Here is a 144,179-nt window from a genome sequence, read left to right as displayed (position 1 = left end):
AAGAAAATTTATAGGAAGAAGAGGAAAGGAAAATATTTGGTAAACAAATGTTTGCTGTACCATGCAGAGATAAAGAGACACAGAGAAGAATTTGAACAAACAGACCTTGCTAATATTCCCAGCCTAATCAGTCTAACTTCATATTATTTTGTTGTTGTAATACCTGTTAAGAACAGTTCCTTAGCTAGACATTAAAGGGATAAGAAAAGAAAAATCTTAAGTGGTATGTTTTTATTTTTTTCTTTTTCTTTTCTTTTTGGTTCACACCCAGCAGTGCACAGGGGTTACTCCTGGCTCATTCACTCAGGAATTAGTCCTGGCAGTGTTCGAGGAACCATATGGGATGCTGAAAATTGAACCGGGTAGGTCTCAAGAAAAATAAATGCCCACCTGCTGTGCTATCCCTCCAGCCCCAAGTGCGCTATTTTTAAAAGTACTCAACCAGGGGCAGGAGTGATAATCCAGCGATTAGGGCATTTTCCTTGCACACAGCGGACCAGTGTTTGATTCCCAGCATCCCACATGGTCCCCTGAGCCATGCCAAGACTAATTCCTGCGTGCAAAGCCAGGAGTAACCCCTGAGCATTGCTGGTTGTGACCCATAAAAGCAACAAACAAACAAACAAACAAACAAACAAACAGAATTCAGTTGAACATAATACTTATTCTAAACAAACATATTATTTTGGAATACTAAATCTTGGTCCTTTGGAGTAAACTTATTGTTTTCATTTGTCTTCCAGTACTATGTGCTTGTCTCACTGATTTTCAGCTCAGGTTATATGTTTTATTGTTTTTTGCTTTTGTGTGTGTGTGTTGTTGTTTTTGGCCACACCCAGAAGAGTTCAGGCTTATTTCTGGCTCTGTGCAAAGCAAACACCCTATCTTCTGTACTATCTCTCCAGCCCCTAAACCAGTTTTTTTCTAATCTAACTATGAGTGAATCATTTAAAATCCCTAATAGTATACTCTTGCCTGTAATCTTTGTACCTGATTTTATATAGTTTCTTCATATAGAAAATATGGAATTCTGATGACTTTAGCTATTAAATTTCTTTCTTTTAATTTTTTATTTTTTTAGTGAGTCACAGTGAGGGTACAGTATAGATACACAACTTTTTGTGCTTGTTTTTCCCTCATGCAATTTTTGAGAACCCATCCCTCCACCAATGTCCATTCTCCACCACCAATGAACCCAGTATGCCTCCCACCCCTGATCCCATCCCCCTCACCACACCCAGCCTCCCTGGCAGGGCATTCAGCTATTAAATTTCTTAAATGGCTTCTGAAGTGTCATTTTAAAAATGTCCAATTAATTGAGACACTTTGAGAATGGGTGAAAATATAGGCAATGGCGATAAATTAAATATTTTAATTGTTCTCTGTTAATGTTTATACTTTACTCTCAGATGGTATAAAGTAATAGAACAGGGGTAGGGTATTCGCCTTACACGTGGCTAACCCGGGTTCGATTCCTCCACCCCTCTTGGAGACCCCGGCAAGCTACCAAGAGTATCTCGCCCACACAGCAGAGTCTAGCAAGCTACCCATGGTATATTTGATATGCCAAAAACAGTAACAAGTTTCACAATAGAGATGATCTGGTGCCTGCTTGAGCAAATCGATGAGCAATGGGATGGCAGTGATAACAATGATTAGGTGATTTATAGAACATTATTTAGCTACCTGGGTCAAAATAGTTTACAGTGATCTAACGTAAAAGTGATCTTTCAGCTTTATACATGTTGGTATTTTTCTTCCTAAGCAAATTTTTAGGGAATATTTTATTTTAAAGGTTAATTTTTTTGTTTACTTGTCATCTAAATGATCATGTTTCATGTGCATATATTAATTGTATTTTAAAATATTCTCTGATCTTTAGCCTCACCTTGTGACCCCACCTTTATCCTCGGATGTGCTCCATGCAATGTGGTCTGCTCCATTGTTTTTCAGAATCGCTTTGATTATACAGATCAAGATTTTCTAAAGTTGATGGAAAAATTGAATGAAAATGTTGAAATTCTTAGCTCCCCATGGATTCAGGTGAGGCTATTATTCACTTTTACATGGGAATTATTTTGTTCTTTTCTCCAAGATGGCAAACCTCTCAGTAGACTAAGCTGAGAAGTAAATGTGTGGACACCACAGCCCTGCGGAGCTTAGCTCTCAGATTGCTCATCTGTGAAATGTGGCCTTGCCCCAGCAGTCCTCTTAGCGCAGTAGGCAGAGCGTCAGTCTCATAATACGGCCTTGCCCCCTGAAAATATTGGCAATAAAGTGCTCAGAGTACTTCCAGAATAAAGAACTGGAATTAAATTCCCTTGAATTTGTTCAGTGCTTTTCTCACCAAAGTTCAAATCTGTAAATTAATTTGGTAACTTCCTCAAAACATGTCCATTGCATTAAAGTTCCTTCACACTCATTAAAAGATTTCATTCTCTGCAAATATTGTCTTTCAACTCTGAAAAACACTTAGATCACATTAGATGCAAAACTATCTGTATTTAGGGAAAGAGGACAATATCCTTTCAGGGAGTACCATTGTAGTGATGTGTTGAGCTTCAAGTGGCCTCCAAAATAAAAAAAAATTGGTTTTTTTTGAAGGGGTGACAAAGAAAATTATAGTCTTAAACTGTATTGAGCTGATGTATCTGTACTCTGCCCCAAAGATAGTGATGTAATTTCAAAGAAATCTCACTATTCTATTGCACAGTTTCTATATATGGAGAATGTTTAGAAAGTATCTTCTGTTGAGATATTTCACAGTATCTTAAAGACAGACACATGCACTTCTAAAACATTAATTCTTATTTGAATCTAGTAGAAATAGCAGGATTTTCTTTACTGCCCAAACTTCCTAAATCTCTGGTGTTATTTAATATATGTTCATTTGTGGATGTGCAGAGACAGTACAGGAGGTAAGATGTTTGCCTACCAAACAACTGATCTAGGTTTGCTTCCCGGCACCACATATGATTCTCCATTCTTGCCAGGAGTGATCCCTGAGCACAGAGCCAGGAGTAAACCATTGGTATCACAGCATGTGGCTCAAATAACAAAAGTAAAATAAAATATGTAAATCTACCTCCTGAGTACAGAGGTAGGGATAGCCCCCAGTGTATTTCTTCAGTGTTGTCTAAAACCCACACAACATGAACCCTAGTAGTTTCAATATTTTAAGAGCATATGCTTTTTGCTTTTTAGGGGGGGTCACAACCCAGCGATGCTCAGGGGTTACTCCTGGCTTTACACTCAGGAATTACTCCTGGCGGTGCTCGGGGGACAATATGGGATGCCAGGGATCGAACCAGGGTCGACCGCGTGCAAGGCAAATACCCTACCCGCTGTGCTATCACTCTGGCGCAATATTTTAAGAGCATATGAAAGATTTCATCTACACATGAGAAATTGATAAGGATTCTTGTATCTATAAACATGACATGAATGAAAGCATGATTATCAGATTGATCAAATAGTAAAAAATGTTTTCTACCAAATCATCTATCAGCATTAAAATAGTAGCTATTTAAAAAATAAATATTTTCTCTCAAAACAAAGACTGTTTTATTTAAATATATAATGCAGTTTCCAACCAGGCTTGGTGTTTACATATAGATTTTTAAATGTTCACTATTTAATAAACTTGTCTTCTCTTTTAGCTCTGCAATTCTTTTCCGATTCTCCTTGATTATTACCCAGGGACTTACAGCAAATTATATCAAAATTATTCTTATTTTGCAAGTTATTTTATGGAGAAAGTGGTGGAACATCAAGCAACCTTGGACATTGATAATCCTCGAGACTTTATTGATTGTTTCCTCATCAAAATGGAGCAGGTAAGATGCTAGTGGAAGTTCAATTACTTGATTGTTAGTACACTTTTAACACTTTGTGGTTTGTTGAATAGTTCTGCATTTACCAAGGATCTCTCAATAAGTATACAAATAATGCTGTCAAGTGCTTTCTTTTTTAAAAATTCTTTTATTGATTCAACATGTCGAAAGTTACAAAGCTTTCAGGTTAAAGTCTCAGCTATAAAATGCTCAAACACCCATCCCTTCACCAGTGCACATATTCCACCACCAAGAATAACGATATACCTCCCCTCTCCCCCCACCTCCCCAACCCCACACCCCGCATGTGTAACTGGTAAATTTCACTTTACTTTCACTTTACTTTGATTACATTCAACATTTCAACAAAAAATTCACTATTATTGATTTGGAGTTTCTCCCCCCTAAAGTCAATCTGCTGAAAAGAAAGCATTTGGTAATTTGTTTTCCATTGCTGAGAATGAAGAGATATGAGGTCAGGAGGCCACACCAGCAACAGCATAGTTTCGGATTTCTGTATTTTAGTATTTTAGTAACTTAGTCCAGAGAAATGTCTGCCAGGAATCGCAACATTGTAAGCTTGTACCTCTCAGCTACTTTATATTCCACATGTGAGTGCGATCTTTCTATGTCTGTCTCTTTCTTTCTGACTCATTTCACTCAGCATGATACTTTCCATGGTGATCCACTTATATGCAAATTTCATGACTTCATGTTTTCTGACAGCCATGTAGTATTCCATTGTGTAAGTATACCAGAGTTTCTTTAGCCAATCATCTGTTTTCGGGCACTCTGGTTTTTTTCCATATTGTGGCTATAGTAAACAGAGCGGCAATGAGCATGGAAGTGCAGATGTCATCTCTACTATACCTTTTTGCCTCTCCAGGATATATTCCCAGGAGTGGTATTGCTGGGTCAAATGGGAGCTCAATTTCTAACTTTTTGAGAATAGTCCATATTGTTTTCCAAAAGGGCTGAACGAGTCTGCATTCCCACCAGCAGTGAAGGAGAGTCCCTTTCTCCCCACATCCATGCCAACACCAGTTGCTTTTGTTATTTGGGATGTGGGCCAGTCTCTGTGGTGTGAGATGATATCTCATTGTTGCTTTGATCTGCATCTCCCTGATAATTAGTGATGTTGAACATTTTCTCATGTGCCTCTCAGCCATTCGGATTTCTTCTTTGGAAAAGTTTCTGTTCATTTCATCAGCCCATTTTTTGATCGGGTTGGCAGTTTTCTTCTTGTGGAGTTCAACCAGTGCATTGTATATCATTGTTATCAACCCTTTATCGGATGGGTACTGCATAAATATCCTTTCCCATTCTGTAGATTGTCTTTGTACTTTGGTCACTGTTTCTCTTGAGGTGCAGAAGCTTCTAAGTTTGAGATAGTCCCATTTATTTATCTTTGTTTTCACTTGCATGGCCAGTGGCGTGTCAGCTTTGAAGATACATTTGGCTTCAATGCCGTAGAGGGTTTTGCCGACCTTATCTTCAATGGACCTTAGGGATTCTGGTCTGATGTTGATGTTTTTAATCCATTTTGATCTGATTTTTGTACATGGTGATAGATGGAGGTCTAAGCCCATTTTTTGCATGTACCCGTCCAGTTTTGCCAGCACAATTTGTTAAACATACTTTCCTTGCTCCACTTCACATATCTTGCTCCCTTATCAAAGATTAGATGGTCATATACTTGGGGAGACGTGTCAGAGTATTCAACCCTGTTCCATTGGACTGCTGCTCTGCCTTTGTTCCAGTACCACGCTGTTTTAATGACTACCACTTTGTAGTAGAGTTGGAAGTTGGGGAGGTTGATTCCTCCCATTTTCTTTTTCCCAACGATTCCTTTAGCTATTTGTGGGGGCTTATTGTTTCATATGAATTTCAGGAGCGCTTGCTACACTTCTTTGAATAATGTCAAGGGTATTCCTATAGGGATCGCATTGAATTTGTACAATGCTTTGGGGAGAATTGCCATTTTGATAATATTAATTCTCCCAATCCATGAGCAGGGGATGTCTTTCCATTTCCTCGTGTCCTCTTTTATTTCCTGAAGTAGTGTTTTATAGTTTTCATTATACAAGTCCTTTACCTCCTTTGTTAAGCTGATTCCGAGGTACTTGATTTTTTGAGGCGCAATTGTGAATGGGATTGCTTTTCTCAGGTCACTTTCTACTCTCTCATTATTTGCATATAGGAAAGCCATGGACTTTTGAGTATTGATACTATAGCTTGCAACTTTACTACATGAGTCTATTGTTTCTAGGAGTTTCTTTGTAGAGGTTTTAGGGTTTTCTAAGTATAATATCATATCATCAGCGAATAGTGAGACCTTGATTTGTTCCTTTCCTACCTGAATGCCCTTAATATCTTTTTCTTGCCTAATCGCTGTTGCAGGTACTTCCAGTACTATATTGAACAGAAGTGGAGAGAGTGGGCATCCTTCTCTCGTCCCTGTTCTCAGAGGGAAGGCTCTTAGTTTTTCCCCATTGAGAACAATGCTTGCCATAGGCTTGTGATAAATGGCTTTGACTATATTGAGGAAGGTTCCTTCTATACCCATTTTGGCGAGTGTTTTCATCATAAACGGATGCTGGATTTTGTCAAATGCTTTCTCTACATTTATTGATATGATTATATGATTTTTTCTATTCTTTTGTTGATATGCTGGATTATGTTGATTGATTTCCGTATGTTAAACCATCCTTGTATCCCCGGGATGAATCCCGCTTGGTTGTGGTGTATGATCTTTTTGATGAGTTGTTGAATTCTATTTCCTAATAATTTGTTGAGGATCTTTTCGCATCTGTGTTCATCAGGGATATTGGCCTGTAGTTTTCTTTTTTTGTGGTGCCTTTGTTTGCTTTTGGTATTAGGAAGATATGAACCTCATAGAAACTGTATGGGAGGGTTTCTGTTTCTTCAATTTCCTGGAAAAGCTTGAGAAGAACTGGCAAAAGGTCCTCTTTAAATGTTTGGAAGAATTCGCTAGTGAATCCGTCTGGACCTGGGCTTTTGTTTTTGGGAAGACTTTTGATTACCATTTCAATTTCCTTGATGTGAATTGGACGATTCAGTTACTCCAGGACTTCTTGGTTCAGCCTTGGGAGATTATAGGATGTGAGGAATTTATCCATTTCTTCTAGGTTCTCTTGTTTCGTGGCATAGAGATTTTCAAAGTAGCCTCTGATGATCTTTTGAATTTCATTGGTTTCTGTTCTGATGTCCCCCTTTTCATTTCTGATTCGGCTTATAAGGGTTCTCTCTCTCTCTTTCTTTGTGAGTCTTGTTAGTGGTTTATCAATCTTGTTTATTTTCTCAATGAACCAGCTCTTGGTTTCATTGATCTTTCGAATTGTCTTTTGGGTTTCCATGTCGTTAATCTGCTCTAAGTTTTATTATCTCTTTCCTTCTGCCTGGTTTTGGCTCCATTTGTTGGTCCTTTTCTATGGTCTTGAGTTGTGAAGTCAAGTTATTTATGCGGGCCCTTTCTTCCTTCCTTAGATATGCTTGCAAAGCTATAAATTTTCCCCTTAAAACGGCTTTAGCTGCATCCCACAGGTTCTGGTAGCTCGTGTCTTCATTCTCATTTGTTTCCAGGTACCTCTTGATTTCTTCCTTGATTTCCTTCCTGACCCACTATTGTTCAATATCGAGCTATTTAATTTCCAGGTGTTTGATTTGGTTTTCTGCATCTGTCCAAGTTTAAGTTTTATCTTCAGTGCATCATGGTCTGAAAAGATGACTGGTACAATATCTATCTTTTTGATTATGTTGAGGTATGCTGTGTGGCCTAGCGCATGGTCTATTCTGGAAAATGTTTCATGTCACTGGAAAAGAATGTGTATTCCTTTTTTGGGGGGATATAAAGCCCTGTATAGATCTATTAGCCCTCACTCTTCTATTTCTTCCTTCAAAGCCAGTATTTCCTTGGTGAGTTTTAATCCGCTTGATCTGTGCAGAGGAGACAGTGCACTGTTGAAGTCTCCAACTACTATTGTGTTGCTCAAGTTGTCCTTCTTAAGGTCTCTTAGCAGCTGTTGTAGGTATTTAGCTGGTCCCTCATTGGGTGCGTAGACATTTTGGAGTGTGATTTCTTCTTGATGTACATATCCCGTGATTAATAAAAAGTGGCTTTCACTATCCCTTCTAATATTTTTCAACCTGAAGTCTATGTTGTCCGATACTAGTAACGCCACCCCAGCTTTCTTGAGGGAGTTGTTTGCTTATAGGTTTGTTTTTCATCCTTTGACTTTGAGTCTGTGTTTGTTCTGGCTATTCAGATGTGTTTCTTGCAGGCAGCAGAATGTTGGGTTCAGTCTCTGGATCCATTTTGCCAGTCTGTGTCTCTTAATTGGTGAATTTAGACCATTGACATTAAGGGAGATTATTGTTATGGGATTTTGTGCCATCTTTGTGCAAGGGTTTGTTGTGCTTGTAGGGGTTGTTCTTGTCTTACAATAGCCCCTTTAGTGCTTCTTTTTGGTTTGGTTTTGAGTCTATGAAGTTCCTGAGCTGTTGTTTATCCCCAAAGTAGTGTATGATTCCTTCGAGTTTGAATGAGAGTTTAGCCGATTAAAGTATTCTTGGTGAAGCGTTGATTTCATTGAGTTTTTTCACTATATCCCACCATTGCCTTAGAGCTTGGAGGGTTTCTTCTGATAGGTCTGCTGTGAGTCTAAGGGGTGCTCCTCTGTATGCAATTTCCTTCTTGGACCTTGCTGCTTGCAGTATTGTGTCTCTCTGAACGATGTCCATCATCGTAACTATGATATGTCTTGGGGTTTTTCTGTTAGGATCTCTTTTAGCTGGCACTCTTCGGGTACCTTGAATCTGGATGCCCGCATTGTCCAGCTGTGGGAAGTTTTCCGCAATGATTTATTTGACTGTGTCTTTTTCGTTGGGGTTGGTTCCCTGTGGTTCTGGTAGTCCAATGATTCTAATGTTGTTCCTCTTGAAATCATCCCCTAGGACTCTGATTCTGGCTAGAGCTATTTTGAGGTCTCTTGCCATGGTTTGTTGTTGCCTGTAGGCCTCTTGCAGCTCATCTTCAAGCATACTGATTCTGTCTTCGGCTGCAGTCATCCTATTGTTGAGGGCAGCCAGAGAGTTTTTGATTTCATGTACTGAATCCTTCATTTCTTTTTGAAGGTTTTTTATTTCTGCTCTCATTTCTTCCCGTATTTTGTCGGCTGTCTGTTGTATTGTTTCTGCCAGGTCTTCCTTGAAGTTGCCCATCTTTGCATTGAGTTCATTGAACATGTTGAGGATTTCAACTCTGAATTCTTTCTCAGAGAGGTCAAGTTTGTAGGAAATGCCCATTGAGGTTTCCGGACTCCTTTGATCGTCCTCTGCTTGCAGTGGGGATTTTCGCTGTTTCTTCATGTTGTTGTTGTGTATGAAAGAGGGCCCTTGAAGATGAGTGTCCCTGTTTCCTTTTGTTGCGAAAAAGGATTGTGGATAGGCTAGGTCAATAGCGGTTGGCTTTTTACTTGCCGTTTTTAGAACCTGGTCTCCTACTGAGATGTTTCCTTCAATTCTTATGTGAAGTCTTGTGTTTTATTGTCCTACTGCTTGGGAATAGCTAGGATGTTAGTCTTGGATAGGACGTTGAGGGAACTACCTGCCGCGTTAGAGGGCGGCAGCCTGTATTGAGGCCACACCCACTTTTCTTAGTCCACACCCCTGACGATTAGGCCACACCCTTTCCCACAACCCGGCAGTGGTCAACGGGCTGGGGTTGGCGTGCCGGCCACTCGGCCGGCAGTCTGCAGGGGAGGGAAGCGCGGGGTGCTCAGGGCCGCGGAGCAGGGTGGGTCCGGAAGGGCTCAAGTGCTTTCATTGTGCATCATATGCATGAATCTACACTAATCATTAGGGAAGATGCAAATTAAATTCTTAAATATACGTAGAATATTTTATCCTGCTCTATGGTAACTAATAATTCACTCAAGAAGTGAGAAAATGATACTCAACTAAAATGGATACAATTACAGAAAATTTGGAAATTACAGAATATCATATTATAATATGAAGATACAAATAATTGTTATATACAATGTGTAAGGGAAGGTTAAAGAGGGCTGTATATGACGGCCTTCTTCTACAGCTGGTTATTGCAGATAAATCCAAAATATTCACAGTGTACTGTGATTCTTGGTGGTGGAATATGTGCACTGGTGAAGGAATGGGTGTTTGAGCATTGTATAACTGAGACTTAAGCCTAAAATCTTTGTAATTTTCCACATGGTGAAAAAAGGAATAACAGTGGAGTTGAAAAGATGTGCCCGGAACCAAAGGTTCTTTGTCCTCTTAACCACTCCTTATATGCTCCTAAAGGCGTTCCATGCTGCAATCTCCTTCCTGTGCAGTTTGGTGAGATTTGGCTGCAGTCTGACATTTCCAAAAGCACAGTCAAAGTCGGCCAGCATTTGTGCCACTTGGCTAATGTTTGGTGTGTTTTTTTTAAATTTTTTTATTGAGTCACCATTTGGAAATTTACAAAGTTTTCAGGTTTAATTCTCATTTATACAATGCTCGAACACCCAATTCTTAAACAGTGCACATATTCCATCACCAAGAATCACAGTATAGCTCCACCTCGTCCCCCCACACCCCTAGCACCCCCACCACCCCTAGCCCCCCCTTGCCTGAGGAACTGATAAATTTCACTTTACTTTCACTTTGATTGCATTCAATATTTCAACAAAACTCACTATTATAGTTTGGAGAGTCTCCCCCCCTAAAGTCAGATCTGCTGAAAAGAAAGCATTTGGCAATTTGTTTTCCATTGCTGAGAATGGAGAGGTATGAGGTCGAGTGACCGCACCTAGTGGCCTCAGGTTTTGGGTTTTTTTATTTTAGTATTTTAGTAACTAAGTCCAGAGAAATATCTGCCAGAGGTTGCATCACTGCAAACTTGCATTTCTCAATTATATTATATTCCACATATGAGTGCAATCTTTCTATGTCTGTCTCTTTCTTTCTGACTCATTTCACTCAACATGATACTTTCATGTTGATCCATTTATATGCAAATTTCATGACTTCGTGTTTTCTGACAGCTACATAGTATTCCATTGTGTATATGTACCAGAGTTTCTTTAACCAGTCATCTGTTTTGGGGCACTCTGGTTTTTTCCAGATTCTGGCTATTGTAAACAATGCTGCAATGAACAGAGAATTGCAGATGCCATCTCTACTATACCATTTTGCATCTCCGGGATATATTCCCAAGAGTGGTATTGCTAGGTCAAATGGAAGCTCAATTTCTAATTTTTTGAGAATTGTCCATATTGTTTTCCAAAAAGGCTGAAAGAGTTGGTATTCCCACCAGCAGTTAAGAAGAGTCCCTTTCTTCCCACATCCACGCCACCACCGGTTGTTTTTGTTTTTGGAGATGTGGGCCAGTCTCTGTGGTGTGAGATGATATCTCATGGTTGTTTTGATCTGCATCTCCCTGATTATTTGTGATGTTGAACATTTTCTCATGTGCCTCTGAGCCATTCGGATTTTGAGATAGTCCCACTTATTTACCTCTGTTTTGACCTGCTTGGCCAGTGGCGTGTCAGCTTTGAAGATACCTTTGACTTCAATATTGTGGAGGGTTTTCCTGACCTTGTCTTCAATGTACCTTATTGTTTGTGGTCTGATGTTGAGGTGTTTAATCCATTTTGATCTGACTTTCGTACATGGTGATAGGTGGAGGTCTAAGCCCATTTTTTTGCATGTAGCTGTCCAGTTTTTCCAGCACAATTTGTTAAACATGCTTTCCTTGCTCCACTTCACATTTCTTGCTCCCTTATCAAAGATTAGATGGTCATATACTTGGGGGGACGTGTCAGAGTATTCAACCCTGTTCCATTGGACTGCTGCTCTGCCTTTGTTCCAGTACCACGCTGTTTTAATGACTACCACTTTGTAGTAGAGTTGGAAGTTGGGGAGGTTGATTCCTCCCATTTTCTTTTTCCCAAGAATTGCTTTAGCTATTCGTGGGGGCTTATTATTCCATATGAATTTCAGGAGCACCCGCTCCATTTCTTTGAAGAATGACAAGGGTATCCCTATAGGGATCACATTGAATTTGTACAATGTTTTGGGGCGAATTGTCACTTTGACAATATTAATTCTTCCAATCCATGAGCAGGGGATGTTTTTCCATTTCCTCGTGTCTTTTATTTCCTGAAGTATCGTTTTGTAGTTTTCATTATACAAGTCCTTTACCTCCTTAGTTAATCTGATTCCGAGGTATTTGATTTTTTGAGGCACAAGTGTGAATGAGATTGCTTTTATCATATTGCTTTCTTCTCTCTCACTATTTGCATATAAGAAAGCCATGGACTTTTGGGTATTGATTTTATAGCCTGCAACTTTACTACATGAGTCTATTGTTTCTAGGAGTTTCTTTGTAGGAGGTTTTAGGGTTTTCTAAGTATAATATCATATCATCAGCGAATAGTGAGACCTTGATTTGTTCCTTTCCTACCTGAATGCCCTTAATATCTTTTTCTTGCCTAATTGCAATTGCAAGAACTTCAGTACTATTTTGAACAGAAGAGGAAACATTGGGCATCCTTGTCTTGTCCCTGTTCTCAGTGGGAAGGGTCTTAGTTTTTCCCCATTGAGGATGATGCTTGCCGTAGACTTGTGGTAGATGGCTTTGACTATATTGAGGAAGGTCCCTTCTATACCCATTTTGGCGAGAGTTTTCATCATAAAACCGGTGCTGGATCTTGTCAAATGCTTTCTCTACATCTATTGATATGATTATATGATTTTTATATTTTCTTTTGTTGATATGATGGATTATGTTGTTTGATTTCCGGATGTTAAACCATCCTTGCATCCCCGGGATGAATCCCGCTTGGTTGTGGTGTATGATCTTTTTGATGAGTTGTTGAATTCTGTTTGCTAATATCTTGTTGAGAATCTTCGCATCTGTGTTCATCAGGGATATTGGCCTGTAGTTTTCTTTTTTTGTGGTGTATTTGTTTGCTTTAGGTATTAGGGAGATGTGAGCCTCATAGAAACTGTTTGGGAGGATTTCTGTTTCTTCAATTTCCTGGAAAAGCTTGAGAAGAACTGGCAATAGGTCCTCTTTAAATGCTTGGAAGAATTCGCTAGTGAATCCGTCTGGGCCTGGGCTTTTGTTTTTGGGAAGACTTTGATTACCGTTTCAATTTCCTTGATGTTAATAGGACTATTCAGGAACTCCAGGTCTTCTTGTTTCAGCCTTGGGAGATTACAGGAATCCAGGAATTTATCCATTTCTTCTAGGTTCTCTTGTTTCGTGGCATACAGATTTTCAAAGTAGTCTCTGATAATCTTTGGAATTTCATTGGTTTCTGTTGCGATGTCCCCCTTTTCATTTCTGATTCGGCTTATAAGGGTTCTCTCTCTCTCCCTTTCTTGGTGAGTTTTGCTAGTGGTTTATCAATCTTATTTATTTTCTCAAAGAACTAGCTCTTGGTTTCATTGATCTTTTGAATTGTCTTTTGGGTTTCCATGTCGTTAATTTCTGCTCTAAGTTTTATTATCTCTTTCCTTCTGCCTGGTTTTGGCTCCATTTGTTGGTCCTTTTCTATGGTCTTGAGTTGTGAAGTCAAGTTATTTATGCGGGCCCTTTCTTCCTTCCTGAGATATGCTTGCAAAGCTATAAATTTTCCCCTTAAAACGGCTTTAGCTGCATCCCACAGGTTCTGGTAGCTCGTGTCTTCATTCTCATTTGTTTCCAGGCACCTTTTGATTTCCTCCTTGATTTACTTCCTGACCCACTTATTGTTCAACATCGAGCTGTTTAATTTCCAGGTGATTGATTTGGTTTTCTGCATCTGTCCATGATTAAATTTTATCTTTAGTGCATTATGGTCTGAGAAGATAGCTGGTACAATGTCTATCTTTTTGATTCTGTTGAGGTATGCTGTGTGGCCCAGAACATGGTCTATTCTGGAAAATGTTCCATGTGCACTGGAAAAGAATGTTTATTCCTTTTTTTGGGGATATAAAGCCCTGTATAGATCTATTAGCCCTCTCTCTTCTATTTCTTCCTTCAAAGCCAGTATTTCCTTGGTGAGTTTTAATCTTCTTGATCTGTCCAGAGAAGACAGGGCGGTGTTGAAGTTTCCAACTACTATTGTGTTGCTCGAGATGTCCTTCTTAAGGTCTCTTATCAGCTGTTGGAGGAATTTAGCTGGTCCCTCATTGGGTGCATAGACGTTTAGGAGAGTAATTTCTTCTTGATGTACATATCCCGTGATTAATAAAAAGTGGCCTTCACTATCCCTTCTAATTTTTTTCAACCTGAAGTCTATGTTGTCTGATACTAATAAAGCCACCCCAGCTTTCTTGAGGGAGTTGTTTGCTTGCAGGATTGTTTTCCATCCTTTGACTTTGAGTCTGTGTTTGTTCTGGCTATTCAGATGTGTTTCTTGCAGGCAGCAGAATGTTGGGTTCAGTCTCTGGATCCATTTTGCCAGTCTGTGTCTCTTAATTGGTGAATTTAGACCATTGACATTAAGGGAGATTATTGTTATGGGATGTTGCGCCATCTTTGTGTAAGAGTTTGTTGTACTTGTAGGGGTTCTTCTTGTCTTACAAAAGCCCCCTTAGTGCTTCTTTTTGGTTTGGTTTTGAGTCTATGAAGTTCCTGAGCTGTTGTTTCTCCGTGAAATAGTGTATGGTTCCTTCAAGTTTAACTGAGAGTTTAGCCCGGTAAAGTATTCTTGGAGAGGCATTCATTTCATTAAGTTTTTTCACTATATCCCACCATTGTCTTCAGGCTTGGAAGGTTTCTTCTGATAGGTCTGCTGTGAATCTAAGGGGTGCTCCTTGGTATATTATTTCTTTCTTTGATCTTGCTGCTTGCAGTATTATGTCTCTATCTGTGGTATCCATCATTCTGATTATGATATGCCTTGGGGATTTTTTATTTGAGTCTCTTTTAGCTGACATCCTTCAGACTCTTTGGATCTGGATGCCTGCATTCTCTAGCTCTGGGAATTTCTTAGCAATGATGTCTTTGACTGTGTTTTTTTCATTGGGCTTGGTTTCCTGTGGTTCTGGCACTCCAATGATTCTTATGTTCCTTCTCTTGTGGTCATCCCCTAGGACTCTAATTTTCTCTAGAGCCATTTTGAGATCCTTTGCCATTATTTGCTGTTGCTTATATGATTTATGCAAGTCATCTTCAAGCTCACTGATTCTGTCTCCGGCTGTAGCCATTCTATTATTGAGGGCTCCTACTGAGTTTTTCATTTCATCTACTGATTCTTTTAATTGTGTCACTTCTGTTCGTAGGTTTGAGATTTCTGCTCTCATTTTTCCTGGATTGTCTTAGTGGCCCGTTCCAACGCTACATCCATATCCTCCCTTAATTTATTGGATGTTTGTTCCATAGTTGTTTTGATTTCGTGAACCATCTTGACGATTTCCTCTCTGAAATCTTTATCTGAGAGGAGATTGTATTTCTGGGAGGTCCCTGTTGGGATTTCTGAGATCCTCTCTCCCATTTCTCCTGGTGGTGGGGATTTTCTCTGTTTCTTCATATTGTTATGGGATTTACTGTCAGGCGCACTATCTTAGCTTATGAGGGATCTCAATTGAAGATGTGGGGCTACGATGGCTTTAAAATGGCCTTTTTTTTGAGCTTGATGTGTTCACTGATAGAGTTTTGGAAATTAGGATGGGATAGGCTATATAACTATTAGCATATAGTGACTGAGATGAGCAGAAATCTTAAAAGGAATTGGTTATACTGTTTGTACCCAGGCACTATGCATGGAATAAAAGAAATAACTGCGGCCGCGATAGTGGGCGCCACTCCAGAAATAGGCCATGACCACTTTTGAGACCACGCGCCCTGATGACAGGACACGCCCCTAACCTGTAGGATTGGGGGGGGGTCAGGCACAAGGCTCGAGATGGCTGAGAGCTGCCAGCCGGGGCTGGGGGCTTCCCAGCGGGGCCCCCAACGCTGGCAAGGGACGAGGGGAGAGCTTCTCCTCCACGTGGGGCGGGGTCTCCAAGGGGAAATCTAATGTTTGGTGTTATTAGAACAATGTCATCAGCAAAGTGAAGATGGTGCATTTGCCGACCATCTATCTTCACTCCCATACCTTCTCATTCCAGTCCTCGCATGACATTCTCAAGAGTGGCACTGAAGAGTTTCGGTGAAATGGTATCATCCTGCCAAATCCTCTCTTTATGTCAATGATCACTTCCTTGTAGAATGGTGAGATCCTGGTGGTGAATCCATAATACAGCTCACAAAGGATCTTGATATACTGAGTTTGAATTCCCTATTTGGCTAGGGCTTCGATGATGGCTTCAGTCTTAACAGAATTGAAGACCTTCTTTATTAATGAATGTTACACAGAGCAGCATCTTGAAGTCTTGTTAAATCTCAATGAGCTTGGTCACGGTGTGGATATGGTTGACCATGCTGAATCTTTTCAGAACCTGTCTTGCTTGCATGGTTGCCCTTTGTCTAATGTTCTGCCTATTCTATTCAGGATGACTCGAGTGAACAACTTGTAGATGACGGACAACAGTCAGATTGGGCAATGGTTGCTGATGTCATGGATGTCTCCCTTCTTGTACAACAGAATGGTCTTGCTGGTTTTCCTATGGGACAGAACCTTGCATACGGACAGGTAGCATGTGAAGAGCCAAGCCAGTATACTGTCGCAGATTCTTCAGGTGTTCAGGTCTGACCTTGTCTGGACCAGATGCTGTATGCGTCTTTACTGACGAAATGGCTTGTTGGATTTCTGAAGGGAGGACGTTGGGAATGAGATATCCATCCTGCAGAATTTGGTATGTAGGCAGGTGGACATGGTTGTCAAAGATCCAAGTAAACATCGTGAATAATCCTCTCTATTGCCCTTCTGGAGGATGTGATAGATCCATCAGGATGTAGGAGGGCAATCATCTTGGTCTTGTAGTTGGCGAAGGACAAGCGAGTGTTGTGAATATTTTTCCTGGCTTCTGCTTCATCAGCCAACATTGCTACGCTTCTCTTTCAAGGTCTTCCTTTATTGCTTTTCTGCACAGCTTTGCGAGCTCATACATTAGCTTGTGGTTGCCTGAGGCTCGTGTCAAACCACATTGGAAATGGAGCTCAAGAATTTCTGAAGGGGGCTGGAGTGATAGCACAGTGGGTAGGGCGATTGCCCTGCACGTGGCCAACCTGGGTTCAATTTCCAGGATTTCATGTAGTCCTCTGAGTACCGTCAGGAGTAATTCTTGAGCACAGAAACATGAGTAATCTTTGTGCATTGCGGGCGTGACCCAAAAAGCGAAATAAAAAAAGTTTCAGAAGACAGGCGTTTGTTTGTGGTTTTCCCACTCTCAGCATTCTTTTTTTTTAATTACTTTATTTATTTTTAAATTAATGAATCACCGTGAAGGTGTAGTTACAGATTTACACATTTTCGTGCTGTGTTTCCCTCATACAATGTTTGAGAACCCATCTATTCACCAGTGCCCGTTCTCTACCACCAATGAACCCAGTATCTCTCACACATCCCAAACCCATTCCCCCCACCCCACCCTGCCTCAGTGGCAGGGCATTCCCTTTTGTTCTCTCTCTCTTTTTGGGTGTTGTGGTTTGCAAAAGGGTCATTGAGTGGCCATCATGTTCAATCCATAGTCTACTTTCAGCATGCATTTCCCTTCACAAACGGGTTCTCCAACCACATTTTACTTGTTGTTCCCTTCTCTATCGGAGCTGCCTTTTCACCCAGCATGTGATTCCGGCTTCCAAGTCATGGATCCAACCTCCTGGTACTTATTTCTACTATTCTTGGGTGTTAGTCTCTTATTCTGTTATTTTATATTCCACAGATGAGCGCGATCTTTCTATGTCAATCTCTCTTTCTGACTCACTTATCATGATGCTTTCCATGTTGATCCACTTATATGCAAAGTTCATGACTTCATGTTTTCTAACAGCTGCATAGTATTCCATTGTATAGATGTACCAAAGTTTCTTCAACCAGTCATCTATTCTCGGGCACTCGGGTATTTTTCAGATTCTGCCTATTTTAAACAGTGCTGCGATGGACATATAAGTGCAGATGTCATTTCGACTATAACAATTTGTTCTTCTGGGATATATTCCCAGAAGTGGTATTGCTGGGTCAAATGGGAGCTCAATTTATAATTTTTTGAGAAGCGTCCATATTGTTTTCCAAAAGGGCTGAAGCAGTCCGCATTCCCACCAGCAGTGTAGAAGGGTCCCTTTCTTCCCTCACCCTCGCCAACAGCGGTTGCTTTTGTTCTTTTGGATGTGTGCCATTCTCTGTTGTGTGAGGTGGTATCTCATAGTTCTTTTAATCTGCATCTTTTGAGGATTACTGATGAAGAGCATTTCTTTGTGTGTCTTTTGGCAATTTGTTTCTCTTCCTTGAGAAAGTTTCTGTTCATTTCTTCACCCATTTTCTGAAGGGGTTGGATGTTTTCTTCTTGTGGAGTTCAACCAGTGCCTTATATATCCTTGATACCAACCTCTTAACAGATGGGTACTGGGTGAATATCCTTTCCCATCCTGTAGATTGTCTTTGTATTCTGGTCATTGCATCTTCTGCGGTGCAGAAGCTTCTTAGTTTAATATAGTCCCACTTTTTTATCTCTGCTTCTACTTGCTTGGTCAGTTGAGTGTCATCTTTGAAGATACCGTCAGCTTCAATGTGGACGGTTTTGCCAACCTTGTCTTCAACATACCTTATGTATTGTGGTCTGATATTGAGGCCTTTAATCCATTTTTATCTGACTTTTGTGCATGGTTCAGGTCGAGGTCTAAGCCCATTCTTTTGCATGTGGTTGTCCATTTATGCCAGCACCATTTGTTAAAGAGGCTTTCCTTTCTCCACTTCACATTTCTTGCTCTCTTATCAAAGATTAGATGATCATACACTTGGGGTTGTTTGTAGGGATATGCGGCTCTACCTTTGTTCCAGTACCATTCTGTTTTAATCGTCACCATTTTGTAGTCAAGTTTATCTCTCAGCATTCTTCATGCAGTCATTGAGGTGCTGAACCCGTCAATCATATTCCTCCTAGATATTGTCAATGACGGCATCTTCCCACATTGCCGCAATAGTGCCAAAGAGCTCCCAGTTGGTGGTCATTCTGGGAGTTCTTTTCTTAAACTTAAACTTTGCTGACCTTTCTCCCCACTCTGTGAAGTAGAATTTTGCACAAAAGGGATGGTGGTCCAATCCCATTTGCAGTTTGGAACAACAGGCAAAACCTTTGATTGAATGTGATTTTGTCAATTTCATTCTGTAACTGTCCACTGGGAGACTCCCATGTCCAACGTTTAGATTTGGCCTTCTGGAACTGTGAGTTACCATGTATGATCTTGGTCGATATAATGAACTCAGACAGTCTCTCACCCTGTTCATTCCATTCTAGCCCATTGGTCCCAATGTGGAGTTCTTCGGGCGATCTTCTCAGTTCTACCTTGGCATTAAAATTACCAACAATAATTTTGTAGAAGGCATGGTCTTCTTTATAGTATTTCTCCAACTCCATGTAGAACTTCTCAATTTCTTTTTCATCGTAGTTGGATGTTGCTGTGTAGACAAAGAAGATAGAAACTACTGGCAGTGAGCCACATCTATTCAAATGTAATCGTCCAATTCAGGTTGTTAGGCAATCAAATGAATCAATGCTCCTGGCTAAGTTCGTGTTGACAAGGACACCAATGCCACCAATGCCTCTGTTGTCACATGTTCTGAGGAACAGCTTTTCTCCAGTGTCAAAAATCGCATAATGTGATCGATGCCTTCTCATTTCGATCAGACCAATTATCTTGTACTTGGTCTTCCATGCTTGCAACATCAGGTCCTCGATGGATGCTTCCAATGCCAGCATACATGCATGAAAGTACAGACGGTCATTTTAGTCTTTCTTCCTCTTGGCAGTCTAGTTTGTCCCTGAGAATTTTTCAGCCTCTTCTTGCTCATCCTTGTTAACGCTGCTATATTGGAGGCTTTTTCAGTGTCAGGCAGTTGGGGCCCATTGTTGTTACTGTTTTTTGGCATATTGAATATGCCGCATATAGCTTGCCAGACTCTGCTGTGCAGGTGGGATACTCTTGAGAGCTTGATGGGCTCTTCAAGAGGGATGGAGAGATCTCCAATCGCCCTTAGAGGTGTTTTCATGATTCACACTATATTTGAACACCATTAAATATGGTGCAAAAATTATGGAAAACAGGTAATAAGTATCTTAAGGTGTATTGTGCTGCTGCTTTGCAGTTGCGAGTTCTGGAAAGCGGCCTAGAATGTGGCGGTATCTGGGTAGTGGAGGTAGTGGAGGTCTGCTGGTGAGGTATTTATCTGGCTCTGGTAGGGTGGGTTTGATCCTGGCACTTCGGAGATTGGAAAAGGCAAACAAAGGATCTTATTTCTGGGTCTTGTTGAACCTAAAGTGCAAGGTCGCAAAGTTCTGCTTTACCTGGTTCTATGGGGCTTCACTCATGCGTGAGGTTTAGCCCAAGTGTCTGGAAAGTCCATATGTACTGGTGCTTATTTTCAGACTCACAATTATATTCCACATCCTATGTTTATTTTTGTTCAATATATTAATTATTATTATTAGTGATTCTTTGTAATGTAGTTTGAATTCGTTTCTTATGGTAGCTCCATATTTTTCCCCTTAGAATTATTTTCTCTGTTCACAGTATTTGGTTCTACATAAATGTCAACAAAACTTTTTAATGGTAAATCACCCTATCACTTTCACTGTAACTGTCATCCTGTTGCTCATTGATTGCTCAAGTGGGAGCCAGTAACATCTCCATTCGTCCCTGTCATGTGCTAGTCTCACCCAATGGCATCTGCTCACTCCAGTAACATGAAGAGCATGTTACATTGTTTGGCATATCTAATACATCACGGGTGGCTTGCCAGGCTCTGCCATACGAGATATTACATACAAATGTTGCTTGTACTATTTCCTTAAAATGTTATTAGGATTTTGATGGGTATTATTCTGAATGTGTAAAATGTATTAGGTAAGATGGACATTTTAACACCATAAGACTTTAATATATTGAGTTTGTAGCCTGTCACTTTATTATATTCATTAGTTATTTCTAGTTAGATTTAACATACTCTTTAAAAAAATTTTTAGTGAATCATCATGTGATACAATTTCAAAGCTTTCATGTTTGAGTTCCAGTCATACAATGATTGAACAGCCATCTCTCCACCAGCGCACATTTTCTACCACTGATGTCCCCCAATATATACCCCCTCATCCCAATCTTCCCCCTGCCTCTCTGGAAGACAGATTTCCCCATACTCTCTATCTACTTTTGGACATTATAACATACTCCTTACAGTTGTCTATTTCTTGATTTTTGTTTTGGAGGGAAGGTGGTGCTTAGGCCACATATAACTGTAGCTCAGGGCTTACGCCTCTGTACTCAGGGATCACTCCTGGAGGTGCTTAGGAAGCCATGTAAAATGCTAAGGATCCAACCCAGGTTAGCAGCAGACAAGGCAAGCACCCTACCTGCTCTATTATCCTTATAATTCTTGTTGTCTGTATGATATTATAATTTTCAATATCTGAAACTACCCACTTATTTTTTTATTATCAATTCTCAGCTTGTTTATGCAGTTTTATGATTATCTCTAGCTTTTTATATTTAAGACATTTACTTAAAACATTTCTATTCTTAATTATATTCTTATTGAGCATATTTAATACATTTATTTAAATTATTATCTTGTAAATTCAATTTCTGGGCTTTCTCAAGAATATTTTGTCAGTTAAAATTTTCAGCTATTAATGGGTCATACACCTCTGTCTTTTTTTTTTTACACCACATCCTCACCTCCTCTGTCTTTATTTTTTTTTTAATTATGCTTTTTTTCTGTTGGGCTGGAGCGATAGTACAGCGGTAGGGCGTTTGCCTTGCACCATGCCAACCGGGTTTCAATTCCTCTGCCTCTATCAGAGAGCCTGGCAAGCTACTGAGAGTATTTTGCCTGCACGGCAGAGCCCTGCAAGCTACCCGTGGCATATTTGATATGCCAAAAACAGTAACAACAAATCTCAAGATGGAGACGTTACTGGTGTCCACTCGAGCAAGTCGATGAGCAATGAAATGACAGTGACAGTGATTTCTGTTGGTAATAAATCATTGAAATATTATTGTAATAAAGTACCTTGACAAATAAGAATTTTCTCTTTTGGAATTACATTGTTGTTTGCTAAATATTTTATTTGTTTAGTAATTTTCTGTATGATTTTTGCCAATAGTTTTTTTTTTGCACGTCTGTGAGATACTTAAATCTCTGGTTATCTCTGTGATCAGTGCCCTTACAGAAAGTTACCCTTAAATGCCTGGATTTTAAAAAAAAATAGAAGTAAACCTGGCTTTCTGTTTGCATCCTTGGTGAAAGGATGTAAACAGAAAATAAAAGGTGGGGGCTGAAGTGATAGCACAGCTGGTAGGGCGGTTTGCCTTTCACGCAGCCAACCCAGGTTTGATTCCCAGCATCCCATATGGTCCCCTGAGTACCGCTAGGGGTAATTCTTGGGTGCAGAGCCAAGAGTAACCCCTGTGCATTGCCGGGTTGACCCAAAAAAGCAAAGAAAAAAAAAGAAAGTAGAAGGTGGCTCTTTTGTTTGCATCCTTCGTGAAAGCCAATGGAGAAGTTTATTAAGGCTGTCGGGATTGAAATCATAACTATTCTCGGTGCAACCCTCTCAGTGATCAGAACACAACTCCAGTGCTGAAGAGTCTATCTCTTTTGCCACTTTGGGACCTTTGTCTGTGGCAGAAATACCATTCATACTCTCAGGAATTTTCTGCCTTGGAAGAATATAAGAATATAAGTCACTATGTGTCAAATGTGCAAGACAGTGATTTAAGCACTGCATTGTACATTTCAACTGACCAAAAATCATCAGATTCAAGTGAGCATTTAGAAAGTTTGTGCATGGTTTGTGAATGGTCAGACTGCAGCTGAATGTCAGCAAAACAAAGTTCATGAAAAATAAACTAGTCCCTCACATTTAATTTGCTCTCAATGGAATGAACATCTCCAAATGTAGCAGTTATATGTACCTGGGTCGAGAATTCAACATGAGGAATGACTTCACACCAGAACTGCGCAAAAGGAAGAGAGCAGCATGGAACACTTTCAAGAACGTAGAAGAAGTGGTTAAGAGGACGAAGAACCTCCAACTCCAGGCACATCTTTTCAACTCCACCATTCTTCCTGCACTAACATACGCCTCAGAGACTTGGGCCCTATGAAAACAGGATAAGAACGCTATTCTGGTATCCCAAAGAGGAATCAAAAGAGCTATGCTTGGAGTATCATGTTTCACTCAAGTGAGAGAAGGAATCCGGAGTTCCGACCTCCGTGGATGGTCAATAATCAGGGAGGCTGTCTCGTTTGCCAAGGCTTCAAAATTCAGATGGGCCGGACACATAATGAGATTCAGAGACGACCGCTGGACTAGAGCTGTTACCGACTGGATTTCACGGGATGTTAAAAGACTGCGTGGCTGCCCACAAACGGGATGGTCAGACTTCTTCATCAAAACCCTGAATGAACGGTTTGAGGTTCTTCCTATTCCTGGAGTGAGCAGATATCATTGGGCTACACTAGCATGCAACAGGGACAAATTGAGATGTTACTGGCACCCCCTCGAGCAAATCGAAGATCAATGGGATGACAAACGCAAAGTGACAAGTGTGCATGGTTAATAGTTGTTTCAGTGTAAGGACTGATTTGTGGGAACTTCGTCTCTGCCATGTTTGTGAGGTTACACAAGTAATGTCATTATTACAACATAGAGTGCCCAGATCTGTGCAAGGGAAGACTTGCTGATTATTTAGATCTTTGATTTCTCTCAGCATTATTTCATGGAATTGATGTTAACTTTGTTTAGTCCAGTTTAATAATGATAGACCATGTGTTCATACCCCTTGCATCTCAAACTGAATTCAGGAAATGAAACTAATGTTTTGTGAGTCGACAGCTTATTTTATTGGTATTAGATATTTTTAATATTTAAATTTTATTTTCCCTTTACACTTTATATAAACATTGTGTTTACAAAGTTGTTCATGATGACTAGAGTTATTTTGAACAGAGAATTTAAGTTCGATGTGAAGCCAATGATAACAAGGACATGATTATCAAGAAATTTCAAACATTCAGAGGAGCTACTCTGCTTTATTGTATTTATACATAATATTTAACATACATTTGCTCACTGATAAGTACAAGAACATTATAAAATTTATGCAAGCCAAGGGTTATGTTTTCAAATGCATACTCTTTTCTACATAAATGATACCTTTCAGATGTAAAACTTCCTCTTGCTATTCTATGTCACATATTTACCTCAGTTCTTTTTTCTTTTTAGTTTTTGGGCCACACCCAGTGGTATTCAGGATTACTACTGGTTCTGCACTCAGGAATCACTCTTGGGGGACTCTGGGGAGAGGGTTTATTGCAGTGTTTTCTAAATCTATATTTATTCTTAAATTTGTTTCCTAGACCAAGATACTTATTACATTGAATGTGATATACAATATTTTGTGATACTATATTGTCTTTGTGAATCTATTTTTTTGCTAGAATATATTTAAGGTTGAGCTGCCATATTAGCTATCATAGCATTTCAAAGTCTCACAATATTGAATTCATATAAATTTTCCACTGAGAAAATTGTAAAATCTTGAATCAGATATTTGTATCTTCCATGACAAACATCCAGTTCAGCTTTATGTAGTAATTATTTTATGCTCATCTACAATTAAGTGGAAGTTTACTGTGAGTAGATTTATTATTATTCTCACAAGTAATGGATTTATTCACCTCCCATTCAGGAACTATAATGATGTTACATAGTTTAATACAGTGACCCTGGAATATCAGAATCAAATGTCTTCCACTATTCTTCATCCACACAGAATGTTTTATAATAAGCCTTAATTAATGATTGATTCCTCTCAACCAAGATGATATTTTCTATGCTCTTCCATCTTAGTTCTGGATAAGAAGGGGGAATAGAAAAATAGCACACTCAATTTTCCTTATTTCTCACTGATAAAGATAATGTTGCATGACACATATAACTGTGAAAAAAATATGAGAAACAGAAATTCTAGGTGAGCAAGGAATTAGATACTGGAAAATGACCTTCTAGTCATCTGATCTACTGTGATTTATTATACCGTATGTTAATATTTTCTAAAATATAACTGGAATCTCATATGTTGGTTTAATTTTATAATATGAGCTCTACTGGTCAGCTATAATTCTGGAAAATTATTTCTCAAATAATTTTATCAAAATCTTTTTAGGAAAAACAAAGTCAAGAGCTGATATTTAATTTAGGAAATTTGGTGATGACTGTAATTGATCTATTTGGAGCTGGGACCGAGTCAACAAGCGCCACACTGAAATATGCTTTGCTTCTGCTGCTAAAACACCCAGATGTCACAGGTATCGCCAGCATGGTAGACTGGGAGAATTTCAGAAACATCTTGATAGACACAGCAAAGACACACTGAGAGTCTTGTTTTTTCTTAGAAAAACTTCATTATTCAATTGTCTGACTACTTGCTTAATCTTCTCAAATGTAATAAAGAGGAAATAATGGGAATATTATTATTTTTTACTTTTTTTTGCTTTTTGGGTCACACTCAGTGATGCTCAGAGGTTAATCCTGGCTCCACATTCAGGAATTACTCCTGCCAGTGCTTGAGAGACCATATGGGATGCTGGGCATTGAACCAGGATCAGACATCTAAAAGGCAAACACCCTCCCCGATGTACTATTGCCTTGTCCCCTGAATAGTACATGTATTATTAGAGATCTCTCCTGTACTGATAATACTAACAATACACAGTTATGCTGCAACACCACATTTAGTCATAGTAATTTAATTTGTTTGTGGACCACACTCGGCAGTACTCAGTGCTTACGCCTTTCTCTCAGGAGTCACTCCTGGCTGTCTTGGGGGACTATATGGGATATCAGGGATCAAACCCAGATCATCAAACCTGCAAGACAAATGTATTACCTACTGCACCCCAGTCCCTGTAATTTAATTTTAAACTGATTAATTAAATAAACTTAATTTTATTTATATTTTGAGACATTATTTCTGTTTTATTATCCTATGTGCTAATATATAGGCATTTCTGTTTTATTATCATATGTGCTAGTAAATAGGTGTGGAGAGATGTGTCTTAAGTGTGAAAGAGTTATATGCATAAATAAATTCTGAAATGTAGCTGATGCCTATAATGATGCTGGGACTTACATAATATTTTGCGTATCCCTGAAATGGTGTATACATGTGGTACTTATCGTTCTCTTTTTCAATGAGTCTTACTTATATCTCAGCCAAAGCCAGAGAAGAGATTGAGCGTGTGATTGGCAGACACCGGAGCCCCTGCATGCAGGACAGGAGCAACATGCCCTACATGGATGCCTTGGTGCACGAGGTCCAGAGATTCATTGACATCGCTCCCAACAGTGTGCCTCATGCTGTGACCCGTGATGTTACATTCAGAAATTACTTTATTCCCAATGTAAGATTTTGTTGTTGTTGTTATTCTGATCTAAGTGGTTCTATTAAAAAGGTAATCCTTTCATATTCTGTATCCAATCATCTAAAAATACAAGATAAGTGTGCAAAAAGATGATAGAATCAGTCTGCATATTGGTTGTTGGTATCAATGTCTGTTATAAGATGATGTAATAGAATATATTGCATTGCTGTATTTGTGGTTTCCGCCTCATGGGCAAAGGGCATTTTCCAGTACAGGGACTCAAAGATTTACTATCACTTATTTATAAGATTTAGTGCTTACATTTAAGTTATTTTTCAATTCAGGTAAGAATTTTAAAAAAGTATTATAATCAATATTTACAATGGATTTAAAATCAGGTAAGAGTTTACATAAGTTTTTAATTACACGATGGTATAATAGTTATGCTTCTTTTTATTTCTTTAAAAATATTCAAATGTTTGGGCCTGGATTGATAGCACAGCAGGTAGGGCGTTTGCCTTGCACATGGCAGAACTGGGTTTGATTCCCAACATTCCATATGGTTCCCCGAGCACCATCAGGAATAATTCCTGAGTGCAAAGCCAGGAGTAACCCCCAGCAACGCTGGATGTTACCCAAAAAGAAAAAAATATATATATACATATATATATTTTTATACATATATAGATATATATTGGGTCTTCTTATTTTGAAGTTTTTAAACTTAAGTAGAATTTTTGTACATTACTTGATTAAAACATATGACAGAACAATTTTTAAAATAATCACAGATCTTTTACATAACAACTTTAAGTGGTGGAATTTCCTAGTTTTACATGAAAAAGTTTTAAATGCTAAAAATAATAAAATAAATGTGCTTAACATTGTATAGTACATAAATTCATGTGTATACACTTATAAACATTTATACATATATGATAATCAATGTTTGCAATGGATTTAAAATCAGGTAAGAATTTACATAAGTTTTTAATTACATGATGGTATAATAGTTATGCTGCTTTTTATTTCTTTAAAAATATTCAACTGTTCCCTTTCTGCTGCCCTACGAGCTCGACCCCGGAGGCAACTGGGCTACTTTGGACATGAGCAGCTCCCGGAGAGGCCCCGAGATTGGGATGGGAGCTCCTGGCCCATTTGTCGCCAGCGGGGCAGGGCTTTCTCTCTCAACTCTTCCTTACTGGGCGCAGCAAGGCAACAGCTGGTTTTAGAACACAGAATGCAGGTACCAGCGGGACGTCCAGGTGATCATACAAAACCCCCAAAACCAAAAACTTATTATATCTTTATTGTCAGCAATGTGAAAGGGTTCCTTTTTAGCAGGTCTGACTGTGGGAGTTAACTCCAATCAATAATACTGAGTTTTTTGTTGAAATATAGAAGGTAATCAAAGTAGCAGCCATTTCTCTAGACTGTAAACTAAGCCATAGCCCCATGCCGGCCGACGAGAGGAAATATCCTCCTTTCTCGGTTCTTTTCCCTATTCTGGGAGAAATGTGATGTGGCGTCCACCATATTATGAGGTCTAGGAAGCAGGCACAAACTTAGAGGCACGGGAATGGAAGGGGAAAAAATTAAAATTAAAAAAAAATATGTACTTGGAACAGAGGGACAGTTGGGGAGTTTCGGGCCGATACCAGCGCATGCTCCGCCGAGATTCGACCCAGGTGGCCACACTCTTGTGCGACTGCGTTGCTGCAGATCAACCAGAATCCGGAGGAACTACTTTTGGTTCCAGAAACTGCTTGCAGCCATGTCTCTAGACTGTGAACTAAGCCATAGCCCCATGCTGGCCGAGGACAGGAAATATCTCTTTTTCTCGTCAGGCGGTGTGGTGTCAGCCATAATATGAGGACTATTTATTAAGCAGGCATGAACTTGGTGGCGCGGGAAAAAGGGGAAAAAAATTCTATGTACTTGATAGTGGAACTTCATATCTCTCCAGTTTCAGCAATGGAAAACTAATTATCAAATGCTTCATTGGCAATATGGCTGTCTTTCTTGGGGGAAAACTCCAACAATAGTGAGTTTTGTGTTGAATTATGGAAAGTAATCAAGGTAAAGAGAAAATGAAGTGAAATTTATCAATTATGCAGGCGGGGATGGGGGTGGGGGGACGAATTTTGGGAGGTAGACTGGGGTCTTTGGTGGTGGAATATGGGCACAGGTGAAGGAACGGGTGTTTGAGTATTGTATAACTGAGACATAAGCCTGAGAAATTTGTAACTTTCCACATGGTGATTTAATAAAATAAATTAAAAAAAAGAAAAGAAAAAATATTCAACTGTTTGGGTATGTATACATCTATCAACACCTATATATCTATACACCTATACATCAAGATGTATATACCTATCAACACCTTAAATATTTCAGTGTATATAGCACTGCACTGTCATCTCATTGTTCATCTATTTGATCGAGCAGGCACCAGTAACGTCTCCATTGTGAGACTTATTGTTACTGTTTTTGGCATACCAAATACTCCATGGCTAGCTTGCCAGGCTCTGCCATGCAGTCAGGATACTCTTGGTAACTTGCCTGGATCTCCGAGAGAGACGGAGGAATCAACCCAGCTCGGCCACGTGCAAGGCAAACACCCTACCTGCTGTGCTATTGCTCCAGTCCTCGGTCCTTTGCTATCCCTCCAGTCCTCAGTGTATATATTTAATAATCATTTATTTTTGTCTCAAACAGTATGATAGCATTCATACTCAAGTCATCATCAATACATTAATATTTCATTTTTTTCTTTCAATAAGTTTTCAAAGAATAACATATAATTTGGCTATCTTTCCCTTTAACACTGTGCTAACAGTGGTGCTCAAGGGTTGCTCTTGGCTCTGGGCTCAGGAATTACAAGTGGCGGTGCTCAGAGGACTATATGTGATGCTGGGGATTGAACTGTGGCTGGTCGCATGCAAGGCAAATGTCCTACCTACTGTATTATCACTCTGGCCCTTTAATTGAATTTTTTGCCTCACAGTTTTTGCTGTTGTTCTTCAAGAGTGTTTTAGAAATTTCGAACTGAAATATACAGAGGCACTAGTACCATTCGTCCCCTTCCTCCTCTCCCTTTGGAATCTCATAGCAGAGCTTTGCAGATTCCCTTGATACCCGCAGGTGTGCCTTAGGGCTTGCTGGGCAAGCACTTTTTAAACCACTGGAGCCACGTTAAAGACCCTCTTCTTCAAGACTCACAAACCCATGGTACTGTTACTGTCTTGGCACTTCCATGTGACGGGCCCAGGGTCTAAAATCCCAGTCTCCTGCTTTCTAGGCACGTGCTTTAGACCACTAGGCCATCTTCCAGTCTTTGTGTCTTGGTTGCTAGAGGAAATTATTGATGGCTTAAATTAAGTAGTTTCCCACCCCCCTTTTCCAAATTGTAGTTTGCATTGCCTTCAAATTTAGAAAACCATTAAATGCTTACTGTAAAACAGTTGGTAGGTGCTTGCCTCACAAACCCCCTCCCACCTCCACCCCCAAGCACTGCCAGGACTGGGAGTAAGCCCTGAGCATTGCTGGGTGTGACTTAAAAACAAAAATTAAGCTTTTTTGGAGAGCGAAGATGGAATAGTGTAGCTCTCAGTAGCTACACAACTTATCAGATGGGTATTGAGTAAATATTCTTTCCCATTCTGTGGGCTCTCTCTGTATTTTGATCACTATTTCTTTCAAAGTGCAGAAGCTTCTTAGTTCAGTGTAGTTCCATTTGTTTATGTTTGTTTCCACTTACTTCATCAGTGCTGTTTCATCCATAAAGTTGCTTTTAACTTCAATGTCGTAGAGGGTTCTGCCTATGCTTTCCTCTCTGTATCTTATGGATTATGTCTGGTATTGAGGTCTTTTATCCACTTTGATCTGACTTTTGTATCTGGCACTAGACAGAGGTCAGAGTTCATTTTGTTTTGGTTTTGGTTTGGTTTTTACGTTTTTCTAATATGAAACTTGGAATGACATTTTAGTAAGTTATAAACAAGATATTGACCAATAATTTCCCAAAATGTTTAGTCTAATGGATAAAAACTGCTTGAATCAATGATCCCATATGAATTATTGCATATGATGATTTATTTAATTTTATTTTTTCTGTGCATCTAGCTAGGGTTAATCTTTGAGGAAATTTAAACCATATTTATTTTAACATTTTTGAGGTAACATTGGTTTATAAACATGTAAATGTTTACACACTCATAAGGTACACAGTTTGTTACTAGCATAGTGACAGTACACTCCACCACAGTACAGTGGTTACTTTAGCCCACTCACCTCCACAAGGCAATTTAATTTCTTTGGTAAATCCTAGACATTTTTTAAAATTTATTTATTTTTATGTAGAAAAAAAGCCACAACTGTTGACATAATTCATTCTATAGCCAATATTTATTAGATAACAATGCTCCAATATTAAAATAGATAAGTATAAAAATTTATTTTTGTGAAAATTGTTAAATCTCATCACTGTCTCAGGATTTACTAAGCTCTTTGTCACTATTTGAGCCTTCTGTATTATTGTTTTGTTTGTTGCGTTTGGCTGGCTTCTATGTTACTTTAGCATCCAATTGGGTGACTTCCTGCTGGAATTTCAGTGTCTTGAGAAATTAGGAGGTGTTGTGCGGTCACATACCAGAGACTTCAAGATCTTTCATCTGAGCCAATAAGTTGACAAGATGTTGGATGGGGCACATGATTGTGACTCCCTGGGCTTCCTGAAATATAGGCCTGGGAGGAGGCTATATAAACCCACTCTGAGAAGGCCCCATATTTCTCAGCTTTGACACCAGGGTGCCTGAAATATTTTGCAGTTTGCAGAGAATATTAGTGAAGTGGTGGAGTTAACCCTTGGTGTGACTCCAGTGGTGGGGTGTGGGTTGGGGCTTCAGCAGGGTACTCTGCATGCCTGCTTCCCAAGGGTACTCCAGAATGTCCATACATTTTAGCTGTTTGGCTTTCATTGTTGGATATCAACCCTAAGTGCTTTAGGCTTTATCAGTGAATTGCCCCTTTCCTCCTCCCAGAGAAGCTTACAGTGCCCTTGCTAAAGTCCTTAATTTAGCAAAGGTCTATCTTCAACCTCCCCTTTGTGTTGGATATTAATCCTAAGTGCTTTAGGCTTAATCAGTGCATTGTCTTTTTTCCTCCTCCTAGAGGAATTTATATTACCTTTCCTAGCATCCCTAATTTAATTAAAGTTTATCTGTAATCATTCCCTTGTATTTTACCTCACATTGTCACAGTCCCCATGTTAATCTCGATTGCTTATAAAAAAAGCTTTCTGGTAATTCTGAACTTGTATTGATACTGCTTTGTATTTGAAGTGCTGTATATTTGTACTTGCTTTTCTGTTTCCCCTATAGCCTTTTAATATGTTACCATAGAGCAATGTTCTTTGGTTAAACACAGAAAAACCATTACTGCTACGCTCCTAATATTTGGGAGTTGATTGATTCTGAAATATATCAGCCCCTGGGCATAATTACTTGATCATAACTACTTGACTCAGGCTTCAGTTTCTGTAGTTCCTGACACCCCCAAAGGGGAGGTTCCGCTGTGGGACTGGGATGGACCTAGGGCGAGTGGCAAAACTACCCGGCAGTGAAATGGGACATTCTAGAAAGCATAAATGTATGGTTTTCATGCAAACCTTTACAACTTTAGAGACAGGACCCCCCTGGGGAAGAACTAGCTGAACTGGCCTGAGGACTTAGTCTGGGATTTACAGTAAAAGCCTTGCTTGCACTCAGAGCCCAGACAACCAAGTGTTTAAAGCCCTGTTTGCTCTCAGCCCAGAGAACTAAGTGTTGGGATCTTTGTCTGTTACTGTGTTTATTTAAACAACTGCTAGTATCGATAACTTAATACAATTAGAGGGAAACATAAAAGCAATGCAGTTGTCCCTTGGAGATAGTGTGTCTCCTGGAGTTGATCTCCCTAAAAGAATTTCCTCTGCCAAATGTTTATCTATGTAAATGACCATCACACAGGTGCTTACCTCAACCCCCCTTCAGATGTTCTATAAGTATGCTAGCAACTGCATTAAGCGGGCAATTTTCACCATCTGACTATGGTCCCCAGCCTCCCCATCTCCCCTTCTCTCTGTGTCTCTGTTGGGGGACTCTGGGGAGGTGGGGAGGCAGGGAGGTGGCTCAGGGCTACTGAACGCACACATGTGTCTAGCAGCAGCAGCAGCCACCCGGGGATCATCATCTTTTCTTTTTTGTGATTACACATTTCATCTCCTTGAAGATTTAGTCATGAATTAGTAGGACAGGATTTGTGGGTAAGTCAATATGGCACGCAGTTGTGGGATGTAGACATGGATACCTAGGGAATATTTTCATTCTAAATAGTCTATTCCCTTACCTTCATACTTTACCACATGTGAAGGAGGTCACCCAGATTTTGTCTTTCACTTTTTGACTGATTTCACTTAGCATGACATCCTCCAGTTCAGGTTAGACTAAGAAGCAAGAATTCATCTTCTCTCATGACTGAGTAGTTTTCCACTGTGTTCCACACCTTGGTTCACTCATCTGTCATTGAGCACTTAAGCTGTTTCCAGATCTTGGCTATTGTAAGTCGTACTTCAGTGAACATAGGGTGTGCATTTATCTTTTCAAATAACTGCTTTTGTGTTCTTGGAATAGATACTTGAAGTACAATTTATGTGTCATATGGCGTTTTATTTTAAATATTTTTGAGGTCTTCATACTGTTTTCCTTAGTAGTTAAACCAATTTATGTTCCTACCAACACTGAATCAAGGCTCATGTTTCACCATTTCCCTGCTTGCTTTCATTGTTTCTGGTCATTTTGATATATGTTACTCTCACTATGTGAGATGCTATCTCATTGACAGTTTTACTTAATAATCACTGATAAAAATCATTTTTCCCATGTGCCTGAAGGATATCTTGATCTCTTCACTGTCTACCTCTTCTTCCTATTTCTGATGGTGTCATCTGTTAATTTTATTGCAGTTTTGTGTACTCCTTAAATATCTTCAATATTTGCCCTGTATCATATTATAATATGTGAATAATTTACCTATTCAGTATGATGTCTTTTGTTTTAGTGAGTTTATTTCATAGTGAAGAATTTTTATAGTTTCATGTATTTTAATTTGTTCATTGTGCCATGTGTCAAACCCAGGGCCTCTCACACCTTTGTCCGATAGCCCAAATATTTTTTACAATAGTACAAAATATTATTGTTTTCTACTTGCATTACTGCTACAACATGTCCACTATCAAAGTGTCTGGATCCTTTCCCATTATTCCCTGGTTCCCCTCTCACCAGCACACTAAGGTCATGCTTCTCTTGATCATAACTTGCAGTTGTTTCCACGGGGCATTTTATAATCACTTGAATATTCTTTAGACTCTAAAATAAAAGGAGTCACTTGATCCTTATATTTTTTATTCTGATTCATATACCTCAGAATGACTTAGTCTAATTTCATCCAGTGAACTATGAAATTTGATCTCATTTCATAGCTGAGTAGGATTACATTTTGTATGCACCACAAGTTTTTTTATCATTTAATTATTGTTGGGCTTTTGGATTGTTTCTAGATCTTGGTTGTTTTGAATAATGCTGTGATAAGCATAAATGTGCGTGTGGGTTTTTTTAATTTGTTGAATATTTGTAAGACCTTTACAAAGCTGTTCATGATTTGATTTCATTCATACAATAAAACAACACCCATTCTTCCATCAGTGTACATTTCCCACTACCAATGACCTCCCTTCCATCCCACCATCCTCCAACACCCCTCTCACCTGCATCACTCTCCTTTTGTGCATTATGATTTGCAAGACAGGCACTAAAATGAGGTCATCGTGTTTGTTCAGGGCATTTAGTAATTATATTTGGAGGGTAATACTGGAGTAGCTTTTTCAACTGGGTGGCAGTTTGGGGGTGTGGATATGACTGCTGAGGCATCCAAAGTACTGGTAGGTGGGGAAAGTAGTTCACCTTGACCCCCCTGAAGAACTGTAGATACAATCACAAAACCTACTTACTCAAATTTTCAGCAGATTGTATCTTGGTGAGGTCCATCCCAAGATTGTGGATTCTGGCAAGGGACATGCAATGTTTTGGATTGTGCAAGCAAGCAACTCAGGGTGAGGGAGGGGTTTCCGTTTGGGTGGACACCAGCCTAACCTGTGCTCCTCCTATTTGTCCTGTTCATCCTTGCACATGCCTGAGATTAAATAACTTTAGTTTTCTTTCGAGATTTATTTATGGGTCTCAGAAGCAAGGCCGATAGAAGAGCTTACATGGAGGCACTGGACTTAGTTTGTGAGTGATTGCCTGAGCTTCTAGGAGTATAGGGAAGTGAGAGGAGGTAGCCCGTCCCAACCCCAAGAGAGCCTGGGGATTTCAGTCACAAAATCCGCATACTCAAATTTTCAATAGGTTATCCTCCACCACGCTCGGAAAGCCCGGCAAGCTACTGAGAGTATCTCGCCCGCGTGACAGAGCCTGGCAAGCTACCCATGGCATAATCATTATGCCAAAACAGTAACAACAAGTTTCAGGATGCAGATGTTACTGGTGCCCGCTCGAGCAAATCGATGACCAAAGGAATGACAGTGACAGTGACAGTAGTATCTCATTTAGGTCTGTCCCAAAATGGTGAAGTCTGGTGGGGGCATGGTGGTGATTTTGGATTGTGGGAGCAAGGAGCTGCCAAGGGCTTTGCTTGAGTGGGCCCCAGATTGACCTGCCCCCTCTGATTTACCCTGGTCTATTCAGTCTTGCACAGGCCTGAGATTAAATGCAGTTTTTGATCTCTTCCAAGATTTGTTTATGGCACTCTGAAACAAAGCCAAAAAATGAGCTTGTAGAGCTGAGCCGGAGGTGATTTGTGGGCATGGCTCTCTCATACCTAACGTTTGGCCATTTAATTTCTCAGAGAAACTTGGTTCTGAGTTGTTGGAGTTTGGCCAGAGGCACAGCAGCAAGTTGGGGTTATCAGGAAGCTTAAAGCTTAAGAGAGACATCAGGCTGCTGATTCATTTTGCCTCCCACCCCTCTCGGGTACAGGTTGAGCTGCTGGTGGCACCAAACCCTCAACGTGTCTTTTTGATTAATATTTTCATGTTGTTGTGGTAGTGGCCAATGATAAAACAGCAGGGTCAAAAGAGAACTCTATTCCTCATTTTTTTCTCTTTATTTATTTTTTAATAAGCAAGTCACCATGAGGGTACAGTTACAAATTTACCCATCTTTGTGCTTGTGTTTACCTCATAAAATGTTCGAGAACCCTTCCCTCCACCAGTGTCCATTCTCAACCACCAATGAACCCAGTATCCCTCCCACCCTCCAATCCCATCCCCCCCACCCCGCCTCTGTGGCAGAGTGTTCCATTCTGTTCTCTCTCCTTTTGGGTGTTGCGGTTTGCGATAGGGGTATTGAGTGGCCATCATGTTCAGTCTCTAGTCTACTTTTACCACGGTTCTCTCTTCTTGTGCGGTGTCCCCAATCACATTTTACTTGATGTTCCCTACTCTATCCGGGATGCCTTTCCCCCAGCATCTGAGGCCTGCTTCCAACACATGGAGCTAACCTCCTTATATTATATACTGCTTTTCTTGGGTGTTAGTCTCCGACTCTGTTATTTTATATTCCACAGATGAGTGCAATCTTTCTATGTCTGTCTCTCTCTTTCTGACTCATTTCACTTAGCATGATATTTACCATGTTGATCCACATATATTCAAAGATCATGACTTCATCTTTTCTTACAGCTGCATAGTATTCCATTGTATAAATGTACCAAAGTTTCTTTAACCACTCATCTGTTCTAGGTCACTTGAGTGTTTTTGAGATTCTGGCTATTGTAAACAGTGCTGCGATGAACATATAAGTGCAGATGTCATTTCGACTATAACTTTTTGCTTCTCCGGGATATATTCCCAGATGTGGTATTGCTGGATCAAATGTAAGCTCAATTTCTAATTTTTTAAGAAGCGTCCATATTGTTTTCCAAAAAGGGCTGAACCAGTGGGCAATCCCACCAGCAGTGTAGAAGTGTCCCTTTCTCCCCACATCCTCACCAACAGCAGGTGCTTTCGTTCTTTTGGATATGTGCCATTCTCTGTGGTGTGAGGTGGTATCTCATAGTTGTTTTGATCTGCATCTCCTTGATGATTAGTTATGCGGAGCATTTTTTCATTTTTCCTTTTGGCCATTCATATCTTTTCCTTAGAAAAGTTTCTGTTAATTTCTTCGGCACATTTTCTGACGGGGTTGGGTGTTTTCTTCTTGTAGAGTTCAGCCAGTGCTTTATATAGCCTTGATATCAACCCCTTATCAGATGGGTATTGGTGAATATACATTCCCATTCTCTAGATTGCCTTTGTATTTTGGTCACTGTATCTCAACACTGCTGTTCTGGAATACTGGAATTACTTGCAATAGCTGTTAGGCAAGAAAAAATATTAAGGGCATCCAGGTAGGAAAAGAAGAAATGAAACTTTCACTGTTTGCAGACTATATGATACTAGATCTAGAGAAGCCTAAAACTTCTACTAAGAAACTCTTAGAAACAATAGACTTGTACAGTAAAGTTGCAGGCTATAAAATCAATACCCAAAAATTCATGGCCTTCCTATTTGCAAACAATGAGACAAGAGAAAAGGGACATGAAAAAAGCAATCCCAATCACAATCGTGCCCCAGAAAGTCTAATACCTTGGAATCAGCTTAACTAAAGAAGTAAAGGCCCTCTACAAAGAAAACTATAAAATGCTACTCCGTGAAGTAAAAGAGGATATGAGGAAATGGGAACATATCCCCTGCTCATGGACAAGGAGAATCAATATTGTCAAAATGGCAATACTCCCCAAAGCATTATACAGATTGAACATGATCCCTATAAAAATAACCATGAAATCTTTAAAGAAATGGATCAAGCAATCCTGAAATTCATATGGAACAACAAACGCCCACGGATAGCTAAAACAATTCTTGGGGAAAAGATGATGGGAGGCATCACCCTCCCCAAACTTAAACTTTACTACAAAACGGTAACAATTAAAACAGAATGGTACTGGAACAAAGGCAGAGACGCATATCAATGGAACAGGGTGGAATATCCCTACACACAACATCAAATATATGATCATCTAATCTTTGATAAGGGAGCAAGAAATGTGAGGTGGAACAAGGGAAGTCTCTTTAACAAATGGTGCTGGCATAACTGGACAACTACATGTAAAAGAATGGGCTTAGGCCTCAAACTGACACCAGGCACAAAAATCAGATCAAAATGGATTAAAGATCTCAACATCAGACTACAATCCATAAGGTACATCGAAGACAAGTTCAGCAAAATCCTCCATGGTATTGAAGCTACAGGTATCTTCAAAGATGACACGCAACTGACCAACCAAGTGGAAACAGAGGTAAACTAATGGGACTATATCTATTCCTAAATTTTTCACACTAATACAAACCATTTTCCAAAGAAGCTAAAACAAGCAACAGTCTAAACAGCAATAGATAAAGTTTCTGCCAACATATCTGCCAACACTTATTCTTTCCTGACCTTTTTATATAAAGCATTCTTGCTGGTGTAAAATGATATCGTTATCATTTTAATTTGAGTTTCTCTGATAAATTTTGATGATGCAACATTTTTTCAGTGTGTTGGCTGTCTTTACACATCTTTGAAAAATTGTTCAGTTACTCTTCCCATTTTGATACTTTTTTTGTAATTTTGTGTTGTTGAGTTTTTAGGGTGATAACATAGATATAGATATGTAGATATGATTTGTGCTTTCTGTCTTATATGTGATGCTCATAGAATTTCTACCAGTTTCTTGGGGGTCCTTATATTTTAGATCTCATATCTTCCACAGTAAAGGAGCACATTAATTCTTATAGTCCCATTTGATGCTTTCTGCTTTGTTTTCTTTGCCAGTGGGGTCATATCTTCAAAACCTCCTCTGAGGTCAAGATCTTGGAGGTCTGTTTATGTTTTCCTCAGGATATTTTACGAATAAAGATTTGATTAATGTCAGTAACCAGTTTTGAGTCAACTGTTATGCACAGTGTGATGAAGGGGCTTCGGGTTTTTTTTCCCATTTGCTTATATTTGGATAACCAGATTTCCAACACCATTTGTTAAATGGATATTTGTGTTCCACTTCATAAACCTAGTGTCTTTATTATAAATTCACTGCCCATACATCTGAATTTAATCTCTGGACTTAAAACTATAGTCTGCTGATCTAGACTCTTTGTTTCATTACCATGCAGTTTTAATGACTATAACTTTGTAGTAAAGATTAAAGTCTGAGAATGAAAGGTTTCCCAAATACTTTTTTCGGATTATATTCGCTATTTTGTGAGTATTAAGGACTCATATAATTTTATTATATGATATAAAATTAAAGATATACATAAAATTCCATAGAGATTTTTATGCCTGGAGTCGGAGGTTTTTTGTTCTCTTAACCACCTCTTCAACGCTCTTGAATTCATTCCATGCTGCTCCTTCCTCCTGCACATTTCTGGCACCAAGTGTTCCTCATGTTGATTTCTCGACCCAGGTACACATAGCTGCTGCATTTGGAGATATTCGTTTCATTGAGAGCAAATGCAGCTTCAGGGACCAGTTCATTTTTCATGAACATTGTCTTGTTGAGATTCAGCTGCAATCCAACATTTCCACACTCGTGGTTGAAGTCGGCCAGCATTTGTGCCAATAGGTTAATGTTTGGAGTTACAATAATGATATCATCAGCGAAGAGGAGGTGGTGTAATTGCTGACCATCTATCTTCACTCCCATTCCTTCCCATTCCAGTTGTGGCATGATGTTCTCGAGGGTAGCACTGAAGAGTTTCAGTAAAATGGTATCACCTGCCACTTCCCTCTCTTTACATCAATGATCACCTCCTTGTAGAATGGTGAAATCCTGGTGGTGAATCCACAATACAGCTCACGGAGGATTTTGATATACTGAGTTTGAACGCCCTGTTTTGCCAGGGCTTCGATGACCGCCTCAGTCTCAACAGAATCGAAGACCTTCATTAAGTCGATGACCGTTAGACAGAACTGCATCTTGAACTCTTGTAAAACTTCAGTGAGTTTGGTCATTGTGTGGATATGGTCTATCATGCTGAATCCCATTCGGAACCCGGCTTGCTTTCATGGTTGTCCTTTATCTAAATTCTGCCTATTCTATTCAGGATGACACGAGTGAACAACTTGTAGACGACAGACAGCAGGCAGATTGGGCGAGAGTTGCCGATATCGTGGATGTCTCCCTTTTTGTACAACAGAATGGTCCTACAGGTTTTCCACTGAGATGGAACCTTGCATACAGACAGGTAGCGTGTGAAGAGTTGGGCCAATGTACTGATGAGTACTGGAGGCAGATTCTTCAGGTTTCGGGTCTGAACTTGTTCGGACCATGTGCTGTTCACGTCTTTACCAGAGAAATGGCATGTCGGATTTCAGAAGGGAGAATGTTGGGAATGACATATCCATCCTGCAGAATTTGGTATGTGGGCAGGTGGCACATCTATTCGATTCCACCGTTCTTCCTGAACTAACATATGCCTCAGAGACCTGAGCTCTACGCAAAAAGGATCAGAATGCTCTTAGGGTATCCCAAAGAGGAATGGAAAGAGCTATGCTGGGAATATCATGTCTCACTCAAGTGAGAGAAGGAATCCGGAGTTCTGACCTCCGTGGGCGGTCAAAAATTATGGATGCTGTCTCTGTTGCCAAGGCATCAAAATTCAGATGGGCCGGTCATGTGATGCGATTCAGAGAGGACCGCTGGACTAGGGCTGTTACCGACTGGATTCCACGGGACATCAGAAGACCTCGTCGCTGCCCACCAACTAGATGGTCAGATTTCTTCATCAAATCCCTGAATGAACGATTTGAGGCTCTTTCTGTTCCTGGAGCAAGCAGATATCATTGGGCTGCACTAGCACACGTCAGGGACAAATGGCAACATTACTGACGCCCACTCGATCACATAGAAGATCAACGGGACTACAAGTGATACAAGTGATTTTTATGATTTTGGTGTTGCATCTATAAAATACATTGTGTAAAATAGTCATTTTTACAATGTTGATGCTACTTTGAAAATATCATACATGATGATAAGGTAAGACATTATTTATTCCAGAGAAGCAAGTTTTTCTTAACATACATAATTATGTAATTCACAGCAAGCATGTTTTAACATACACAATGTGATTCGTAGCATAATTGAGGACAAGAACCACGGGATCATATTTTTAGATGCAGAAGAATCATTTAACAAAATCCAATCAACCTGGTAGAGACTCTCAACAGAATAGGGGTAGAAGGAACTTATCTCTGTACTGAAAGAGCCTTATAGACTCATGGATATCATTATCCTGAGAATGAAAATTGAAAAGATTTCCTCTTAGTTTAGGCACAAGACAAGTATTATATGAGAAATTCTTGACACAGCAATTAAACAAGAAAATAAAACAAAGTCAGATTAATAGAGAAGTTATATGATCACTCTGTAAAGAGGACACCATATTGTAGAAAGAGAACTCAAAGATTCCCCTAAAAATATCCTAGAACCAATAAACCATAAAGTAACAGACCACAAAATCAAATGCAATCAGAAGTATTGCATTCTGATGTGTTAATAAAGACATGGAAAAGCAAGAAAAAAGAGATAATAATTTTTATTATCATCTCAAAAATAGCTAATAATCTATGAATTCATTGTACAAAGGAAGAGAAACACTTAGTGAAAGTTATAAATTCCTTCTAAAATAAATAAAAGATGGCACAAGAAAGTGAAAAGATAGTCTAGTTCACTGGTCAGAAGAATCACCATTGTTAAAGTGCCCATCACTTGATTTTTAGTTAAGAAAAGCAAACTATGTGGCAATGCTAAATACTAGTACTTGTTACTATGCTACTTAATTGGACAAAGAGAGTATTTTTATTAGATCACATATTTATTTATAAAAGTCTTATATACAGATAATACTAAACTCAAGCTTCATACATATTTCCATTTTATTTTGATCAACATTAGAAATTAGTGAAAATAGAAATAAGATAATCCATCTGTTAGTGTAAGATATCAGTGTCCAAAGAAGCAGGATGGATTAAAAGGTCTGGTATCCTAGATCCCATGTATTCAGTATTAAATACTATTGAAGCCCTCGTTATTAACATTACCACCACTAGTTTTATACTTATCGTTCTGTATTTTCCATTTTATCTGACTCAAGATACACTGACATTTCTTGGAAACAGACTTTTAAAAACAAATATAAATGATTAGATTGAATTATTTTGACTATTTCTTCCAGCTTCACAACTTCTTCCTAACTCAGTTTATATTTATTTCAGGGCACAACGATATTAACATCACTGACTTCAGTCCTGCATGATGACAAAGAATTTCCGACCCCAAAGGTGTTTGACCCTGGTCACTTTCTGGATAAGAATGGCAAGTTTAAGAAAAGTGACCATTTCATGGCTTTCTCAGCAGGTAACAAATACTTAATTCCTTTGTATTTAGAGGACAAGGAATATTTTGGGAATTAGTAAAAACTCATGTAATACCCATTATTTTTATCCAGACTTAGTCATTGTGAGATTACAAATGTATTCATGATAGGCGGGGGATTGGAGTAATAGTACAACGATAGAGTTTTCCTTGCACATGACCAACTCTGATTCTATTCTCAGCATCCTACATAGTCATGTCCCCTGAGCACTTCTAGGGATGATTCCTGAGTGCAGAGCCAGGAGTAACTCCCAAGTATTGCCAGGTGTGTCTCCAAAGCAAACAAACAAAAAGTTATTCATGGTTGCGTATCAGGCATGAAATGTTTCAACATGGATTCCTTCACCAGTGTCCACTTCCCTCTCTTATTGCTCCCAACCCTGAACCTCATTTACCTCCCATCCACCAGTCTGCTTCTATGAGAGGTGCTTTTAAAATAATTTCTATGTAAGTTTTTGCACTGTGATTTACAGTACTACTGCTGATAGAGTTTCATACATACACTTTACCACCTTTTGGCAACATCTCCTTCTCCTGCTTGAACACTCCCCTCCACTCTAGATATTTTGCCCCTCCCTGTACTATCCCCTAGCATTCTCAAGTGGCATGTTTCCTACTGAAGCCCAGTTCTCATGTCCTTTGTTTCCACTGTCTTTAGGGATATGTTGTCCCACCATTATGGTTCTTTATAACCTGCATATGAGAGAGATTGTTGTGTGTGTGTCTCTCTCTTTCTGACTAACTTCACTTAACATGATACTCTCCAGGTTTCTCCATGTAGCAGCAGCAAATTTTCTTTATCTTTAATTATACCTGAGTAATATTTCGTGTGTATACATATGATAGTTTCTTTATCTGGTAATCTATTCTTGGACACTTGAGTGCTCACACATGGGTTGATAGAATTTCTGCCTCTTAGTAAAAACATCAATCTTAGTATCCATGCAATTTCCTTTTTATGATAATCATTATTGATCGAGATCACTGGAACGTTGGGTATTTCTTTCAGCTTTTTAAAAGTTAGAAACACAATTTGATCTAGGTATTAAAAATATGAATAAAGGGCATACCAAAAATAACAGTGTAGTAAAATATCTGAACTTCTTGGTTTATTGAATTTTCCTAAATGAAGTAATAAAAGAAATGTGAGGTTATGAAGAATGGAAACAAAGTAATGGAATAAAAGAGTAGGAACAGAAATTACTACTAATGCATGTGCATTTCTAGAGAAACACTGATCAAAGTTTTAAAGGTCAAAATAGCAATTATATGATTATTTAATGAAGTACTTGGTATAATATTGATGCTCAGTAAATATTTACTTAAAGAGAAATATGTTTTTAGGTAATGGATATCATATGTGTCTACCTTTTGTCCATCTGTCTATTCAAACCTTCTGTCTTTTATGTAAGCATTCATCATACAGGTATTGCATATTCTCCTTCTAACTGAGAAAAACTGTTTAAGTTTTTTTTTTGCATTCTGTGTTTGTTATTTTCAGGAAAAAGAACATGTCCTGGCGAGAGTCTGGCTCGTATGGAGCTGTTTTTGTTTCTCACCAACATTTTACAGAATTTTACCTTGAAATCTGAAGTTGACCCAGAGGACATTGACACTACCCCAATTTCCAGTGGACTTGCTCGTGTACCCCCTAACTACAAACTCTGCTTCATTCCTCTGTGAAAAATAGAGACCATTTGGGTTTTACTGTGATATTATCTATAATCCTGCTCACCTTAGGCTGGGTCTACCTCCTTTCATTTTTATCCATTTCCTGAAATTGCACTGTTTACATATCCCATCTTCATCAAAAAGCCAGGAAAAACCAATGTACATTAAAAGAGAATTTCCAGGGCTGGAGTGATAGCACAGTGGGTGGGGTATTTGCCTTGCTAGGCAAATGCACCCAGGTTCTATTCCCAGAATCCCATGTGGTCCCCTGAGCACCGCTAGGAGTAATTCCTGAGGAATTCCTGAGTGCAGAGCCAGGAGTAACCCCTATGCATCGCAGGATCTGACCCAAAAGGCACAATAAAATAAGATAAATTAAAAATATAAAAGAGAATTTCCTTAATCTCAGTGGACATCAGTTTCTTCAATAATCTATAACTTTTATACTTGCCACTATATATAATAATATTTACTTAATATTGAGTAAATCTAGATAGACAATATGACAAAATAAAGATGAATAATATATACCAAATTATTTATATACATTTCCCCTTGTATTTTCTAAATAAGAATTATAATTTGATGAACCAAGTAGTAGATTTTATTCCTTTTTCCATAATTCAGATAAGAAAATAAGAATAAAAATGAGAAACTAAAGAGATAAGAATCAGGTAGGACATTTTCCTTGCATGTTGGACCCAGTTTTGACCCTAGGCACCCCATATAGTCCTAAAAATACCATCAGCACTCATCCCCGAAGTGTAATCCCCCAGGAGTTAGTCCCGAGCACTGTTAGGGTATCTCACCTTCCAAAAATTAAAATAATGCAAAGTAGATATTTTGATCAGCATAATCATTCACACAGGAAGAATTAAAAGAAAGAAAATAAAACAGTTTGACTTAGTATTATTGAGAGATATTGATACCAATTTTGAAATTGTGGGAAAGCTGTTCAAAGCAGCTTTATTCTATAAGGAGATATTAAAATAAGTGATGGTGAGGCGTTTTAACCACATAAGCCAGGAAAACTACTGAGAAAAATAAGAGCAGAAATCAATGAAATTACAAGCATATGATCAATATGGAAAAACAATGAAAGCAAACTCATTAAAATAGTTAATCATGGTGATAAAACCGGACTATTCTGACAAAAGAGAGAAGGCACAAATGTGTAATACCAAATTTAATGAGGTACCATCACTTGATTTCACTGAAATAAAAAAGATTTTAAAAACTAGTCTCCATGTTTATCCATTTATAAGCAAATTTCGTGAGATGAGTCAGAAAGAGTGGGACAGACTTAGAGGGACTGCACTCATTTGTGGAGTGTAGGGTAGCATCACGTAAGGCTGACATCCAAGGACGGTAGATACAAGGGCCAGGGGGTTTGCCCCATAGCTGGAAGACTGCTTCATGAGCAGAAGGGAGAAGGCAGATGGAATAGAGAAGGAATCACTAAGAAAATTATGGCTGGAGGAATCCGTTGGGATGGGAGATGTGTGCCAAAAGTAGATAATGAACCAAACATGATGACCTCTCAGTGTCTGTGTTGCAAGCCATAATGCCCAAAAGTAGAGAGAGAGAGAGTATGGCGAATATTGTCTGCCGTAGAGGCAGGGGGAGGGTGGGAAAGGTGGGGTATACCTGGGATATTGATGGTGGGGAATGTGCACTGGTGGAGGGTTGGGTGTTTGATTGTTGTGAGATTGTAACCCAAAGGAAGCTTGTAGCTATCTCACGATGATTCAATAAAATTAAAAAAAAAATTTTAAAGTAGTATGAATAAGTGTTACATGACCAAAAAGCATTTGGTCATGTAAATGAAATATCTGCTCATCACACATTTAGTAAAGCAATAAAGTACAAGATCCATGAAGCATTCAAAAAGGTAATAAGAAAATAATAACTATAAAAAACGTGTCCCCTTAACACAGCTTTAGCTACTTCACATGGGTTCTGGTAACTCATGTCTTCTTTCTCACTTGTTTCCAGGTATCTTCTGATTTCTTCCTTGATTTCCTTCCTCATCCACTTGTTGTTCAACATTGAGTTTGATTTCCAGGTGTTTGATTTGGTTCTCCATATCTGAGCGTGATTAACTTCTGTCTTCAGTGTATTATCGTCTGAAAAGATAGTTGATGAAATTTTAATCTTTCTGATTTTATTGAGGTATGTTTTGTGACCCAGCACATGGTCTATTTTGGTAATTGTTCATTGTGCATTGAAAAAAAATGTGTGTTCTTTCTTTTGGGGATGCAGAGCCCTGTATAGATGTATTAGCCCTCTCTCTTCTACCAGTCTTAATTACTAGCTTTATAGAAATTTGAAACTGAACTGTAAATTTCTGTTATTTTTCAAGATTTTTATCTTGATTATTATGCTGGGTCCATTGAATTTCCACATGCATTTTATTTTTTTTTATTTTTTTAAAATAATTTATTTATTTTTAATTAGAGAATCACCGTGAGGGTACAGTTACAGATTTATACACTTTTGTGCTTATACTTCCCTCATACAAAGTTCGGGAACCCATTCCTTCACCAGTGCCCATTCTCCACCACCCGTAAACCCAGCATCCCTCCCACCCTCCCCAATCCCATCTCCCCCCCAACCCACCCTGCCACTGTGGCAGGGCATTCCCTTCTGTTCTCTCTCTCTAATTAGCTGTTGTGGTTTGCAATAAAGGTGTTGAGTGGCCGCTGTGCTCAGTCTCTAGCCCTCATTCAGCCCGCAACTCCCTTCCCCCACATGGCCTTCGACTACAATGTAGTTGGTGATCGCTTCTCTGAGTTGCCCTTTCCCCGGAACGTGAGGCCAGCCTCGAAGCCATGGGGTCAACCTCCTGGTACTTATTTCTACAGTTCTTGGGTATTAGTCTCCCACTCTGATATTCTATATACCATAGATGAGTGCAGTCTTTCTATGTCTGTCTCTCTCTTTCTGACTCATTTCACTCAGCATGAAACTTTTCATGCCCATCCACTTAACTACAAAATTCTTGACTTCCTTTTTTCTAACAGCTGCATAGTATTCCATTGTATAGATGTACCAAAGTTTCCTCAACCAGTCATCCGTTTTGGACGATTCTCAAAAAATTAGATATTGAATTCCCATTTGACCCAGCAATACCACTGCTGGGAATATATCCCAGAGAGGCAAAAAAGTCCACATGCATTTTATTTTTTAAAATTTATTTATTTTTAATTTATTTCATTGAATCACCATGTGGAAAGTTACAAAGTTCTCAAGCTTATGTCTCAGTTATACAATGCTCAAACACCCGTCCATTCACCAGTGGCCATATTCTACCACCAAACAGAGAAAAAAAAACCCAGTATACATCCCACGCCCCACCCCACCTTGGTTTTGGGAAGAAAAACCAAGGAAGAAGGATATTTCCTCCGTTAGCCAGCGTGGGGCAAAAGCTTAGTTCACAGTCTGGAAACATGGCTGCAAGCACTCGCTGGAACCCCAAGTCATATAGCTGGCTCTGGATCCTGCTCGTTCAGCAGCCAAGCGGCTGTGCAAAGGCATGGTCACCTGGGTCGAATCTTGGCGGAGATCGAGCCGGCACCGGCCCCGGCCCCAGACTGCCTTCCACATGCATTTTAGAGTAAAGTTTTTAACATATATTTAAGCAAGATAATTTTTATTAAATAAAACTTACTTTTAAAAATGTGAGAGGAGGGCACCTGCCTTCACCTGTGCCCTCTGCGCCTGCCTCATCATCGCCGGTCCCTTCAACAGGTCAGTGAATTGCCACATGCTCCCTTCCCGTCCAACTCTGCACTGCCCAAAGTCTCCTGCCAGGACCATCCCGGCAGCGAGCATACGTGTGTGTGGACTGAACATTAACAAGGGACTGGCTGGGGGTGTGGCCTCCACTGAATGGGGTGTGGCCTCATCAAAAGTGGGCGTGGCCTTCCGTGGGGCCAGCGAACTTGAAGACGAGCAGCAGAAATTGTACAAGCAACAACACACAATGAGAAAAGTCCTCAACATAGCTCTAAGGTGAATCAGAGACCTAGGAGATGACTCCAGGAGGAACAACATTAGAATCATCAGAGTACCGAAGGACAGGGAGCCAAACCCAGTGAAAAAAACACAGTTAAAGAAATCTTTGCTGAAAAGTTCCCAGAGTTAGAGAATGCAAGAATCCAGATCCAAGAAGCCAGAAGGGTGCCAGCTAAAAGAAATCCTGATAGAAACACTCCAAGTCATATCATAGTCAGAATGATGGATGCTGCAGATAGAAATGCAATACTGCAAACAGCAAGGTCAAAGAAAGAAATCACATACAATGGAGCACCCCTTAGAATTACAGCAGACCTATAAGAGGAAACCCTCCAAGCCCGAAGACAATGGTGGGATATAATGAAAAAAGTCAACAAATTGAATGCCTCACCAAGGATTCTTTATCCAGCAAAACTTTCACTCAAACTTGATGGAACGATACACCATTTTATAGATAAACAACAGCTCGGGAACTTCATAGACTCAAAACCAAACTTGACAGAAGGACTAAACCTGCTCTTGTAAGACAAGATAGAAAACACTCATAAGTGCAACAAACCCTTATAGAAAGATGGCACAAAAACCCGTGACAATTATCTTTCTTAATGTCAACGGTCTAAATGCACTCGTCAAGAGACACAGAGTGGCAAAACGGGTCCAGAACCTGAAATCAATATTCTGCTGCCTACAAGAAACAAATCTGAACAATCAGAACAAACACAGACTCAAAGTTAAAGGATGGAAAACAATTTTACAAGCAAACAAATCCGTCATAAAAGCTGCTGTGGCCATGCTAGTATCCGACAACATAGATTTCAGATTGAAAAAGATCAGAAAGGACAAAGAATGCCATTTTCTATTTATAAAAAGTCATGTACAATAGGAAGAAATCACACTCTTAAATGTATATGCACCTAATGAAGGACCAGCTAAATACTTAAAACAACTGCTAGCAGAATTTTTTTATGTAATTTGATTTTTTTATTGAATCACCATGTGGAAAGTTACAAAAGTTTCAGGTGTAAGTCTCAGTTATACAATGCTCAAACACCCATCCCTTCACCAGTGCACATATTCCACCACCAAGAATCACGGTATACCTCCCCCCTCCCCCCACCTCCCCAACCCTCCACCGCGTATGTGTAACTGGTAAATTTCAATTTACTTTCACTTTACTTTGATTACATTCATAATTTCAACAAAAAATTCACTATTATTGATTTGGAGCTCCTCCCACCTAAAGTGGACCTGCTGAAAAGAAAGCATTTGGTAATTTGTTTTCCACTGGTGAGAATGAAGAGGTATGAGGTCAGGAGGCCGCACTAGCAGCCGCACAGTTTTGGATTTCTGTATTTCAGTATTTTAGTAACTAAGTCCAAAGAAATATCTGCCAGAAATCGCAACATTGTGAGCTTGTATCTCTCAGCTACTTTATATTCCACATATGAGTGTAATCTTTCTATGTCTGTCTCTCTCTTTCTGACTCATTTCACTCAGCATGATAATTTCCATGTTGATCCACATATATGCAAATTTCATGACTTCATGTTTTCTGACAGCTATGTAGTATTCCATTGTGTAAATATACCAGAATTTCTTTAGCCAATCATCTGTGTTCGGGCACTCTGGTTTTTTCCATATTGTGGCTAATGTAAACAGAGCGGCAATGAACATGGAAATGCAGATGTCATCTCTACTATACCTTTTTGCCTCTCTGGAATATATTCCCAGGAGTGGTATTGCTGGGTCAAATGGGAGCTCAATTTCTAACTTTTTGAGAATCGTCAATATTGTTTTCCAAAAGGGCTGAACGAGGCAGCATTCCAACCAGCAGTGAAGGAGAGTCCCTTTCTCCCCACATCCACGCCAAGATCGGTTGCTTTTGTTATTTGGGATGTGGGCCAGACTCTGTGGTGTGAGTTGATATCTCATTGTTGTTTTGATCTGCATCTCCCTGATGATTAGTAACGTGCAAGATTTTCTCATGTGCCTCTCAGCCATTTGGATTTCTTCTTTGGGAAAGTTTCTGTTCATTTAATCACACTATTTTTTGATCAGGTAGGCAGATTTCTTCTTGTGGAGTTCAACCAGTGCATTGTATATCCTTGTTATCAACACTTTATCGGATGGGTGCTGCATAAATATCCTTTCCCATTCTGTAGAGTGTCTTTGTATTTTGGTCACTGGTTCTTTTGAGGTGCAAAAGCTTCTTAGTTTGAGATAGTCTCATTTATTTATCTATGTTTTCACTTGCTTGGCCAGTGGCATGTCAGCTTTGAAGATACCTTTGGCTTCAATGTCGTGGAGGGTTTTGCCAAGCTTGTCTTCAATGTACCTTAGGGATTCCGGTCTGATGTTGAGGTCTTTAATCCATTTTGATCTGATTTTTGTACATGGTGATAATTGGAGGTCTAAGCCCATTTATTTGCATGTAGGCGTCCAGTTTTGCCAGCATAGTTTGTTAAACATGCTCTCCTTGCTCCACTTCACATTTCTTGCTCCCTTATCAAAGATTAGATGATCATATATTTGGGGGTGTGTGTCAGAGTATAGAACCCTGTTCCATTGGTCTGCAGCTCTGCCTTTGTTCCAGTACCACGCTGTTTTAATGACTACCTCTTTGTAGTAGAGTTGGAAGTTGGGGAACTTGATTCCTCCCATTTTCTTTTTCCCAAGAATTGCTTTAGCTATTCATGGGGGCTTATTGTTCCATATGAATTTCAGTAGCGCTTGCTCCATTTCTCTGAACAATGTCAGGGGTATCCTTATAAAGATCGCATTTAATTTGTACAATGCTTTGGGGAGAATTGCCATTTTGACAATATTAATTCTTCCTATCCATGAGCAGGGGATGTCTTTCAATTTCCTCGTGTCCTCTTTTATTTCCTGACATAGCGTTTTGTAGTTTTCATTATACAAGTCCTTTACCTTCTTTGTTAAGCTGATTCCAAGGTATTTGATTTTTTGAGGCGTAATTGTGAACGGGATTGCTTTTCTCATGTCACTTTCTTCTCTCTCATTATTTGCATATAGGAAAGCTATGGACTTTAGTGTATTGATTCTATAGCCTGCAACTTTACTATACAAGTCTATTGTTTCTAGGAGTTTCTTGGTAGAGGTTTTAGGGTTCTCTAGGTATAGTATCATATCATCTGCGAATAGTGAGTGCTTAATTTCTTCCTTTCCTATCTGAATTCCCTTAATATCTTTTCCTTGCATAATCACTATTGCAAGTATTTCCAGTACTATATTGAACAGAACTGGAGACAGTGGGCATCCTTTTCTTGTCCCTTTTCTCAGAGGAAAGGCTCTTAGGTTTTCCTCATTGAGGACAATGCTTTCCATAGGCTTGTGATAAATGGCTTTGACTATATTGAGAAATGTCCCTTCCATACCCATTTTGGCGAGTGTTTTCATCATAAATGGATGCTGGATCTTGTCAAATGCTTTCTCTGCATCTATTGATATGATTATATGATTTTTATCTTTTCTTTTGTTGATATGATGGATTATGTTGATTGATTTCCGGATTTTAAACCATCCTTGCATCCCCGGGATGAATCTCACTTGGTCGTGGGGTATGATCTTTTTGATGAGTTGTTGAATTCTATTTGCTAATATTTTGTTGAGGATCTTCGCATCTGTGTTCATCAGGGATATTGGCCTGTAGTTTTCTTTTTTTGTGGTGTCTTTGTTTGCTTTTGTTATTAGGGATATATGAGCCTCATAGAAACTGTTTGGGAGAGTTTCTGTTTCTTCAATTTCCTGGAAAAGCTTCAGAAGGACTGGCTAAAGGTCCTCTTTAAATGTTTGGAAGAACTGGATAGTGAATCTGTCTGGACCTGGGCTTTTGTTTTTGGGAAGACTTTTGATTACCATTTCAATTTCTTTGATGTTAATTGGGTTATTCAGGTACTCCAGGTCTTCTTGGTTCAGCCTTGGGAGATTATAGGATTTGAGGAATTTATCCATTTCTTCTAGGTTCTTTTGTTTTGTGGCATACAGATTTTCAAAGTAGTCTCTGATGATCTTTTGAATTTCTTTGGTTTCTGTTGTGATGTCCCCTTTTTCATTTCTGATTTCACTTATAAGGTTCTCTCTCTCTCTTTTTTTGTGAGTCTTGGTAGTGGTTTATCAATCTTGTTTATTTTCTCGAAGAACCAGCTCTTGGTTTCATTGATCTTTCGGATTGTCTTTTGGGTTTCCATGTCATTAATTTCTGCTCTAAGTTTTGTTATCTCTTTCCTTCTGCCTGGTTTGGGCTCCTTTTGTTGGTCCTTTTCTAAGGTCTTGAGCTGTGAAGTCAGGTTATTTATGTGGGCCCTTTCTTCCTTCCTGAGATAGGCTTGCAGAGCTATAAATTTTCCTTCTAAAATGGCTTTAGCTGCATCACACAGGTTCTGGTGTCTTTATTCTCATTTGTTTCTAGGTACCTTTTGATTTCTTCCTCAATTTCCTTCCTGAACCACTCATTGTTCAACATCGAGCTGTTTAATTTCCAGGTGTTTATTTGATTTTCTGCCTCTGTCCATGATTAACTTTTATCTTCAGTGCATCATGGTCTGAAAAGATAGCTGGTACAATGTCTATCTTGTTGATTCTGTTGAGGTATGCTGTGTGGCCCAGCACATGGTCTATTCTGGAAAATGTTCCATGTGCACTGGAAAGAATGTCTATTCCTTTTTTGGGGGATATAGAGCCCTGTATAGATCTATTAGCCCTCTCTCTTCTATTTCTTCCTTCAAAGCCAGTATTTCCTTGGTGAGTTTTAATCTTCTTAATCTGTCCAGAGGAGACAGTGCAGTGTTGAAGTCTCCAACTACTATTGTGTTGCTCACAATGTCCTTCTCAAGGTCTCTTAACAGCTGTTGTAGGTATTTAGCTGGTCCCTCATTGGGTGCATAGACGTTTAGGAGTGTGATTTCTTCCTGCTGTACATATCCCGTGATTAATAAAAAGTGGCCTTCACTATCCTTTCTAATCTTTTTCAACCTGAAGTCTATGTTGTCCGATACTAGTAACACCACCCCAGCTTTCTTGAGGGAGTTGTTTGCTTGCAGGATTGTTTTCCATCCTTTGACTTTGAGTCTGTGTTTGTTCTGGCTATTCAGATGTGTTTCTTGCAGGCAGCAGAATGTTGGGTTGAGTCTCTGGATCCATTTTGCCAGTCTGTGTCTCTTAATTGGTGAATTTAGACCATTGACATTAAGGGAGATTATTGTTATGGGATTTTGGGCCATCTTTGTGTAAGGATTTGTTGTGCTTATAGGGGTTGTTCTTGTCTTACAATAGCTCTGTTAGTGTTTTTTTTAGGTTTGGTTTTGAGTCTATGAAGTTCCTGAGCTGTTGTTTATCCCCAAAGTAGTGTATGATTCCTTCCAGTTTGAATTAGAGTTTGGCCGGATAAAATATTCTTGGTGAAGCATTGATTTCACTTAGTTTTTTCACTATATCCCACCATTGCCTTCAGGCTTAGAGGGTTTCCTCTGATAGATCTGCTGTGAATCTAAGGAGTGCTCCTTTGTATGCGATTTCCTTCTTGGACCTTGCTGCTTGCAGTATTGTGTCTCTCTAGATGACGTCCATCATTGTAACTATGATATGTCTTGGGGTTTTTCTGTTAGAATCTCTTTTAGCTGGCACCCTCGGGCGCCTTGAATCTGGATGCCCACATTGTCCAGCTGTGGGAAGGTTTCCGCAATGATTTGTTTGATTGTGTCTTTTTCGTTGGGGTTGGTTCCCTGTGGTTCTGGTAGTCCAATGATTCTAATGTTGTTCCTCTTGAAATCGTCCCCTAGGACTCTGATTCTGGCTAGTGCTATTTTGAGGTCTCTTGCCATGGTTTGTTGTTGCCTGTAGGACTCTTGCAGCTAATCTTCAAGCATACTGATTCTGTCTTCGGCTGCAGTCATCCTATTGTTGAGGGCAGCCAGAGAGTTTTTGATTTCATGTACCAAATCCTTCATTTCCTTTTGAAGGTTTTTTATTTCTGCTCTCATTTCTTCCTGTATTTTGTCGGCTGTCTGTTGTATTGTTTCTGCCAGGTCCTCCTTGAAGTTGTCCATCTTTGCATTGATTTCATTGAACATGTTGAGGATTTCAACTCTGAATTCTTTCTCAGAGAGGTCAAGTGTGTAGGAAACGCCCATTGAGGTTTCTGGACTCCTTTGATCGTCCTCTGCTTGTAATGGGGATTTTCACTGTTTTTTCATGTTGTTGTGGTGGTATGAAAGAGGGACCTTGAAGATGAGTATCCCTGTTTCCTCTTGTTGCGAAAAAGGATTGTGGTGATGGGTGACTTTGTCATGTAGTCTCATGTTCCCAAGTTTCAGTAGAGCCACAGAAGAACTTACAGAATTGCATTTCTACTTGCTTAACACCGTTCCTAAAAACCAGCCAGAAGGGCCCTCCGGGGCTCCGGCCACGCCTTCCCCAGGCCAGTGATGAGGCGGTTTCAAACCTCAGCGATCACCCAGTCGGCAGAGATGAGACACTGTCTTGGAGGGCCCCAAGTGTAGGGGGGCGCACACAGTGCCCCGTCAAAGTTTGTTCTCGAACCACTTTAAATCATCGACACGAAAGTGGTAAGGAAGCTTCGTGTACCCCGATGTGTAGAAGGGGACTCCCAGGTGGGGAGCTGGTGGCCCCCTCCCCCAGCCTCTGTTCGTCCCCGCCCTCTCAGCACCGGCCTGGCGGCGCACCTCTGCTTTGTGGTGGCCTCCTGCTCCCACTCCAGGCTTTTCCCACTGTTCCCTTCCTGGAATTCCCTTTATCGGAGCCAGAGATTCTCCCTCGTGGGACTCATGTGTCCCCTTGGAACTGGACTTGGAGTCCGGCTCAGACTTAGTTCCCCACAGGTCCTGAACTCGCGGCGCGTGGTGAGCCGGCAAACACGGCAGCCAACTCGGTGACTCAGTTGAATCGGGTCCCTTAGTTCCGTGTCTTAGATCCCTCCCAAGTGTTCTTCGTTCAGCGCCCAAGGGAGAGAGCTACAGTGAGGAAACCTTTGGGAATGGTGAAGCCACAACCTGGGCGGGAGTTCCACAAGGTGACCTGAACCCATGCTTGGGTGCGGTGTGTGTGTTTGCGCTCTTGTGCCATTGTTTGTGCCTGATTCCCAGATGGCGATGTCCTCCTTAAAATCTGCTAGCAGTTAAGCCCAGCCTGCTCCGTGGCCCTGAGCACCCCGGGCTTCTCTCCCCTCCGGACTGCCGGCCAAGTGGCCGGCACGCCTACCCTAGCCCCTCGACCGCTGTTGGGTTGTGGGAAAGGAGTGTGGCCTAATGGTCAGGGGCGTGGCCTAAGGAAAGTGGGCGTGGCCTATTTACTCGCCAGCTGCCACTGACATGGTGGCAGATAGTTTACTCAACATCACATCATATCCAAGACTGACATCCTAGCTATTCGCAAGCAGTAGGACAATAAACCACAAGACTTCACAGAAGGATCCAAGGAACTTCTCAGTGGGAGACCAGGTTCTACAAGCGGGAAATAAAACGGCACCCACTATTGACTGAGCCTATCCACAATCACCACTAAGTTGAAAGCCTTGGATACGAGGGCTCCGGAAACGCAGGTGTCTCCGAGGCGCCGGCCTCTTGGCTATGGACGCCACGTTCGAGACGCCCCGGCGTGGGGGACATCTGTGAACCAACCGGGTGATTCCCAAAGCTCCGGTACTAGTCATCACTGTCACTGCCAGACTCACACAGCTGCAAGTCACTCGGGAGGGTGTTCATGAGCTGGCTGCTTCCCTGGGGCCGGCCGGTCCCGCTGGCCACTTCTGGCTGCTGTAGGACCGCTGGTGCGAGGACAGCAGGGAGGCGGGGCTCCTCCCCGCCGCTGCTGGAGCTGTCGTCGTTGTGGTCGTCGTCGCTGCCCGAGGAGCTCTCGGAGTCCGAGGAGCTGCTGCCGCTGCTGCTGCTCATCTGCTCGATGAGGTCGACCTCGGCCCTCAGCTCTCTTTTGATGTCATCCAGCTGAGGTTCAGGTGAAGGGGTATCTTTCAAGGGAGAAGTTTTGGATCCAGCTGGGGGCTTCGTTGGGGCTCTGAAGGGCATAGGTAGGGGTGGCGGTGGTGGTGGTGGCGGTCGTGGAGGTGGCGGTGGCTGTGATTGCTGTGGGAGATGGGGCGGCTGCTATTCCATCCGAGCTTGAATCTTACTGCTACGCTCCGCTCGTGTTTTTTTTTTTAAATTTATTTTATTGAATCACCATGTGGAAAGTTACAAAGTTCTCAGGCTTATGTATCAGTTGTACAATGCACAAGCACCCGTCCTTTCACCAGTGCCCATATTCCATCACCAAAAAAACCCCAAAAAAACCCCGGTATACCTCCCAACCCCCCCACCCCCCAGCCCCCTGACCCCCACCTGCATAACTGATAAATTTCACTTTATTTTCTCTTTACCTTGATTACACTCCATATTTCAACACAAAATACACTATTGTTGTTGGAGTTTCAACACGGAACTCACTATTGTTGTTGGAGTTTATCCCCCAAAAATACAGCCCTATTGACAAGGAAACATTTGATAATTAGTTTTCCACTGATGAGAATGAAGAAATATAAAGTCGCGCGGCTGCGGTAGCAAAAGCTTAGTTCACAGTCTGAAGACATGGCTGCAAGCACTTGCTGGGACCAGAAGTAATGTAGCTGGCTCTAGATCTTGGTCATTCAGCAGCAAAGCGGCTGTGCAAAAGCATGGCCACCCGGGTCGAATCTTGGCGGAGCTCAAGCCACTATCGGCCCCGGCCCAAGACTGACCAAGCATCCCGCTGTTTCAGGTTCAAAACACATTTTTTTTTCCCCATGCCACCAAGTTCATACCTGTTTAAAAGTCCCATAATATGGCGGATGCCACGCCGCTTCTTCCCAGAGGGAAGAAAAACCAAGAAAGAAGGATATTTCCCCCCTCAGTCAGCGTGGGGCAAAAGCTTAGTTCACAGTCTGGAGACAAGACTCCGCTCGTGTTTTCTTGACCTGAATGCTGCTACTGAGTTTCTCCAGCACGTACTCCCCGGTGTCATGGTTGATGATAAGCACACAGTCTTTCTGATAAGACTTTTTGTTCCCCTTGAACACGGTCATTGGTGGCGTGGAGCCAGGGATGTGTGGCAGCGTGATTGTTACTTCATCTCCCTTGCCAACCTGAAGCTCTCCTTCACAGGACGTGTCAATAGATGCTGGTTTAAAGTCATAGCGAATGGTGTGGAAGGAAGTGAGTGGCCGCTACTCAAAGCTCTCCCCAAGCCGCAGGCAGTGCTCCTCACGGTCCAGCAGTGGGTTGGCCATCCTATTCACGGCTCCAAGAGAAGGCGCCGGCGTGCTGGAGCACTAGGCTCCTGGAGGGCCCACCACCGCTTCAGAGCACATGGGAGGCTGCCCAGCTGGCACCCAAGCTGGGACCAGAAGCCCAATATATTAAAGTCTTATACTGTAAAAATGTTAATCTTACCTAATACATTTACTTATTTTAATTTATTTATTAAATTTTTATTAGTGAATCACCGTGAGGTACAGTTACAAACTTATGAACTTTCATGTTTTCATTTGTTTACGTCCCTCCACCAGTGCCCATTTTTATCCACCAATTTTCCCATTATCCCTCCCACCACCCAACCCCACTCCCCATCCCACCCCACCTCAGTGGCAGGGCATTCCCTTTTGTTCTCTCTCTACTTTTGGGTGTTGTGGTTTTCAATAGAGTCACTGAGTGGCATCGTGTTTGGTCTATAGTCTATTCTCAACGCGCATCTGCTATCCCATTCGGGTCCTCAAATCACAATTTACCTGGTGTTCTGTTCTATCTGAGATGCCCCTTCATACAGCATGTGAGGCCAGTTTCCAAGCCTTGGAGCCAACCTCCTGGTACTTATCTCTACTATTCTTGGGTGTTAGTCTCCTATTCTGTTATTTTATATTCCACAGATGAGCACAATTTTCTATGTATGTCTCTCTCTTTCTGACTCATTTCACTAGCATGATACTTTCCATGTTGATCCACTTATATGCAAAGGTCATTACTTCATCTTTTCTAACAGCAGCATAGTATTCCATTGTATAGATGTACCAAACTTTCTTTAACCATTCATCTGCTCTAGGGCACTCTGGTTTTTCCAGATTCTGGCTATTGTAAACAGTGCTGCAATGAACATTCGAGTGCAGATGTCAATTTGACTGTACTATTAGCTCATTTTCTAATTTTTGTTTTTTTGCTTTTTGGGTCACACTGGGCTATGCTCAGGGGTTACTCCTGGCTCTGCACTCAGAAATTACCCCTGGCGGTGCTCAGGGGACCATATGGGATGCTGGGAATCGAACCCTGGTTGGCCGCGTGCAAGGCAAATGCCCTACCCGCTGTGCTATTGCTCAAGCCCCTCAGTTTCTAATTTTCTGAGAAGCGATCATACTGTTTTCCAAAAGGGATGAACCAGTCAGCATTCCCACCAGCAGTGTAAGAGGGTCCCTTACTCCCCACATCCACACCAACAGTGGTTGCTTTTGTTCTTTTGGATGTGTGCTAGTCTCTGTGGTGTGAGGTGGTATCTCATGGTTGTTTTGATCTGCATTTCTCTGATGATTAGTGATGGAGAGCATTTTTTCATGTGCCATTTTGCCATTCGTATTTCTTCCTTGTGAAAATTTCTGTTCATTTAATTGCCCATTCTTTGATGGGGTTCGATGTTTTCTTCTTGTAGATTCCAACCAGTGCCTTGTATATCCTTGATATCAACCCCTTATCCAATGGGTAGTGGGTGAATATTCTTTCCCATTCCATAGATTGTCTTTGTATTTTGGTCACTGTATCTTCTGCGGTGCAGAAGCTTCTTAGTTTCATGTAGTCGCATTTGTTTATCTCTGTTTCCACTTGGTTGGTCAGTGGCATGTCATCTTTGAAGATACCGTTAGCTTCAATGTCGGGGAGGGTTTTTCCAACCTTGTCTTCAATGTACTTTATGGATTCTGTTCTGATGTTGAGGTCATTAATCCATTTTGATCTGACTTTTGTGCATGATGATAAGTCAAGATCTAAACCCATTTTTTTGCAAGTGGTTGTCCAGTTATGCCAGCACCATTTGTTAAAGAGGCTTTCCTTGCTCCACTTTATATTTCTTGCTCCCTTATCAAAGAGTAGATGTTCACACAATTGGGGTTGTGTGTAGGTATATTCCACCCTGTTCCATCGGCCTGCGGATCTGCCTTTGTTCCAGTATCATGCTGTTGAGTATTACTGCTTTGTAGTAGAGTATGAGGTTGCGGAGAGTGATGCCTCATATCATCATTTTCCTAAGAATTGCTTTAGCTCCATTTCTTTGAAGTTTTTCATGGGTATCCTTGTAGGGATCACATTGATTCTCTACAGTGCTTTGGGGAGTTTTTGACAATGTTAATTCTTCCTATCCATGAGCAGGGAATATGTTTCCATATCCTTGTGTCCTATTTTATTTCATGGATTAGTATTTTGTAGTTTTCTTTGTAGAGATCCTTGACATCCTTAGTTAGGCTGATTCTGAGGGACTTGATTTTCTGGGGCACGATGTGAATGGGATTTTTTTTATGTCACTTTCCTCTGTCTCATTATTTCTGTATAGGAAGGCCATGGATTTTTGGGTATTGATTTTATAACCTGCGACTTTACTGTTGTTTCTAGGAGTTTCTTGGTAGAGGTTTTAGGTTTCACTATGTGTAGTATCATATCATCTGTGAATAGTGAAAGCTTGATTTCTTCCCTTCCTATCTTGATGCCCTTAATGTCTTTTTCTTGACTGATTGCTATTGCAAGTACTTCCAGTATTATGTTAAACAGAAGTGGTGAGAGTGGACATACTGGTCTTGTCCATGATCTTAGAGGGAAGGCCCTACGTTTTTCTACATTTAGGATAATGCTTGCCATGGGTTTGTGTAGATGGCTTTGACTATCTTGAAGAAAGTTCCTTCTAGCCCATTTTGGTGAGAGTTTTTATCATAAATGTGTGTTGGATCTTGTCAAATGCTTTCTCTGCATCTATTGATATGATAATATGATTTTTATCTTTGTTTTTGTTGATATGATGGATAATGTTGATTGATTTTCGAATGTTAAACCATCCTTGCATCCCCAGGATGAATCCCACTTGGTCGTGGTATATGATCTTTTTGATGAGTTGTTGGTTTTCTATTTGCTAATATTTTGTTGAGGATCTTTGCATCCGTGTTCATTAGGGATATTGGCCTGTAGTTTTCATTGTTAGTGGTGTCTTTGTTTGCTTTGGTATTAGGGAGATATGTGCTTCATAAAAACTGTTTATGAGACTTCCTGTTTCTTCAATTTCCTGAAAAAGTTTGAGGAGAACTGGTGACAGGTCCTCTTTAAATGTTTGGAAGAATTCGCTAGTGAATCCATCCAAGCCTGGGCTTTTGTTTTTAGGAAGACTTTTGATTACAGTTTCAATTTCCTTGATATTAATGGGTCTATTCAGGTATTCCAAGTCTTCTTGGTTCAGTCTTGGGAGGTGATAGGAATCCAGGAATTTATCCATTTCTTCTAGGTTCTCTTGTTTTGTGATATAGTCTCTCAAGTAGTCTCTGATGATCTTTTGAATTTCAGTAGTTTCTGTTGTGATGACATATTTTACATTTCTGATTCATTTTATTAGGGTTCTTTCTTTCTCTTTCTTTGTGAGTCTATTTTTTAATTAATATTTTTATTGAATCACCATGTGGAAAATTACAAAGTAGGCTTAAGTCTCAGATTTAGAATGCTCAAACAACCATCCATTCACCAGTGCACATATTCCACCACCAAATATAACCCCAGTATACCTCCCACCTCCCAGCCCACCCAGGCCACCATCCCACCTGTGTAACTGATAAATTTCACTTTAATTTCTCTTTACTTTGGTTACATTCAATATTTCAACAAAAAGCTCACTATTATTGTTTGGAGTTTCCCCCCTAGAGATATGAGGATTTCTGTATTTTAGTAACTAAGTCCAGGGAAATTTCTCGCAGAAATTGGATCATTGCAAGCTCGTACATCGTGGCGGAGAGCGGGGCTGTTACCACCCTCTTCCAGAGAGCACCCGCGTGTCCAATTGCTGCAAGCTTGTACCTCTCATTAGTTGTCCTCATAAGCTGGCAGTCACCACACCCTTACTCCCCGCGCCCCCCCCCCACCCCCCGGCAAGGAAAAGGTGAGAGAGAAAAAACCTTTCCCCTCCTGGGCAGGCATGGGACCGCGACTTAGTTCACAGTCTAGAGACATTTCTGCAAGAAGCTCCGGTACCAAAAGTAGTTTAACTGGCCTCTGGAATCATGCTCGTACAGCTGCAGAGAGGCCACACATGTGCCACACTGGGGTCACATCTCAGTGGACTCTTTATGAGTCTTGCTAGTGGTTTATCAATCTTGTTTATTTTCTCAAAGAACCAGATCTTGATTTCATTGACCTTTTTGATTTCCATATCGTTAGTTTCTGCTCTAAATTTTATTATTTCTTTCCATCGGCTGGGTTGGGGTTCTCTTTATTGATCTTTTTCTAAGGTCTTGAGCTGTGAAATCAAGTTATCTATTTAGGCACTCTCTTCCTTCCTGAGAAATGCTTGCAAAGCTATACATTTTCCTTTTAACACAACTTTACTTGCATCCTATAGGTTTTGGTAGCTCGTGTCTTCATTCTCATTTGTTTCCAGGTATCTTTTGATTTCATCCTTGACTTCCTTCCTGACTCAACATTGAGTTGCTTAATTGAGTTGTTTAATTTCCAGTTGTTTGATTTGGTTCTATGAGTGTGTATGTGATTACCTTCTATCTTCAGTGCATCATGGTCTGAAAAAATAGTTGATACAATTTCTATCTTCTTGATTCTATTGAAGTATGTTTTGTGACCCAGCACATGGTCTATTTTAGAAAAATTTGCCGTGTGCACTGGAAAAGAATGTGTATTCTTTCTTTTGGGGGTGTAAGGCCCTGCATAGGTCTGTTAGCCCTCTCTCTTCTACTTCTTTCTTCAGAGTCAGTGTTTCCTTGCTGAGTTTTGTTCTTGCTGATCTACCCAGAGGTGACAAGGCAATGTTGAAATCTCTGACTCTACTGTATTGCTGGAGATGTCCTCCTTAAAATCTGCTAGCAGTTGTTTCAAGTATTTAGCTGGTCCTTCATTAGGTGCATATACATTTAAGAGTGTGATTTCATCCTATTGTACATAATCCTTTATAAATAGAAAATGGCCTTCTCTGTCCTTTTTGATCTTTTTCAATCTGAAATCTATATTGTTGGATAATAATATAGCAACCCCAGTATTTTTGAGGGGGTTGTTTGCTTGCAAAATTGTTTTCAATCCTTTAACTTTGAGTCTGTGTTTGTTCTGATTGTTCAGATGTGTTTCTTGTAGGCAGCAGAATATTGGTTTCACTTTCTGGATCCATTTTGCCACTCTGTGTCTCGTGATAGGTGCATTTAGACCATTGGCATTGAGAGAGAGAGATTATTGTCACGGATTTTTGTGCCATCTTTCTATAAGGGTTTCTTGCACTTATGGGTGTTTTCGTTCTTGTCTTACAAGAGCCCTTTTAGTACTTCTTTCAAGTTTGGTTTTGAGTCTACGATGTTTCTGAGCTGTTGCTTATCTAAAATGGTGTATCGTTCCATCAAGTTTGAGTGAGTGTTTGGCTGGATAAAGTATTCTTGGTGTGACATTCATTTTGTTGAGTTTTTTCTCTATATCCCACCATTGTCTTCAGGCTTGGAGGGTTTCCTCTGATAGGTCTGTTGTAATTCTAAGGGGTGCTCCATTGTATGTGATTTCTTTCTTTGACCTTGCTGCTTGCAGTATTGCGTCTCTATCTGCAGCATCCATCATTCTGACTATGATATGCCTTGGAGTGTTTTTATTAGGATTTATTTCAGCTGGCACCCTTCTGGCTTCTTGGATCTGGATGCTTGCATTCTTTAACTCTGGGAACTTTTCAGCAATGATTTCTTTAACTGGTTTTTTCATTGAGGTTGGCTCCATGTCCTTCCAGTACTCCGATGATTCTAATGTTGTTCCTCTTGGAGTCATCTCCTAGATCTCTGATTCACCTTAGAGCTATGTTGAGGTCTTTTCCCATTGTTATTTGTTGCCTGTACGATTTCTGCTGCTCGTCTTCAAGTTTGCTGGCCCCACAGAATGTCATGGTCACTTTTGATGAGGCCACACCCCATTCAGTGGAGACCACACCCCCAGCCAGTCCCTTGTTAATGTCCAGTCCACAGACACGGATGCTCACTGCTGGAATGGTCTGGCAGGAGGCTTTGGGCAGCGCAGGGTTGGACGGGAAGGGAGCACATGGCCATTCACAGACCTGTTGAAGGAACCAGCGATGTTGATGCAGGTGCAGTGGGCACAGGTGAGGGCAGGTGCCCTCTTCTCACATTTTTAAAAGTAAGTTTTATTTAATAAAAATTATGTTGCTTAAAAAAATTTAACAACTTTATTCTAAAATGCATGTGGAAATTCAATGGACCCAGCATATTAATCAAGATAAATATATTGAAACATAACAGAGAAGATTTACAGTTCAATTTCAAATTTCCATAAATGTAATAATTAAGACTCATAGAAGAGAGAGGGATAACACATCTATACAGGGCTCTGCATCCCAAAAACAAAGAACACACTTTTTTTTTCATTGCAGACTGAATATTTACCAAAATAGACCATGTGCTGGGTCACAAAAATTATCTCAATAAAATCAGAATGATTGAAATTGTATCAACTAACTTTTCAGATCATAATGCACTGAAGACAGAAGTTAATCACACTCAGATAAGAAGAACCAAATAAAATACCTGGAAATCAAACAACTCAATTTTGAACAAGTGAATCAGGGAGGAAATTAAGGAAGCAATCAAAAGATATCTGGAAACAAATGAGAATGAAGACAAGAGTTACCAAAACTGGGTCCCCTACATGCAAGGAAATGTCCTTCCTGATTCTTATCTCTTTAGCGTCTTATTTTCATTCTTCTTTTCTTATCTGAATTATGGAAAATGGAATAAAATTAGTTGGCTCATCAAATTATAATTCTTATTTAGAAAACACAGGGGTAAATATATATAAATAATTTGGTATATATTAATCATCTTTATTTGTCATATTGTCTATCTAGATTTACTCATTATTGAGAAAATATTATTATATATAGTGGCAAGTATAAAAGTTATAGATTATTGAAGAAACTGGTGTGCATTGAGATTAAGGAAATTCTCTTATATTTTTAATTTATCTTATTTCATTTTGCTCTTTGGGTCACACCAGGCCATGCATAGTGGTTATTTGCAAGGCAAATACCCTACCCACTGTGTTCACTCCAGCCCTGGAAATTCATTTTTAATGTACATTGGTTTTTCCTGGCTTTTCGATGAAGAAGGTATAGGTAAACAGAGCAATTTCAGGAAATGGATAAAAATGAAAGGAGGTAGACCCAGCCCTAGGTGAGCAGGATTATAGATAATATCACAGTAAAACCCAAATGGTCTCTACTCTTCACAGAGGAATGAAGCAGAGTTTGTAGTTAGGGGGTAGAGAAATAAGTCCATTTGAAGTTGGGGTAGTGTCAATGTCCTCTGGATCAACTTCAGATTTCAAGGTAAAATTCTGTAAAATGGTGGTGAGAAACAAAAACAGCTCCGTGCGAGCCAGACTCTCACCAGCACATGCTCTTTTTCCTGAAAATAACAAACACAGAATGCAAAAAAATATTGAACATTTTTTCTCTTGTTAGAAGGAAAATATGCAATACCTATATGATGAATGCTTGCATAAAAGACAGAAGGTTTGAATAGACAGATGGACAAAAGGTAGACACATATGCCATCCATTTACCTAAACACATATTTCTCTTTAAGTAAATATTTACTGAGGATCAACATTATACCAAGTACTTCATTAAATAATCCTTTCATTGCTATTTTGACCTTTAAATCTTTGATCAGTGTTTCTCTAGAAATGCACAGGTATTACTAGCAATTTCTGTTCCTACTCTTTTGTTCCATTACTTTGTTTCCATTCTTCATAACCTCACATTTCTGCTATTACTTCCTTTAGGAAAATTCAATAAACCAAGAAGTTCAGATATTTTACTACACTGTTATTTATGCTAAGCCCTTCATTCATATTTTTAATACCTAGATAAAATTGTGTTTCTAACCTTTTAAAAATCTGGAAGAAATACCCAAAGTTCCAGTGATCTGGATCAATAATTATTATCATAAAAAGAAAATTGCATGGATACTAAGATGGATGTTTTTACTAAGAGGCAGAAATTCTATCAACCCATGTGTGAGCACTCAAGTGTCCAAGAATAGATAATTGGATAAAGAAACTATTGTATATATACACAACGGAATATTAATCAGCCATAAGAAAAGATAAAGAAAATTTGCTGCTACTACATGGAGAAACCTGGAGAGTATCATGTTAAGTGAAGTTAGTCAGAGAGAGACACACACACACAATGATCTCTCTTAAATGCAGGATATACAAAACCATAATGGTGGGACAATATATGCTTAAAGACATTGGAAATAAAGAGCATGAGAACTGGTCTTCAGTAGGAAACACGCCATTTGAGAAAGCTAGGGGATAGGCTAGGGAGGGTCAAAATATCTAGGATGGAGTGGAGTGTTGAAGCAGGAGGAGATGGTGCAGAAAGGAGGTAAAGTGTATGTATGAAACTCTATCAGCAACAGTACTGTAAAACACAGTGCAAAAACTTATATAGAATTTTTTTAAAGCACCTCTCATAGAAGCAGACTGGTGGATGGAAGGTAAATGAGGCTCAGGGTGTGGACCAATGAGAAAGAGAAGTGGACACTGGTGAAATAACCCATGTTGAAACATTTCATGCCTGAAACCCAACCATGAATAACTTTTTGTTTGGTTGCTTTGGAGACACACCTGGCAATGCTCAGGGGTTACTCCTGGCTCTGCACTCAGGAATCACCCCTGATAGTGCTCAGGGGACATGACTATGTGGAATGCTGAGAATAGAATCAGAGTTGGTCATGTGCAAGGAAACTGCTATCTCTGTTGTACTATTGCTCCAATCCCCTGCCAATCATAAATACTTTTGTAATCTCACAATAACTAAATCTGGATAAAAATAATGGGTACTACATGAGTTTTTACTAATTCCCCAAATGTTTCTTGTCCTCTAAATACAAAGGAATTAAGCATTTGTTACCTGCTGAGAAAGCCATGAAATAGTTGCTTTTCATAAACTTGCCATTCTTATCCAGAAAGTGACCAGGGTCAAACACCTTTGGGTTGGGAAATTCTTTGTCATCATGCAGGACTGAAGTCAGTGATGTTAATATCGTTGTGCCCTGAAATAAATATAAACTGAGTTAGAAGGAAGTTGTGAAGCTGGAAAAAATACTCAAAATAATTCAATCCAATCATTTAGATTTGTTTTTAAAAGTCTCTTTCCAAGAAATATCAGTTTATCTTGAGTCAGATAAAATGGAAAATACAGAACGATAAGTATAAAACTAGTGATGGTGATGTTAATAATGAGGGCTTCTATAGTATTTAATACTGAATACATGGGATCTAGGATACCAGACCTCGGAATCCATCCTGTTTATTTGGATACTGATATTTTACACTATCAGATGGATTATCTTATTTCTATTTTCACTAATTTCTAATATGGATCAAAATAAAATGGAAGTATGTATGAAACTTGAGTTTAGTATTATCTTTATATAAGACTTTTATAAATAAATATGTGATCTAATGAAAAATACTTCTCTTTTTATAACTAAATAGCATAGTAACAAGTACTAGTATTTAGCATTGCCAAATAGTTTACTTTTCTTAGCTAAAAATCAAGTAATGGGCACTTAAACAGTGGTAATTCTTTTGACCAGTGAACTAGACTATCTTTTCACTTTTTGTGCCATCTTTTATTTATTTTAGAAGGAATTTATAATTTTCACTAACTGTTTCTTTTCTTTTGTACAATGAATTCATAGATATTTAGCTATATTTGAAATTATAATAAAACATATTATCTCTCTTTGTTCTTGCTTTTCTATGCCTTTATTAACACATCAGAATGCAATAATTTTGTGCATTTGATTTTGTAGTCTGTTACTTTATGGTTTTTTGGTTCTAGGAGATTTTTAGGGGAATCTTTGGGTACTCTTTGTACAATATGGTGTCCTCTTTACATAGTGATCATATAACTTCTCTATTAATCTGACTTTCTCTGTTTTATTTTCTTGTCTAATTGCTGTGTCAAGGATTTCTCATATAATACTTGTCTTGTGCCTAAACTAAGGGGGAATCTTTTCAATTTTCTTTTAAGGATAATGATACCCATGAGTTTATAAGGCTCTTACGGTACAGAGATAAGTTCCTTCTACCCCTATTTTGTTGAGAGTCTCTACCAGGTTGATTGGATTTTGTTAAATGTTTCTTCTGCATCTAAAAATATGATCCTGAGGTTCTTGTCCTCTTAATACTGTTGTGAATCACACTATATTTGTTAAAACAAACTTGCTGTGAATTGCATAATTATGTATGCTAAGACAAACTTGCTTCCCTGCAATAAATACTATCTTACCTTATCATCATGCATAATATTTTCAAAGTAGTATCAACATTGTAAAAATAACTATTTTAAACAATGTACTTTATAGATGCAACACCACACTCATAAAAATCTCTATGGAATTATATATATATATATATATATATCTTTAATTTTATATCATATAATAAAATTATATGAATCCTTAATACTCACAAAATAGCCAACATAATCCTAAGAAAAAAGTATTTGGGAAACATTTTATTCTCAGACTTTAATCTTTACTACAAAGTTATAGTCATTAAAAATGCATAGTAATGATACAAAGAGTCTAGATCAGCAGACTATAGTTTTAGGTCCAGAGATTAACTTCAGATATATGGGCAGTGAATTTATAACAAAGACCCTAGGTTTATGAAGTGGAACAAAAATAGCCATTTAACAAATGGTGTTGAAAAATCTGGTTATCCAAATAAAACAAATGGGAAAAAAACCTCGAGCCCCTTCATCACACTGTACGTAACAGTTGATTCAAAACTGGTTAATGATTTTAATATCAAATCCTTATTCATAAAATACACTGAGGAAAACATAGGCAGAGCTCAAAGATCTTGACCTCAGAGGTTTTAAATATTTGACCCCACTGGCAAAGAAAACAAAGCAGAAACCATCAAAAGGGTCTATATTAATTAATATGCTCCATTACTGTGGAAGATATGAGGTCTAAAATAAAAGGAACCCCAACTAACTGGTAGAAATTCTATGAACATCACATATAAAACAGAAAGCACCTATCATATATATCTATATCTAAATCTATATTATCACCCTAAAAACTCAACAACACAAAGTAACAAAAAAACGTATCAAAATGGGAAGAGTGAATAAACAATTTCTCAAAAATGTGTAAAGACAGCCAAGACACTGGAAAAATGTTGCATAACAATTAATCAGAGAAACTCAAATTAAAATGATAACGTAATCATTTTACACCAGCAAGAATGCTTTATATAAAATGGTCAGGGAAGAATAAGTATTAGCAGATATATTGGGAAACAGAAACTTTATCTACTGATGTTTAGACTGTTGCTTGCTTCACCTTCTTTGGAAAATGGTTTGTATTAGTGTGAAAAATTTAGGAATAGAGTTTTCTTTTGGCCCTGCAGTTTTATCATTGGCCACTACCACAACAACTTTAAAACATTAATCAGAAAGACATGTTGAGGTTTTGGTGCCACCAGCAGCTCAAACTCTACCCGAGTGGGGTGAAAGGCAAAATGAATCAGCAGTCTGATGTCTCTCTTAAACTTTAAGCTTCCTGATAAACCCAACTTGCTGCTGTGCCTCTGGGCAAACATCAACAACTCAGAAACGAGTTTCTCTGAGAAATTAAATGGCCAAAGTTTAGATAAGTGAGATCCATGCCCACAAATCACCTCTGGCTCAGCTATACAAGCTCATTTTTTTGGCCTTGCTTCAGAGTTCCATAAACAAATCTTGGAAGAGATCAAAAACTGCGTTTAATCTCAGGCCTGTGCAAGGCTGAATAGATCAGGGTCAATCAGAGGGGGCAGGTCAATCTGGGGCCCACCCAAGCAGAGCCCTTGGCAGCTTCTTGCTCCCACAATTCAAAATCACCACCATGCCCCCACCAGACTCCACAATTTCAGGACAGACCTTAATGAGATACTACTGTCACTGTCACTGTCACTATAAACTTGTGGTTTATACACAATGGAATCCTATTCAGCTATGAAATGAGATCAAATTTTGTAGTTCACTGGATGAAATTAGACTAAGTCATACTGAGGTATATGAATCAGAATAAAAAACATAAGGATCAAGTGACTCCTTTCAATTTAGGACCTAAAGAATATTCAAATGATTATAAAATCCCCAGTGGAAACAACTACAAGTTATGATCAAGAGAACCATGACCTTAGTGTGCTGGTGAGAGGGGAATCAGGGAATAACGGGAAGGGATCCAGACACTTTGATAGTGGCATGTTGTAGCAGTAATGCAAGTAGAAAACAATAATATTTTGTACTATTGTAAAAAATATTTGGGCAATCGGGCAAAGATGTGAGTGGCCCTGGGTTTGACACATGGCACAATGAACAAATTAAAATACATGAAACTATAAAGATTCTTCACCATGAAATAAACTCACTAAAACAAAAGACATCATAACTGAATAGGTAAATTATTCACATACTATGACACAGGGCAAATATGAAGATATTTAAGGAGTACACAAAACTGCAATAAAACTAACAGATGACACCATCAGAAATAGGAAGAGGAGGTAGCTAGTGAAGAGATAAAGATGTCTTTCAGGCACATGGGAAAAATTATTATTATCAGTGATTATTAACTAAAACTGTCAATAATATAGCATCTCACATAGTGAGAGTGACATATCAAAATGACCAGAAACAATGAGAGCCAGCAGGGAAGTGGTGAAACATGAACCTTTATTCAGTGTTGGTAGGAACATAAACTGGTTCAACTACTATGGAAAACAGAATGAAGACCTCAAAAATATTAAAAATAGAACACCATATGACACATAAATTGTACTTAAAGTATCTATTCCAAGAACACAAAAACACTTATTTGAAAAGATATATTCACACCCTATGGTCACTGAAGCATGACTTACAATAGCCAAGATCTGAAAACAACATAAGTGCTCAGTGACAGATGAGTGACAAAGGTGTGGAACACCTACACAATGGAAAACTATTCAGCCATGAGGGAAGATGAACTCTTGCTTCTTAGTCTAACCTGAATTGGAGGATGTCATGCTAAGTGTAATCAGTCAGAAAGTGAAAGACAAAGACTGGGTGACCTCCTTCACATGTGGTAAAGTAAGAAGGTAAGGGAATAGACTAGTTGGAATGAAAATATTCCCTAGGCATCCATGTCTACCTCGCACAACTGCCTGCAATATTGACTTACCCACAGGTCCTGTTCTACTAATTCATGACTAAATTTCAAGGAGATGAAAGCCAAACATCTAAAATGTACAAACATTCTAGGGTACCCCCTTGGGAAGCAGAAGGACCCAGTACCCTGCTGAAGCCCCAACAGCTGTACCCACTCCCTACCGCTGGAGCCACACCAAGGGTTAACTCCACCACTTCACTAATATTTTCCGCAGAGACACCAAACTGCAAAATATTTCAGGTACCCTGGTGTCAAAGCTGAGAAATCTGGGGTCTTTTCAGAGTGGGTGTAGGAAGCCCTCTCCCACACCCATATTTCAGGAATCCCAGGCAGCCACAATCACGTCCCACAGCCACCACCATGTCAACTTATTGGCTCAGACCAAAGATTCTGAAGGCTCTGGTATGTGACTGCACAACACCTCCAAATTTCTCAAGATGCTGTAAGTCCAGCAGGAAGACACCTAATTGGATGCTAAAGTAACATAGAAGCCAACCAAATACAACAAAAAAAACCCAGTAATACAGAAGACTCAAATAGCAACAAAGAGCTTAGTAAATCCTGAGACAGTGATGAGATTTAAAAATTTTCACAAAAATAAATATTTATACTTATCAATTTTAATATTGGAGCATTGTTATCTAATAAATTTTAGCTTTACAATGAATTATGTCAACAGTTGTGGCTTTTTTCTACATTAATATAAATAATTTTTTAAAAAATTTCTAAGATTTACCAAAGAAATTAAATTACTTTGTGGAGGAGAGTGACCTAAAAGTAACAACTGTACTGTGGTGGAGTGTACTGTAATTATGCTAGTAGCAAAGTGTGTACCTTGTGAGTGTGTAGACATTTATGTGTTTATAAACCAATGTTACCTCAAAAATGTTAAAATAAATATGGTTTAAATTTCCTCAAAGATTAACCCTAACTAGATGCACAGAAAAAATAAAATTAGATAAATCATCATATGCAATAACTCATATGGGATCATTGCTTCAAGTAGTTTTTAATCCATCAGGCTAAACATTTTGGAAAATTATTGGTCAATATCTTGTTTATAACTTACTGAAATGTCATTCCTAGTTTCATGTTAGAGAAACGTAAAAACCAAACCAAAACAAAAACAAAATGAACTCTGACCTCTGTCTAGTGCCAGATACAAAAGTCAGATCAAAGTGGATTAAAGACCTCAATATCAGACATAATCCATAAGGTACAGAGAGGAAAACATAGGCAGAACCCTCTATGACATTGAAGTTAAAAGCATCTTTCAGCATGAAACAACAGTGATGAAGCAAGTGGAAACAAAGATGAACAAATGGAACTACGCCAAACTAAGAAACTTCTGCACTTCTAAAGAAACAGTGATCAAAATACAAGGAGAGCCCACAAGGATGGGAAAGAATATTTACTCAGTACTCATCTGATAAGGGGTTAATATCAAGGATATACAAGACACTAGTAGAATTATATAAGAAAAAAAAACCCTCCAATCCCATAAAAAATGGCTAGAAGAAATGAACAGAAGTTTCTTCAAAAAAGGAATACAAATGGACAAAATGCACATGAATAAATGATCCACATCAATAATCATTAGGGAGATGCAAGTCAAAACAACAGTGAGATATTATCTCACACCACAGACACTGGCACACATTCAAAAAGACAAAAGCAACCAGTGCTGTGTGGAAAATGGAATGCTCTTACACTGTTGGTGGGAATGCTGACTGACCCAGCCTTTTTGGAAAACAAGATGGACATTCCTTCAAAATCTAGAAAGTGAGGTTCCACATGACCCTGCAATACCACTTCTGAGAATATATCCTGAGGCTGCAAAAAAGCACAGTAGAAATGACATCTGTACCTATATGTTCACTGCAGCATTGTTCACAACAACCAAAATCTGAAAACAACCCAAGTGCCCAAGAACAGACGATTGGTTGAAGAAACTTTGCTACAACTACACAATGGAATACTACACAGCTGTAAGGATAGATGAAGTCATGAAATTTGCTTATAATTGGATAGACATGGAGAGTATCATGCTATGTGAAATGAGTCAGGAAGATAAGAAAAGATATAGAAGGACTACACTCATTTGCAGAGTATAAATAACATAACACAAGACCGACACTCAAGAACAGTAGATGGAAGGGTCAGGAAGAACGCTCCATAGTTGGAAGCCTGCAAAACAAGCAGGTGGGGAGAGGACAGCTGGAATAGAGAAGGGATCACTAAGAAAATGATGGTTGAAAGAATCTCATCAGGATGGGAGGTGTGTGCCAAAGGTAGATAAAGGACCAAACATTATAACCTCTCAGTAAATGCATTGCAAACTATAATTCCCAAAAGTAGAGAGCTAGTATGGGGAATATTGTCTTCCATGGATGCAGGGGGAGGGAGGGAAAGATGGGGATATACTGGGGATATTAGCAGTGGGGAATGTGCACTGGTGGAGAGATGGGTGTTTGATCATTGTGTGATGCAACTCAGACATGAAATCTTGTAACTATATCTCATGGTGAATCAATAAAAAAAACATTGTATGCCAAAAACTCTACTATTGGCACAATTGTAAATTAGAGTGCCTGAATAAAATTTATTTTAAAACTAAAAAAAAAACCCAAAACCAAAAACCAAAATATAACAAAAAAACTAAAAAACAAACATATATATCTCCTCAGAAATTACTAGATCGTAACAATCAATTCTGGCATAAATGACATTATCCACTTCCCTAGTCACTTAGAGTGGGACATACAAAGCAACTATGTGCATATTTGGTCAAAGTTGTAACTAATCTCTGGAAAACAATTACACAAAATAAGACTCAGAAATAGTTTGCTTGTCTGTTGTCTCAGACACCACAAATTTAAGTGAAGTGAAAGGAAAAACAAGAAATAGAATAACAGAAAACTAAAGGGAAAGATCACTGTATCACTGTATTACTGTCATCAATCAATGATTTGCTTGAGTGGGTGCCAGTAATGTCTCCATTCATCCTAGCCCTGAGATTTTAGTAGTCTCTGTTTACTCATTCTTCCCAGCAGTGCTGCACTGGAGGCTCTTTGGGGTAAGGGGAATGAGTCCCATCATTTTTACTGTATTTGACATATTGAATACGCCACGGAGAGCTTACCAGGCCCTGTGTACCATGCCAGGTTTCCTGAGAGGGAGGTTCAGCTATATAAAATTCAGTTATATATAAACTAACTTTTCTACCTTATCTTAAGGTAAAAATATATATATGATTTACTTGCATTTTCAAAATTTTCACAGTAATGGGCCATGGAAACAGCTCAAGAGGATGCAGTGCATATTTTGAATCCAAGAGCCCTGGATCTAATCCAAGAGCCATGGGTCTGATCTCCAGCATTAGATGGTTCCCAAATACTTCCAGGAGTGACTTCTGGACACTGCATTGGGTGTAGCTACTGAGAGCAACACTATTCCATCCCCCCTTCCCCAAAAAGTTTAATTTTTGTTTTTGGGCCACACCCAGCAATGCTCAGGGCTTACTCCAGGTCCTGGCAGTGCTTGGGGGTGGAGGTGGGACGGGGTTTGTGAGGCAAGCACCCTACCCACTGTTTTACAGTAAGCATTTAATGGTTTTCTAAATTTGAAGGCAATGCAAACACCAATTTGGAAAAGGGGGGTGGGAAACTACTTAATTTAAGCCATCAATAATTTCCTCTAGCAACCAAGACACAAAGACTGGAAGATGGCCTAGTGGTCTAAAGCACGTGCCTAAAAAGCAGGAGACTGGGATTTTAGATCCTGGGCCCGTCACATGGAAGTGCCAAGACAGTAACAGTACCATGGGTTTGTGAGTCCTGAAGAAGAGGGTCTTTAAGGTGGCTCCAGTGGTTTAAAAAGTGCTTGCCCAGCAAGCCCTAAGGCACACCTGCGGGTATCAAGGGAATCTGCAAAGCTCTGCTATGAGATTCCAAAGGGAGAGGAGGAAGGGGACGAATGGTACTAGTGCCTCTGTATATTTCAGTTCAGAATGTCTAAAACACTCTTGAAGAACAACAGCAAACACTGTGGGGCAAAAAATTCAATTAAAGGGCCAGAGTGGTAATACAGTGGGTAGGACATTTGCCTTGCATGCAACCAGCCACAGTTCAATCCCCAGCATCACATATAGACCTCTGAGCACCACCAGTTGTAATTCCTGAGCCCGGAGCCAAGAGCAACCCTTGAGCACCACTGTTAGCACAGTGCTAAAGGGAAAGATAGCCAAATTATATGTTACTCTTTGAAAACTTATTGAAATGAAAAAATAAAATATTAATATATTGATGACGAGTATGAACGCTATCATACTGCTTGAGACAAAAATAAATTATTGTTAAACATATACACTGAGGACTGGAGGGATAGCACTGGACTGAGGACTGGAGCGATAGCACAGCGGGTAAGGCATTTGCCTTGCATGCAGATGACCTAGGTTCTATTCCTCCGTCCCTTTTGGAGAGCCAGGCAAGCTATCGAGAGTATCCTGGCCACATGGTAGAGCCTGGCAAGCTAGCTATGGCGTATTCAATATGCCAAAAACAGTAACAACAAGTCTCACAATGGAGACGTTATTGGTGCCTGCTTGAGCAAATCGATGAACAACGGGATGACAGTGCAGTGCAGTGCTATATACACTGAAATATTTAAGGTGTTAATAGGTGTATACATCTATAGGTGTTGATAGGTGTATACATACCTAAACAGTTGAATATTTTTAAAGAAATAAAAAGAAGCATAACTATTATACCACTGTGTAATTAAAAACATGTAAACTCTTACCTGATTTAAACGCTTTGTAAATATTGATTATAATATATGTGTAAATGCATATAGATGTATACACATGAATTTATGTATTATACAATGCTAAGCATATTTATTTTATTGATTTTAGTTTTTAAAACCTTTTCATGTAAAACTAGGAAATTCTACACCTTAAAGTTGCTATGTAAAAGATCTGTGACAATTTTAAAAATTGTTCTCTCATATCTTTTAATCAAGTAATGTAAGAAAATTCTACTTAGGCTTAAAAAAGTCAAAATAAGAAGACCCAATATATATATATACATATACATATATAAATGTGTATATATATGTGTGTATATATATATATATATATATATATATATTCTCTTTGGGTCACACCCAGCTTTGCCAGGGGTTACTCCTAGCTCTGCACTCAGGAATTACTCCAGGCGGTGCTCGGGGGACCATTTTGGAATGCTGAGCATCGACCCCAGTTCAGCCATGTGCAAGGCAAATGCCCTACCTGCTGTGCAATCACTCCAGACCCAAACAGTTGAATTTTTTATTTTTATTTTTTTTATTTATTTTTGCTTTTTGGGTCACACCCAGCGATGCTCAGGGGTAACTCCTGGCTTTACACTCAGGAATTACTCCTGGCGGTGCTTGGAGGACCATATGGGATGCCAGGGATCGAACCCGAGTCGGCCGCGTGCAAGGCAAACACCCTACCCACTGTGCTATCGCACCGGCCCCAATATTTTTAAAGAAATAAAAAGAAGCATAACCATTATACCACCATGTAATGAAAAACTTATGTAAAGTCTTACCTGATTTTAAACCCATTGTAAACATTGATTATAATATTTTAAAAAAAATTCTTACCTAAATTAAAAAATGATTTAAAATGTAAGCACTAAATCTATAAAGTTTTATAAATAAGTGATAGTAAATCTTTGAGTCCCTGTACTGGAAAATGCCCTTTACCCAGAAGGCGGAAACCACAATTGAGCAATGCAATGTACTCTATTAGATCATCTTATAACAGACATTGATACCAACAACCTATATGCAGATTGATTCTGTCACCATTTTGCACAATTACCTTGTATTCTTAGATGATTGGATACAGAATGTGAAAGGATTACCTATTTAATAGAACTACTTAGATCAGAATAACAACAACAACAAAATCTTACATTGGGGATAAAGTAATTTCTGAATTTAACATCGCGGGTCACAGCATGAGGCACACCGTTGGGAGCGATGTCAATGAATCTCTGGACCTCGTGCACCAAGGCATCCATGTAGGGCATGTTGCTCCTGTCCTGCATGCAGGGGCTCCGGTGTCTACCAATCACACGCTCAATCTCTTCTCGGGCTTTGGCTGATGAGATATAAGTATGACTCATTGAAATAGGGAACGATAAGTATCACATGTGTACACCATTTCAGGGATATACAAAATATTTTCTAAGTCCCAGCATCATTATAGGCATCAACTACATTACAGAATTTATTTATGCATATAACTATTTCACACTAAAGATACATGTCTCCACACCTATATACTAGCACATATGATAAGAAAACAGAAATACTTGTATATTAGCCGATATGATAATAAGACAGAAATAATGTCACAAAATATGAATAAAATTAAGACATTTTAGTCTGTTTAGGAAGAAAACTAGGAAGTATTAATTTTATATCTAATAAGTTTCAGTAAAAATTAAATGACAGGGACTGGAGTGCAGCAGGTAAGACATTTCTCTTGCAGGTGGCCAACCTGGTTTGATACCTGACACCCCATATGGTCTCCCAAGACTGCCAGGAGTAATCCCTGAGAGTAAGGAGTAAGCACTGAGTACTGCAGAGTGTGGTCCACAAACAAATTAAATTACAATGATCAAAGTGGTGTTGCAGCATAATTGTGTATTGTTAGTATTATCAGTACAGGAGAGATCTCTAATAGTACATGTACTGTCCAAGGGCCAGAGCAATAGTACATTGGGGAGGGTGTTTGCCTTACAGACGGCCAACCCCGGTGCAATCCCAGGCATCCCATATGGTCTCTCAAGCACTGGCAGGAGTAATTCCTGAGTGCAGAGCTGGGAGTAACCCCTGAGCATCACTGAGTATGACCCAAAAAGCAAAAAAAAAAATAAAAAATAATAATACATGTACTGTTCGGACGAATTTTTTTCATATGAAGACAAATATGTAGTTCTTGCCAGTTCAAGATAGACATCCTGTCACAGATAACAACCCATGAAGTCCAATCACTGTTTTCTTTTTTTCGTTGTTTACTGCCTACTATGATTTAGTTTGTCCCATTTATGTTCTCATAGTATACAAAGATTCCCATTATTTTCTCTTTATTACATTTGAGAAGTTAAGCAAGTAGTCAGACAACTAAATAATGAAGTTTTTCTAAGAAAAAACAAGACTCTCTGTGTGCTTTTGCTGTGTCTATCAAGATGTTTCTGAAATTCTCCCAGACTACCATGCTGGCGATACCTGTGACATCTGGGTGCTTTAGCAGCAGAAGCAAAGCATATTTCAGCGTGGTGCTTGTTGACTCGCTCCCAGCTCCAAATAGATCAACCATAGTGATCACCAAATTTCCTAAAGTAAATATCTGCTCTTTACTCTGTTTTTCCTAAAAAGATTTTGATAAAATTATTTGAGAAATAATTTTCCAGGATTATAGCTGACCAGTATTGCTTATATTATAAAATTAAACTAACATATGAGATTCTGGTTACATTTTAGAAAATATTAACATACGGTATGACAAATCACAGTAGATCCGATGACTAGAAGGCCATTTTCCAGCATCTAATTCCTTGCTCATCTATAATTTCTGTTTTTTAGATTTTTTTCACAGTTAGAGGTGTCATGAACATAATCTTTATCAGTGAGAAATAGGGAGAATTGAGTGTATTATTTTCTCTATTCCTCCTTCTTATCCCAAACTAAGATGGAAGAGCATTGTAGATATCATCTTGGGTGAGAGGAATCAATCATTAATTAAGTCTTATTATAAAATACTTTGTGTGGATGAAGTATAGTGGGAGACATTTAATTCTGATATTCCAGGGTCACTGTATTAGACTATGCTAATCTAATTATAGTCCCTGAATGGGAGGTGAATACATGCATTACTTGTGAGAATAATAATAAATCAACTCTGAATTGTAGAGAAGCATAATATTAGTTATTATAAAAAGCTGAAGTGGATGTTTGTCATGGAAGATACAAATATCTGATTCAAGATTTTACAATTTTCTCAGTGGAAAATTTATATGAATTCAATATTGTGAGTACTTTGAAATGCTATGATAGATAATATGGCAGCTCAACCTTAAATATATCCTAACAAAACAATAGATTCCCAAAGACAATATAGTATCGTAAAATATTGTGTATCACACTCAATGAAATATGTATCTGGTCTAGAAAACAAATTTAAGAATTAATATTGATTTAGAAGACAATGCATAAAATCCCACCCGCAGAGTCCCCGAAGAATGATTCTGAGTGCAGAACAAGAAGTAACCCTGAATACCACTGAGTGCGGCCCAAAAACTAAAAAGAAAAAAGAACTGAGGTAAATATGTAACATAGAATAGCAAGGGGAAGTTTTACATGTGAAAGGTATCATTAACATACAAAAGAGTATGCATTTGCAAACATATCCCTTGGATTGCATTAATTTTATTATGTTCTTGTACTTATCAGTGAACAAATGTATGTTAAATATTATGTATAAATACAATAAAGCAGAGTAGCACCTCTGAATGTTTGAAATTTCTTGATAATCATGTCCTTGTTATAATTGGCTTCACATAGTACTTAAATTCTCAGTTCAAAATAACTCTAATCATCATTAAAAACTTTGTAAACCACAATGTTTATATAAAGTTTATAGGGAAAATACATTTTAAATATTATAAAAAAATCTAATATCAGTAAAATGATAAGTTGACTCACAAAACATTATTTTTATTTCCTGAATTAAGTTTGAGATGCAGTGGGTATGAACACATGGTCTATCATTATTAAACTGGACAAAACAAAGTTAATGTCAATTCCATGAAATAATGCTGAGAGAAATCAAACATATAAATAATCAGCAAGTCTTCCCTTGCACAGATCCGGGCACTCTATGTTGTAATAATGACATTACTGGTGTAACCTCACAAACATGGCAGAGACGAAGTTCCCACAAATAAATCCTTACACTGAAACAAATATTAACCATGCATACTTGTCACTTGTCACTTGTCATCCCATTGATCTTTGATTTGCTCAAGAGGGTGCCAGCAATGTCTCCATTCATCCCTGTTGCATGCTAGTGTAGTCCAGTGATACCTGCTCACTCCAGGAACAGGACATTCGGGCCAAACCTCACGCATGAGTGAACCCCCATAGAACCAGGTAAAGCAGAACTTTGTGACCTTGCACTCCAGGCTCAATGAGACCCAAAACAAGATTTTGTTTGCCTCCTCCAATCTCTAGGGCTCCAGGGATGAAACCCAGACGCCCCACCCTACTGGAGCCAGATAAATACCTCACCGGAAGATCTCCACTACCTCCACTAGATAGCCACCGCCACTCTTCAGGCTGCTTTCCAGACTGCATGGTCACAAAGCAGCCACGCAATACACCTTAAGAAACATAATACCTATTTTCCATAATTTTTGTACCATATTTGATGGGCTTCAAGTATAGTGTGAACCATGGGAACACCTGTAAGGGCGATTGGAGGCCCTCTAAAAGACTCCATTCCTCTTGAAGAGCCCAGCAAGCTCCCAACAGTATCCCACCTGCATGGCAGAGACTGGCAAGCTGCCCGTGCTGTATTCAATATGCCAAAAACAGTAACAACAATGAACCTCAACCACCTGACACTGAAAAAGCCTCCAATATGGCAGCGTTAAGAAAGATGAGCAAGGAGAGGCTGATAAAATCTCAGGTACAAACTAGACTGCCAAAACGAAGAAAGACTAAAATGACTGTCTGTACTTTCAACACATGTATGCTGGCATTGGAAGCATCCATTGAGGACCTGCTGTTGCAAGCATGGAAAATCAAGTAGATCATTGGTCTGACCGAAACGAGAAGGCATTGATCACATCATTCCATTTTCGACACTGGAGAAGAACTGTTCCTCAGAACATGTGACAACAGAGGCGTCAGTGGCATCGGTGTCCTTGTCAACATGAACTTGGCCACGAGCATTGATTCATTTGAATGCCTGAATTGGACGATTACACTTGAATACATGTGGCTCACTGCCGGTAGTTTCTATCTTAGTGGTCTACACACCAACATTAAACTACGATGAAGAAGAAATTGAGTAGTTCTACATGGAGTTGTAGAAATTCTATAAAGAAGACCACAAGATTATTCTACAAGATTATTGTCAGTGATTTTAATGCCAAGATAGGACTGAGAAGATTGCCCGAAGAACTCCACATTGGGACCCATGGCCTAGAATGGAATGACCAGGGTGAAAGACTGTATGAGTTCATCATGTTGACCAAGACCATACATGGTAACTCACAATTCCAGAATACCAAATCTAAAGATTGTACATGGGATTCTCCAGGCGGACAGTTCCACAACAAAATTGACCACATCATATCCAATCAAAGGTTTTGCCTGTCTGATTTACCTGTTGTCCCAAAATTCCAAACGGGATTTGACCACCATCTCTTTCATGCAAAATTCTACTTCACAGAGCGGGGAGAAATGTCAGCAAATTTTAAGTTTAAGAAGAGAACTCCCAGAATGACCACCAACTGGGAGCTCTTTGGCACTATTGTGGCAACATGGGAAGATGCAGTCATTGACAATATCTATGAGGAATACGATTGGGTGGTTCATCACCTCCATAACTGCCTGAAGAATGCCGAGAGTTAAACTGTGCTAAAAAGTGGTAAAAATTAAAACAGAATGATATTGGAACATAGGCAGAGCCTCAGACCAGTGGAACAGGGTAGAATCTCCCTACACACAAGCCCAAATGTATGATCATCTAATCTTTGATAAGGGAGCAAGAAATGTGAAGTGGAGCAAAGAAAGCCTTTTTAACAAATGTTGCTGGCATAACTGGACAACCACATGCAAAAGAATGGGCTTAGACCTCGACCTGACACCATGCACAAAAGTCAGATCAAAGTGGATTAAGACCTCAACATCAGACCACAATCCATAAGGTACATTGAAGACAAAGTCGGCAACAGCCTCCACAATATTGATGCTAAAAGTATCTTCAAAGATGACACGCAACTGATCAACCAAATGGAAACATAGATAAATAAATGGTACTATACTAAACTTAGAAGCTTCTTTACTGCAAAAGATAGAGTGACCACAATACAAAGATAGTCCTCAAAATGGGAAAGGATATTCACCCAATACCCATCCGATAAGGGGTTGATATCAAAGGTATATAAGGCACTGTTTGAACTCTACAAGAAGAAAACATCCAACCCCATCAGAAAATGGGGAGAAGAAATGAACAGAAACTTTCCCAAGAAAGAGATACAAATGGCCAGAAGTCACATGAAAAAATGCTCTTCACCACTAATCCTCAGGCAGATGCAGATCTAAAGAACTATGAGATACTACTTCACACCACAGGGACTGGCACACATCTAAAGGAACAAAGCAAACATTGTTGGCGAGGGTGTGGGGAGAAAGGGAACCTTCTACACTGCTGGTAGGAATTCCGACTGGTTCAGCCCTTTTGGAAAACAATATGGATGCTTCCTATCTGATTCAGCAATCCCACTTCTGGGAATATATCCTGGAGAAGCATAAAAGTATAGTCAAAATGACGTCTGTACTTATATTTTCATCACATCACTGTTTACAATGGCCAGAATCTGTAAAAATCCCGAGTACCTGAGAACAGATGACTGGTTAAAGAAACTTTGGTACATCTATACAATGGAATACTATGCAGCTGTTAGAAAAGATGGAGTCATGACCTTTGCATATAAGTGGATCAATATGAAAAGTATCAAGCTAAGTGAAATGAGCCAGAAAGAGACAGAATAGAATAATTGCACCTCATCTGCGGAATATAAAACAACAGAATGGGAGAATAACACCCAAGAATAGCAGAAATAAATACCAGATTTGCTCCATGGCTTGGAAACTGGCCTCACATGCTAGGGCAAAAGGCAGCTCAGATAGAGAAGGGAACATGCCGTAAAATGTGGTTGGAGAACAAGTTCGTGAAGGGAAATGCATGCTGAAAGTAGACTATCGATTGAACATGATGACCACTCAATGCTCCTTCTGCAAACCACAACACCCAAAAGGAGAGAGAGGACAACATAGAATGCCCTGCCACAGAGGTGGGGTGGGGTGCGTGGGATGGGATTGGGATGGGAGGTTTTGGGGTTCATTGGTGGTAGAGAATGGGCACCGGTGAGTGATGGGTTCTCGAACATTGTATGAGGGAAACACAAGCACAATAATGTGTAAATCTGTAACTGTACCTTCATGGTGATTCACTAATTAAAAAATAAATAAAGTAATAATAATAAAAAAAAGAATGCTGAGAGTGGGAAAGCTACAGATGCCTGTTTTCGGAATTTTTTTTTTTTTTTTTGCTTTTTGATCACACCCGGCTATGCACGGGGATTACTCCTGGCTCTGCACTCAGGAATTACTCCTGGTGGTACTCAGGGGACTACATGGAATGCTGGAAATAGAACCCGGGTTGGCCACGTGCAAGGCAAACGCCCTACCGACTGTGCTGTCTCTCCAGCCCCCATTGGAAACCTCGTTCCTTCATCAACGTGGTTTGACACGTTGCCTCAAGCAACCACAAGCTGACGTCTGAGTTCGAAAAGCTATGCAGAGAAGCGATAAAGGAAGACCTCAAAGAGAAGAGCAGCAGTGTTGGCTGATGTGGCAGAAGCCAGGAAAAATATTCACAACACTCTCCTGTCCTTCGCCAACTACAAGACCAAGATGATTGCCCTCCTATGTCCTGATAGATCTATCACATCTTCCAGAAGGGCAATTGAGAGAATTATTCACAACATGTACTTGGATCTTTGACAGCCACGTCCACCTGCCCACATACCAAATTCAGCAGGATAGGTATCTCGTTCGCAACGTCCTCCCTTCCAAAATCCCACATGCTATTGTGTCAGTAAAGACGTATACAGTGTCTGGTCCAGACAAGGTCAGACCCGAACACGTGAAGAATCTGCAGTCAGTACCCATCAATACAATGGCTCTGCTCTTCACATGCTACCTGCCTGTATGCAAGGTTCTGTCCCATAGGAAAACCAGCAAGATCATTCTGTTGTACAAGAAGGGAGACATGCATGGCATCAGCAACTATTGCCCAATCTGCCTGTTGTCTGTCATCTACAAGTTGTTCACTTAAGTCATCCTGAATATAATAGGCAGAACACTAGACAAAGGACAACCACGAGAGCAAACCGGGTTCTGAAAAGGATTCAGCACAATCGACCATACCAACACAGTGACCAAGCTCATTGAAGTTTTGCGAGAGTTCAAGATGCTGCTCTGTCTAAGGTTCATCTATTTAAAGAAGGCCTTTGATTCTGGTAAGAATGAAGCAGTCATTGAAGCTCTAGCCAGACAGGGCATTCAAACTCAGTATATTAACATCCTCTGTGAGCTGTATTATGGATTCACCACCAGGATCTCACCATTCTACAAGGAAGTGATCATTGACATAGAGAGGGGTTTGGCAGGGTGATACCATTTCACCGAAACTCTTTAGTGTTTCAAGAACATCATGCAACAACTGGAATGGGAAGGTATGGGAGTGAAGATAGATGGTTGGCAACTACACCACCTCCACTTCGCTGATGACATTGTTCTAATAACACCAAACATTAGCCAAGCAGCACAAATGCTGGACGACTTCGACTGTGCATGTGGAAATCTCAGATGGCAGCTGAATCTCACCAAACCAATGTAGAACCGTGCAGGACAGAGAGTGCAGCATGGAACGCCTTCAAGAGTGTCTAAGAAGTGGTTTAGAGGACAAGGAATCTCCGGTTCCAGGCACATATTTTCGACTCCACTGTCCTTCCATTTTTTTTTTTTATTGAATCACCATGTGGAAAGTTGCAAAAGCTTTCAGGATAAATTCTCAGTTATACAATGCTCGAAATCCATCCCTTCACCAGTGCACATATTCCACCACCAAGAATCACAGTATACTGTGAATAATTTGGGTTTGTCTGCAATCACCAGCTGTAGAAGAAGGCTGTCATCCGGAGCCCTCTTTAACCTTCTCGTACACATTGTATATAACAATTATTTGTACCTTCATATTATAATGTGATATTCTGTAATATCCAAATTTTCTGTAATTGCTTCCATTTTAGTTGAGCATCATTTTCTCACTTCTTGAATGAATTAAGAGTTACCATAGAGCAGGACAAATATTATACTTATTTTTAACAATTTAATTTGTATCTTACCGAATTATTAGTGTAGATTCATGCAAATGACACACAATGAAAGCACTTAACACTATAATTTGTATTCTTATTGAGAGATCCTTGGTAAATGCAGAACTATACAACAAACACAAAGTGTTAAAAGTGTACTAACAATCAAGTAATTGAACTTCCACTAACATCTTACCTGCTCCATTTTGATGAGGAAACAATCAATAAAATCTCGAGGATTATCAATGTCCAAGGATGCTTTATGTTCTGCCACTTTCTCCATAAAATAACTTTTAAAATAAGAAAAATTTTGATATAATTTGCTATAAGTCCCTGGGTAATAATCAAGGAGAATCGGGAAAGAATTGCAGAGCTAGAAGAGAAAACAAGTTTATTAAATAGTGAACATTTTAAAATCTACATATAAACACCAAGCCTGGTTAGGAACTGCATTATAAATTTAAATAAAACACTCTTTGTCTTGAGAGAAAATATTTATTTTTTTAAATCGCTGCTATTTTTATTCTGGTAGATGATTTGGTACAAAACATTTTTTACCAGGTGATCAATCTGGTAAATCATGCCTTTCATTCATATGTAATGTTTATAGAATTCAAGAATCCTTATCAATTCTCTCACATATAGATGAAATCTTTCATATACTCAAAATATTGAAACTACTATAATTCACATTTTGTGGGTTTTAGACAACACTGAAGAAATACACTCAGGGATACTCCTCCCTCTGTGCTCAGGAGATAGATTTACATATTTTATTTTACTTTTATTTTGTTTCTTGAGCCACATGCTATAATACCAATGGTTTACTCCTGGCTCTGTGCTCAGGGATCACTCCTGGCAAGACTGGAGAATCATATGTGGTGCTGAGGAGCGATCCTAGATCAGTTGTTTGAAAGGCAAACATCTTACCTCCTGTACTGTCTCTGCACATCCACAAATGAACATATATTAAACGACACCAGAGATTAAGGAAGTTTGGAAATCCTGCTATTTCTACTAGCTTCAAATAAGAATTAATGTTTTAGAAGTGCATGTGTCTTTAAGATATTGTGAAGCTCTCCGTTGAGATGTGATCCTGGCAGCCGCACATGTGCAGCCTCACAGCAGCTGCACGAGCATGATTTCAGAGGCCAGCTAAACTACTGGTACTGGCAGCTCCTTGCAGAAATGTCTCCAGACTGAGAACTAAGCCTCTGACCCATGCCTGCCCAGGAGGGGAAAGGTTTTTCTCTCTCTAGCCTTTTCCTTGCCAGGAGGGAAGGGTGGGGCGAACGCCATATTATGAGGACTACTAATGAGAGATACAAGCTTGCAATGATCCAATTTCTGGAAGAAGAATATTTGGTAGGGAATGAAATCTTTTAATGAGTGTAAAGGAACTTCAGTGCAATGGACATATTTTGTGGAAGTTACCAAATTACTTTACAGATTTGAACTTTACTGAGAAAAGCACTGAACAAACTCAAGGGAATTTAATTCCAGTTTTTTATTCTTAAAGTACTCTGAGCACTTTATTGCCAATATTTTCAGGGGGCAAGGCCGTATGATGAGACTGACGCTTGCCTACTGCACTAAGAGGACTGCTGGGGCAAGGCCACATCTCAGAGATGAGCAATCTGAGAGCTAAGCTCCGCAGGGCTGTGGGGTCCACACATTTACTTCTCAGCTTAGTCTATCGAGAGGTTTGCCATCTTGGAGAAAAGAACAAAATAATTAGTACGTAAAAGTGAATAATGGCCTCACCTGAATCCATGGGGAGCTAAAAATTTCAACATTTTCATTCAATATTTCCACCAACTTTAGAAAATCTTGATCTGTATAATTAAAGCGATTCTGGAAAATAATGGAGCAGATCACATTGCATGGAGCACAACCGAGGATAAAGGTGGGGTCACAAGGTGAAGCTGAAGATTAGAGAATATTTTAAAATACAATTAAAATATGTACATGAAACATGGTCTTTTAGATGACAAGTAAACAAAAAAATTAACCTTTAAAATAAAACATTCCCTAAAAATTTGCTTAACAAGAAAAATACCAACATGTAAAAAACTGAAAGATCATTTTTTGTTAGATCAGTGTAAACTTTTTTGACCCAGGTAGCTAAAAAATGTTCTATAAATCATTGTATTACTATTATCACTGTCATCCCGTTGCTCATCGATTTGCTCGAGCAGGCACCAGTAACATCTCTATTGTGAAACTTGTTGCTACTGTTTTGGGCATATCAAATATAACATGGATAGCTTGCCAGGCTCTGCCGTGTGGATGAGATACTCTTGGTAGCTTCCCGGACTCTCCAAGAGGGGCAGAGAAATCAAACCCGGGTTGGCCACGTGTAAGGTGAACACCCACCACTGTTCTATTACTTTATACCATCTGACAGAAAAGTATAAACATTAACAGAGAACAATTTAAATATTCAATTTATTGCCATTGCCTATATTTTCACCCATTCTCAAAAGTGTTTCAATTAATTGGACATTTTTAAAATGGCATTTAAGAAGCCATTTAAGAAATTTAATAGCTAGGGGCCGGAGCGATAGCACAGCGGGTAGGGCATTCGCCTTGCACGCCACCGACCCGGATTCGATCCCCGGCATCCCATATGGTCCCCCAAGCACTGCCAGGAGTAGTTCCTGAGTGCAAAGCCAGGAGTAACCCCTGAGCATCGCTGAGTGTGACCCAAAAAGCAAAAAAAAAAGAAAGAAATTTAAATTTTAGCTAAAGTCAACAGAATTCCATATTTTCTATATGACGAAACTATAGAAAATTAGGCACAAATATTGAAGGCTAGAGTATATGGTTAGGGATTTTAAATGATTCACTTATAATTAGATTAGAAAAAAACTGGTGTAGGGGCTGGAGAGATAGTACAGAAGGTAGGGTGTTTGCTTTGCACAGAACGGGGAATAAGCCTGAGCTCTTCTGGGTGTGGCCAAAAACAACAACAACAACACGCACACACACAAGCAAAAAACAATAAAACATATAACCTGAGCTGAAAATCAGTGAGATGAGCACATAGTACTAGAAGACAAATGAAAACAATGAGTTTACTCCAAAGGACCAAGATTTAGTATTCTAAAATAATTTGTTTGTTTAGAATAAGTATTATGTTTAGCTGAATTTTGTTTATTTGTTTGTTTTTTTGTTTTTTTGGGTCACACCCAGCGATGCTCAGGGATTACTTCTGGCTTTGCACTCAGGAATTACTCCTGGCCTAGCTCAGGGGACCATGTGGGATACTGGGAATCAAACCCTGGTCAGCTGTGTGCAAGGCGAATGCCCTAACCTCTGTAATATCACTCCTGCCCCCAGCTGAGTACTTTTAAAAACAGCCCACTTGGAGCTGGAGTGATAGCACAGAGGGTAGGACATTTGTCTTTTTCAAGGCCTACCCGGTTCAATTCCCAGCATCCCATATGGTTCCTCGAGCACCACCAGGACTAATTCCTGAGTGAATGAGCCAGGAGTAACCCCTGTGCACTGCTGGGTGTGAACCAAAAAGAAAAGAAATATGAAAAATAAAAACAGCAGACTTAAGATTTTTCTTTTCTTATCCCTTAAATGTCTAGCTAAGGGATTGTTCTCAAGAGCTATTACTAGGTATACAACAAAAAAATAATATGAAGTTAAACTCATTAGGCTGGGAATATTAGCAAGGTCTGTTTGTTCAAATTCTTCTCTGTGTCTCTTTATCTCTGCATGGTACAGCAAACATTTGTTTACCAAATATTTTCCTTTCCTCTTCTTCCTATAAATTTTCTTCCTTCCTTTTGAAGTTTAAAATTACCCTCTTTCCCCCATCTCATAGAATTTCTCATTGCCTAACCATTGTGAGCCTCTTGTTTCTATGTTGCGGATGTCTGTAATTAAATGTAAGTTTATCCTATTAATCTTTATGTCAGTGTTATTACTAGACAAACCAAAAGAATGTAGAGGGTAGAAATATTTACTTTCTTTCCAACATTAGAGAAATCACAAAGATAGAGCAAAGCTTAGTGAATGAAAACAAAGCCAAGTCCACTTAGACAAGACAGGTTAAACAGTTACTGATAATGGCTGAAGACTATTGCAACAAAACATTTTCAAATGTTGTGTATATATATTATTGAATTATGAAGCAGTGCATATTTAAGCACAGAGGGCACTGATAATGAAGAGTAATTAATGCTTATATATTTTAAACAGGCTGAGTTGTCTTTGCCAAAAAAACACTAGGAATGAGAACTGTACCATAATATTTTTACTTGGTTCAAACCATAGATGGTATTATTATTAGGCAAAATTGTAGACCTGATCGCTGAGTTAACTCTGATACATGTCTGTGAGACTGATTATGTAAATATAGTCCAACTAAGGAAAATATTTGTCTCCTGTATCTTGAGATCATTTCTACCTCCTGCACTTTATATGTATTCCCTACTAAAACGTTCTAAAATTGTAGTAGCATTCCCTAATTCCTTCATTTTATGACTCGAAACTATTCTTTGTGATTTATGGTCTAAAAATTTAATTCAGGACCTCCCACAGACACCACCCTATTGACTTACCCAATAGCCCTGCTCACTGATTTCGGACTAAATCTCCCAGGAGATGTAAACCAAGAAGCTAACACTCATGGAAACACCAGTCCTCATAGTTGAAAACTGGGTCTGCCCTTGGGAGGTGGGCGGGTCGATTACCTGCCATGCTGAAGCTCCAGCAGAAGCATCCACACCCCACTGCTGCAACCTTGCCAAAGGTTCAACTCTATTGCCTCATTAATACTCTGGGCAGATCCTTTCTTCACCTGCCAATACAAATGTCCTGGAAGCCACGCCCACATCTCAAAGATGCTGCCTTGTGAGCTTATTGGCAGAGAACATAGATCCTGAGCCAAGCGGCCTTTGGACCAAGCAGCCTCCTACATCTCCTGATTCTTCAATACTGAAGTTCCAGTAGGAGCACACCAACTTAAATGGAGAAATCATATAGAAGCCCACTATCTCAACAAACAGAAACAATAACACAGAAGGCTCCATTAAAAACAAACAGCCTTGTAAATATTTAGACAAACACTTCAAATTCCATGATGCGATGTAATAATTTTCACATTTGATTTTTGTATAGTTATTGATTTTAACATTAGCACTTTGTTATCTAATCTATTTAAATTCTGGAAATGTACCACCAGCTGTGGCTTTTGTCTATATTAAAATAATTATAAAAAATTAAAATAAAACTGAATTAAATAGAGAACTGAATAACATTTCATATTTCATACCCACACTGTGTATACAACAGTGGGTGGACACACAGTACAGCATAGGTGCACACATGTGACAGTCTCAGTTCACTCTCTGCTTCAGAATACCCTGTTTAGAGGGCCTGAGGGATAGTGGAGCAGGGAAGGTGTTTGCATTGCAAGCAGACACTCAGGAGTGATCCTGGAGCACAGAACCCAGACTAAGCCCTAAACAATGCTGATTGTGGCCCCCAAACGAACAAATAAACAAACGAGATTATTCTTTTCACACAGGATAGACAGCTTCTATCCCTAAAAGTAGTTAGCCCAACCTGAGACCTTTCCAAGGGTAGGGGTGAAGCAGAAAACAGCCTCTAGGTCTGAGTTAGAGCACACATAATCATCCCACAATTGGTTTTTCTCAACTCCTCCACAAGGCAGTGGGCTTCCTCTTGAACTCGATCCTCAATGCTCTTCTTCCCCATCCCTAAACTCCGCAGGGTCAAGATAGAAAAGCGCCTGAGTTCCTTCCAGGTCTTTCCAACACTGAACAATACTCCAACTATGAGAGAAGACAGAAAAAGGAGAAACATTGTAGGTGAAGAGAAGGTGATGTGAATTGGCCAAATTTCATTGAAGAGTCCAACAGATTCCTGTCTTTCATCTCCTTCATCCCCAATATCAGTGCTACACTTGAACACACCCACACCTACCATGTCCTTCATTAAGTTTTTTAAATACTGGGACATCACTTCTTCCAGCAAACTCTTCTCCCAGATCTACCAGGGCTTCCTTCACTGTTTCATATCCATACAGGACCACAGCAGGCTTCATGCCAAAATACAAAGTGAACACAGGGCCATAGACTTTTGAGAGCTGGAAAAGAAGGCAAATGGTAAGTCAGTATTTGATAAAATACTGTGCTTTCTTCAAAATGGTATTATCAGGGATTTTTTTTTAAATCGCCAAAGTCTAAAATAGCACTAAAATTTTAGGATAACATACACACATGTATATATATATATATATATATGTATGTGTATATATATATGTTTATATATATACATATCATTGTATCACTGTATCACTATCATCCCATTGCTATCGATTTGCTTGAATCAATCTATGAAATCCAATTGTTTCTCTACACACAAACTCCTTTCTTAATCTCACTATTTACTTTTGCAATAAAACACAAGATAAAGTTTTAAAATAACTGGAAGTAATTTGACTCACAACTTTTACAGTGAGTCAATTTTAATAGTGTGGCACCAGTAGTATATCTTATCTTTAAAATTTGGTGTAAATTACTTACATTTCATATCATTAAAGGAACATAAAATATACTCACATTGCCCAGAGATTGACTGATGTTCTTAACATCTACTTGCAGGATATTTCCAATAATTGGGAGAGGAGTAGGGCCAGGCGGAAGCTTTCCTTTACTGGCATTCTGTTTCCTGCGGGAAAGGAGAAGCCAACAGGAGAGACAAAACACCAGCAATAGAACTGGATACATTGGAGCTTTCTCTTCTTATTCAGAGAAGCTGACCTGAAATCTAAAGTTTTTTTAAAAGCACTCTCTGCTCATGTGCCTTTCTGTAAATGCAACCGGTTACAGGCTCTGTGAGTGGACTTTGACCTATCAATAGCACTAGCACTGTAGTCCAATTATTCATTGATTTGCTTGAGGGAGTGACATCTCCATTGTTAGACTTGTTGTTACTGTTTTTGACATATAGAATACACCACAGGGAGCTTGCCAGACTCTGTTGTTCGGGTGAGGTACTCTTGGTAGCTTGTCTGGTTCTTCCAGAAGGATAGAGGAATCAAACCGGGGTCTGCCATGAGCAAGGCAAATGCCCTACTTGCTGTGCTATCGCTTCAGTCCTGATAAAGTAACAAAAGGGCCTTCAGTCTTTTCTTATCTTTAGTCTAGTGGCTATCGGTAGATTCTGCTTTAATTTAATACTCCTTTGGGATTATCAGGTATTGATAATTTTAAAAAGTTTTAATACCTGGCCCATTTATTTATTTATTTTTTGGTTTGGAAGCCTCACCTGCCAAAGACAAACCCTGCGTGAACAACTCAGAATTAGAGACACCACAAAGATTAAGAAAACAGACAAAAATAAGAGAGCCAAAGCTTGCTATCATTCTCTAGAGTGCACATAATAGTGAAAACATAATGACTAAAAGAAGAACTGTTAGAATTGCCATAAGAGAAGAGAAACGTTTTAGGGAACTGAAACTGTGTATAACAGCAGTCATGCTTTCAAGTAGATCTCAGTGGGAAAAAAACTTAAAATTTCTGAGGAAAAGTATCAAAGATTTCAAGTTGCAAATGTATGTCATAAGACATACTTCCTGATTAAGCAAATGTTTTCTAATTAATTTCCATGAATGCTGTTTCTTTATAAAGTTTGGGAATAACACGGAACTTGGTAAAATTCTGATTACATATTAAACCAGATTTAATTTGTAAATTTAGTTTGTAAATTTCATCCCCTAAAAGTAAAACAAACACTGCTTGTTGCAAGTCTGCTATTTGGGTAATAGTTTTTTTTATCGATTTATTCTTTATTGTTGACCATGTCATAATAAAGTAGTGTCACTGCCAGTTCTCAACAAAGTAGACAGCTTGGATGCAGTTTCAACAGCAGTTGTAGTGGCCATTAATGCTATTAATCCCGTTATTCCAAAGATATGCATTAATATAAACCTTCATGATCTTTTCAGTATCTTCTAACAAATTTTCTACAATGCACATTGAATGAGAGTCTGCTATGTCCTAGGAAGCTCAGAAGGCATCCCTGGGTTTAAGTAAGTAAAGGGAAGGAAATTCGTGAATTTGGGTAAGTGAATTACCTGCACAAGACACAAACTAGGGTTTTTTTTTATCAAATCTTTCTTTTCCGATTGATAGGATAGGGTATTTTCACACAGGTTTGTATAAAATGAGTGTCAATTTCTGTGAAACTGAAGCCAGGCAGAGTTCCTTTACTAATATTTTATGTTTCCCTATCCATCCTTTCATGAATTTTAAAGTTGAAACAACCCTCCACAGTTCCAGATGTTGAGGTCTGCCTGGTATACTGGGCTTTGGAGGAGAAAGTTCTCCCATGTTCTATAGTAAAATCATGTTGAAATAAGCTGTTATAGTTTCAGTTTCTCTAACACTTTTCCTATTCAATTTAAATAATTTTTGTTTTCCCTGGCAAAACCAAAAGAACTCCAGTCAATTATCTTGCTGTGGTGGTAGTTAGTAGGACTCTACATATTCTGCTTATTCTTTGTCCCATAGTATCCAAAATCTACAACCAGAAGTCATATGGTTTGACTTTACAAGTTAACATATCTGGCCTGGAGATATTTGTAACTCCAATACCTTTTTGACTCACAGGTCTAGGCCATTTAACAGAAAATCCTAATCACAATTGTAAGGCTAAATCTCCTTCTGTAGTATTTATAGGTCTGAAGCCAGACCCGATTTTCCAGTTTGAGATATGATCTCCATAGCCTTAATAGATTGGGAAAGTGGAAAAACCCAGGGGCAAAGTTTCTGAGAAATGTCCCTCTATTCATTGGTTTTTCTGATGCCAGGGACCTGGCATCCATATAGTTTCATTAGTGAATTTCAAAGGTGGTATATCTCCCTTTCCACTACCTGCAATGTTGGGGGGTGAGTGAAAAAAGCCCAGAAATGTTGCTTACAAGGATATTGTACCAATATCTTCGTAGTATCATACAAACATGGTACACATAGAAACATGGTAGTCAGTGTTTTACCAGTATTGGTCTGGATCAATACTCTTTCTTCCTGCCTCGAATCTCCATGACTATTGAAGCTAAAAGTATCTATAAAGATGAAAGACACTGAACAAGCAAGTGGAAACAAAGATAAGCAAATGGAACTACATGAAACTAAGAAACATCTGCGCCTCAAAAGAAACAGTGACCAGGCACAGGAAACAAAAAGCTCTACATATTATCACCAGAGAGATGCAAATTAAAACAACAATGAGATATCATCTCACACCACAGAGACTGGCACACAACAAAAAGAAAAAGAACAACCAGTTTTGGTGTAGAGGTAGAGAGAAGGGACTCTTATTTCTTGTTCATGGGATTACACACTGGTTCAGTCTTCTTGGAAAATAATATGGGCATTCCTAAAAAAAAATAGAAATCTAGCTTCCATATAACCCAGCAGTACCACTTCTGGAATATATTCTTGGGGCACAAAGACACAGCAAAATGTCATCTACACTTCTATGTTCATTGTAGCTCTATTCATAATAGCCAGAATCTGAAAAAAACCCAAGAGCCCAAGAACAGATAACTGGATAAAGAAACTACCGTATATCTTTTGTGGTCTGATGTTGAGGTCTTTAATCCATTTTGATCTGACTTTTGTGCATGGTGACAGATCGAGTTCTAAGCCCATTTTTTTGCATGTGGTTGTCCAGTTGTGCCAGCACCATTTGTTAAAGAGACTTTCCTTGCTCCACTTCACATCTCTTGCACCTTTATCAAAGATTAGATGATCATACATTTGAGGTTGTGTGTGGGGATATTCCACCCTGTTCCATTGGTCTGCAGTTCTGCTTTTGTTCCAGTACCATGCTGTTTTAATTGTTACCGCTTTGTAGTAGAGTTTAAGGTTGGGAAGGGTGATGCCTCCCATCATCTTTTTCCCAAGAATTGTTTTAGCTATCCGTGGGCGTTTATTGTTCCATATAAATTTCAGGATTGCTTGCTCCGCTTCTTTGAAGAATGCCATGGGTATCCCCATAGGGATCGCGTTAAATCTGTATAATGCTTTGGGGAGTATTGCCATTTTGACAATGTTTATTCTCCCTATCCATGAGCAGGGGATATTTTTCCATTTCCTCATGTCCTCTTTTATTTCATGAAGTAGCGTTTTATAGTTTTCTTTGTAGAGGTCCTTTACTTCTTTAGTTAAGCTGATTCCAAGGTATTTGATTTTCTGGGGCACAATTGTGAATGGGATTGCTTTTTTCATGTCCCTTTCCTCTGTCTCATTGTTTGCATATAGGAAGGCCATGGATTTTTGGGTATTGATTTTATAGCCTGCGACTTTACTGTATAGGTCAATTGTTTCTAAGAGTTTCTTACTAGAGCTTTTAGGTTTCTCTAGGTATAGTATCATATCGTCTGCGAATAGTGAGAGCTTGATTTCTTCCTTTCCAATCTGAATCCCCTTAATATCTTTTTCTTGCCTGATGGCTATTGCTAATACTTCCAGTACTATATTAAAGAGAAGTGGTGAGAGTGGACATCCTTGTCTTGTCCCCGATCTCAGAGGAAAAGCCCTTAGTTTTTCTCCATTGATGATAATGCTCGGCAACTCAGAGAAGGGAACAGCAAGTAAAATGTGGTTGTTGGTCATGTGGGGGAAAGATGATGCGGGCCAAATATAGACTAGAGACTGAACGCAATGGCCACTCAACACCTTTATTGCAAACCACAACACCTAACCAGAGAGAGAGAACAAAAAGGAATTCCCTGCCATAGTGACAGGGTGGGGTGGGGGGAGACGGGACTGGGAAGGGGGGGTGGGATGTTGGGTTTACTGGTGGTGGAGAATGGGCACTGGTGAAGGGATGGGTTATCAAACTCTGTAAGGGAGAAACATGAGCACAAAAATGTATAAATCTGTAACTGTACCCTCACGTTGACTCACTAATTAAAAATAAACTATAAAAAAAAAAAAAAGAAACTACCGTATATCTACCCATATTTGATGAGGTTCAAATATGGTATGAACCATGGAAACACCTGTAAGGGCACTTAGAGACTGCCCTAAAAGCCTCCATCCCTCTTGAAGAGACTGGCAAGTTATTGAGAGTACCCCGCCTGCATGGCAGATCCTGGCAAGCTATCCGTGGCGTATTCGATATGCCCAAAACAGTACCAACAATGGGCCTCATTCGCCTGACACTGAAAGAGCCCCCAATATGGCAGCGTTAAGAGGAGGAGCAAGGAGAGGCTGATAAAATCGCAAGGACAAACTAGACTGCCAAAACGAAGAACTAAAATGACTGTCAGTACTTTCAATGCACACATGCTGCCATCAGAAGCATCCATGACCTGATGATGCAAGCACAGAAGATCAAGTACAACACCATCGGTCTAACCAAAACAAGAAGGCATTGATCATATCACACCATTTTTGACATTGGAGAACAGGTCCTCAGAACATGCGACAACAGAGGCGTCTGTGGCGTAGGTGTCCATATCAATGAACTTGGCCATGAATAGAATAGGCAGAACACCAGACAAAGGACAACCATGTGAGCAAGCCAGGTTCCGAAATGGATTCAGAACAATCAACCATATCCACACAGTGACTAAGCTCATTGAAGTTTTGTAACAGTTCATGTTGCCGCTATCTAAGGTTCATCTATTTAATGAAGGCCTTTGATTCTGTTGAGACTGAAGAGGTCATCGAAGCCCTAGCCAAACAGGGCATTCAAACTCAGAACATCAAGATCCTCTTACAGATTCACCACCAGGATCTCACTATTCTACAAGGAAGTGATCATTGACATAAAGAGAGGGTTTGGCAGGATGATACCATTTCATCAGAACTCTTCAGTGCCACCCTTGAGAACGTCATGCAATGACTGGAATGGGAAGGAATGGGTGAAGATAGAAGGTCGGCAACTGCACCACCTCCTCTTCACTGATGACACTGTTTTCACAACACTAAACATTAGCCAAGCGGCACAAATGCTGGCCAACTTCAACTGGGAGTGTGGAAAGGTTGGACTGCAGCTGAATCAAACCAAGACAATGTTCATGAAAAATGAACTAGTCCTTGACTATTTCATTTGCTCTCAAGAGAACGAACATCTCCAAATTCAGCAGCTATGTGTACCTGTGTCAAGAACTCAACATGAGGAATGACTTGGCACCAAAACTGCGCAGAAGGAGGAGAGCAGCATGGAACACCTTGAAGAGCGTCGAGAAGTTGTTAAGAGGATGAAGAACCTCCGACTCCAGGCACATCTTTTCAACTCCACCATTATTCCTGCACTAATATATGCCTCAGAGACCTGGGCCCTATGAAAACAGGATGAGAACACTATTTGGGTATGCCAAAGGGGAATCGAAAGAGCTATACTTGGAATATAATGTTTCACTCAATTGAGAGAAGGAATCCAGAGTTCTGACCTCCGTCTATGATCAAGAATCAGGGAGGCTGTCTCATTTGCCAAGGCGTTGAAAATCAAATGGGCTGGACACACAATGTTATTTAGATGTGAACGCTGGACTAGAGCTATTACCGACTGGATTTCATGGGATGTTAAAAGACTGCATGGCTGCCCATCTACAGGATGGTCAGACTTCTTCATCAAATCCCTGAATGAACACTTTGAGGATTTTTGTGTTCCTGGAGTGAGCAGATACAATTGGGCTCCACTGGCACATGACAGGGATGAATGCAGATGTTTCTGGCACCCTATGAGCAAATAGAAGATATATGGGATGACAAGTGATACAAGTGATATAGGAGAAGGGACAAATATTCAAAAGATATGAAAAGCTTACAACTTGTCAACAAAAAACAGAAACACGGACCACAGAGATAGTACAGAGGGGAAGGTTCTTGCCTTGAATGCATTCCACCTGGGTTAGATTCCTCACACCACACAATGGATTCCCCAAGTCTTTTCAGGAGTGATCCCTGGGCACAGAACCAAGATAACCCTGAACACAGCCTTGTGTGACCCCCAAACCCAAGACAAATAACAATAAAACCCCACAAATAACTCAATTTTAGAGTATAACACTTGCTCTTCAAGTCTCTGTTTTCCCTTGAACATGTTTCTCCCTTGATTGTCTCTGTTTCTTTGCTTGTTTATTTCTACTCTGGAGAAGCCTGTGTTCTCTCTTTATTTATTTATTTTTTAATTAATTTATGTTTTAATTAGTGAGTCACAGTGAGGATACAGTTACAGATTCACACATTTTTGGGCTTGTGTTTCCCTCATGCAATGTTTACCTGTGTTCTCTCTTGAACACCTTTCCCTCTTTCTCTCCTCTTACATCTTTGTAAGCAGTTTCAATCACTAAAAACTACCTAAAAATAAGGTAAAAATTTAAATGAGCAGAAGATTTGAATAGATGTCATTCTAAGGAAGACATACAGGTAGGCACCAAACATGTTTTTTATTTTTGTACATCTCTCTGTGTTCATAAGGAATTGGATATATATAATGTGACGAGGGACATTGGTAAGCAGAGGTCAGTATAAGAAAAACAAATCTTACCTTGGGGATGATGTAATTTCTGAATTTAATATGTGGGATCACAGCATGGGGCACGTCGAGAATTAGGAGGTCAGTGTATCTCTAGACCTCATGTACCAAGTCATCCGTATAGGAAATGTTGCTCCTGTCCTGCATACAGGGACTCTTGTGTTTGTCAATCACACACAATCTCTTCCTGGGCTTAAGCTGTAAGACACAAATCATGACTCAGAGCAGAACATCACTCAAGGATGCATGAAATAGGCTTGTGAAGTTATCACAACATCATTTTTGTGTCAAGAAATGCACTATGAGACCTTATTCACAATTTGTAGAGAATGTTTTCTGGGTCGACTCCTAATGAAAAACAGAACAGAGATAACTGAAAAATTTAAAAATAGTACTCCCTTATGGCCCAGTGTTTCCACTCCTTGGTGTCCATCCCTAGAACACAAAAACATAAATGCAAAAGATATCTACACACCTTATTCATTATAGCACTATTTAAGATATGGACACTATCAATGATAACAAAACTACAGAATTGAGGTTATCAGGTCGTTGAGCAAGAGTGAGGTCAGAAAAAATGGAATAGACATAGCATAAGAACAGTGACTGAGGGTGTTTGGCACTTCAGATATAGTCAAGGTACGGTAATTTTGTATACCATAAGCATAAATGTTAACACTATGATAACTATGTTACCTCAATTATAATAAAAATATAGCTGTATCATCCAGCATTTTCATTCTTGGGTATTGAGGGTATAAAATGCAATCTAGAAGATAAATATATGTATATGCATATACATGTATATGTATATAAGCATTTGTTTTTAATCCCTAATGCAATACCACAAAGCTACAGGAAGGAAAAAAGAAAAAGAAATCCTATCTTTTTCTACAATATGAATGAAACTGGTGTAGGTGATCTAAGCAAAAACCTAGGAGAAAGATATATGCCCGGAGTTCTCACTCACAAACGATATATACTGTAGCAAGAAGCAAGAAGACAGACAACATCCAGTACAGTCAAACACTTAGACTCTCCTGATGAATTAGGGATATTGGTACTTTGTTGACAGCTTTAGTGTCCTAGCAATGTAGTTCTAAAAACAGCTATGTGGGGCTTTGTGACTGAAAACTCTGGATTCAAAGGAATCTGGAATGGGGATCCTTTGCTAATATCTCCCTGCTTCCAGCAATTCAGCATTCAGCCCATACACCATCTCTGGCTGACGCCAGATAATTTCATCATTGGCCACGATCCAGAGTCGTGTATCTTTCTCTCCTGGAAGGGAGCATAACATGACACATGCCATAACCAAGCCCCCGGACACCACTCCCGGTTGTTTTATTTAGGGTGCCCCAGACCGGGGCGGTGAGACCCCTTCATGCGACAAGGGAAGGTACCTAGCCATGGCTGCCGAAAACCTCCAGAACTGAACCATTGCCATGCTCACAGCCACTCTCCACATGCTTGACCGTAGGTTTCTCTATACACTGCCAGGGTCCCTCCTGAACACCAAGCTAGAAACAGTATCTGCAAAAAATAATTTTTTTTAGTTTCCAACCAAACTACAAATAAATGTAAGTAAAACTTAGTATAAATAGCATTTAAATTATTAATGCCTCTGTGTGAACTCACAAAAGCCACTCTATGTACCTTGTGTACAAATCACTCAATGTACTGTGTGTACTATAACACTGAGATTTGATGATTTGTTACAGTCTGACTTTCCAAATATCTAAATTGATTAATGGTTACTGAGTGACTAAACTTGACAGCACTGAAGTTTACTTTTATAAGATTTCAACTTCATGGAATGCAAGGGAATGCAAGACTCGCGGTAATTATTACCTAAACAGAGAAAAGTTGCATCAGAACTATTTTAAACAAAAACTTTCTAAAACCCCAAATAGGAATTATGAATATAGATGCTGGTACTATTCACAAAATAACAGTTTCCTATTATACAGATGTTTCTTGCTTGAGTCCAAAGATAAAAATGCTATAGATTCTCAGGAAAAGAATAAAATTAAGATATCCTCCTTTTCTCCATTCTATAAGAGATGAAATTGGATTAACCCAATCTCAAAACATCAGGGACAGAGTTTGAGACACTGGCTTCCCTCACCGCTGGTACTCCAGGCATAACTGCTTCTAATGCCGTTTTCAAATTTGCCTTCATCAAAAGTAGTGTAATGAACTATGCACAGTAATGAAGGGAAATTAGCACAAAAAAGTATTTATTAAGTAGAACATGGGAGTCAGGGACTTCACTAAAAAGACCCAGGGCCTGGAACCATCATCACATTTATATTGATCAATAGATGACTTTTATAAAAATTTATTAGTGAATCACCAGTAACGTCTCCTTTATGAGAGTTGTTGACTGTTTTTGGATTATTGAATATGCCATGGGAAGCTTTCCAGGCTTTGCCGTGTGGGCAGGATATTCTTGGTAGCTTGTAGGGCTCTCCGAGAGGGACAGAGGAATCAAACCCGGGTGGGACACATGCAAGGCAAACTGTTTGTTCTAAATTAAATCACTGTATCACTGTATCACTGTTATCCCGATCTTAATTGATTTGCTCGAACTGGCGCCAGTAACATCTTCATTCGTCATAGAACTAAGATTTTATTTTTTTATTTTATTTTTTTCTGTATTTTAATTATTTTAATTTATTCTGTATTTAATTTTTTAAAAAAATTATATTGATCACTGTGAGACAGTTACACAGTCTGCAGGTCAGAAATTTCCTCAAAAAAGAAATACAAATGGCCCAAAAGCACATGAAAAATGCTCCATATCGCTAGTCATAAAGGAGATGCAAATCAAAACAATGAGATGTCATCTCACACCATAGAGACTGGGATACATTCAAAAGAACAAAAGCAATCATTGCTGGCATGGATGTGGTGTAAAAGGAATACTGTTTCATTTTCGGTGGGAATGTCGACTGGTCCTGCCTTTCTGGAAAACAATATAGACAGTCCTTCAAAAACTAGAAATTGAACTTCCACATGACCCCGCAATACCACTTCTGGGAATATACCCCAAGGACGCAAAAAAGCATAGTAGAAATGACATGTGTACCTATATATTCATTGCAGCATTGTTCACAATAGCCAAAATCTGGAAACAACCTGAGAGGCCTAAAATAGATGACTGGTTAAAGAAACTTTCTTACATCTACACAATGGAGTATTATGAATCTGTTAGGAAAGATGAAGTCATGAAATTTGTTTATAAATGGATAGACATGGAGATTATCCTGCTAAGGGAAATGAGTCAAAAGAGAGGGACAGACATAGAAGGTCTGTACTCATTTCTCGAGTATAGAATAACATCATATGAGGCTAACACCCAAGGACAGTAGATAGAAGGGCCAGGGGGATTTCCCCATAGCTGGAAGACTGTTTCATTAGTGGAGTGGGGAAAGACAGATGGAATAGAGAAGGGATCACTAAGAAAATGATGGCTGGAGGAATCAGTTGAGATGGGAGATGCATGCTGAAAGTAGATAATAGAACAAAATGATGACTTCTCAGTGTCTGTTGCAAGCCATAATGCCGAAAAGTAGAGAGAGTATGAGGGATATTTTCTGCCATGGAGGCAGGAGGAGGGTGAGAAAGAGGGGCTATACTGGGGATATCAGTGGTGGCGAATGTGCACTGTTGGAGGGATGAGTGTTTGATCATTGGGAGATTGTAACCCAAACACGAAAGCTTGTAACAATCTCACTGTGATTAAATAAAATGAAAAAGAAAACAAGCCCATTCTTTTGCAAGTGGTTGTCCAGTTATGCCAACAGCATTTCTTAAAGAGGCTTTCCTGCTCCACTTCACATTTATGGCTCCCTTATCAAAGATTAGATGATCATACATTAGATGTTGCATGTGGGGATATTCCACACTGTTTCATTGGTCTGTGACTCTGCCTTTGTCCAGTATCATGCTTTTTAAATTGTTATCGCTTTGTAGTAAACTTTAAGGTTGGGGAGAATGATGCCTCCCATCGTCTTTTTCCCAAGAATTGTTTTAGTAATCTGTGGGTGTTTGTTTTTCCATATGAATTTCAGGATTGCTAGCTCTATGTATTTGAAGAATTTCATGGGTATCCTTATAGGGATCGCGTTGAGTTTTTATAATGCTTTTGGGAGTATTGCCATTTTGACGATGTTGATTCTCCCTGTCCATGAGCAGGGAATAAGTTTCCATTACCTCATGTCCTCTTTTATTTCATGGAGTAGCATTTAATAGTTTTCTTTGTAGAGGGCCTTTACTTCGTTAGTTAAGCTGATTCCAAGGTACTTGGTTTTCTGGGGCACGATTGTGAGTGGGAGTGCTTTTTTCATGTCCATTTCCTCTGTCTCATTGTTTGTATAAGGCAATGTCATGGATTTTTGGGTATTAATTTTATAGCCAGCGACTTTACTGTACAGTCTATTGTTTCTAAGAGTTTCTTAGTAGAGGTTTTAGGCTTCTCTAGATATAGTATCATATCATCTGTGAATAGTGAGGGTTTAATTTCTTCCTTTTTTATCTGGATGCCCTTAATATCTTTTTCTTGCCTAAAAGATATAGCAATTACTACCAGTACTATATTGAACAGCATAACTTGACAACCACATGTAAAAGACTTCTACTTGACACCATGCACAAAAATCAGATTAAAATGGATTAAAAACCTCAATATCAGACAACAATCCATAAAGTACATCGAAGACAAGGTAGGCAAAACCCATCACGATATTGAAGCTAAAAGTATCTTCAAAGATGACACACAACCGACCAACCAAGCAGAAATAGAGATAAACAAATTGGACTATATTAAACTAAGAAGTGTCTGCACTGCAAATGATACAGCGAACAGAATCAAAGACAATCTACTGAATGGGAAATGATACTCACTCAATAACCACTGATAAGGGGTTGATATCAAAGGTATATAAGGCACTGGTTGAACTCCACAAGAAGAAAACATCCAACCCCAACAGAAAATGGGGCGAAGAAATGAACAGAAACTTTTCCAAGGAAGAGATATGAATAGCCAAAAGGCTCATGAAAAAAATGCTCTGCATCACTAATCATCAGGGAAATGCAGATCCAAACAACCATGAGATACCACCTCACACCGCCAAGAATGCCACACATCCAAAAGAACAAAAACAACAGCTGCTTGGAGAGGATGTGGGGAGAAAGAGACCCTTCTTCACTGTTGGTGGGAATGCTGACTGGTTCAGCCCCTTTGGAAAACAATATGGACGCTCCTCAAAAAATTAGAAATTGAGCTCCTATTTGATCCAGCAGTACCACTTCTGGGAATATATCCCGGAGAAGCAAAAAAGTATAGTGGAAATGACATCTGCATTTATATGTTCATCGCAGCAATGATACAGTAGCCAGAATCTGGTAAAAACCCAAGTGCCCTAGAACAGATGATTGGCTAAAGAAACTTTGGTTCACCTATACAGTGGAATACTATGCAGCTGTTAGAAAAGAAGAAGTCATGAACTTTGCATATAAGTGGAACAACATGGAAAGTATCATGCTAAGTGAAATGAGTCAGAAAGAAAGGGATAGACATAGAAAGATTGCACTCATCTGTGCAATATAAAATAGCAGAGTAGGAGACTAACACCCAATAATAGTAGTATATAATAACAAGAGGTTGGCTCCATGGCTTTAAAGCTGGCCTCACATGCTGGGAAAAAGGCAACCCAGATAGAGAAGGGTAAAGTAAAACATGATTTGGGAGCCCATGTGAAAAGGGCCATAAGTGCTGTAAGTAGACTATAGATTGAACACGATGGCCACTCAATACCCGTATTGCAAACCACAACATCCAAAAGGAGAGAGGATAAAATAGAATGCCCTGCCACAGAGTCTGGGTGGGGTGGAAGGGATGTGATTGGGGGGTGGGAGAGATACTGGGTTCATTGGTGGTGGAGAATGAACGCTGGTGGAGGGATGGGATCACAAACACTGTATGAGGGAAACACAAGCACGAAAATGTGTAAATCTATAACTGTACCCTCAAAGTGACTCACTAATTAAAAAATAAAAATAAAAAAAGAAAATTAATATTTCATTCACATTTGAGAAGAATGTTTATTCAGCTTTTGAGGATGAAGTATCCTTATACATATCCTAAGTTCCTTTCTTCCATTTCTTCCCTCAGATGAAGTATGTCCTTGCTAAGCTTGAGTCTGGCTGATCTATCAAGAGGTGATAAAGTGGTGTTGAAATCCCCCACTAGTGTTGTGTTGTTCTCAATTTCTTTCTTTGGGTCTTTGAGTAGTTGTTTTAAGTACTTTGCTGGCCCCTCATTTGGTGCATATATGTTTAGTATTGTAAGTTCTTCCTGTTGTACAGATCACTTTATCAATAAGAAATGATCTCCACTGTCTCTTGTGACCTTCTTCAGTTTGAAATCAATGTGGTCTGATACTAGGATGGATACCCCAGATTGTTTTATGGGTGTTGTTCACCTGTAGGATTGTTTACCAGCCTTTGACTTCGAGCCTGCGTTTGCTCTGACTGTTGACAGGTGTTTCTTGCAGGCAGCAGAATTTTGGATTCAATTTTCTAATCCATCCTTCTACTCTGTGTCTTTTAATTGGTGCATTTAACCCATTGACGTTGAGAGAGATTATTGTTATGGGGTTTTGTTCCATTTCTATGCTGAAATTTGGAGTATTTGAGGGGTCTATCTTGTCTTAATGTAGCCCATTCAGTTGTTCTTATAACCATGGTCTTGAGTCTATGAAGTTCCTGAGCTGTTGCTTATCTGTGAAACTGTGTTGTTTCTTCTATTATGAATGAGAGTCTAGCTGGGTAAAGTATTTTTGGCTAGGCATTTACTTCATTGAGTTTTTTCACTATATCCCACCACTGTTTACACGCCGTGACGGTTCCTTGTCAGAGAGGTTATCTAGCACTTCATTGCTGTTGGGGTCTTATGGGTTAGCCTCTTCAATGAGTAAGGTTGGTTCTGCATTGCTTTACTATTGTAACCTCGGTGGTTTAGCCCTACATGCTCACTGTTACTTTTCTGCTTACTATGCAGTTTTAATTGAGGTGGGCTTAATGAGTTATTGTCTAATGTGTTTCTTGTGGTTAAACTAACCTAGTGAAAGTTCCAACTAAGAGGGTAACTTACAGTACTTATGAGATTTGGAGGAGGGAGAGTAACTCGCTGCAGCTTTAGCAGCTTTGTGTACTCTCATGGTGTGCCTCAATTCCCATCCCCCACAGTTCTAGGATGAAAACCGGCTGCCCTGGGGTCTAGTTAGAATTGTGATTCCTGCCATTGCGCCTCGTTGTCTTCACCAGAACCCATCACAAGGGGGCGGCTTGAGTTTCCCTCCCTGCCCGGAGCAGAGCCCCAGCAGTCGAGGACCTCTGGAATTCATCCATAACCGTGCTCCAGACCACTCTCCACATACTTGGACAAGCATCACACATAAAGGAACTGGCAGAGGAACCCAGATGTGTGGAACCAGGGGCTGATATCTCCAGGCCTGCTTCTATTGGACTGGCCTCCTCTACCCAGATCCCCCATTTTCCAATAGCTACTCAGTCACACCCACCATGTAATTCCATCAATGGCCAATCCAGAGTCTATAAAACAAAACTCCCGTAAGGGACCTATCATACCTAGTTCTCCCTCTCAGAGAACCTGGCAAGCTACTGACAGTATCCTGCCCCCACAGCAGTATCTGGCAAGCTCCCCGGGCATATTCTATATGTCAAAAACAGTATCAATGAAGGGTCTCATTCTCCTGACCCTGAAAGAATCTCCAATGTGGCATCTTTGGGAAGGATGAGTAAAGAGTCCCTGCTAAAATCTCAGGGTTTCGACGAATGGAGACATTACTGGCACCCCTTGAGCAAATTAATGAACAATGGGATGACAGTGATATAGTGATTTAATTGAGAACAAACCATTTGCCTTGCACGCAGCCAACCCGGTTCAATTCCTCCATCCCTCTTGGAAAACCCGGCAAGCTACCAAGAGTATTCTGCGCACACAGCAAAGCCTAGAAAGCTACCCATGGCATATTCGATAAGCCAAAAACAGTAACAGCAATTCTCATAATGTAGACATTACTGGTGCCGGCTTGAGCAAATTGATTTACAAGCGGACAACAGTGCTACAGTGCTGCAGTGCTATCTTGTAACTCTATCACTCACTGATATAAACACATGTACATATACATATATGTTATATGTGTATATGTTGGGGGTCATACTGGGCAGTGCTCAGGGTTTAGTCCTGTCTTCAGCTTAGAAATCACTCCTGGTGGTATGCTAGGGACAATATACAGTACCAGGGATTAAACTCATGTTGGCTGTGTGCAAGGCTAGCTCCTTACCAACTGTACTATCTATCTGCCCATCACTGACATTTAGAGTATTGTGACCATTAAATGTCATCTGTTGATCAATATAAATGTGATGATGGTTCCATAACCTGGGTCTTTTTAGTGAAGTCCCTGCATCCCATGTTTCACTGCATAAATAATTTTTGTGCTAATTTCCCTTCATTACTGTGCATAGTTCATTAAACTATTTTTGATGAAGGCAGATTTGAAAAAGGCATTAGAAGCAATTATATCTGGAGTACCAGAGGTGATGGAAATCAGTGTCTCAAACTCTGCCCCTGATGTTTTGAGATTGGGTTAAGCAAAATTCATCTCTTATGGGAAAGAGAGATGGAGGATATCTTAATTTTATTCTTTTCCTGAGAATCCATAGCATCTTTATCCCTAGACTCAAGCAAGAAACATCTGTATAATAGGAAGCTGTTATTTTGTGAATAGTCACAGGGTATCACTTGTATCAATTGTCGTCCCGTTGACCTTTGATTTGCTTAATCGGGCGCCAGTAATGTCTCCATTTGTCCCTGTCACATGCGAGTGTAGCCCAATGATATCTGCTTGCTCCAGAAACAGGAACAGGAACCTCACATCATTTATTCAGGGTTTTGACGAAGAAGTCTGATCATCTCATTGAAGGGCAGCCACATGGTCTTTTGAAAACCCATGGAATCTGGTCAGTAACAGCTCTAGTCTAGCGGTCATCTCTGAATCGCATTACGTGTCCAGCCCATCTGATTTTTGACGCCTTGGCAAATATGACAGCATCCCTGATTCTTGATTGTCAATGGAGGTCAGAACTCCGGATTCCTTCTTTCACTTGAGTGAAATGTGATACTCTTAGCATGGCTCTTTCGGTTCATCTTTGGGATACCCTAATAGCATTCTCATCCTATTTGCGTAGGGCCCAGGTCTCTGAGGCGTATGTTAGTGCAGGCAGGAAGAACGGTGGAGTCGAAAAGATGTGCCTGGATCTGGAGGTTCTTCGTCCTCTTAACCACTTCTTTGACGCTACTACCAGCACTGCCATGCCACCACCATGTCAGGCCGCTTTCCAGACACTCGGGCCGAGCCTCACGAATAAGTGAAGCCCCACAGAACCAGGTAAAGCAGAACATTGCGACCTTGGACTCCAGGGTCAACAAGACCCGGAAACAGATCCTCTGTTTGCATCCTCCAATCTCCAGTGCCCCAGGGATCAAACCCAGATGCCCCAATCTAACGAAGCCAGATAAATACCTCACTGGCTGACCTCCACTACCTCCACTACCCAGCCACCACCAGCCTCCAAACAGATTTCCGGACTCACACAGCATAGGACACTTAATACCTATTTACCATAATTTTTGCACCATATATGATGGGCTTCAAATATGGTATGAACCATGTTAACACAGTAAGGGTTATTGGAGGCCACCCTAAAAACCTCCATCCCTCTCAGTGAGCCCGGCAAGCTACCAAGAATATCCCACATGCACGACATAGCCTGGCAAGCTACCTGTGGCGTATTATAGATATGCCAAAAAACAATAACAACAATGGGCCTCATTTGCCTTACACCGAAAGAACCCCCAATAGAGTCACAGGGTATATAGTCATAATACCATGTTTAGGGTTTTAGGTAGTTTTTGCTTAAAATTGTTCTGATGCAACTTTTCTCTTTATAGGTAATAATTACAGTGAGTCTTTCAATCCACGAAGTTGAAATCTTATAAAAGTAAACTTCAGTGCTGCCAAGTTTAGTCACTCTGCAACCATTAATCAGTTTAAATATTTGGAAAGTCAGATTACAACAAATCATTAAAACTCACTGTTATTGTACACACAGTACATTGAGTGACTTGTACACAAGGCACATAGAGTGACTTTTGTGAGTTCACAGAGGCATCAATAATTTAAATGCTATTTATCACTATGTTTTACTTACATTTATTTGTACTTTGGGTTTTTTTGCAGGGGGTGGAGAGCACAGTCTACTCTTTGGACACTGTTTCTAGCTTGGTGCTCAGGAGGGAACCCGGCAGTGTATAGAGGAACCTACGGCCAAGCATGTGGAGTGTGGCTGTGAGCATGGCAACGGTTGAGTTCTGGTAGTTTTCGGCTGCCAGGGCTGGGTCCCTTGGAGCATGGAGGGGTCTACCGCCCCCCTCCAGGGCACCCTAAATGAAACAACCTGGAGTGGTGTCCGAGGGCATGGTTATGGCATGTGTCGTATTATGCACTCTTCAGGGAGAGAAGGATATGTGACTGGATTGTGGCCGATGATGAAATTATCAAGCACAAGCCAGAGATAGTTTCTGAGCTGAATACTGAGTTGTTGGAAGCAGGGAGATATGGGCGAGGGATCCCCGTCCAGATTCTTTTGAATCCAGAGTTTTTGGTCACAAAGACCCACATTCCTGGGTTTAGAACTACATTGCAGGACACCATACCTGTCAACAAAGTACCAATATCCCCAATTTGTCAGGAGAGCCTAAGTGTTTGATTTTATTGGATTTTGTCTGTCTTCTTGATTTTGCTTCTTTGCTTCATTATATATTGTGTGTGAGTGAGAAGTTCTGGTACATATCTTTCTCTTAGGTTTCCTGCTTAGCATCACCTACACCAGTTTCATTCATGTTGTAGAAAAAGATAGGAATTATTTTTCTTTTTTCCTTCTTGTAGCTGAGTGGTATTGCATTGGGGATAAAAACAAATGTTTACATACATATGTATATGCATATATATTAATTGTCTAGTTTTCATTTTATACCCTTAATACCCAAGAATGAAAATGTTGATGATACAGCTCTATTTTGATTTTAGTTGAGGTAACATAGCCATAATAGTGTTAACATTTATGCTTATGGTTTACAAAATTACTGTACCTTTACCATCTCTGAAGTGCCAAAGACTCTCAATCACTGTCCTTATGTCTATTCATTTATTCCAACCTCACTCTTGCTCAACGACCTGATAACCTTAATTCTGTAGTTTTATTATCATTGATAGTGTCCATATCTTACATAGTGCTATAATAAATGCAGGTATGTAGATATCATTTGCATTTATCTTTTTGTGTTCTGGGAATGGACTCCAAGGAGTGGAAACACTAAGTCATAAGGGAGCCCTACTTTTCATTTTTCAGTTATCTCTGTTGTTTTTCATTAGGAGTTGACCCAGACAACATTATCTACAAAGAGTGAATAAGGTCTCCTTTTCTCCTTTCCTGTTAACACTGGTTCCACCTTCTTGATATAGGCCATTCTTACTAGTATGAGGTGGTAACTTATTGCCATTTGATTTGCATTTCCTTGTTAATAAATAATAAAGAATATTTTTTTGGTTTGGGGCCACACCAGGGATGCCCAGGGATTTCTCCTACTTCGTCACTCAGGAATTTCTCCTAGCTGTGCTTGAGGTATTATATGGGATTCCAGAGATTGAACCCGGGTCAGCAGCATGCAAGGCTGTATTCTCTATCCAGCCCCCAAAGTTTTATAAGTATATTACCACCTGTGTGTCTCCTTCATGTAAGTGTTTGTTCATATCCTCTCTCCATTTTTCTATAACTTGCTGAGTTCTGTGTTTTATATTTGTATATTAGCTTTTTTTAAGACATATGGTGTACAAATATTTTCTATTATTCAGAAAGTTTTTCTTTAATTTTACCCATTTTTCCCACTGTGAAAAACAATTTTGATATATGATTTTGAGACTATATAGAAAACAGAGGTACACTGTGTCTAAGTGTAGTGCTGTGTTTATTTAGTTCGTAAAACTGGGCATCTTGATTTGTTTATTTGTCTCCCTCAGTTTAAGAAGGTTTTCTGCTATTATTTACCACCTAAGCATCTTTGTGCCTTTCCAGTTTTTCTTTCTCTTTGGAATCAGTATTATGCAATTGTTTTTCCACTGGATGATGTCCTTTACATTCCTTATGCTGTCCTTATGCTGGCTAGTACTTTATTAAAAATTTTTTTTCTGCTGTATCCTATATTTGATTGATTCCATATCTAACTGCTATTATTCCTTTAGTGGAAGCACAATTTGTATTTTTTGTTTGTTTGTTTTTTACTACATCCAGCAGTAATCACGGTTTACTCCTGGTTCTTCTCAGGGATCACTCTTGGTGGGACTCAGGGGACCATATAGGATGACTGGAACTTAACCCATGTTTGCTACATGCCTGGCAAACAAACTACTAATTGTACTATCACTCCAGTCCCTGAATTATATTTTGGTTTCTCTCTCTCTCTCTCTCTCTCTCTCTCTCTCTCTCTCTCTCTCTCTCTCTCTGTGTGTTTGTGTGTGTGTGTGTGTGTGTACGGGTATTGCTTATTCCCAATTTGAAACTAGGAAAAATAAAGATGCATACACCTACCAAAAACCTACATTTTGAAGGAAGTATGCTTACAACAGCTTTCCCTGCCAGCTGCAAACCAAGTTACTTCATCTTTGTTGAAGTTACAAGTCATAATTTACTCACTGTATTAAGAAACATGAGGCACTCAAACAGGGGGAAACTGTGATTAGGATTAAGGAAATTCAATTTATTTTTAAAGGTATTATATTTTATTTAACATTAAATAAAATAGACCTTTTTAAAACTTTATAAACAATGGAGAATAGATAAACAGACATGTCCTCAAAGAAGGCACCCGGATATCCAATAGGCATATGAAAAAATGTTCTACTCACCACAGAGATACACAAATCAAAGTAATGAGTTTTTACTTCACACCAGTGAGACTGACACACATCAGAACAAGTAGGAACAGGGTGGGAGTGATAGTAAATAGGGCACTTGCCTTGCACACAGTCAACTGGAGTTTGATTCCCAGCATCTCATAAGATCTTCCAATCCCTATCAAGAGTGAACCCTGAGCACAGATCCAGGAGTAAGCGCTGAACACTGCTTACTAAAAGGTTGTGCCTTTCACCCCCCCCCCGCAAAAAAAAAACAACCAAAAAACAATAAGAATAAACAACCAGTGCCACCAGGGGTGTTGAAGAAAAGGAACAGTCACGTGCTGTTGGTAACGTCATTAGGTTCATTCTCTATGAGAAAAAGTATGGAGATTATTCAAAACTATATAATTGGAAAATAGCATGAACCCAAGAACGCTCTCGGGGAGAAACTGCAGCCTGGCTGAAATTGTGGACTCAGACTCTGGACCCAGATCACCGGAGCCTCCTCAGAACCCAGCTAGCTGAGTCCCAGCCCTGCTGGCATCTCAGTGCTCCTGCTGGCATTTAAGGTGCCTGCCCCCCTGACCAATCTCAGGGAGAGCCTCTGACCAATCTCAAAGAGAGCCTCAGCCCTATCGGAACAGGTAGGCCGAGTCTCCTGACCCAGCTCACTGGAGCTTTGTCTGGAGGGTCATGTCCATTCCTGCCCGGCTGGAAGCCAAGAGTGCCACCAACCACACCTGATACTGCTCTCCTTAAAGAGGCCGGCCTCAACTGTGCTGAACCTAGTCTCTGGACCCAGATCAATGGAGTTTTCTTGGGACAACACAAACCACATCCCTGCCTGTTGGAGGACCTAGCGCCCTACCGGCCATACAACTCTGAGGTTTGCTCCTGTTTAAATGGCCCAGAACCACGTATGATCTGATAGAAGCTGCAGCCCACGCTGAAGATGGTAGTCCTGGTCTCTGAGCCCTGATCATGGAGGTCTCAGGATGGTGCAGACTTTCACTATCCTATCCGAGGGTTATTTTGAAAATACTTTTGTTATCCTATATTCTGGAGTGATAGCACAGCGGATAGGGAATTTGTCCTGCATGTGGCTGACCTGTGTTCGATTCCTATGTCCCTCTCGAATAGCCCGGCATGCTACTGAAAGTATCCCACCAACACAGAAGAGCCTGGCAAGCTACCCATGTTGTATTCAATATGACAAAACTGGGGACAACAAGTCTCACAATGGAGATGTTACTGGTGCCCTCTCGAGCAAATCAATGAACAATGAGACGACAGTATCACAATTGTACAGTGCATCCTATATTCATTGCATTGCTTATCACAATATCCAAGATTTGGAAACAATTTAAGTGTTAAAGAACAGATAACTGGATAAAGAAACTGTGCTATATATGCATGATTAAATAGCAATTAGCTATAAGAAATTATGAAATTTACTGCAATATTTTGGAGTTAGAGGGAAATCAGTAAAAAAATTCCGGGGGCTGGGCCAGACAAATACAGAATTATTTCTATTGTATGTGGAATATAAAAAAAGAAAAGAGAAGAACAAATTGCCAATGGCAACAGAACCTGAAAATAAGCCACAGAACTGAGCTTACCAAGATGTGGGGGAATAAATGGACGGAAACTGCGACATTGGTGTATGGAAGCTGACACCATGAAGACAGATGTGGTATTAGAACATTGTATGACTGAAATTTTATCATTAACAATGTAGTAAACAATGTTCCTCAATAAAATTTGCAAGAGGAAAAATGATTGGTAAAAACAAATCCCACTGGCATTCTTCAAGGTCATGGAAAAAAGTACTACACGGTTGACTCACCAGTCCTGCTCTACTGATCCCGATTTTATCTCCCAGGTGATGCACACCAAAGATCTAAAACTCATGGAACATTGGCCCCTGGGACTGAAAATTCCAGAGGGCCCTAGGGAAACACAAGGGGTGTATACCTCTGCCCTGTGAAAGTACCTGAGTCTGTATCCATACACCACTGCTGCATTTGCCAAGGGCTCAACACTACCACTTAATGAATAATCTCTGCAGAGATGCCAAACTCTTACAATTTGTACTGTGTGACATTATTTATTACATGGTTACTTTAAGACAATGAACTGAGGCTGCCATAAACGGGGTTGTGGGATATAGCAAAGATGGTGAGATACGGGGATGATGCAAAGTGACATAAGTCCTATGGTGAAGGACCTGTGTTACTAGGTTTGTCTTTGTCACTTTGTACATCAAACGCATAAGTATTAACTCTATTATAAACTCTATTAACTCTATTATTAACTCCATTGTTTATAATGGGCTGGAGTGATAGCATAGCGGGTAGGGCACTTGCCCTGCAAGCAGCTGACTCAAGTTCAATCCCTCCGAACCTCTCAGAGAGCCCAGCAAGCTACGGAGAGTATCTCCTCCACACGGCAGAACCTAGCAAGCTACCTGTGGTGTACTCGATATGCCAAAAACAGTAACAACAATTCTTAAAGTGGAGATATTACTGGTGACTGCTCGAGCAAATCTATGAGCAGCGGGATAACAGTGACAGTGATTGTTTATAATGCTACCTAAATAATGACAAATGCTACCTAAATAATAACAAAATAATAGCTTTACTAGAGATATAGCAGATTTATTTCATGCAAGAAATTTGAACTGAATCTTAGAGAGTGGAAAATGAAAAGAAACAGCGTTCAGGAATGTCATTTCTGCTACAAAGGATTAGGTGGGTAATGTCTAACAAACAGGCCAGAAGGCATTGCTCTGAAATCTGGCAGTCAATAATTTCTTTTCTTTGTTATTATGATCTTGTTTAATTAATGGATCACCGTGAGGGTACAGATACAGGTTTACATATTCTCATGCTTGTGCTTCTGTCCCGCACAGCTTGAGTACCCATCCCTCCACCAGTGGCCACTCTGCACTGATGACCCCATAATCCGTCCCACCCCCACAACTCATCCCTCTCCTCCACCTCGCCTGTGTGGCAGGGCATTCCCTTTTGTTCTCTCTCTCCTTTTGGGAGTTGTGGTTAGGAATGGAGGTACTGGGTGGCCATCGTCTTTAGTCTATAGTCTGCTCTGAGCATGCCTGTCCAATCCCGAGCGGGTTCTCCCACCACATTTTACTTGGTGTTCCCTTCTTTATCTGAACTGCCTCTTACACCAGTATGTGAGGCGAGTTTCCATGCCCTGGAGCAAATCTGGTACTTATTTCTGCTATTCATGGGTGTTAGTCTCCCATTCTGTTGTTTTATATTCCACAGATGAGTGCAATTCTTCTATGTCTGTCTCTCTCTTTCTGGCTCATTTCACTTTGCATGATACTTTTTATGTTGATCCACTTATATGCAAAGTTCATGACTTTGTCTTTTCTGGCAGCTGCATAGTATTCCATTGCGTAGATGCACCAAAGTTTCTTTAACCAGCCATCTGTTCTCGGGCACTCATTTTTTTTTCCAGGTTTTGGCGATTGTAAACAGTGCCACGATAAAAATATATGTGCAGATGTCATGTCGATTATACCTTTTTGTTTCTCTGGGATATATTTCCAGAAGTGGTATTGCTGAGTCAAATGGGAGCTCAATTTCTAATGTTTTGAGAAGCGACCATATTGTTTTCCAGAAGGGTTAAACCAGTTAGCATTCCCACCAGCAGAGTAGGAGGGTCCCATTCTCCCCACATCCACGCCAACGACTGTTGCTTCTGTTCTTTTGGATGTGTGCCAGTCTCTGTGTGAGGTGGTATCTCATAGTTGTTTTGATCTGCACAGTCAATAAATTCTTCAGACTGGAATGAAACATAGTTTATAGAAGGGAGGTATGGAGCCTACTTCACTGAGAACTAGAGTGTTTTCAATGTCCTTTGGAACAACCAGAGGTTTCAAGGTAAAATGCTGTTAAATACTAGTCAGAAATATAAATAGCTCCATACGGGCCAAGCCCTCTCCAATACATGCTCTTTTTCCTGAAAATGAAACAAAAACAGTGTTATTTTAATAGTGTCTGAATAATCAGACAGGGATAAATTCAAAGAATCATATATTATAAAGTATCTTAAGGGCTGGAGCCATAGCACTGTGTGTAGGGTGTTTGCCTTGCATGTAGCCGACCCCAGTTCGATTCCTCTGTCCCTCTCGGAGAGCCTGGCAAGCTACTGAGAGTATTCTGCCTGCATGGCAGAGACTGGCAAGCTACTCGTAGCATATCTGATATGCCAAAAACAGTAACAACAAGTCTTACAATGGAGACGTTACTGGTGCCCTCTCAAGCAACTGAATGAACAACGGGATGACAGTGACAGTGCTACATATATTATAAATATCATCATACTTATTTTCTCAATTCCACCTTACCAGGTCACCAGTTATTCAGTCTCTGAATTCTCTTACATGTTGAGGCATTCCTCTCTTTGCTAAAAGGCTCTCTAGATTACAGAGACAGACTCCTTCTCATGTTTGTAGTAATCTAAAATGGCAATATCTCCTCACTATTGTTAGTTTCTGAGTTCTTTTTTACGCCTTCTTACTTCCCTTATTCCTGACAATACCTCCAAAACGTAGTATCTTCTTTAAACTCTCTAACTGACTTTTAATGAGTATGTTACCAGCTTCTGCCCAGAAACCTGGTTATGTAGAAGAAACATCTCAGATGGGTCATTCTTTAATATCAACTGCTGTTCTCTATCCCTGCTGACCAGAAGATACAAGTTTTCTCTCTATGCTCCTGCAGCAACTCCTGAAAAACATTCTATTTCTAGTCTCATCTATTAATGAGTCTTCCTCTTGGTATGCCAGAATATAGATCTAGGTCTGTTCAATATAAAGTCCTCAGTGAATTTTCAAATTGTTTAGCTGGCCAGGGCAGGTGAGAAGAATCTTTGTGGGGTTTTATTTCTAGGAGGATTCCCTTAGTTATAGATAAAAATGAAGCTTCCTTGCCTGCTGAAAAGACCATGAAGTAGCTGCTCTTCTTAAAGTTGCCACTTTGATCCAGGAAGTGGTCAGGATCAAATCTCTCTGGATTAGAAAGCTCTTTGGCATCATAAAGGACAGATGTCAGAGATGTAAATATGGTTGTGCCCTGATTTAAGGAGGGAAAAAGTGCATTATAAAGGTCACTGACTAGGGCAGGGAAGGGGTGGGACATAGTGGGGAAGGGATGGGGTAGAGTGTCAGTTGGTGGGCATTTGCCTTGCATGCAGCTAACCCAGGTTTGAACTCCAGCACACTGTATGGTTTCCTGAGTACCACCAGGAATGACCTCTGAGTCTAGAGCCAGAAGTAAGCCCTCAAAACTGCCAGGTGTGACCCCAAAATCAAAATAAATAAAATATTAAGTAAAAGAGAGGGCCATGCATGGGGTTCAAAACAAGTCTCTCATCTAATCATTTTCTTTTATAGATGAGAATGTTGAAACACAAGAAAAGAATTTTTTCCCTGAAACAGATCAGATTATTGCATAAGTCTAATGGGAATTAAACCATGTTACACAAGTCCAAGACATTATTTATTGACTGCAAGGCCAATCTTATCAGCCTGGCCCAAGTATTTGCTTGTGTGAAAATTTAGAAAGCTCTCTGCAGTGCACTATTCTTTTTTTGTTTGCTTTTGGTTTTGGGGTCACATCTGGCAATGCGAAGATCTCACTCCTGGCTCTGCTCTGCTCATGAATCACTCCTGGTGGGCTGGAGGACCATAAGAGATGCCAGAGACCAATCCTGGTTGGCTACATGAGAGGCAAGCACTTTATCTGCTGTACTATCACTCTTCTCCATTCAGTGCATTTCTCTTTTTTATTTTTGAAGTGTATTATTCTTGACAAGTTAATTGCACTGTTGTCTCATGGTCCTGACTTTGTAAAGTATAATTTTTCCTTTGGATCTATGTTATTAGGCCTTATAAAAAACTCTAGGAGTCATATTCTTGAAAACCCTTTACTCTAATCAAAATCAGAAACTATTCACTCAATGTGTTTTCAACTGATTTTTTCTCACAGAAATGAAATAGCATGTCTGACTTGTGATGAAACTTTCTTAAACTCAGAAATGTAGCAAAGTATAATGATTTGAAGTTTGGTTTGCAGAATAAATTAACTATTTTCTTTCCATAAAATTAAGTTCTGTGACTATAGGTAAGTTGTGTAACATTTTAGTACCTCATTGCTAGTAAAATGTAAATAAATAAGAAAATTTATTTAGTTTATTATAAACATAAAATGAGGTAATACACTAAATTCCTTTACACGTGCCAGTGCTTGAGCTATTACAACCAGAAATTATATGGGCCTATTTTCCAGAAGAAGGGTCTTGTTACAAATTCATTTTCTATGACAATTAGAGGTAACTAAAGTTACTATCTTTGTAAGCCAAGAAGAGAGTGATCAAAAATTTGCACCTAAAACTCATGAGCAAACAGGAGAGTAAGAATCTACAAACATGATTGGATGATCTCAAGAGTCATAAAACTATTCTATGTAAATCCATGGCTGTGGGTTTTGTGGCACAGATAAAGAAGAAAACTTCTCAAAAATCTACCATTACATTGTTGCCTGAGAATTGAAAGAAGAAGACATATACCAGAAAGATGGCAAATATGGTGCAGTGACATAGAAGTTGCAGTTCCATCCCAGACTGGTGAAAACTTACTTGACACTTCAGATTTTCTGTGGTGACTCCCCACAACCTAAATTAATATACCCTGGGAATGCAAAAAAGTATAGTAAAAGTGACATCTGCACCTATATGTTCATTGCAGCACTGTTCACAATAGCCAGAATCTGGAATAAATGTCACTTTTGCTATACTTTTTTTGCATTGCCGGGGTATATTCCCAGAAGTGGTATTGCTGGGTCAAATGGGAGCTCAATTTCTAATTTTTTTGAGAATTGTCCATATTCTTTTCCTAAAGGGCTGAACCAGTCGGCATTCCCATCAGCAGTGAAGAAGAGTTCCATTCTCCACACATCCACGCCAATGTTGTGTTGTGTATGTTGGATATCATTGGTTTGTCCTGCGCCCCTTGCCACTAGGAGCTTAGGTATATCAGTTATGCCCATCAAAGTGCTCCCGAGTCACTCCCATTCCTTTGTTTATCTGTAACCACTTCTACCAGTTTATCTGCTCTTCCTCTAATCAAACTCTGTTAATCTGTAAGGTCAGACCTTGCTCGGACAGTGAACTTGTATTATAAGTTAATATTGTCTTTCTCCTCTCTTATGTCTTTTGAATAGTTTACTTTAAAACAATATCCTTTTTGTATGGACAAAGACATTTATTAATATGCTTTGGTAACATGGGATTCAATTGGCTTCAAATATTATTCATTCCTGGGCATCTGCTTTCTTGACTTAAGCCTCAGCTGCCCTTACTTCCTAGCACCCCCAAACGTAGGGACCCGACAAGGGACAGGACAGACCCAGGGCAAGCGGTGAGTTATGTGCTACCCTGGCATCGAGTTGGGCCTGGCCAAAGTGCCTAATGCTTAACTATATGTTAAGAGCTTCGCCATGGGCATGTCATGTCATGATCCAAAAGCAACAACGAGACTAGGACCCTGCTAGGGCTAGGAAAGACTAATCTGGCCTGAGCACTGTAGTCTAAGATCGAGGTGACCCCAGGAGAGCAATTCTATAAGTTTAATGCATCTCTTGCTATGTCCATGCAAAATGATTTATAATATGAATACTTATATGTTAGTTGGACAAAGAGAGGAGAAACACATCCATGGGATTCCTCTCTTGGGCAGATGTCCTGCTGAAAGAGATTCTGTCCTAGTGAAAGCATCCCCTAAGGGATAGAACTTTACCCCCTGTTGATTGTAACCACACCTATGCATAAGCCCCCAATGCGGGGGATTAAAGGTGGCTGTATGAAGGGGCTGGGGGGAGTTCCAGGGAAGATCGAGAGGAAGCAGAGAGAGAGAATGAAATAGGATGGGAGAGGAAGAAACAGGAGGAGAATCAGAGGAGAATGGAGATGGGAATGGAATAAACTGCAACTGAGACCAACTGGCTTGCCTCCATTCCTTCCTTTGCCTGCGTCGTCATCGCTATCAACCTCCCCGAGGTGGGGGAAGTGGCTAGAGACTACCGAACATGGGTGGTGGGAGAGTCAGCACCACTGCCCTGTACCCTGTGCCTGGCTCCTCGCCCCTTTTTTCTCTTTTTTTGTGTTTTTACACAGTGTGGGTGTGTTCTTTTGTTCTTTTGGATGTGTGCCAGTGACTGTTGTGTGAGGTGATATCTCATTGTTGTTTTGATCTGCATCTCCCTGATGATTAGGGACGAAGAGCATTTTTCATGTGACTTTTGGCCATTCAGATTTTTTCTTTGGGAAAGATTCTGTTCATTTCAGTTCCCCATTTTCTGATGGGGTTTGATGTTTTCTTTTTGTAGAGTTCAACCAGTGCCTTGTAAATCCTTGATATCAACCCCTTATCTGATGGGTATTGGGTGAATATCCTTTCTCATTCTGTATATTGTCTTTGAATTCTGCTCACTATGTCTTTTGAGGTGCAGAAGCTACTCAGTTTGAGGTAGTCCCAACTGTTTATCTCTGTTGCCACTTGTTTGGCCAATGGAGTGTCCTCTTTAAAGATACCTTTAGCTTCAATGTTGTGGAGGGTTTTGCCAACCATGTCTTCAATGTACCTGATCTATTCTGGTCTGATGTCGTGGTCTTTAATCCATTTTGATCTGACTTTTGTGCATGGTACTAGGTAGAATTCTGAGCCCATTTTTGGCATGTAGCTGTCCAGTTTTGCTAGCACCATTTTTTTTTATAATTTATTTATTTTTAATTAGAGAATCACCGTGAGGGTACAGTTACAGATTTATACACTTTTGTCCTTATACTTCCCTCATACAAAGTTCGGGAACCCATCCCTTCACCAGTGCCCATTCTCCACCACCCGTAAACCCAGCGTCCCTCCCACCCTCCCCAATCCCATCTCCCCCCCACCCCACCCTGCCACTGTGGCAGGGCATTCCCTTCTGTTCTCTCTCTCTAATTAGCTCTTGTGGTTTGCAATAAAGGTGTTGAGTGGCCGCTGTGCTCAGTCTCTAGCCCTCATTCAGCCCGCAACTCCCTTCCCCCACATGGCCTTCAACTACAATGTAGTTGGTGATCGCTTCTCTGAGTTGCCCTTTCCCAGGAATGAGAGGCCAGCCGCGAAGCCATGGGGTCAACCTCCTGGTACTTATTTCTACAGTTCTTGGGTATTAGTCTCCCACTCTGATATTCTATATACCATAGATGAGTGCAGTCTTTCTATGTCTGTCTCTCTCTTTCTGACTCATTTCACTCAGCATGAAACTTTTCATGCCCATCCACTTAACTACAAAATCCTTGGCTTCCTTTTTTCTAACAGCTGCATAGTATTCCATTGTATAGATGTACCAAAGTTTCCTCAACCAGTCATCCGTTCTGGGGCATTCGGGTTTTTTCCAGATTCTGGCTATTGTAAACAGTGCTGCGATGAACATACATGTGCAGATGTTGTTTCGATTGTACTTTTTTGCCTCTCTGGGATATATTCCCAGCAGTGGTATTGCTGGGTCAAATGGGAGCTCAACCTCTAGTTTTCTGAGAATCATCCATACTGTTTTCCAAAAGGGCTGAACTAGCCGGCATTCCCACCAGCAGTGTAGAAGGGTCCCTTTCTCCCCACATCCTCTCCAACAGCGGTTGCTTTTGTTCTTTTGGATGTGTGCCAGTCTCTGTGGTGTGAGGTGGTATCTCATGGTTGTTTTTATCTGCATCTCTCTGATGATTAGTGATGCAGAGCACTTTTTCATGTGCCTTTTGGCCATTCGTATTTCTTCCTTGGTAAAGTTTCTGTTCATTTCTTCGCCCCATTTTTTGATGGGGTTGGATGTTTTCTTCTTGTAGAGTTCAACCAGTGCTTTATATACCATTGATATCAACCCCTTATCTGATGGGTATTGTGTAAATATCCTTTCCCATTCTGTGGATAGTCTTTGTATTCTGGTCACTGTATATCTTGCGGTGCAGAAGCTTTTTAGTTTAATGTAGTCCCATTTGTTGATCTCTGTTTTTACTAGATTGCTTAGTTCCGTGTCACCTTTGAAGATACCTTTATCTTCAATATCGTGGAGTGTTTTGCCGACCTTGTCTTCAATGTACCTTATGGTTTGTGGTCTAATGTTGAGGTCTTTAATCCATTTTGATCTGACTTTTGTGCATGGTGTCAGGTCAAGGTCTAAACCCATTTTTTTGCATGTGGTTGTCCAGTTGTGCCAGCACCATTTGTTAAAGAGGCTTTCCTTGCTCCACTTCACATCTCTTGCTCCCTTATCAAAGATTAGATGATCATACATTTGGGGTTGTGCGTAGGGAAATTCCACCCTATTCCATTGGTCTACGGCTCTGCCTTTGTTCCAGTACCATGCTGTTTTAATTGTTACTGCTTTGTAGTAAAGATTGAGGTTGGGGAAGGTGATGCCTCCCATCATCTTTTTCCCAAGAATTGTTTTAGCTATCCTTGGACATTTGTTATTCCATATGAATTTTAGGATTGCTTGATCCATTTCTTTGAAGAATGTCATGGGTATACTTATAGGGATCGCATTGAATCTGTATAATGCTTTAGGGAGTATTGCCATTTTGACAACATTGATTCTCCCTATCCACGAGCAGGGTATAAGTTTCCATTTCCTCATGTCCTCTTTGATTTCATGGAGTAGCGTTTTGTAGTTTTCTTTGTAAAGGTCTTTTACTTCCTTGGTTAAGCTGATTCCGAGGTACTTGATTTTCTGGGGCACGATTGTGAATGGGATTGCTTTTTTCATGTCCCTTTCCTCTGCCTCATTGTTTGCATATATGAAGGCCATGGATTTTTGGGTATTGATTTTGTAGCCTGCAACTTTACTGTATAAGTCTATTGTTTCTAAGAGTTTCTTAGTAGAGGTTTTAGGCTTCTCTAGATATAGTATCATGTTGTCTGCAAATAGTGAGAGTTTGATTTCTTCCTTTCCTATCTGGATGCCCTTAATCTCTTTTTCTTGTCTAATAGCTATCGCAAGTACTTCCAGTACTATATTGAAGAGGAGTGGTGAGAGTGGGCATCCTTGTCTTGTGCCCGATCTCAGAGGAAAGGCCCTTAGTTTTTCCCCGTTGAGGATAATGCTTGCCGTAGGCTTGTGATAGATGGCTTCGACTATCTTCAGGAAAGTTCCTCCAAACCCCATTTTGGCGAGGGTTTTCATCATGAAAGGATGTTGGATCTTGTCAAATGCTTTCTCTGCATCTATTGATATGATCATATGGTTTTTGTCTTTACTTTTGTTGATATGCTGGATTATGTTGATTGATTTCCGAATGTTAAACCATCCTTGCATCCCTGGGATGAATCCCACTTGGTCGTGATGTATGATCTTTTTGATGAGTTGTTGGATCCTATTTGCTAGTATTTTGTTGAGGATCTTCGCATCGGTGTTCATCAGGGAAATTGGTCTGTAATTTTCTTTCTTAGTGGTGTCTTTGTTTGCTTTTGGTATTAGGGAGATATGACTAGCACCATTTTTTAAAGAGGCTTTTCTTGTTGCACTTCACATTTCTTGCTCCTTCGTCAAAGATTAGATGATCGTATATTTGAGGGTGTGTGTAAGGGTATTCTACCCTGTTTCATTGGTCTGCAGCTCTGCTTTGTTCTAATCCAAGTTGTTTTAATTGTTACCGCTTTGTAGTAGAGTTTGATGTTGGGGAGGGTGATGTCTCCCTTCGTCATTTTCCCAAGAATTGCTTTAGCTATTTGTGGTTGTTTGTTGTTCCATATGAATTTCAGGAATGTTTGATCCATTTCTTTGAATAATGTCATAGGTATCGTTATAGGGATTGCATTGAATCTGTATAATGCTTTGGGGAATATTGCCATTGGACAATGTTAATTCTCGCAATCTATGTGTAGGGGATTTGTTTCCATTTCCTCATGTCCTCTTCTATCTTGTGAAGTAACATTTTGTAGTTTTCTTTGTACAGGTCCTTTACTTACTTAGCTAAGCTGATTCTGAGGTATTTGATTTTATAAGGCATTATTGTTTACGGAGTTGCTTTTAGCATGTCACTTTCTTCTCTCTCATTATCTGCATGTAGGAAAACCATAGACTTTTGGGTAATGATTTTATAGCCTGCGACTTTACTATACGAGTCTATTGTTTCTAGGAGTTTCTTGGTAGAGGCTTTAGGGTTGTCTAAATATAGTATCATATCATCTGCAAATAGTGAGAACTTGATTTCTTCCTTTACTATCTGGATGCCCTTAGTATCTTTTTCTTGCCCAATTACTATTGCAAATACTTCCAGTACTATGTTGATCAGAAGTGGTGAGAGTGGGTATCCTTGTCTTGTTCCTGATCTTAGAGCAAAGGCTCTTAGTTTTTCCCCATTGAGGATAAAACTTGCCATGGGTTGAGGTAGACGACTGAAAGTTCCTTCAAAACCAATTTTGGTGAGTTTTCATCATAAATTGGTGCTGTATCTTATCAAATGCTTTTTCTGCATCTAATGATACGACCAGATTATTTTTCTTTTCTTTTGTTGATATGATAGATTATGTTGATTGATTTCTGAATGTTAAACCATACTTGCATTCCCGGGATGGGTCCCACTTGCTCGTGGTGTATGATCTTTTTGATGAGTTGTTGGAATCTTTTTGATGAGTTGTTGGAATCTATTTGCTAATATTTTGTTGAGGATCTTTGCATCCATGTTCATCAGGGATATTGGCCTGTAGTTTCCTTTCTTTGTGGTGTCTTTGTTGGCTTTGGGTATTAGGGACATATGTGCCTCATAGAAAATGTTTAGGACAGTTTCTGTGTCTTCAATTTCCTGGAAAAGCTTCTGAAGACCTGGCAATAGGTCCTCTTTAAATGTTTGGAAGAATTCACTAGTGAATCCATCTGGACCTGGGCTTTTGGTTTTGGGAAGACTTTTGATTACAATTTCAATTTTCTTGATATTTATAAATCTATTCAGGTACTCCAGATCTTCTTGATTCAACTTTGGGAGATTATAGGATCCAGGAATTTATCCATTTCTTCTAGGTTAACTTGTTTCTTGGCATATAATCTTTCAAAGTAGTCTCTGATGATCTTTTAAATTTTTTTGGTTTCTGTTGTGATGTCTCCCTTTTCATTTCTGATTCAGTTTATTAGGGCTCTCTCTATTTCTTTCTTTGTGAGTTTTGCTAGTGGTTTATCAATCTTGTTTATTTTCTCAAAGAATCAGCTCTTGGTTTCATTAATCTTTCGAATTGCTTTTAGGGTTTTCATGTCATTAATTTCTGCTTGAAGCTTTGTTATTTCTTTCCTTCTGCCTGGTTTGGGCTCATTTTGTTGGTCTTTTTCTAAGATCTTGAGCTGTGAAGTCAAGTTATCCATGTGGGCTCTTTCTTCTTTCCTGAGGAACGCTTGCAAAGCTATACGTATATTTTCCCCTTAGCACAGCTTTAGCTGCATCCCATAGGTTTTGGTAACTTGTGTCTTCATTCTCATTTTTTTCTGGGTATCTTTTGATTTCTTCCTTGATTTCCTTCCTTAACCACCCATTGTTCAATATTAAGTTGTTTAATTTCCAGGTGTTTGACTTGGTTCTCTGCATCTGTGTTTGGTTAACTTCTAACTTCAGGGTATCATGGTCTGAGAAGATAGTTGATATGATTACTATCTTCCTAATTCTATTGGGGTATGTTTTGTGACCCAGTACATGGTTTATTTTGGAAAATGTCTGTGTTCACTGGAAAAGAATGTGTGTTCTTTTTTTTTGGGGGGGGGGGGGATGCAAAGCCCTGTATAGATCTATTAGCTCTCTCACTCATTTTTTTCTTTTTGGGTCACACTCAGCGACGCACAGGATTTACTCCTGACTCTGCACTCAAGAATTACTCCTGGCGGTGCTCGGGAGCCCATGTGGGATGCTGGGAATTGAACCCGGGTCGGCCGCGTGCAAGGCAAACGCCCAAGCCAGCTGTGCTATCACTCCAGCTCCCCTCTCTCTTCTATCTGTTCCTTCATGGCCAGTGTTTCCTTGCTGAATTTTATTCTCATTGATTTATATAGAGGTGATAAGGCAGTATTGAAGTATCCAACTACTATTGTGTTGATAGCAATGTCCTCCTTAAGATCTGTTAGAAGTTGTTTATTTAGCTGGTCCCTCATTTGGTGTGTATACTTTTTGGAATGTGATTTCTTCCTGCTGTACATACCCTTTGATTAGTAAACAAAGGCCTTTGCTGTCCCTTCTAATCTTTCTCAAACTGAAATCTACATGGTCTGATACTAGTATGGCCACCCCGGCTTTTTTCAGGGAGTTGTTTGCTAGAAAGGTTGTTTTCCATCCTTTGACTTTGAGCCTGTGTTTGCTCTGATCATTCAGATGTGTTTCTTGTAGGCACTAGAATGTTGGGTTCAATTTCTGAATCCATTTTGCCACTCTGTGTTTCTTGATTGGTGTATTTAGACCATTAACGTTGAGAGAGACTACTGTCACTAGGTTTTGTGCCATCTTTCTGTAGGGGGTTGTTGTGCTTGTTGGGGTTTTTCTTTTCTTACAGAAGCCCGTTTAGTCTCTCTTTTAAGTTTGGTTTTTAAGTATATGAAGTTCTTGAGCTGTTGCTCATCTGAAAAATCTGGTTCCTTCAAGGTTCAGTGAGAATTTAGCTGGATAGTGTATTCTTGGTGAGACGTTCAGTTCATTGAGTTTTTCACTATATCTCATCATTGTATATGGGCTGGGAGAGTTTCCTCTGATGGTTCTTCTATACATCTAAGGGGCACTCCTTTGTATGCAATTTTCTTCTTCGACCTTCCTGCTTGCAGAATTGTCTCTCCGTGTCATCCATCATTCTCAATATGATGTGTATTGGTCTCTTTTTATTATTGCCTCTTTTAGCTGGCACCCTTTGGGATCCTTGGATCTGGATGCCTGCATTCTCCAGCTCTGGGAATTTTTTGGCAATGATATCTTTAACTGTGGCTTTTTCATTGGGTTTGACACCCTGTTCTTCTGGTACTCCAATGATTCTTATGTTCTTCCTCTTGGATTCATCCCCAAGAGTCTGATTTGCCCTAGAGCTATTTTGAGATCTTTTCCCTTTGTTTGTTGCTGTCTTAAACTTTCAGCTGCTCATCTTCAAGTTCACTGACTCTGTCTTTGACTGTAGTCATTCTACTGTTGAGGGCACACACCGAGTTTTTTATTTCATCTACTGAATCCTATATTTGTGACGTTTTTGTTTGTAGCTTTTCAATTTCTACTCTCATTTCTTCCTCTCATTTGTTTGGACTGTCCATTCCACTGTTTCATTCAAGTCCTCTTTCAATTTCCTGGATGTCTGTTCCAATCTTTCTTTGACTTCATTGAACATCTTCAACATTTCGACTTTGAATACCTTATTGGAGAGATTGCCTTTGAGGGAGGCTCCTGTTCAGGCTTCTGGACCTTTTTCTTCAGTTTTCCTTCATGGTGGAGATTTGTGCTGCTTATTCATATTGTTATGGTAGTATGGAGGTGGGACCTTCAGTTCACTCTCACTTTTACCTCTTGTTACAATAAAGGATTCTGGGTAAGCTCAGCTGATGATGGTCGCCTTTTTACCTCTTCTGTAGTTGCAACTTCCTCTCAGGTGCTCTTCTGTGGCTTATATGAGGCCTCTGGTGAAGCTTCAGAGGATGTATTCTTTTATATTGAACTTGTACAGATTTTTGTGTCTTACTGGTATATGATGCAATTGGGATACGCTAGTGGACTTTTAGCCTAATGTGTTTTACATGGCCAGGATATTGTCCCAAGAATTACTTGATGGAGGTGGAGATATGAGTCCAGAGTGCTGGGAAAGGGGAAAATAACTGTAGCAGCTGGCCCCACAGGAGGCCACTCCCAGTGTCCTAGAGGCCATGCCCCCTAGCTCAGAGGTCACACCTGTGGGACAAGCCTGGGCACTGGGACTGAGACACTTGGGGAGCACGAAGCTCGCCAACTAGGTAATATTTGCATACTTAAATGTCTGGTAGCCAAGGATTCCTAAGGAGTAGTACTGAGTAAAACATTTTCACCTTCGGAATAAGGAATTTTCTGAACTTAATGTTCTGAGTCTCAGCATGAGTCAGGCTGTTGGAGACAATGTCAATATATCTCTAGATTTCATGTATCAAGGTATCCATGTAGGGCATGTTGCTCCTTTCCTGCATTGAAGGACTCCGGTGTCTGCCAATCAGAAGCTCTATCTCCCCCTTGGCTTTAGCATGGCAAGAGAAAAATTGGGATTTATGCAAAAGGGATAAGATTTCACCTTCTTAATCATGCTACATTGTGGCAGAAGATGAGAAGTAGGAAAATTATGATTATGTTTGCTTGCTCTAAGTTTTGGATTTTTTCTTTTGTATATTACAAACAATACACAAAAGACCTATAGCACAGCGAGTAGGGTGTTTGCCTTGCATGTGGTTGACCGGGTTCGATTCCTCTGTCCCTCTCGGACAGCCCGGGAAGCTACTAAGAGTATCCTGCCCACATGTCAGAGCCTGGCAAACTCCCCATGGCGTATTCGATATGCCAAAAACAGAAATAGCAAGTCTCACAAGGAGACATGGTGCCTGGTAGAGCAAATCGATGAACAACAGGAAGACAGTGCTACAGTCCTATATCACAAACAAAAAGTTTATTAAAACTGAACATGCATATTATAAATCTTGGTAATTTGATAAAATGTTATAAACAATTAAAAATAAAACTGAATGTGGAGTTTGTGCTCATACTTTCCTAAACCAAAGGAAGCTATTACTGTAGATATGTCGTTTAAAAATATTTTTTTAATCACCAAGATATAAACAGTTACAAAGTTGTCCATGATTTGGTTTCAATCTTACAATGTTCCAGCCACAATCCCTTCACCAGTGTATACTTCCCACCACCAATGCCCCCAATTTCCTTCCTTCCACCCCCACCCTATCCTCAGTCTGCCTCTATGGCAGGCACTTTTCTCTCTCTCTCTCTCTCTCTCTCTCTATCTCTCTCTGAGTCTTGCTAATGTTTTATTAATCTTGTTCATTTTCTTAAAGAACCAGCTCTTGGATTTATTGGTAATTTAGATTGTTTTTTTTATTCCAGCTCTAATTTAATTTCTGCTCTATTTTATTATTTCTTTTCTCCTGCCTGGTCTGGGTTCTTTTGTGGTCATTTTCCAAGATCTTAAGCTGAGGGTTCAAGTTCTTTATGTGTGGCCCTTTTTCCCTCTCTGATAAATGCTTGTAAAAATATAAACTTTCCTCTTTACACTGCTTTTGATATGTTCCACAAGTTCTGGTAATCATGTCCTCATTCTCTTTTGTTTCCAAGAACCTTTTGATTTCCTCTTTGATTTCCTCTAATCTACTGGTTGTTCAGCAGTGAGTTGTTTAATTTCCAGGTAGTTGATCTGATGATCTGATTCTTTGGTTCTGTATGTGACTAAATTCTATTTTCAGTGCATCATGTTCTGAAAAGTTAGTTGATATAATTTCTATCTTCTTGGTTTTATAGAAACATGTTTTATGGTCCATCATCTGACATCTCTTGGAGAATGTCCCATGTGATTTGGAGAAGAATGTGTGTTCAGCCTTTGGGGGAGATATATACTAGCTACCTCTCCTCCATTTCTTCATTCAAAACCAGTATTTCCTTTTTGAGTTTTAGTGTCATTGTTCTATAAAGAGGTGACCAAGTTGTATTGAAGTTTCCAACTACTATTTTTTTGCAACCAATGTCTTCTTTGAAGTCTATTAGTAGTTGTTTTAGTATTTTACTGGTCCTGAATTGAGACCATAAATATTTAAGAGTGTAAATTCTTCCTGATATGTATATCACTTGATCATTAATAAATTGCCTTTGTTGTCCTCTCTAGCCTTTTTCAGCCTGAAATCTATGAATCTATGTAGTTAGATTATAATATAACCACCTCAGCCTTTTTGAAAGAATTTTGCTTGAAGAATTGTTTTCCAGGGGGCTAGAGCAATAGTACGGTGGGTAGGGTGTTTGTCTTGCATGTGGCTCACCCGGGTTCAATTCTTAGCATCACATATGATCGCCCAAGCATCTCCAGGAGTAATTTCTGAGTGCAAAGCCAGGAGAGTAACCCTTGTGCATCGCTGGGTGCAACTCCACCCCAATAAAGAATTGCTTTTTAGTCTTTAATATTGAGTCTGTGTTTGCTCTGACTATTCAAATATAATCCATCTAGGAAGCAGAGTGTTTAATTCATTTTTAAAATCCATTTTGCCATTTGATGTCTCTTAATTGATGTGTTTAGACCATTGCCATTGAGAGTGATTATTCTCATGAGGTTTTGTGCCATATTTCTGTAGAAAGTAGCTGTGCTTGTGATGTTTGCCTTGTCTAATAGTAGCCCCTACAATCCTTCTTATAAGGTTGGGTTTGAGTGAAGTTCCTGAGCTGTTTATCCATGAAGTAGTGTATCATTCCTGAGAGTCTGCATGAGAATCTAGCCATATAAGTATTCTTGGGGAGGCATTCATTCCACCTTTTTCATTATATCCTAGGAGAGTTTCATCTGATAAGTCTGCTATAAATCTAAGCAGACTTTGTATGTAATTTCCTTCTTTGATCTTGCAGCTGGCAGTATTGTGTCTCTAACTATGGCATTCATTGTTCTGATTAGGATGTCTTGGAATTTTTCTTTTACTAGGGTTTCTTTTGGCTGGTACCCTTCGACCTTCTTAGATCTGGATGCCTGCATTCTTCAGCTCAGGGAGTTTTTCAGCAATGATGTCTTTAACTGTTGCTACCTCATTGAGGATGACTCACTGTCCCTCTTGGACTCTGATGATTCCTATGTTTTTCCTCTTAATTCATCCCATAGTTGCCCACCCCTGAACTATTTTGAGGTCCTTTTCCATCTTCTGTTTTTGCCTGGATATTTTCTGCAGCTTGTCTTCAGACTCACTGATTCTGTCTACAGCTGTTGTAACTCTATGTTGAGGCACCCACTGAGTTTTATTAATTTCACCTATCAATTTTATTTTATTATTGACACTTCTGTTTGTATTTTTCTTGCTTCTGCTCTCATTTTTTCCTTTATCTTACTGGTTTTCCATTCCATTGTTTCTCTCTCATATCCTCCCGTATTTTACTGGACATCCATTCCACTGTCCCTTTGCACTCATTGAACATCCTCATCATTTCATCTCTAAATTCTTTATCAGAGAGATTATGGATGCAGGCATTTCTTGTTGAGAGTTCAGGGTTATCTTCATCCATTCCCTATGGTGGGAGATGGGGTGTTCTGTGCTGTTTTCCCATGGTGCCTGTGGTGATTTGGAGGTGGTTCCTTCCAAAATACTATCAGTGTATCCACCTCACTGCCAGGGAGTACTCTGTGGGAACTCAGTGAGTGGTGGTCTCTTTTCTCCTTCAAGGATATTTACCTTTCTCCTTGGTGCTTCTGGGTACCTTGTGTGAAGCCTCTTGCACATGCTCTTTGGCCTGAACTCTTAACAAAGATTGGGGTTATATTGGTTTTTGCACTCAGTGTTATTTTTGTGGTTTTGAGGAAAATGTTGATTGGAGTCGGGTCTAAGGGCTATTGGTCTAATGTATAAGAGGTAGTAACATTAATCTGGTGAGCGTTCAATAAAAGAGTCTGAGACGAAGGTGTGTGTCTTATGGGATATGGAACGGGAGATTAACTGGTGACCATATTTGGGGGAGAGATAAAGGCATTAGTGGTACAATCAGGGTTGGTTACCAAACACGTGTCTTTCACCACTGCAACTCATTTAAAAAATCTTCCTGTCACACTGTTTCCACCAAGTCGGCTCCTCTGCGAGGGGAGGGGCACCTGAGCTCCAAAGGAAGGGGGCACCCACTATATGAGTCATCTTTAAGTATGATTTTAAAATGAACATAAATTTCAATTTGGGGGCATCTTTTTAAAAAAAAATTAAATTTTAAGCAATAGCACAGCAGTTGGGCATTCATGCGGCCAACCCGAGTTCGATTCCTCCGCTCCTCTCTGAGAGCCCGGCAAGCTACCGAGTATCGAACCCTTGCGGCAGAGCCTGGAAAGCTACCCATGCATATTGGATATGCCAAAAACAGTAACAATAAGTCTCTCATGCCCGCTCGAACGAATTGATGAGCAACGGGATGACAGTGATAACAGTGATGACACCATGAGATAGTTACAAGCTTTCATGTTTGTTCTACAATCTCACAATAACCAAACACCCATCCCTCCACCAGTGCACATTCCCCACCACCAATATCCCGGGTATACCCACATTTTCCCACCCTCCCCCTGCCTCTATAGCAGACAGTATTCCCTGTACTCTCTCTCTACTTTTGGGCATTATGGCTTGCAATACAGACAATGAGAGGTCATCCTGTTTGGTCCATTATCTACTTCGTCATCCATCCCCCATCCTAACTGGTTGCTCCAGCCATCATTTTCTTAGTGATCCCTTCTCTATTCCGTCTGCTTTCTCCCCTCTGCTCATGAAGCAGTCTTCCAGTTATGGGACAATCCCCCTGGCCTTGTATCTACCATCCTTGGGTGTCAACCTCATGTGATGCTACCCTACATTCCACAAATGAGTGCAGTCCCTCTATGTCTGTCCTTCTCTATCTGACTCATATCAATTAGCATGGTACTCTCCATCTTTATCCATTTATAAGCAAATTTCGTGAATTCATCTCTCCTAACAGCTGCATAGTATTCCATTGTGTAGATGGACTAAAGTTTCTTTAACCAGTCATCTGTTTTAGGGCACTCAGGTTGTTTCCGTATTTTGGCTATTGTGAACAGTGCTGCAATGAATATATAGGTACAGATGTCATTTCTACTATGCTCTTTTGTATCCTCGGGATATATTCCCAGAAGTGTATTGTGAGTTCATATGGAAGCTCAGTTTCTAGTTATTGAAGGACTGTCCATATTGTTTTCCAGAAAGGGTGGACCAGTCAGCATTTCCACCAACAGTAAAGGAGCGTCCCTTTTTCCCGACATCCACGCCAGTACTGGTTGCTTTTGTTCTTTTGAATGTGTGCTAGTCTTTGTGGTGTGAGATGATATCTCATTGTTGTTTTGATTTGCATCTCCCTGATGACTAGAGATGTAGAGCATTTTTTCATGTGCCTTTGGGACATTTGTATTTATTGAGGAAACTTCTGTTCACTTCTCCCCATTTTTTGATTGGGTTGGAGGTTTTATTTCTTTTTTTTTTAAATTTATTTATTTTTAATTAGAGAATCACCGTGAGGGTACAGTTACAGATTTATACACTTTTGTGCTTATACTTCCCTCATACAAAGTTTGGGAACCCATCCCTTCACCAGTGCCCATTCTCCACCACCCGTAAACCCAGTGTCCCTCCCACCCTCCGTAGAAGTGTCTTGATATTCTAGATATTACTCCCTTATCAGATGTGTATTGGGTAATTATTATTTCCCATTCTGTAAGTTCTTTCTTTTTTTTTTTTTGGTCACTATTTCTTTTGAAGTGCAGAAGCTTCTTAGTTTGATGTAGTCCCATTTGTTTATGTTTGCTTCCACTTCCATGGTCAGTGCTGTTTTGTCTTTAAAGATGCTTTTAGCTTCAATGTCATGGAGAGTTCTGCCTACATTTTCTTCTATGAACCTTATAGATTCATGTCTGATATTGAGGTCTTTAATTGCCTTTGATCTGACTTTTCTGCCTGGCATTAGACAAAGGTCAGAGTTCATTTTTTGCAGGTAGCTATCCAGTTTTCCCAGCACCACTTGCTGAAGAGGCTTTCCTTATTCCACTTTGCATTTCTTGCTCCTTTGTCAAAGATTAAGTAGCCATATATGTGGGGGTTTGTGACAGGATATTCAACTCTGTTCCACTGGTCTACAGGTCTGTTTCTCACCCAATACCATGCTGTTTTAATTATTACTGCTTTGTAGTAGAGCTCAAAGTTGGGGACGGTGATGCCACCCATCATTTTTTCCTCAAGGATTGCTTTAGCTATTTGTGGGCGGTTATTGTTTCATATAAATTTCAGGAGTGTTTTGTCTGTTTCTTTGAAAAATACCATGGTATCCTGAAAGGTACCGCATTAAATTTATATAGTGCTTTGCCCAGTATTACTATTTTGATAATGTTAATTCTCCCTAACGATGAGCAGAGGATGTGTCTCCATTTCCTAGTGTCCTCATTTATTTCTTGAAGTAGTGTTTTGTAATTTTCCTAGTATAGGTCCTTCACTATTTGGTTAAGCTGATTCCAAGGTATTTGATTTTCTGAGGTACTATTGTGAAGGGGATTGTTTTTTTAATGTCTCTCTTTTATCTTTCATTATTTGTATATAAGAAGGCCATGGACTTTTGGGTGTTGGTTTTATAACCTGCCACTTTACTATATCAACTTATTGTTTCTAGGAGCTTTTTTGTAGAGTCTTTAGGGTTTTCCAAATATAGTATCATATAATCTGCAAATAGTGATAACTTGATCTCTTCATTTCATATATGTATGCCCTTGATTCCTTTTTCTTGTCTAACTGCTACAACCAGGAATTCCCGTACTATATTGACTAGGAGTATCAAAAGCAGCCAATATTGCCTTGTGCCTGATCTTAGAGGGAAGGCTTTCAGTTTTTCCCCATAGAGAATGATACTTTCCATGGGCTGGTGGTAAATGGCTTTGACTATATTGAGGAAAGTTCCTTCGATGCCCATTTCATCATAAATGGGTGCTGGATCTTGTCAAATTCTGTCTCTGCACCTATTGATATGATCATATGGTTTTTATTATTTCATTTATTGATATGATGAATTATGTTGATTGACTTGCAAATGTTAAATCATCCTTGCATCCCTGGGATGAATCCTACTTGGTCATAGTGTATGATCTTTTTGATGAGCCGTTGTATTCTATTTGCCAGTATTCTGTTGAGAATCTTTGCCTCTGTGGGATATCAGTCTGTAATTCTCTTTCTTTATGGTATCTTTATCTGTTTTTGGTATCAGGGTGATATTTGCTTGAGAGAAACTGTTTGGATGTGTTTTTGATACTTCAATTTCCTGGAAAAGCTTAAAGAGTATTGGGAGTAAGTCCTCTTTAAAGGTTTGGAAGAATTCACTAGTAAATCCATCTGAGCCAGGATTTTTGTGCTTGGGAGACTTTTTATTACCGTTTCAATTACTTTGATGATGATGATGATGATAGGTCTGTTTAGGTATTCCAGGTCTTCTTGGTTCAGCCTTGGGAAGCTATGGGAATCTTGGAATTTATCCATTTCCTCAAGGTTTTCATGTTTCATGGCATAAAGATTGTCAAAGTAATCTCTGAGGGTCCTTTGTATTTCTGTAATTTCTGTTGTAATGTCTCCCTTTTCATTTCTAATCAGGTTTATCAGGGTTTTCTCTCCCCTTTTTTGTGAGTCTTGCTAGAGGTTTATCGATCTTGTTTATTTTCTCAAAGAACCAGCTCTTGGTTTCATTGATCTATCGGATTGTTTTTTTTCCATCTCTTTAATTTCTGCCCTGAGTTTTATTATTTCCTTCCTCCTGTTCGGATTGGGCTTAAACTGTGAGGTCTCTCCATCTTCCTGAGGAATTCTTGTAGAGCTATGAACTTGTCTCTTGACACAGCCTTTGCTGTGTCTCATAGGTTTTCGTAACTCGTGTCCTTATTGTCATTCATTTCTAGGAATCTTTTGATTTCCTCTTTGATTTTCTTTCTAAGCCACTTGCTGTCCAAAAGTGAGCTGTTTAATTTACAGGTGTTTGATTTCATTTTCTGTTTGTGTGTGATTTATTTCTAATTTCAGTGCATAGTGGTCTGAGAAGATCATTGATACAATCTCTATCTTCTAAATTTTAAGGAGGTATGTTTTGTGACTCAGCGTGTGGTCTATCTTGGAGAATGTACGATGCACACTTGAGAAGAATGTGCATGCAGCATTTTGAGGATGAAGTGTCCTATATATATCTACTAAATCCCTTTCTTCCATTTCTTCCCTCAGATACAGTATGTCCTTGCTAAGCTTGAGTCTCGTTGATCTATCAAGAGGTGGATAAATCGGTGTTGAAGTATCCCACTAGTGTTGTGTTGCTATCGATGTCTTTGTTCAAATCTATGAGTAGTTGTTTTAAGTACTTTGCTCGTCCTTCATTAGGTGCATATATATTTAGCATTGTTAGTTCTTCCTGTTGTACAAATCCTTTCATCAGTAAGAAATGACCTTGACTGTCTCTTTTGACTTTCTTCAGTCTGATATCAGTGTAGTCTGATATTAATATGGCTACCCCAACTTTTTTTATGGGAGTTGTTCGCCTGTAGGATTGTTTTCCAGCCTTTGACTCTGATCCTGTGTTTGCTCTGACTGTCGATAGGTGTTTCTTGCAGGCAACAGAATGTTGGGTACAGTTTTCTAATCCATCCTGCTACTCTGTGTCTTTTAATTGATGCACTTAACCCATTGACGTTGAGAGAGATTATTTTTGTTATGGGGTTTGTCCCATTTTTCTGATGAAGTTTGGTATATTTGAGGGTCCTGTCTTGTCTTAAAGTAGCCCGTTCAGTTGTTCTTGTAACCATGGTTTTGAGTCTATGAAGTTCCTGACTTTTGTTTATCTGTGAAACTGTGTTTTTCCTTCCGTTATGAATGAGAGTCTAGCTGGGTAAAGTATTTTTGGCTAGGCATTTATTTCATTGAGCTTTTTCACTATATCCCACCACTGTTTTCATACCGTTTGTGTTTTATCAGATAAGTTGACTGTGAATGTTAAGAATGCTCTTTATAGGCAATTTCTTTCTTTGATCTTGCTGCTTTCAGGATTTTGTCTCTATCTAAGGTTTTGGTCATTTTGATCAGGATGTGTCTTGGGGTATTTTCATTTGGATTTCTTCTAGCTGGTACCCTTTGGGCCTCCTGAATGTGTTCACATGTTTTCTTTAGCTCTGGGAACATAGTAGCAATGATGTCTTTGACAGTTTCTTCTTCATCAGGGTTTTCTTCCTGTCCCTCTGGGACTCCAATAATTCTTATATTACTCCTCTTGGCTTCATCACGATTTTCTCTTGCCATCTGTTCCCGGATTGTCAGTCTCTTTTCCATTTTCTGTTGTTTTCTAGAGAGTCTCTGGACTTCATCTTCGAGCTCACTAATTCTATCCTCAGCAGCTGTTACTCTGCTGCTGAGGCCGTCCATTGAGTTTTTTAATTCTCCTACCAGGTTTTTCACGTCTGACATTTCCATTTGCATTTTCCGCATCTCTACCTTCAGATCTTCTTGTATTTTATTGGTATTGCTTTCCATTGTTTCTTTTAGCCCCCTAAACATCCTCAGTAGCTGCTTTCTAAATTCCTTGTCAGAGAGGTCGTGTAGCACTTCATTGCTGTTTGGATTGTATGGACTAGCCTCTTTAACAAGTAAGTTTGGTGGGGATCTGCATTGTTTTACCATTGTGACAAATATGGCTCAGCCCTTCACAGTTAGTGATGCAATTCTTTTTATGATGCAATATTAATTTAGGTACGGTTAATGAGGTATTGGATAATGTGTTTTTATTGCTTAAGCTAACCTGGTGAAAGTGTAAAAAACACGCAACCCAGAGATTCTTCTTGCAGCGATTTATTCAGAGACATTCTGATGCATTGGGAAGGAGGGGAAACGGGAAAGAGGAGAAACAAGGAGGAGGAACGAGGGACAAACGAGGAGGAGCCTCTAGCTAGTTGACTTCCCCCGTTTTTTCCCTCTCGCTACTTGTTTATGCCCAAATGTCTACAGCTGATAGGTAGTTACACCTTGTGGGCGTGACAGGACATCCTGTTTCCTTATTAGGAGTTGTTTTCAAAGCACAGTGCAATTAACAAGAAACAGGTGCTGTTTATGAAAATAAAATGCTAGGCACAAAAGGTTCAATAACAATAGCAAAACACCTATTCTCTAGGACAGATACTCTTTCAGCAGGGCGCATCAATGATGGAAACCCATGGTTGTGTTTCTCCTCTCCTTGTCCAACAAACATATGAGCATTCATAATATTAATCGTTTTGTATGGGCACAGCAAGAGACGCATTAAACTTTTAGAATTGCTCTCCTGGGGTCATCTCAATCTCAGACTACAGTGCCCAGGCCAGATTAGTCTTTCCTATCCCTAGCAGGGTCCTAGTCTCGTCATTACTTTAAGATCATGACGCACTTGTCCATGATCAGACTCTTAACTTATAGTTAACAATGAGGCACTTTGGCCAGGCCCATCTCGATGTCAGGGTAGCACATAACTTACCGCTTGCCCTGGGTCTGTCTCGTTCCCCGTTGGGACCCTGCCTTTTAGAGGGCTAGGAACTGAGGGCAACCAAGGCTACAGTCAAGAAAGCAGATGCACTGCCGGGATGTGATCCCGGGGGCCGCACGCGTGTGCGGCCTCTCCGCAGCTGCACGAGCGTGAATCCAGACCCAGCAAAACCTCTTTTGGCATAGGCAACTCCTCGCAGAATGTCTCCAGCCTGAGAACTAAGCCTCGGCCCCATGCCGCCCAGGAGGGGAAAGGTATTTCTCTCTCTCTCTCGCCTCTTTCTCTTCAGGGATGAAGGGCGCGGTGTCCGCCATATTATGACGACCACAGATTGGGTTTTCAAGCCTGCAGTGATCCAATATCTGGAAGAAATCTCCCTGGACTTAGTTGTTAAAGTACAGAAATTCAAAACCGCGCGGCCGCTACTGCGGCCGTGGGACCTCATTTGTCTTCACAGTAGGTCTGACTCTTGTGGGGTACTCCTAACAACAATGGTGAGGTTTGTGTTGAAATATTGAATGTAACCGAAGTAAACAGAAAGTAAAATGAAACTTATCAGTTAGAAGGCGGGGGGTTGGGGGGCGGGATGGGAGGTGTACTGTGTGATTTTTGTTTTGTTTTGTTTTTGTTTGGTGGTGGTATATGGGCACTGGTGAAGGGATTGTTGTTTCAGCATTGTATAACTGAGACCTACGCCTGAAAGCATTGTAATCTTCCACATGGTGATTTAATAAAATAAAATTTTTATTTAAAAAAAAGAAAGAAAGAAGATGCCCGAGAATTAATAATATTCAAAGCCAATTAAATCCCAATTGCAAAGGCATATTAATAAATGTCTTTCTTTGTCCATACAAAAAGGACTTGCTCTGAATAAGCTATGCAAAGGACTCAAGGAGAAGAGAAAGACATTATTTACAAGTCAACAGAACACTAAGAAAGAAGCTACAAATAAACACAGGGCAATGGGAGCACTGTGACGGGAGTAACCCAATAAACCTAAACTACCTGAAGCTATGTAATCCTACATAAGTTCCAGCTAAGAGAGTAACTTCTGGTTTTTGTGTGATATGGAGGGGAGAGAATAACTGGCTACATTATCGGCCGTGGCTCTGGGCAGGAGTCCCGACCCAGGCTGGTACCTGAATGGGGTGGCAGACAATGCGCAGAACGATTCAGCTTTGGATGTGGCAAGGTGTCCTTCAATTCCTGTCCCTCCCCAAAAGACCAATGGTGAAAACCGGCTTTCCTGGGAACCGGGCAAAAACATCGCCCTGGGCAGGAGTAGATTTGGGGGCATCTTAAATTCAACCAAATATCAACATTTAATATATAAATTTGACATCATATACAAATTCACTATCACTGTCATCCATTCATCATTGATTTGCTCGAGTGGACACCAGTAACATATCCATTCATCTTGTATCACTGTATCACTGTCATCCCGTTGTTCACCAATTTGCTTGAGCGGGCACATTCATACCAGCCCTGAGATTTTAGCAGCCTAATAATGAATTTTGTAATAATAAATATTAATATGTATTATAATAATATAATTATATTATTATAATCTGTCTCTGTCATCCCATTGCTCATTGATTTGCTTGAGCGGGCACCAGTAAGTCTCCATTGTGAGACTTATTACTGTTTTTGGCATATCAAATATGCCATGGGTAGCTTGTCAGGCTCTGCTCTGCAGGTGGGATACTCTTGGTAGCTTGCTGGGCTCTTCGAGAGGTATGGATGAATCAAACCCAGGTCGACTGCGTGCAAGGTGAACGCCATGCCCACTGCACTATGGCTCCATAATATAAGATATAATGTAATTATATAATTATATATACTATGTATAATATAATTATATGTGATTATATATAGTCATGTATATTTATACATATTATTTAATATAGTATAATATAACATTATATTACAATAATATTTATGGTAATAAATATTATGCAATAAAATATTATAAATTACCATAAACAGGTGCTGGATCTTGTCAAATGCTTTCTCTGCATCTATTAATATGACAATACACGCACCAAGCCAGACAACAAAAAAAATTGGGTCTTGATACCATAATGATTTCCCTTTCACAGTCTGTCCCCTCTAGTCAGGTGAGTATATAGATTAAATTCTAAATGATATGCTAGGCTTTTTGCTCTTTCTAAATTGTATTTTAGATTATTCTACATACTATGTCTTATGTAAAACTCAGCACCGAAAGAGGATTTTTATTAAAATGGTTTCATTTCAGTATTTGGAATATCCTGATTTTTTTGTTGCTGGGACTGAATTCCTGAACTCAATTGTAAGTTCTTAATTAATGATTTCTTCAGTGGTTCATTCAATTTTCTTCCTGTTCCTCAGAAAATCCAAGTTTTGTTCCCTTGTTTTCTCTGGAACTTAGCTCATAGTTCTCTGATGTGCTGTTCATTTCTTTTCACAATTTTTTCTAGATCCCCTGTGGTACTCTTCTGTCACTTCTGACTATAACTTTCTCATTTCTGCTCTTATACCTGTGTTCCATCATTTCTTTGAGCTCAGTAAATATCCTTGACATGGTGTCACTAGAATCATTCTCTTAGAGTTTACAGAGCTGGTTGGTACTGATAGTCTTCCATATTATTTTCAAACTCAGTGAGTTTGGTGGGCTTCCCCTTTGTGTTTGTGCTACTGTGCTGGGTAGGAATTTTTTTTGGTTATTCCCACTGGGAGGCATTCTTGGATTAGGCTGGGTATTACTCTTTATTTCCCCTTGCTGGTCTTTTACCAGTGATGTGAGGTGTGTTTGCAGTGAGGTGTGATAATTAGAGCTTTCATACTCATATGTGACTGTGTGATTCAGATCACAAGGAACAGCAGATGGAGTTCTGGACTGAGGTGTATATATTCAACTGGAAAATTGGGAGAGCAAGCAGAGGATTTGAGATGGGACTGCTGAGAAGGAGATCAGGCAAGGAGACTTGGAAAGCAATTTTACAGGTAAACAATTGCCTTAGAAAGGCTGGGATGGCCATACATAGACATCACAGACTTCATATTTTAAAAGGAAAATATTTCTAAGGAAAAGAAATGGCATATTTTTTTTCAACAAAGGCATGTCTTAGACTTATTAAAGAACCTGCGCTGCAATCAGCATAAAAGCACAAAAATCCCATTAGTTTAATAACAACAACAATAACCAAAACCAAATGTGGTAAAGGGGGCAGAGAAAAGACCCCTGATTCGGGACCCCTTTCAGCGGAGCACTCACTTCTGGGGTGTGCTCAGCTTCTACATGCTCCAGATCTTGTCCAGCAGGCCAGAGGTAAAGACCTTCGTGGGTTTGTAATAGCCAGCAAAAATGGTCAGTGATGAAGGTGTCTATACATTAAAGAGCTTACACATAAGCACGATCACAATATGAACTATCAATATTTAAAAAGACAGCTAAAATATCTGAGGAAATATAAAGACACACAGTAATAGCAGATTGTAACACTCATTGCTGGATAGAGCAGCTAGGAAAAAAATAAGAAAATAATGACTTTAAAGGAAGAAATAAGTGTAAAATACATTCTTCATTGTACGTGGGAGACTCCACAATAGACCTCATGCTGAGACACAAAACATGACTCCATAAAATCAATAAGTTAGGAATTGTATCAACTACCTTGTCAAACCACTGCACTTTGAAAGTAAATTAATTGCAAGCAAATGGGGTGAAATTAAGCACTAGGAAAGGAAAATGTTTACTGAGAAATTGGTGGGCCAAGGGAGATATAAGTGTTGCTGAAAGTAAATGAGAGTGAAGACATAACTTAGCAGAACATGTGGAACATAGAAAAAAGTAAGAGGGAAGTTCAAAGCAGTGTAATTGCAATTGTACATTAAGAAGCAAAGATGCAAATAAATAACTGCATGGCTTTATTGGGACCTATTTTGCTTATCTGGGGGTAAGCAAAATAGGAAAATAAAACAGAAATCAATGAAATGGAAACCAACAAAACAACTTAAAAGATTAAGAAAACCAAAGGTGATTTTCAAAAGAATAAGCAAAGTTGACTAACCATTAGCTATCACTGTCACTGCCATCTCATTGCTCATCAATTTGTTCGAGTGGGCACCAGTAACGTCTATCATTGTGAGACTTATTGTTACTGTTTTTGACATATCCAATATGCCACAGGTAGTTTGTCAGGCTCTGCTGTGCGGGCGGGATACTCTTGGTAGCTTGCTGAGCTCTCTGAGAGGGGCAGAGGAATTGAACATAGGTCGGCCACATGAAAGGCAAATGACCTACCGCTGTGCTACCATTAATTAAACTAAGAAAAAGATGTAATAAGATGAATCAGAAATGAAAGGGAAGAGATTGCAATAGACACCAAACAAATTCAAAGAATTACCAGAAATTATTACATAAAACTATTCCACAAAGGTAGCATCTAGAAAAATTTTGGAATTCCTGTATTTTTCATGGCTGAATCAAGAGGAAGCAGCAGCTGAACAAATTACTGTCAAGGAAATTATTATGGCAATAAAAAGTTCCCCACAAAACAAGAGCCAAGGCTCAGATGGTTTTACCAGCAAGTTCTTCCAATCATTCTCATGCTCCTGAGGAAAATCCATGAGACAGGAATCCTCCCAGTTTCTATGGGACACATAACTCTGATATCAAAAGCAGACAGAGACATCACTGCAAAAATAATATAGACCAATATCTCTAATAAGAGCAAAAATCTGTGGTAGGTACTCTATCCCTCCTGAATTTCCCCAGTGTTCCCTTCCCTAAATTTGCCTCCTCACCCCAGCATCAGTGCTAAGCAAGCTTTCAAATGAAGACCAGTCTGGTCTTTGTTTCTGTTGCCATTGGGCATTTGATGCTCCCCTCATCTGAGAGCTCATTCTGAGCCTGTTCTTCCCCTCCCTTTGGGTCACTCAAAATGTTAATCTCCAGATCCTTCCACATTGCAGCAAATTGAATGACTTTATATTATTTTAAATATGCATAGTATTCCTTTCTGTATATATACTACGTTTCATTATTCAGTCATAAGTTCACAGAGCCTCTAATTCTTAACCCCAGTGCCTAACCCTAACCCCAAAATCCAACCACATTACTCATAGTGTCCTAACAACAACAATGAAATAATGCTGTATCAACAATTTATCTTTGAGAAAAATTACGATTCAAAGTAAATGCTAGTTTAACTTGGATATTTGAACTATATTTAAGTTGTCTTTGACACTCAGAAGTTAAAAGTACTGTCCAGTCAGGAACCTCAGGAAAATAAAGAGGACAGTCATTTTTGAGGAGTAAAATAGTTGCTCTAAGAAAGTGACTGAGGGGCCAGATCAATAATACAGTGGGTTGAGCATTTGCCTTAAATGCAAATAACCCAGATTCAATCCCTGGCATTCCATATGGTTCCCCAAGCCCACCAGGAGCAATTCCTGAGTGCAGAGTCAGGAATAACACCTTGGCATGCCAGGTGTGCCCAAAAGCTAACAAAACAAAATGAAAAAATGGCTGAATCAATTCCAAGTAAGCAGGTGGTTTTAGAGTTTATATAGGATAACAATGCTTCTCATTTTCCTTGTACGATGGCACAGAGTATTGATTTTACACAAAAGATTACAAAACCAAACTATCCTGACCCCTATTTTAATCAACTGTAATGAAATCATTAGCAAATATATATCTGGAAATTGATAACTCAGGGTTAATGGCAAAATGAATCATAGTTGAACTACATCTTTGCTTGAGGGAAGCATGCAGAAGAAGTGCACCTGTTACCTCTTTCATGTTCAGTTTGTTTTTGAGGGGAACACATCTGACAGAGCTTGGGGCTACAACTGACTCAGTGCTTGAGGGTCACTACTGGATGTGCTCAGAGATTATGAAGCACCCACATACCAAACATACACTCAGCCTACTGAACTTTCTCTTTTAACCCCTTGTCCACATTCTGATATGAAGCACTTTGTCCAAGCATTCAACATTGAATCCAAATTTCCTGATCCTTAATTGGGTGGTAATTTTGCCTCTGGCAAAGGTAAATAAAAAATTGAAAAGAGTTACAATGGGTATGAAAATTATTAATGATCAGAATTCATATAAAAGATTTATTTTGTTTGGGGACGAGTGGAAAATATCCAGAGGTGCTCAGTGATAACTCGTGGTGGTGTTTAGGAGGTCATATGGGGTACCAGACATCTAATATAGGTCAGCTGCGTTCAAGACAAATACTCTACCCACTGTACTATTTTTCAGGCCCCGAAATCCACATAAAAGAGCAAAGAGCAATAAAACATTTTATAATGTCTTGACAAAGCAATTTTTATTTCCTAAATGAGTGTATGAATAACTGAACTACTTAATTTAATTTAACGTTTAATTAAACTACCCCCGGTGCCCTGTAATCCCATCTCTTGCAAAGATCCCGAGACTATAAAAGAAAGCTCCCTGAAGAGAGCACTACAGAGTCTCCTCTTCCTGTGCCTTGCTGTCTTCACCAGGGCCCATTGGAGGGGGGCGGGTTGAGTTTCCCTCCCGGCCCTGAGCAGAGCCCTGGCGGTAAAGACCTCCGGAATTCAGCCACAGCCATGCTTCTGGCCACTCTCCACATGCTTGGATGAGCTACACATATGAAGGAACCAGCAGAGAAACCCAAGTGTGTGGTACCTGGGGCTGAGATCTCTAGGTCTGCGTGGATCGGAACTGGGCCTCCTCCACCCAGATCCCCCATTTTCCAATAGCTAGTCAGTCATACCCACAAACAGTCTCTGCTCTGTGTAATCCCATCAATGGCCAAATCCAAAGACTATAGAACAAAGCTCCCAGAAGCGACCTCTCTTAGCCAGTTTCTCCGAGAGGTAGAAACTGGCAAGCTACTGAGAGTATTCTGCCTGCACAGCAGAGTTTGGCAAGTTTCCCGTGGCGT

The 144,179-nt window shown here is 39.6% G+C and overlaps 2 protein-coding genes and 1 pseudogene across 5 annotated transcripts in view; 1 reads left to right on the top strand and 2 right to left on the bottom strand.

Moving 5' to 3' along the window:
* The window catches only part of LOC101545907 (cytochrome P450 2C5-like), a 47,935-nt gene extending 2,764 nt beyond the window's left edge, over positions 1-45,171 (top strand). The window contains exons 4-9 of the mRNA XM_012935800.2: positions 1,883-2,043; positions 3,660-3,836; positions 25,180-25,321; positions 26,229-26,416; positions 41,776-41,917; positions 43,437-45,171. Of these exons, the coding sequence (XP_012791254.2) occupies positions 1,883-2,043; positions 3,660-3,836; positions 25,180-25,321; positions 26,229-26,416; positions 41,776-41,917; positions 43,437-43,618 (992 nt within the window). The 3' untranslated portion in view covers positions 43,619-45,171. The remainder of the gene's footprint in view (positions 1-1,882; positions 2,044-3,659; positions 3,837-25,179; positions 25,322-26,228; positions 26,417-41,775; positions 41,918-43,436) is intronic.
* A 10,131-nt stretch (positions 45,172-55,302) lies between these two features.
* LOC101543542 (ELL-associated factor 1-like) lies at positions 55,303-59,467 on the bottom strand (annotated as a pseudogene).
* Positions 59,468-64,134: 4,667 nt separating this feature from the next.
* Positions 64,135-116,020, bottom strand: LOC101546518 (cytochrome P450 2C27-like). 4 transcript variants are annotated; one of them, XM_055119019.1, is made up of 9 exons: positions 115,916-116,020; positions 90,329-90,491; positions 90,025-90,177; positions 86,129-86,289; positions 84,561-84,737; positions 77,421-77,562; positions 76,100-76,287; positions 65,834-65,975; positions 64,135-64,316 (listed from the first exon to the last, which is right to left on the bottom strand). In XM_055119019.1, the coding sequence occupies exons 1-9, from the start codon at positions 116,018-116,020 to the stop codon at positions 64,135-64,137; spliced, it is 1,413 nt and encodes a 470-aa protein (XP_054974994.1). The 4 variants fall into 4 exon arrangements, with proteins under 4 accessions (XP_054974994.1, XP_004621909.2, XP_004621910.2 ...); XM_004621852.2 differs by lacking the exon at positions 115,916-116,020 and adding an exon at positions 90,967-91,134 and having other exon boundaries at positions 90,323-90,491; XM_004621853.2 differs by lacking the exon at positions 115,916-116,020 and adding an exon at positions 90,967-91,134.
* Between the last annotated feature and the right edge of the window lie 28,159 nt (positions 116,021-144,179).

The sequence above is a fragment of the Sorex araneus genome, chromosome 11 (genome assembly GCF_027595985.1).
Source record: "Sorex araneus isolate mSorAra2 chromosome 11, mSorAra2.pri, whole genome shotgun sequence".
Lineage (NCBI taxonomy): Eukaryota > Metazoa > Chordata > Mammalia > Eulipotyphla > Soricidae > Sorex > Sorex araneus.
This window is presented reverse-complemented; position numbering and strand designations above follow the sequence as displayed.

Excerpts from the sequence above, each read along its gene's own strand:
- LOC101546518 (XM_004621852.2), bottom strand. The coding sequence starts at position 91,134 with ATGTATCCAGTTCTATTGCTGGTGTTTTGTCTCTCCTGTTGGCTTCTC. Across the intron at positions 90,178-90,322 it reads TAATGAAGGACATGGTAGGT|TTGGAGTATTGTTCAGTGTT; the intron begins GTGGGTGTGTTC and ends CTTCTCTCATAG. Across the intron at positions 77,563-84,560 it reads TCCTCATCAAAATGGAGCAG|GAAAAACAGAGTAAAGAGCA; the intron begins GTAAGATGTTAG and ends AAATCTTTTTAG.